Genomic DNA, 144,179 nt, shown 5'->3' on the forward strand with positions numbered 1-144,179 from the left:
AATAGTGCCTTTCCACCACATAATGATGTCATCTATATATCTGGCCCACCAGATGATCTTATCTTTAAATACGTTTTGAGTGTTGAACACATAGTCCTCCTCCCATTTTCCCATAAACAAGCCTGCATATGAAGGGCTAAAACATGCACCCATAGCACAGCCATGTGATGAGGCCCTGTCTAACATATTCCCTGACCCGCCCCTCTGTACATTTAGGAGAGCTCCCAATCTCGGAGATAAATTAGTACGAAGCCATCTACCGGCAGATGTCAAATCTACATGGTTACCAAAGCCTCCTATAGGAACGTATAGATGTGGTCACTGCAAACAATGCGATGTGGTGATAAGATCAAAAGGTTTTACCCACCCAGTTACAAAACAGACATATACTTCTAACAGCTTTATTAATTGTCAAACGACACATGTTATTTATATACTGTCTTGTTCCAAATGTGACTCTTTTTATGTTGGTCGTACGAAACGCCGCCTACTTGATCGACTGGCAGATCATAAATATGCTATCAAAACTAACAACATGGATTATGCAATGGCTAAACATATTCATGAAGTTCACCATAGTACCTCTGCTTTATTTACAGCTATCGGAATTGACAGTGTTCCGCTCACGTCTAGAGGAGGAAATAGACAAAGAATTCTAAACCAGAAAGAAAGTCGCTGGATCGATAGACTACAGGCCACCTCACTCCCAGGTTTAAATGATTCCATAGACATGGTATCTGTAGTGAAGCTCTTGGTGGTTAGGAAATGTAGTCAACAACACGGGGTGTCTAGTCAGGACACGGGAGGCAGGAACGTTCTTTGATGGGTTTTATTATCAATGGTCAGACAGATGCACAGGCAATTTCTACTTCTATTTCCCATTAACACGGTGGGAGTATGTGAGAGTGTGTGTGTGTGTGTGTGTGGTTCTAAATGGGGAGGAAACAAAGACATCAGCGTTACTAGTACTCATTAATCAGTCTGTTATATACTATACAATATACTGTTGCTACAAGTAACATAAACCTCACGAGTGGAACTACCAATGGGGATAAGCAGTGCTTTACCTATACTAGTTACAGGGGTAAACTGTGCTAAACAGATACTAGATACTATAATCAACAACATAGATTATACCCAATAGGCTAGATTATCACTATAAACATACTGGTAAATTGCTTCCTAAACAGCTGGTAGAATTATAACATTAGTTTAGGCCTTAACCATATAAATCACCAACAATAACTAAGCGTCCTCATCATACACATATTTAACACTTACTTGTGATCAGGGACGCACACATGAACTGAAGGAATCTCTAAGCCCACTAGTATATATGGATGCTGGCTATCGACAGACATGTCTAGACATGTCTGAGGCATCCTGCTGCAGAACAGCAGAGCAGCCCCCCACAGCCTTTATGTCTGACTGAGAGGCGTCCCGCTGCAGAACAGCAGAACAGCAGCACAGCACCCCACAGTCCTTATGTCTGCCCAGTCCTTGGGCCTTTTGTACAGCCGCCCCCTAATCCACGGTGTGGATTAGTTCATGGAAAGGCTCAACTGTCTTCCGGAGTCGTTGTTGGAGTGTCCTCTGGGATGGCTGGTAACTCAATAAGCTTGGCCACTGGTCTGGTGTAGGTCCTATCGTCCACCTGCACCTCTGCAGACTGCACTTTCCCGTCTGCACTCCTGATGGTCTTCGTGACCCGTCCTACAGGCCACAGTGCTCTAGGTAGCCTCTGGTCAATCACCATCACCACCGTGCCGACAGTGAGGTTCTCTGTGTCCTTCACCCATTTCTGCCTGGACTGCAAGGAGGGTAAGTAGTTATGCAGGAAGTGGGTCCAGAACTGGTCGGCTAACACCTGACTGTGTCGCCATCTTCTCCGGCTGAGGATTTCGGATTCAGGGTACACCACTGGAGGGAGTGAGGAGTCAGGCCGCCCCATGAGGAAGTAGCACTGTGAGAGGCTGACTGTTCGGGGCTGTGGGAGCTCTTCTTCCCCTGTGGTCCAGGGTTGCAGGAGATCGGCAGGTAAGTGTGGGTCATCCCAGTCGCGGTCTGTGTCCCACAGTTTCTGGACCAGAACTTTGGCCCTTGTGGTGAAGGGCAGGATGCGACCCAGGGGGTCGTACTGGCTTGCTAGTATCTTTCTCATAGTTGTCTGGCTTGGGGCAACTGGGCGATGTCTGTAGTGGAGCGTGTCCTCCATGAAGTGCCAACTGAGTCCTAGTGTCATTTCGTGAGCTTCCCCATGGGTCTGGGAGACCCATCTCTCACTGCTATCTGCCTTGGCCTCTTTGGGCAGGTTGCCGATCACCTCTGGCTGGTTGCTGGCCCACTGGCGGATCTCGAAGCCGCCTGTGCCTAGGAGGGCTCTCAGCTTGTTCACGAGGCTGCTTGCCTCTTCTTTGGTGGGCAGACTCTGCAGACAGTTATCCACATAGAAACACTGTTCTACACTGTGGCGAACATCCTCTGCTGGTTGGCTAGACTCGATGACATGTTTCTGGAGGGCAAAGGTTGCACAGCAGGGGCTGCATGTGTCCCAAAGGGCAGGACCTCCCACTGGTACACTGATGGTGGTTCGTCTGTCTTTAGGTTCCTCCAGAGGAACCTCAGTAGGGGCTTGTCTTTCCTCTGTGTTCCATGGATTCTTCATTACAGCTTCCCTTGAAACTTGCAGCTTGGGCATGGTTTGGACTCGTAGGAGGGGGGTGGCATACCGCTGCACTCCGTTGACCTCTACACGGGTGGTCTCGGCCTCCAACAGCTCCACTGAGTACTTGTCCTGTTTGGATCTGTTCACTAACCTCTCGCTCTTGAAAGGTAGTGTATCCAGCTGCCACAGCCGTTCGACTTGGCTGAATAGCTCGGCAGACGGGGAGGAAGCAGCAGTGAAGAAGCACTGTGTGGTCTGAAGCTGTTGCTGCATGTACTTTGCTGGGCCTTGGAGTGTCCAGCCGAGGTTAGTCTTGACTGCCGCAGGGCCACCGTGGCTGAGCTCCGTCGATTGGTGGAATCACCAAGCCTCGCAGATGGCAATACTTCTCCTGGAGCTGGGTGACTGGGTAGCTGTACTGAGACAGACCTAGCTGTTCACCGGTGAAGGCACCTTGAATAGGGAACCTTTTCCTTGGTTCGGATACTGGGGCGATGGCGAAGGAGACACGTGAGCCTGACAGGGTCTTGACGTCTTGGCGGATAGTGCGAAGGGTCAAGTCTTCCGCTTGACCCTGTATTCCCAGGTGGCGTGCTGCTGAAGCGAGCAGGATGGTTCTCTCTGAGCCATCATCCAGCACTGCATAGGTGTTGACTCTGTCCATGTAGTGCAGGTTGACTCTGACGATCTTCAGGAGCACTCGGTTGTATCCGTTTGGCTGATCCAGGTAGTGAGTCTCTGCTGTTGAGGTGATGGTGGGCTCGTTCCCACTCCTCTGGTTAACCTCATGCAGGACGGAGAGGTGTTTGGACTTACAGAGTCGACACGGCTTCTTCAGGTCGCAGGCGGAGGCTAGGTGAGGACGACCGCATCTCCAACACCTTCTCTTGGATTTGATCCAGTCCACTATCTCCCCTCTGGTCAGCTTAGCGAAGCGTTCACATTGGCTGAGGTAGTGTTCTGACTCGCAGTAGGGGCAGTATATCTTACCCTTCCCTTGGGTCTGGACAGGTTGATATACTTTGGAGGGCCTTTCAGGTGGAGGATCTTGGGGGTTGTCTGTACCATGCATCACCGTAGTGACCTTTATCTTGGGCTGATACTTGGGGTCTCTCCTGTCGTTCTCACTGTGAGCATGAAGGGAGGGCTCAATGTCCAGGCATCTGACTTCTACCCTCAGCCACTCTGCGAAGTCGGTGAGGGACAGCGTCGTCTTGTCTGGGTTCTTCCTGTACTGTTGACGACAGAACCTCTCTTGTTGGTGTTTGGGAAGCCTGTTGAGGAGGCGCTTCACATTTGAGCCGCAATGGAGTTCCTCGTGACCTTCGCCTTGAAGAGACATCAGCATCCCGACTAGCGACTGCACTCTGATGGCAAATTCGTCGAGGGCTCTATCGTCTCGAATGGGTGGTAAGCGTTCCATGTCCTCTATCTCCTTCAGAGCGAACTGGTATGGGCGTCCGTATCGCTCGTCCAGTGCCCTCAGAGCTTCCGAGTAGGGCATACTTGACTCTGCGTAAGCCAGCACCAGGCGGTGGGCACGCGGCACCTTTATATGCTTCAGCAGAATGGCATACTTGTAATGCTCGGAATGAGAAGGATTGAGGAGTGTACTGAGGGAAAGGCGTAGTTCCACGTATTGGGCTCTATCCTCCTTGTTAAAGTCCGGGAATGTTGGACCTTCTATATTGGGGGGTGCATGCTGGTATACTGTGGAGGGATATGGTCTCGCTATGACTGGGTTCCCTTGGTAGGCGAGGTAGGGCACATACGGAGGTTGATGTGCTGACTGGTGTGCAGACTGAGGCAGGTGCTGATGCATGGGTTGCTGCATGACCTGAGGTGTCGCCCAGGTTGGTGGCGGGTAACTCTGCTGAGGCTCATTCCTTTCCTCGTACTTGCGGCTAGGCGGAGCCACATTGGATGTGCTTCGTGGGTTCGGGTAGGAGGTCGGTGGCCAGTATGAGGGTCCGCTTCTTGCCAGGCCCTCTGATTGCGGCAGGTTCTGGGTTGGCCTATTGGGCTGGCTGGGCTGACGAGAGGAGCCTTGGTTATGTTGGTTCTCCTGCTTGCAAGCCTGAAGGCCCTGGGGTACTTCGATTGCACGTTGGAGGGGGTGAGTGGCTCGGCTGAGAGGTGGGGGAAGTGTCCACTCTGGCTCATGGATACTCAAATCTTCTAGCTGGTCGGTTAGTTCTGCAGCCATACTTAGGTGATCCTCGGCTGGGGAGTAGTGAGGTGCACGGGCAGGGGAGAACTGCGGTTTGCCTACTCTTTCTGGGTGGAGTTGGCGGACTGGAGTCTGTTGCCGTGATGACCTCCTTGACGACTGAGCTGAGGGTCGGGAGGAATGGTGCTGCAGAACAAGCTCCACTGCAGCTATACTTGGGTGATCCTCGGCTGGGGAGTAGTGAGGTGCACGGGCAGGGGAGACCTGCGTTTCACCTACTCTTTCTGGGTGGAGTTGGCGAACTGGAGTCTGATGCCGTGATGACCTCCTTGACGACTGAGCTGAGGATCGGGAGGAATGGTGCTGCAGAACAAGCTCCAAAAGCTCGGTTTGCTTCTGAGCCGTCTCACTCTGTTGCCGCGCACTGCGTGCAGTCTCCAGAGCCGTCTCACTCTGTTGCCGCACAGTCTCCAGAACTTGGTGCATTATTGCTTCGTGCACATTCTGCATTGGTGGCATGGGGGATGTGCTTCTAGCAGGACTGGGCTGTGCTTTATCCTCTTCATGCTTGCGCAGCTGCTCTATGTCACGCTGGCGTGTACTGTCCACTAGGTAATCGTCTAGCCATCTCGGGCACTGCACGGTGCGTTTGGGGCGCACGGATGGTGAAGCGGGGAGGCTCGTCCCTTCTTGACTGGTTGCCATATCGTTGACTCTATCCGGCTCGAAGGACCATTTTGTAGTGAAGCTCTTGGTGGTTAGGAAATGTAGTCAACAACACGGGTGTCTAGTCAGGACACGGGAGGCAGGAACGTTCTTTGATGGGTTTTATTATCAATGGTCAGACAGATGCACAGGCAATTTCTACTTCTATTTACCATTAACACGGTGGGAGTATGTGAGAGTGTGTGTGTGTGTGTGGTTCTAAATGGGGAGGAAACAAAGACATCAGCGTTACTAGTACTCATTAATCAGTCTGTTATATACTATACAATATACTGTTGCTACAAGTAACATAAACCTCACGAGTGGAACTACCAATGGGGATAAGCAGTGCTTTACCTATACTAGTTACAGGGGTAAACTGTGCTAAACAGATACTAGATACTATAATCAACAACCTAGATTATACCCAATATGCTATATTATCACTATAAACATACTGGTAAATTGCTTCCTAAACAGCTGGTAGAATTATAACATTAGTATAGGCCTTAACCATATAAATCACCAACAATAACTAAGCGTCCACATCATACACATATTTAACACTTACTTGTGATCAGGGACGCACACATGAACTGAAGGAATCTCTAAGCCCACAGCGGCACGGTGGTGTAGTGGTTAACACTGTCGCCTCACAGCAAGAAGGTCCAGGGTTCGATTCCCGCTTGGGGACCAGGTTTCCATGATGCCAGGTACCCAGGTGGGGTATCTCCCAGGCCTTTCTGTGTGGAGTTTGCATGTTCTCCCCGTGCTCGCAAGGGTTTCCCCCCCGATAAGATAAACCCAATGGAAAAACATGCACAACAACAGATCGCTAACGCTGTGGCGTCCTTGATGAAGACGGGCAGGAGCACTTGGATTGGTCCCCTGGCGCGGCCCTCGCCGACGCCTGTCTGCTCCCGGCTGCCCTTGGGGGGAATGACGACGGGATGGGTTTATCGCAGAGATGAATCGCATCGGCGATCCTACAAAAGACAATGCATGCGTGTGTGTTCCGGTGTGTGTGTGTGCTAACCGTGTGTGCTAACCGCTAAACATTGAGGATAATTGCATGCCAATTAAAGACCTCTGAACAGGTCCTGCATTATTATTATTATTATGGATGCTGGCTATCGACAGACATGTCTAGACATGTCTGAGGCATCCTGCTGCAGAACAGCAGAGCAGCCCCCCCCCCACAGCCTTTATGTCTGACTGAGAGGCGTCCCGCTGCAGAACAGCAGAACAGCAGCACAGCACCCCACAGTCCTTATGTCTGCCCAGTCCTTGGGCGTTTTGTACAGTATAATTTGTATAGGCCAGTAGATCACTTTATTTATTTATTGTATTTATACATTGTTATTTATTGTATTTTGATAGACTACAGGCCACCTCTTTGCAGGTTTAAATGACTCTACGGACATACTGTCACTTTTATAGGCTAAGTAGATTACATTATAGTATTATTATTTTTTGTCTTGCATTACTCAATGCTCTTACATTGTTGTTTTTTGATAATTTTTGATAATTGTTTATATTATTATTGATCTATTCTATGTTTGTTTTGACTCATTTCTTTATGTTGTTATAATATTTTGAGTTTGTGTGTATATATACTTATATAATATACAAATCTGTTTATTTCTATTTAGTATTATTGTATATTTCTTCAACTCAAGTTGAGAATGTTGCTTTGCCTTCATTTATTTGGGACCAGCTGTCCCCCATTGTAATTAGTCACTCCCTGAGTTATGTATTTTCCTTTTTTCCTCTATTTAGTCACAGTATTGTTTTTGTCACAGCTACAACACCCTGAAGAAGGCCATGTAGGCCGAAACATGTCGGTTTTTATAAAAGATTTTTCTAAATAATGTAAGCCAATAAATAAAGACTTTTTAAAAAATTGTAGAGCTGCCTTGGATCTCAACCTTTCTTCTATAAGCAAATCCTACCCCGGATTTAATCCAAAGAGCACCTACCTGAAACAAAATAAGAACGCTGAAGCCCTCTCCATATCCTCTGTTTTATAATGGGTTATGTTGTGGTTTTTCCATCTTCAGATAAATAATGTATATCGAGGCCTAACATTACACCCCAGGTCTCCAAATTAACGTTAATGAACTAGCCTATCTGTTAGACCACAGCACAAATCTTTCTTGGAGAAAAAGGCTGGGTACAATAATACACTATGATAACTATAATACAATACACTATGATAACTATGAGGAAGACAATGTATTATCAGTGCAATACCCTACCACGCCAGGTAGTGGTGCTGTTTTATACTGCTGGTCATGCCCCACACGCTTGTATCCTTTCGGCAAGCAACCCTCCCTTCCGCGTTGCTCTGATTGGCCAAGTGTGCGCATGCGCATGAGCCGCGATAAGCCCCTCAGCCAGGCAGGAATACTGCGCTCGAGTTAACCTAATTTATACAAATGTAAGTATTGATTTCGCCGTAACGAATCATTAAAAAAATATACCGTTAACTGGAATATGTTGTTTCTTTACACATATGTCGGATTATGTAATTGGTTTGTCATGACAAACCAATAAAAAATCGCGAATTAACCGGTGGTTATCCTATTATATTAACATAGCTACAACAACACACAGTAACGTTAATATAATTACATGCATCATTGTTTACAATGAACGGTGGGGCTAATCGAAAGGACTGGACACGGACAAGTAAAACTAACTAAGTTCTGTTAATTAGGGGTGACGCTTGGCATCACTCATGCACTCCCTCGCGTACGTGCACGCGCACTGAATAAATTCCACAAATGTACCTTTAATACCAGTATTAGTCTGACCACACCCCTCATCAGCTTACCTTCATAAGCAGGTGTGTGGTCACCTGCTCTCCTCCTTCCCAAGCTTTCACCACAAGGTGAGGTCAAGGGCTGCAGCGGCGTCGGATGCCAAGCGTCACCCCTAATTAACAGAACGTTCTGTTTCATTAGGGGATCCGCTTGGCATCACTCATGCACATAGGGAGGCCAAGCGGAGCCACTGGCCGACAAATACACCCCGCTGAAGGCCCCCCACAACCAACAGAACAGGGAGGGCCGAGCCCCCCCCGACCCCCCCTAATGGAGGGCACCCCCCCTATTAGAGGTTTCCCGGGAGGGCGACGGACCCGACCGTGCGAAGAGGCACTCAAGCAACTCAACGCACAGGGTGAGAAGACCGTGGCTTGACCCCACGACTACACACACGCACAACCTGCATGCCACCCGGGAACGAACGGAGGGAACAACCTCGTTACTGCCCCCAGAATCACGGGGTCAAGGGCAAACCCAACCCCGTGGCAAGGCCGTAGCAGCGGAGCGCCAAGGAAGACCCAGACCCACCAAAGGGACTGGACCCCCTGGAACGGGGGCCCGGAGAAGTCCATGATGCCAGCATCAAGACCCCACCAGGTGGGCACTTAGTGACCCCGCCCCCCACATCGCCAGCGTATTCGGACAAAGGCCCCTCAGCCGAGCGGGCCCTGTCCTCCCCAACAGTACACCGCCTGGCACACTGACCCTGCAACAGGCAGTCAGCATGGCCGTAAGCACACAAAAAAGGTTAACCAACGGAAGCAGGCAGCGCACCGGGGAAAACCAGGCAACAGGCTGTTAACCCTAGCCTGGAGACTGCGGACGAGACAGGCGCCAGAAAGGACAGCTGAACACAGCCGCCCCGGTGGAAGGGGCGTATGCTGGCGTTGTTGCATGACCAAGCCTCCATTTAAAAAAAAAACACCCAGAGGGGTCGAGGCAGAGAAGGCTGACACGATTGGCAGACGTCATGAACGTGCAGGGGCACCCTCAACCGGTTAACCCGGGAGTTGACACTGCAGCAACACACCAGAGAACCAACCACCCAGGTGTTACCCTATGCGGTGGTTGGTCCCATAACCCCTCAGGAAAAAACTCCAAAACACACCTGCGGCACTGCCGCAGCCCGTGTTCCAGTTTCCAACAGGGTTATCCCGGGCCTACGGGTCAACGAAAACATTACTTCGGACCGGGCCCGGTGATACGGGGAGCACAGGGTCCCCCGAAGAGGTCAAGACCACCCCAACAGGCCCCTCTTCGCCATGCGTAAGAGAAGAGCGTAAGAATGGAAAACCAGCCCCAGCACCCCGTACTTGGTATTCCCAGGAGGTCACCCAACCAAGTACTAACCAAGACCAACCTGCGTGGCGGCCGAGATCCGACGAGATCGGGCGCGTACAGGTTGGCACGGCCGTAAGCCATTACGACAGTGTAGAATACAATGTACCCAACAAGGGTTCCATAGCGCTCAACCCTGTGACACCCGGACCGACCCCCCTGAAAAAAGCCCAAGTCCCTCAGGGTACCAGAACAGCAGATCTGCATCCCCGGCGGACAACGGGTTTAACTGATCCGGACCAGCGCGACCAGAACCAGTCCCGTGCCCTAACCACGCCGACATGCCAACTCCAGGAGAAGGGGCAGATATGCGTGTTGATCTTAAACATAAAAAGAAGGCGCCACTCAGACGTTTCGGTGCGAACCGCGCCCGGCGGCCCACCCCCAGGGCGTGAGACCCTTCCACATATGTTCAGATCCATTCCGTTATCATCCCCTGATATGAACGAGAACCCGTCGACAACCACACAGGGCGTCGGAAGAGGAAAAACCCCCATCCTAATTGCTTTATAAAAACGCTGTTTTAACCCCAAGCAACCAAGGCGCGCCAGTCAGTTACCTAATGTCCAACAGAACATCCTGAGCTAGCACTATGTGTGCGTTGGGCATATCCACATCAATAATAGGATATTTAGACCATCTTATTGAATCCCCAAGACGCCCAGGGGAACGACAAGAGGGCGGGATGCAACCAACTCCATGAATGAATGAATGAAAACTTTAACCAACAGATTGCAGAAAGGGTACAACACAGTACGGCTCAATACACACAATCGGTAAGGGGAGGCAGACCTGAGAAAGACGGTAGTCTTGTTTCCATCAGGGGCCCCCATTTCCAATTCATATAGACACATCCAACTCTTTATAATAATAAAGAAGAAGCATCACCCGTATGAACCCAACTGCACAGCTGGGAGTAAAAAACCCGTTTTCACATGATTTTACATCCAGTCACTCTTTTTAATCAGAGAGTAAAGACTAGACCCTCCCAGAAACCTTCCCACACAAGTTGTAGTCATGAGAAAGACATGCCAACTGTGAGTCACGTGACCAACTGACTCAAGTTACGCATAAATCGAGCGCAGCAGACCCGTGAGCCCTACGCTCTAACTCGACACCTTAAGACTCTGTAACTCATGGAAGGCGTCGCCATAGCAACACCGCTACGACGGGGGGAAACCCTGCACACGGCTCCTGTTTGTAATAGGAGTCGGCAGGATAACCCTCCCCCCCCCCCCCCCCCTGCCAAGACATCCTAACGGCTCGGCCCTGACTGGCTCAGCAGAAGAGATAAAATCTCCTAAACCAATCAAGTGGGAAGGAGGGGTTTATTCGACACCCCCTCACAAAAAACCCTTCTTTCCCTACACACAAAAAACAACTGTAGCCATTTTGAAAACCTCCGGTAGAATGCTAATGTATAGCGTAAGCTAATACAATGCCCGCTACCCACAAAATGTGAACAGGATTTACAACAAAAACAAGTCGTATGTGTGTGAATCCTACACCCATTGACTATGTCGTACATAGCAAAAACGCTGACCGAGAGTAACGGCTAGGCCGTGGAACGTGTGTGTACGAGTATTACTGCAACTAACACAACAGCATTGTGAGACACATATACTTAGTTTAAGCAACGGAATAACACCAGTTTCTACCTGCATGTGGAGCGTCAGGCTAATAGGACCCCCTATGACTGAGTGTATGTTGCAGACCTTGCTTAATCTCGTAACACAACACGACTCATCTCACAACGTAAAAGTGCAGATTCATATTTACACAACCCCACCATATGATTTATTGAAGAAACACACAGTTTGTTTGGCCAAATAACATAGTCCCCCTTATGTCGGGGAACTTTTTATTATCATACGTTTTTAAGGCACAAAAACACAATCATAGAGGGGCCGGGGAGGGTGTAAAGGAGAGGGGACACAGAGGGGAAAAGTCACTCTCAGCGGCGTCTGCCACCTCGCGCCGCTCGAGTCTTGCCACCCCGAGGAGCCCCGGAGGGACGGTAGGTTACTGTCTGCTGGTCTCGACGTTCCCTACCGTCTCCTCCGGTCGTGGATGGGCCGGCGGCAGCAGAAACGCAGTCTCTTCTCCTGGCCCTCTTGGAAGGGCCAGCAGCGGCGGTAGAGGCAGTGGTAGGGACGACGGAGACAGCTCGACGTCGTGGAAGCCTTCTGACTCCACCGGCAAGGACGGGAGGCGGAAAATGGGGTTGAAGGATGGATCTCTCCTCTGCCATCTCTCTCCATGTTGAGGTCATCAACCGCAGGGCCTTCCCGAACAGACCAGCGTCGGAGAGGGCGGCCGTCAGAAGAGGGGCTCTCTTCCGTTCCGGCACACGGGCCTGCTCCAGCCAAAGATGACGCTGGCCCAGGGTGGCCAGGGCGCGCACTTTCCCCATGGCTATGGCCAGCACCTGGATAAGGTGCAGGACAGCTCCTGACGCCTGGGTGATCTGATCGCATTTTACCTCGGTCAGATCCGTGCCGCCTGTCATAATCCCCGATACAAATCTAGCTAGGTGGGCGATGTTAGACGCCGCAGCCAGCGATTGTGTACCAGCGATGAATGACTGGTCACCCCAATATGCCAATCGCCTAGCCGATCTACCCTGGAGGACCGGCTTGCATAAGGGTTCCCACACCATATCCGGACAGAGGAGAGCGGCCATCGGACTATCAAGCCGAGGCACGCCATCCCTCATACCAGTCCCATGATGTTGGAAACCGCCTGACCCTGACGAACATAGGTCCCCATTGAGGGGAAAAATGGGTAGACAACGTCCACCCCTCTCACTGGGCGACGCTGCCAGAGATGACCTATGAGATCATCAGGGACAGGAGCAGGCAATGGCAGCGGCAGCAGCACGCCGTTTGCGGTGGCGGCTACCGCCATGAGCTCGGGAAACAAAGCCTGCAGTTCCCCCTGCGGACCTTCCTCCACCGAACCCGCATCCCTCACATGCAGCAGGCTGCAACTGGTCAAGGAGCCACAGTCTGATGTGGCCGATAGTAGGGCATCCTGCTGATGAGGCCAAGGTGGTTCCTCGACATCTTCGAACAAGGCGTCCCACGGAGCCATTTCTCCCCCCTCCGGTGTTTCCTGGATAGGAGGGATACTCTCCTCCACGGGACCATCAAACAAGAATCCGTCCGACTCTTCCATGAAGTCCTCAGTTTCCATCGGAAATCCAGAGCCGGACGCATCCTCGCTGGTCTCCAGCAGTTCCCCAAAACCAGGCCGTTCGCGCCTGCATGCTACCATCTTGCGACGTGAACGGGCAGACGCGAAAAGTTTGCGTCGCAAATCCTCCGGCTCCAAGACAACCCCCCGTTCACCAACGGACGATTCCCTGGAACCAGAGTCGAGATCAGGCCACTGCCGGAGTGACGGCACCGACTCCTCGGCTCTTCGGAGAGGCAAACTATCCATCGGCTGTCTCCTGGGCTGGGTCGGCAACCACGAAAGTGGCAACAGCCCAACACCAGAACGCACGACGGAGGCGGGAATGGAGAACCGCTGGTGAAGAGTAGGTCTAGCGGGTCTACTCTCCGAAGAATACATTATGACCCAAACTTTTTCTTTACAACAGATATGAGAGAAGAAAAAATTAAGCACAATGTAGACTCGTCACAACTCTTTTCAACTAACAACACGTCAAGTGGGGTACTACCGAGGCACTTCCTTGTGGTGAAAGCGAGAAGGAGGAGAGCAGGTGACCACACACCTGCTTATGAAGGTAAGCTGATGAGGGGTGTGGTCAGACTAATACTGGTATTAAAGGTACATTTGTGGAATTTATTCAGTGCGCGTGCACGTACGCGAGGGAGTGCATGAGTGATGCCAAGCGGATCCCCTAATGAAACAGAACCTAAAGTTAGTTGTTCACCAACAATCTACAGACACCAACAAACACAGAACCGGACTGTTATATTAAATTAATTGATTGCTGTTTAACTTGTCCGTGTCCAGTCCTTTCGATTAGCCCCACCGTTCATTGTAAACAATGATGCATGTAATTATATTAACGTTACTGTGTGTTGTTGTAGCTATGTTAATATAATAGGATAACCACCGGTTAATTCGCGTTTTTTTATTGGTTTGTCATGACAAACCAATTACATAATCCAACATATGTGTAAAGAAACAACATATTCCAGTTAATGGTATATTTTTTTGATGATTCGTTACGGCAAAAACAATACTTCCATTTGTATAAATTCGGTTAACTCGAGCACAGTATTCCTGCCTGGCTGAGGGGCTTATCGCGGCTCATGCGCATGCGCGCGCTCGGCCAATCAGAGCAACGCGGAAGGGAGGGTTGCTTGCCGAAAAGATACAAGCGCCCCGCACTCACTGTCTGCATTTTTTTTTTACTTATTTTTGTTCATTCACGTATATGTTTAAGGAAACCAACAAACAGTTATAATCTTACACATACATGTGAAAAGATATGTAAAAAAAATAATAATAATAATAAAATTTTAAAAAATAATTCCATACAAATTTATAATTTCGATTTTTTTTAGATTTTTCTCATAGCTACGAGTTTACTCACGCCCATCCCTACACTATTGATAACTATACAATACACTACACACCCCCTCCTAATAGACAGTCTCCTCCCCACCGCATGTATATATTCTCTCCCCGCCTATGTATATTTCTCTCCCACCCACCCACCCCCTCCAAATGTACAGTCTCCTCCCCACCGTATGTATATATTCTCTCCCCACCCACCCACCCCCTCCTAATGTACAGTCTCCACCCCACCGTATGTATATTTCTCTCCCACCCACCCACCCCCTCCTAATGTACAGTCCCCTCCCCATCATATTGATTGATTGATTGATTGAAAAGTTTATTAACAGATTGCAGAATGGGTACAGTACAGTACAGCTCAATACATACAATTGTTAAGAGGATGCAGACCTGAGAAAGACTTTCGTCTTGTTTCCATCAGGGTCCCCCATTTTCAATTCATCATATGACACACATGACATACAGATAGACAGTACTGCTACATCTATACATTTATGACATACCAGATTTTCAAATACAGTACTGTTTGTGATACTAAAAAAATCCAGAAGAAGAGTATATACATTTGACATAGAAACTGTGCATTGGGGGAGGTTGGGTAGGTGGGGTGGGGGGGGGCTGTACATTGGAGGTGGGGGGGGGGTTGGGTAGGGGGGGGACACACTGTACATTGGAATACTGACATACATTTGACATGGAAACTGTACATTGGAGGAGGTTGGGTAGGTGGGGTGGGGTTGGGTGGGGCTGTACATTGGAATACTGACAAAGCCATGCTTGGTCTTTATTGTACAACTGGGTTAGGACATTTGTAGGGGCCAGTTTTGATGTATATGTATGTACTCTGTCAGGATTTATGGGTAACAGTACTGTACAGTACTGAATACCGTTTATGTCACAACTATGTCAGTACTAAATACCTGTATGTCCCTATGCCATAAATGTCATGTATGTTGTGTATGTCATAAATGTCAATATGAATTGAAAATGGGGGGCCCTGGTGTAAACAAGACAAACGTCTTTCTCTGGTCTGCATTCCCTTAACAATTGTGTGTATTGAGCCGTACTGTATTGTACCCATTCTGCAATCTGTTAAATAAAGTTTTCATTCATTCATTCATTCGTTCGTTCATTCATTCATTCATTCATTCATTCGTTCGTTCGTTCATTCATTCATTCATTCATTCATTCATTCATTCATTCATTCATTCATTCATTCATTCATTCATTCATTCATTCACATTCAAACAATGTATTATCAGTGCAATACCCTACCTCGCCAGGTAGTGGTGCTGTTTTATACTGCTGTGGTCATGCCCCACACTCACTGTCTGCGTTTGTGGGGAGACAGTGATGTTTATTTGACTGTGTTTGTGAATCTCCTCTCTGTCTGCAGGACGGGTTTATTAGGACCAAGTCAAATCACGCTGTACCTCAGCTACAACAACTGTGTTTATTTGATCTGAGAAAACGTGAAAACATGGAAATCGGAACAGAAATCAGCAAGAAAATAAGGGTGAGTAGATATACATGATGATTCCAGGCGTGATTCGCTCTGCAGCTGTTAGGCCCATCGTGTACGTTAGTCAACATTAGCTTAGCATCGTGAGCTAGCTTGGCCCCAACCGGACTCATTCAATGTAGCTGCGGCTAAGCTAGGCGAGCTAACGCTATATGGCTAATCAGTCTCGTATAAAGTTGGGTTTTTCATTCGCACGAATGCGTGTTTAACGTGAAATTGCTAATAATAGTGTTAATGTTGAACGTTTGACATTCATTGTGGCGTGGCGTCAGTATTTAAATGTGATTAACTAAAACAACGTTGTCGTTGCTCCAGTGTGGATTCCACAGCTAACTAGCTAGTAGTTAGAGTTAGCTAGCGAGATGCATTTTATGACTTGGTTAGAAACAGCTGATCATCATTTAACTTATTTGTTATTGTTTCAGGCCGCTATCAAGGGCAAGCTTCAAGAACTTGGTGCTTATGTGGGTAAGTGAACAACAAGCACTTGATTGATTGAAAACTTTATTAACAGATTGCAGAATGGGTACAGTACAGCTCAGTGACTGCAACTTGTTCCTGTTTGCGGACGACTCAGCCCTGCTGGTCTCTGACAAGAACAAGTTGCAGGTTGAAAAAACCCTCAGCACGGAACTAGGCAATCTGCATATGGCTCGCTGTCTGATAACAAACTATCATTACACATGGGCAAAACATGGGCAACTTGCAATGGGCCTGGTCTACAAGATACACTATACGACCGGGGTACCCATGTACATGTCAAAATACTTCCCAAAGGTCAGTGAATACCACAACCACTACACCAGAGGAAGCTCAACAAATCATGTAAAACCCAGATTCGGCTAGGGACTAAACATGTTTCGCAATTATGCCACAACAATGTGGAACGCCCTACCCAAAGCTGTAAAGGAATGTGAATCACTACCCACATTCAAAACCGCTCTTAAAGAGCACCTACAGGAGGCTGCAATTCGAAACTGGCCACCGTAAATGCCCAAAACCCCCACCACCTCCTAATAGACAGTCTCCTCCCCACTGCATGTATATATTCCCTCCCCGCCGTATGTATATTTCTCTCCCCCCCCCCCCCCCCACCCACCCCCTCCTAATGTACAGTCCCCTCCCCATCATATATACTCTGTCAGGATCTATGAGTAACAGTACTGTATATTTGAATACCGTTTATGTCACAAATGTATCAGTACTAAATACCTATATGTCCCTATGCCATAAATGTCATGTATGTTGTGTATGTCATAAATGTCTATATGAATTGAAAATGGGGGACCCTGATGGAAACAAGACAAACGTCTTTCTCAGGTCTGCATCCCCTTAACAATTGTATGTATTGAGCCGTACTGTATTGTACCCATTCTGCAATCTGTTAAATAAAGTTTTCATTCATTCATTCATTCATTCATTCATTCATTCATTCATTCATTCAATACATACAATTGTTAAGGGGATGCAGACCAGAGAGACTTTCGTCTTGTTTACATCAGGGCCCCCCATTTTCAATTTATCATAACATATATGACACACACGACAGCTACAACACTCGGAATCAAACTAAATCGGTGCCAGTGGAACTAACTACATTAGTCTATAGCCACCACCACCACCTACACTGGCTTGATCAAATATGTTTATAATATATAACGTTTTATATATATTTTTTATCTATCTCTTTTTAATTTCAGACGAGGAGCTGCCTGACTACATCATGGTTATGGTGGCGAACAAGAAGACGTCCCAGCAGATGTCTGACGACCTTTCTCTTTTCCTCGGGAACAACACCAGCAAGTTCACTGTGTGGTACGGTTGGTTGGTTGATTGATTGAAAACTTTATTAACATATTGCAGAATGGGTACAATACAGTACGGCTCAATACACACAATTGTTAACACTTTGATCGCCGGGGTTAAATTCAAAATGTACCATCCCTCGCCAGCCCTATTTAACATGGAGAAGTTCCCCTTCTTTGCAGGGCTATAACTTTTTAAATTGTATTGCTAAATTGACATTACTATGGCCCATTCAACGTCCTATATCTATTGTTCAGGGTGTAGCAACGTTATACTTTTTCATTCACATATTCATACTAAAATACGGTCTAAAGTATAAGTATGTTTTTATCGTTTTCTGCAGCTTTCTCCAGAACTTGATTTATAGCCCCAAATGCATTATATTGATGATCAAATACAGTTTGATAGGAATCTGTGCAAGATAAAAAATGTCAACTGGACGTGCTTCTAGGAGTTACTAAGTATGATCTGATGTTGACCGGATGGGCGGGGGGTCGTTTATAATTCCGTGGGCAACGTTATATCATTCATCTAGTGTGGGTGATATGATCATTAGAGCAGTTAGTAAAGAACACGTTGAAAAATAACGCTGTATCTTACCGTATCTTCCTCGCGCCGTTGGACTATGAGCGTGGAACTGAAATATTCCTATTATGGGATGTAGAAATACCCGATCCATTTCCAGGTTGTATAATAGTATATACGTCCAAATCATGTTGTTTATCGAGTTATTTGCAACCGATCGACATCCAGTGTGTCAAGATGGAGTCCTGCTAACGATAGCGAGTGCCCGGACGAAATATGGGTGAGCACCACTTCATCCGCATCACTTCCTGTTTGGGCGATCGGCCACCAGATGGCGCTCTTGAACCGTTGGAGAGTTGAGAGGGGCTCACCAGTACATATAATGTCTCCGGGGGAGAAATATGATTTCGATCACAGATTTTTGAAATATTGATATCAAAGACGCTGTCCAGCGTCTTCGGCAGAATAAGCATGGCGGGGAAAGACGCTGCATAGCGTCTTCGGCGATTAAAGTGTTAAGGGGATGCAGACCAGAGAAAGACTTTCGTCTTGTTTACATCAGGGTCCCCCATTTTCAATTCATCGTAACATATTATGACATACAGATAGACAGTACTGCTACATCTAGCCATTTATGACATACCAGATCTACAAATACAGTACTGTTTGTGATACAAAAATAGTCTAAACAAGAGAGTATATATATATATACACACAAGTATATACGGTCATAAGTGCAATGGTCAATGTGGCACACAGCCTTTTTGACTTATGAAATGTCGTCCAAATCTCTTTGCCTATAGGAGTGTGGAAATAAATGTGGATTAATTTATAATGTCCATGTTTTGATGTTTGAAACGTCTGGAATGCAGGCAGGTGGGTGGAGGGGTTTGTCTCAAGGAAACTATAAAAGAAGGAGTCACACGTCAGAATACCAGCGTTCTATGTTCTGCTGGGTGCCAGTAATATTGAAGTCTGTATTAACATTTAAAATATACAAGCTATCTGAGGAAATATACATCAACCAGTATACCAAACGTTATCTATTTAACAACGGAACACATTGCGGATGATTCTGACAGCCGAGGTTATAACCTGTTTAAATGACGTAAACGAGGAGATGACTGATCCCGTTCAACTAAATGTCGACCGAAGGGAAGGTTTTCACACCAATTGTGGAGTTTCCTGTTCCTTCACTCGCCTTGTTCAATGTAGAGGGTTCTGTTCCTTCGCCATCCATGTTCATATCATATGTATTTATCCACACAAAGAACGCCTGATCCGTTTTGTTTCATTTATGTGAATCGTTTATTTACAAGTGAACCAAACTTCTCCATTGCAAACACCACAACGCTCCCAGCTGTGACACACCATTTCACCCCTGTGCGCACTGACAGCAGACAGCTGAGTATACGTGCTCGGCTTCCCGCCACTGCGTCATACCGTCACGTCTTTACGTACTGCAAGTACAAGAACAAACACAAAACTTACAATAGAGTTGCACCACATTTCAATACAACACATGCATATGAACGTATAGGCTACTCACTTTAACACAAACATAACAACCATAACATATGATCCCATTTTCAACATATGAGAACATAATCACCATTCTACACAGTGACCCTTACTTTTATAGTTTCCTTGGTTTCATCATGTCAAGAACTAGCTTGCCTGCCCTGGGCCACCATGTATGCAGGTCTCTACAATGTACAGTATATCTGATTCAGCTCTTAATCAAAAAGCTTTTTTTTCTTTCTTTTTTTTACTGTACAGGTTACATGGTGTCCTGGAGAAACTGAGATCAGTGGCAGTAGGTAAGTTCAGCCGTCATTGACCATATTCACACAGCAGCCGTTTATGTCATGCTCAGGTGGGGATTCCTTTCCAAGAGCAAACTGGCCGGCGTGCTGCTGAACACTTGACGAGCTTGTTTGGCCTGAGAAGTTCACTATATCTCAGTAAACCTCAAGTCTGACCTCTCTCTTTCTCATCCCCACCTCTTCATAATTCCTTATCTCCCCCTCTGCTCTGCATGGCGTTTCCAGAGCCCACAGCCTTGAGGCCACAGCTTCACTCTGATGGCAGCGTGTCGGGGAAGAGTCGTGCCTCCGCCGGTGAGGACAGGAGGGGAGAGGAGTCAAAAAGCCTGGCTGTATCCAGCTCGCGTTCTGACAAGGCGGAGACCCGCGTGTCTAGTTCCGCCCACGAGAACCGGTGAGTCTTATATTGTCTTAATTACAGCTCCATTTGGCCTAATTTTCTTTCTTGTAATATATGGAAATCTTATCGCAGCGATTTCAATTATGTTTTCACAAAGACTGTTAAGAGATGGTACCAAAACTAGAGCCACAAAAACAGTTGCCACAACCCCCAGCCCACCCCATATCATCAACAACTCCCAGCCCACCCCATATCATCAACAACCCCCAGCCCACCCCATATCATCAACAACCCCCAGCCCACCCCATATCATCAACAACTCCCAGCCCACCCTGTGTCATCAACAACCCCTCATGCGTCCCACTCACCCCCCCTCTATAGGGAGATGTAGTGGTTACGTCATTGTTGTTTCCGTCCGGTTCACCTCGCTTGAAATCGCAATGTATTTCCCCATTGCCCATTTCTAAATCGTCTTGTTTAAAGCATCAACATTTGCATGGTGTACCTTTCTGTGCGTATTCATCCACAATCTATAGCGCAACATGAAAATATTCGCAATTAACCCTTTCACTGCCACACTACAGAAGGTTAACCCTTTACTATCACACTACCGACAGTTAGCTGTTGTGTGGCAGTGAAAGGGTTAACCTGTGTATTGTCGCAGTGAAAGGGTTAACCGTTTGGTAGTGCGGCAGTGAAAGGGTTAATCGTAAAATAATTACGTCAAATTTAATTTCAACCAAAAATGCTTAAACAATAATGTTGGGGATAGAAGGGAACTCATTTTGTGCAAAAATGGAAAGCTTGCCAATGTTCATGAGGCATAATTATTACAATAGCCGATAATCCATTTCCCAATGATAAATCCCTAAACGGGTGGGCCGCGCGGGCGGTCCAAAGTGACGTCAGACACCTCCCTATGCCCTTGTCCCCACACTCCCCACTTAGTAGTTATTTTAAGTAGGGATGTCCGATATTATCGGCCGATATCGGCATTAAAATGTGATATCGGATTTTTTTTTTACATTTCTATAACCTTTATTTACCCAGGCAAGTAAGAACAAATTCAGATTTTATTTATTGTCAAAAGTATGCATAATGTTGTGTTAATTCCACAACAAGAGATATGTAAGGGATAATGTATAGCTACGAGGTCATTGTCGTGAAATAATTGACCGACACGGAGTTTAAAATACCGAGCCGCCTCGGCGAGGTGTTTTAAACGTCAGTGAAGGTCAATTATTTTGCGATGATGACAGAGTATAGCTATACATTATCCCGCTTATTACATGGCTAACTTACTAACAATATACCTAATTCATTTGACAAATCGCAGTTGTTCTGTGGCTCTGTCAGCCCAAATAAAGTGATTATTATTATCGCGGGCAGCCCGGCAGGTGTGTCTGATTGGCTGCACTGAAACGGTGTGTCATTGGGGCTTGATTACTCCAGCTGCGAAAAACAATAATCACCGGTGGTTATCGAAAAATAATTCACCGCTGTCGGGGGCTATTGACAAATCACAAGCAAGCATTTCGGCGAATGTGAAAACGCCATGTAATAAGTAATGTTAATTACCTGAAATTATTAAATTTTTGGGGGGGAAACCCTGCATATATCGGTATCGGTTGATATCGGTATCGGAAATTAAGAGTTGGACAATATTGGTATGTCGGTATCGGTAAAAAAGCCAATATCGAGCATCCCTAATTTTAAGCCAAACAGACAACACACAACTTGGACACCTGCAAATGTAAACCTATATAACTGGAATTCATTATGAACAGCTGTTTGTTTTGTCTCGCTTGGTCTTAGCTACATCTTTATCTCTGTTATTGGCCTTCTTCATTGTTCTTGTCTGGTGTTTTGCTGCCCCAGCCCGCTAGAGCAGGAGTTCTCAAACTTTTTTATACCACGACGCCATTTGATTTAGGATTTTTTTGGCGACCCCACACTTAATGTATTGCGTAATTTCAACGTGGAATTAACGAATATCAAAATAAAAGCACACGTTTTAAAACTTGATCATGTATATTTATTAGAAAATGTTATTACAGCATTATGTTATCAATACACATTTATAAAACGAGGCATACTTAGCCAAAATAGGTTGCCAGAACATAAAGAAAACCTACCGGTCACCTACTCACGACCCCACTTTGGGTCGCGACCCGTAGTTTGAGAACCGCTGCACTAGAGTGAATTAACCCTTTCAGGTTATTTTTGTGGAGGGTTTTCTTGGAGTCGGAATTCTAGTACTGCAATGACCAGTAGCCATTTTTACATCATCATTAGAATGTTAATTTCAGTTCCCAAAGTTGTATCTCACACGCGTGAGATTGTACACCTGCAATGGCTAACAAAGCTCTTCTGTTAATGTCTGTTAGAAGAGGGTCATCTGAGAAGAACTCCTCCCGCCTGACCTCCACCGTCAAGCCCCTCATGGAGCCCCTCATCTCGGAGGCCGTCATCGACATCAAACCCGAGATGGACGACGACCTCATCGCGGACGACCCCGTGGTGGAAGTCTCTCGCCCGCGTAGCAGTGCAGCCGGTCGCCCCACAGCCCAGGTCTACAGGCCGCCCCCGGGAAGGTCCACGTCGGGCAGGTCCACGGACGCCTACAGATCTGCAGAGGCCGCGTCGGGCAGGTCCACGGACGCCTACAGATCTGCAGAGGCCGCGTCGGGCAGGTCCACGGACGCCTACAGATCTGCAGAGGCCGCGCCGGGCAGGTCCACGGATGCCTACAGATTTGCGGATGCCGCATCGGGCAGGTCCACGGACACCTACAGATCTGCAGAGGCCGCGTCGGGCAGGTCCACGGACGCCTACAGATCTGCAGAGGCCGCGTCGGGCAGGTCCACGGACGCCTACAGATCTGCAGAGGGGTCCTTTCACAGCAGGCAGCAGCACAGTCATTTGCAGCATAGCGGTAGCAGCAGCAGCAGGCCCTCGAGAAATGGACCCAGCAGGGTAAGATGAGAGCACCCCCCCCCCCAGGGATTAATAGACTTTCTCAGAAGACTCCTGTTGCTAGGGGAACAGCTTGGTCCCCAGTGTATTTCCTGTTGGCTATTGTATTAGCAAACGCTGCAACAGGAAATAGACTCATTTAGAATGGCCCATTTAGAATGTTTATGTTGTCATGTTTGAACAGGTCTATGAGGACGCTTTCACACCTGACCTGCCTTGTTTAAACCCTGAGCTTTTACCCCTTGATCCTGTTGGTTTGGGTTGGTTAGAGAACACCCCCATCCAGGGCTGTACACTGCGATATATCATCGCGAATTGCCCCTTTAATTGGCCGTTGCGATTGGTAAATATTATCTGGGGGCGGGCTTGCGAGTAGTGCTTTCAAGCCTTGGATTCGCATTTCACTCCTAAATTATCCAAGGCGTGTGATGACGCCACTCACGCGAGCTGAGCAGTGAGCACTCAGCAGGTATGATCAGCGGGAACAATCGACTGAGCACTCACTCTGATAGGGCAAAGTGTACCGGTGGAATAAGTCCCCGCGTCTGCAAAATGTCAGGCTGAACTCGCGATGCATCTTGTTGTAGCGTCTTTGCATCATCAAAAACCGATGCATTGATATAATTTCCTCTCATCCACTTGTCAGCAGTGCACTGTGACTGCACACACACACAGCAGATACTATTGCTTCGCTACTACATATAAGGCGAGAGCCGCGTCACAGTTATCAACAAACAGTGGAAGTCGAGGAGACATGAATAGAATTGCTCAACATGCTAACGCTAGTAGCCTCTGGCTAACGCCAGTTAGCCGTTCAGCTAACGCTAAACTAGTGTCTAACTAAAGTGACTCTGCAACACCAGTACCATTAGTGAGGAGGGGGGGGTATATTGAAGACGCTTGACAACAGGGGTTCAAAGATAACTTCACATTTATTGGTTATTCATTTCTTAATTATATCGCTTCATGCAATCCATCCAGGCTGGCTGCCTCCGTGTTGTTGACATAATGGAGCGGTCGGAAAGTATAGACGACGCATCCTAGTCTCTCTCTCTCTCTCTCTCTCTCTCTCTCTCTCTCTTTCTCTTTCTCTTTCTCTTTCTCTTTCTCTTTCTCTTTCTCTCTTCGATATAAATAATGGTAAAATTGTTATTTAAAAATGTGCCCCTAAAAATTTTTTTTGCCCCTAAATTTCTCATTTAGGGGCAAGTGTGCCCCTAGTGAAAAAGCTTAGCGTACAGCCCTGCCATCACAAATCAAATAAAATGTATTTGTAAGGCCCGACAACACGTTAATGTCCCCATGGGCCGTACAAGTCTTCTTTAAACAAGTCAAGAAGAAACATAACAATAAGTCAAGAACAGAACAAGAACACCATAAGGTCCAACAAATTTAAAATAAATGCAAATAAATGAAAGAATGCAAGCACTCCCAGACATACCCCACGCGAAGGTATGGAAAAACTCACTAAAACCTAACAATAGGGAAAAAATGCTCCACAGGCAGTGTGGAGGAGAGAAACCTTAGAAGGGCCATTCAAGGGGGGATCTCCCTTCTTAGATGTCTAGTAGTGTTGCAGACAATCAGAAACTTCACCAAACTATGGTTTACCAGCACATGGTGGTCTTGATCTGTTTACCAGGGCGCGTGAATATTAAAGGCAACCAACTTGTGTTCAGCTTTTCGTTCAGCGTTTCTCTGATTGGCCACACGGCCAATCAATCAATCCACTAGCACACGCCCTTGCGGCAAGAGAGACGCGGCAGGAGCGCTGGTCGAACCAGCGGTGTTCTGTTGTGTGACTGTTAGGGCTGTCTTAAATACTTCGAAGCTTCGAAGCTTCGTTCGATGGCACAAGCTTCGAACATTAAAAAAAAATCGAAGTTAAAAATAAAATAAAAATCAAAATATTTTTTTTCATTTTTTTTTTTTTTTTTTACTTCTGTGTGTGTGTGTGTGCATGGAGCCATTGGGTGGGGCCGGGGGACAAATACACTGGAGGAAAGTAACCCAGCTCAGCACTGCCCAAATTATATCATCACTATTGCCTGTTTGAAGGATATCATCCTCAAACACATATACACCACCTACACGCCTATTCTCAGTCCTTGCCCCACAATGGTGGAATGAACTACCCACCCCAGTTAGGACAGCCGAATCCCGTCCAATCTTTCGCCGTCGACTAAAGACGCACTTCTTCAACCATTATCTGAATAAAAAAAAATATATCTAACCCTAACTAACCGTACTGTCATGCACTTGTCCTAATAAACTAACCTACACTGTAGCACTCAACACTTTGATGAACATTGTTGCTCAGCTGATAGAGTTGTGCCCTTCCTGATGGCTTGTCGTACAGAACTTGTAAGTCGCTTTGGATAAAAGCGTCAGCTAAATGACTAAATGTAAATGTAGTTCTGTTGCATTTCCAATTTATTTATGTAAATTATAAATTGATCAGGTATCGATAAGGGCATCGATAAAGAATCGAATCGATAAGCAGAATCGATAATGGAATCGTATCGATAAAATCCTATCAATTCCCATCCCTACTCAATAGCCTCGCCGACAAGTTAAATGCATAATCTATGGCTAATTTTAAGTCCCTCATTACCCCTTTCTTTAAATGTGCCTGCTGGTAGGCTTAATAGAATGAATAATCGAATGAGATCTATTGCTAGCGAAAATAATTAGTTCAACTCTTTCAGAATAAGTAGATACAAAACAAGCCAAAAGAGTATCTAATTGATACGAATGAATAGATACTTATGAGGATATCTGTACTAGGGCTGTCTTAAATACTTCGAAGCTTCGTTCGATGGCACAAGCTTCGAACATAAAAAAAGAAAAAAAATCTTTTTGCCTCAAATCTTGCGCCTCCATTCCAATGAAACGAAAGTAAGCGGCGCCTTCCCGCCTCCATTCCAATGAAACGAAAGTAAGCGGCGCTTCGACTCTACCTCTCTACAACAAGCACGTGGAGATTATCTGTGTTGAAAACAACAAGGACATGTGCAGCAGACATGTCGACGAAGAAGCGAAGCAATGCCGTTTGTTATTTAAGACTATGTCGGACAGATTTGTGTTCATTGTGCTGCTTTTTTAAAGTGTCCCGACCCATATAAAAATATGTCTTAATAAAACGTGCTTAATTAAGTCGAATTCTGCCTTTGTCTCTATCAACTACATATAAATATTTATATAATTGTTTGCTTGATAGACGAAGGTTGCAACATAATTATGTAATGTCATGTCGTTGGCTGTGAGAGCAGCCCCACTGTACCCAGGCAGCGCAGCCGAGTAAAACCCAGGCTGCGTCACAGTCACGAAAGGGCTACTTAATTAATTAATCCAATCCACTTTATTTATAGTGCACATTTAAAAACAACAACGTGCTGTACAAGTCCCACAACCAGGGACTGAAACTAGAGAGCGCCACCCGCCATTTGCGCTCAGTTTTTACGTTTGGCGCCTCCCACTGAGACGTCTGAGCGCCGTGTAACGGGCAATCAAATAGTCATGTGAAAACCGAAAATCATGATCCAATTCTTTAGCGGAGTTCTCACTCGCTGTCTCAGCACAGACATGAAGCGCGCACCGCGCACTGCTGCTGCTGCTACCCCCTCCCCACCTGTTTCTGTATGCCTGCATGTAAACAGAGGCTATTGCCTCCGAGTCACCGTGACGTTAGTTAGCACTGCTGCTGCTGCTCCTACCCCTGTATGCCTGCATGTAAACAGGCTATTGCCTCACCGTGACGTTAGTCTAGTCAGTGTGGGACCTTCGTGAGATAACGTTAGCTACCGTTACAAAATGACCCAGTCAACTATTCACTTAGTTTAATACATGAGGCATTGTGTAACGTTATCCAGCCGGCTAGCTACGGATAGCTCCCGACATCAACAAATCCTCCAGCAATAGTCCAGTGCATAATACCTCCGTTGGCTAGGTAACTAGTCACTACGAAATGTCGCAGTAAACTAAATAGTTCACTGAGGCGTTGTCCCAACGCCATCCAGCAGTAGCTACAGATAGCTCCTGGCATCAATGTCCTACAACAACAACATGCGTATTCGAGTCCCTGGTTTACATCGCATGAGTGAGGGCTGCTGACTAGGGTCCAGGTGCAGCGCCGGAGAATTCTTTTGCATGCTGAATGTAGCGTTTAGGGTCCAGCTGCACCCCCGGAGAATCCTTGCTGGAGCTGGAGGCCACTCGAGTATACACACAGACAGTGGAGCTGTTTGCAGACAGCGAGGTGGCGATGTCTCGCAGATAACACAATCACAAGTATGATTATATAATATATATATTTTATTAAAAAAAAATGTTTTATATAAAATAATAATAAAAAAAAAATTATCAAAAAAAAGTTGGCAGGTAAGAAATATGCTTGGCGGGTAGATTCTTCCCATCTACCCGCCACTGGCCGGTGAGTCAAAAAGTTAATTTCGCTCCCTGCCCACAACATAAGATACAAAAAAAAAAAAAAAAAAAATCTTTGAAGCTTCGCATTAAAATCGAAGCTCGGCCCCGAAGCTTCGATTGCCAAAAAAAAGCTTCGAAGGTCAGCCCTAATCTGTACTGTACTGTATGCGCTCGGTTTAGGTATCATGTACTTTATATATAAATACATGGTTTAGGGGTGCACGATGTATCGGTCGGGTATCGGTATCGGCCGATAAGTGCCTTGTTGACTGCAATCGGCCTATCGGCCGATAAGCTCGAATGTGCCGATGGCAGTAGCCGATAAATATCCATCAATTTGTGTCGCGTCAAAGGGCAAAAAAAAGTTCAGTCGCGACCTGCACAACGCCGCCCCCGGCCCACACACACACAAGCTACTGCATCAAAGTTACTACTTATGATTAACAAATGCATTCGTTTTGTGGCATTAACGTTATATAGTTAGTGTTACACGTTCAATAACATCGGCATATTATTTACCCGAACGTAGCAAGCATTACTCGTTCATACTAGCTCAGTTCCTTCTGTTGCTCATAGAGCCCTGAGTTTTACCCATTCTGCAATCTGTTAATAAAGTTTTCAATCAGACACATGTATAGAAAGGCTTTTTTATTATAACATTCGTTGCAGTAAAATCATTATGCCTCGTTTAGTCATCCTGCGGAGCTAAAAGCTAAACGTCGGCCGCGCCGCCGCGGGGATCTAACGGTGTTGTTGTAGAGCTCAGCTCTCGTCAAAATCAATGGCGGACAAAAGCGGAAGTAAAAAATGTATACGCGCTTGCCGATTGGTGGTAACAGCAGAGGCGGGTGCAAGCGGTGTGTGACGTAATTGGCAGAATCGACTGTCAATCAAAATTTCATTGGTTGAGAGCTCTGGTTGAGACAATAATATCCAGCTGCAGCCCGGTAGACAATACTGGGAGAACTAGTATCTAGCTGCAGCCCAGCAGACCATACTGGGAGAGAGATAGTGCTATTTCTTGATGTTTCCTTTTTTTAAGCAAGTAAAGAGGCCTATGTTCATATCGGTGCGCACAATTTGTAACACAAATATACAGTAGCTTCGTAAAAAAAGAAAAAAATATATTACAAAAAATATATATTTAAAAAAAAAAATTGCCACAAATATCTGTATCGGCCGATTGTGTTAGTTGAACAATCGGTATCGGTGGCAAATTTTCATATCGGTGCATCCCTAACATGGTTCCCAAAATGTTCAAGGCGTGACCCGAAATAACGTGTCAGAGAGGCTTGGAGGCTATACAGTTTCACTATTAATCAGGTTTTAATCTGTTTCGGACATCATACATACATGCATTTAATTGATTAACCTTTGGTTTATACCAGTGACACCTCATGTTCATCATCAGATAACACTAACAGTGCTTAAACAGATGGATGCATTTACTCAAATTCATTAATGTCAACGGCTCATTCAATTTCTCAAATCCGTCAAACAGCGCATCTCATCAGACATCTTAATCCCAGTTACAATATCACAATAACGTGTGAGTGATACAATTAAACAATCCACACATTCAGATTCCTCGTAATTCATAATCCACAGTCCACGCATAAAGACGCTTAAATTTATGCTTGAATGAAACACAATCCGGGCGTTCCGTTAAGCAAATACATCCACAGCCGAGAATATGAAACTAATCGGAGCCAAACGCCCGATAGGTTTCATTCATTAAAAATATCCCAGCGGGATTCACATTTGCAATGCTCCGCGTTATTAAAATAACCACTTGTGTGTCGCGACGCGCGAGCGCCATATCCGTATAAATATGACGTGCATTATTTAGGACAAAGTAAATCTATAGGCTGAATATGATTTATTATCAGCATTTTAGGTCTATTATTTTACATTTCAAACGCCCCCTCTAGAAAAACGAAGCACAAAAACATAATTCAGAATGGTATAATGGGATCTAGACTGTGAGAATTATTTCAGGAAGTGAGCTGCATTTCTTTGCGAGGGTGTGGCCATGCAGGTTATCGAGCTAACTGAACTAAACCCTGCCCTCGACCAGGTTCAAACTTTCTGATCTGTTGCCATAGCGATTTAGAAAATCCAACGTCGGGGAACGGAAAGGTCTGGCTTAAGTCAAGCTATGCTGAAAATTATCCGGCTAACTCAGTTAGCCAGGTACGAGTAACGGGGCCCAGCACATGGTGGTCTTGATCTGTTTACCAGCACAAAGTGGTCTGATCTGTTTACCAGCATGAGGTGGTCTTGATCTGTTTACCAGCATGAGGTGGTCTTGATCTGTTTACCAGCATGAGGTGGTCTTGATCTGTTTACCAGCATGAGGTGGTCTTGATCTGTTTACCAGCACAAGGTGGTCTGATTGGTTTACCAGCACAGGGTGGTCTGATCTGTTTACCAGCACAAGGTGGTCTGATCTGTTTACCAGCACAAGGTGGTCTGATCTGTTTACCACCATCAGGTGGTCTGATCTGTTTACCAGCACGAGGTGGTCTGATCTGTTTACCAGCACGAGGTGGTCTGATCTGTTTACCAGCACGAGGTGGTCTTGATGGGTTTACCAGCACAAGGTGGTCTGATCTGTTTACCAGCACAAGGTGGTCTTGATGGGTTTACCAGCAGGAGGTGGTCTTGATGGGTTTACCAGCTTGGGTTTTAGTGACGGCTCTTTTATTACAATAAGCCAATCATTTGCCCCAAAATAAATGTGTCATCTTAGGCTGGTCCTTAACACTTTCCGTGCCAGCAGGGGGTGCCAGAAATAGGCGCTTGAGTGCCAGCGCTGTAGTCAATGGGAGGGCGATCACATTTGCGAACGCATAAACTATATCTTATATTATGCCTATGTGTCTAATACGCCCGTCGCTTATTAATGACTTGTTTGCAGTCAACATTGTCAAAACGGATTGTTTTTTAATCGGTTCATTTCCGTTTGATATCATTTTGAAAAACGCTTTTTTTTTTTTACTTTCAGAAGAAAAAAAAAGATTCTGCAGGAATCGCGCTTTACTGTAATACACAAAACACGTTGTAATTTTTCGGCCTATTTATGAATCGTTTCAAATAAACGCTAGATTATTGATAGTATATGTGTACTTAAAGGGGAACTCCAACATTTTGGGAAATTAGCTTATTTAACATCTTCCCTGGAGTTAGACAAGAAGATACATACCTTTTTTGTCTCTGTGCGTGCATTTTAGCTTTGGGAATAGACGCTCCGTTAGCATAGCTTAGCTTCATCACTGGAAGTGAGGCAGGACAGTAGCCTTACAGTGCCTTACAGTGTATTGCAAGGTCTGACATTGACCAAACTTGATATGCATGACCTTGGTGGGCTCTAGGTCAACTCCTGAAAAGGGGGTCAATGTCAGACTTTGCAATCAAAAGTTAGGGGGCTAATAACCCTTGCCATAATTTCAGTGCGCCCCCTAACTTTTGATTGCAAGGTCTGACATTGACCCCCTTTTCAGGAGTTGACCTAGAGCCCACCAAGGTCATGCATATCAAATTTGGTCAATGTCAGACCTTGCAATACACTGTAAGGCACTGTAAGGCTACTGTCCTGCCTCACTTCCAGTGATGAAGCTAAGCTATGCTAACGGAGCGTCTATTCCCAAAGCTAAAATGCACGCACAGAGACAAAAAAGGTATGTATCTTCTTGTCTAACTCCAGGGAAGATGTTAAATAAGCTAATTTCCCAAAATGTTGGAGTTCCCCTTTAAGCACGCTATAGAAGCGGGCTGAAAAATCGATTCTCTTATTTCCTGATCAGCACAGTAGCACACACACACTCACAGCCACACACACACAGGGAACAAAATTAACTCTTTGACTTACCAGCCATTTGGCTGGTAGATTTTAAAAACTACCAGCCAGGCAGATTTTTTACCAGCCAAAAATTAAAAATGGCTTTTTAGTATATCGCCATGTGTTATTATTACTATATAATACTCTCATATGCTATTTTCAATTAATATCATAAACAACATAAGGAATATTAGCATAATTTTGAGTGGACTGAAGGAATGAGTCAGCGTTAATAGTTTTAAATGCAAATAATTTATTGAAACATAGAAGTGGGGTCGGGGACACACACACACTGTTTCAACTCACCACCCCCGCATCATATTGTAGTCTAGTCTGTCTTCAAACTTCCACTCCTCTCGAAACCTTTTTATATTTGAATATCAACATTATCTGTGCATCCTCAGTAATCCTCAGTTTACTACAATATACTCCTCTCCTGAGTCCTGACTAGTGACTTCATCGTCTTTCCAAACGCACGCACACACACAGAGAAAGGGAGAGTGCCCCCCATTTCCCTTTCCCCAGTCCACACTGTCTGCTGTTCTCTATGGCTCTGCCGCTGATCAGGATTAGCTTGTTAGCTTACGCTAACATAACGTTCATTTCGGGCGATGTGGGCATAAAGGAATGGCGACGATGCAATGCATGTTAGATGCATTTGACCCGTTGTGAGAAGAAGAAAAAACCAGACTTATTTCGGCTCGCAAAATAGGCGCACTGCTGTGTAGCTCTGCTCTCAGGGAACAAACTTAACTTTTTGACTTACCAGCCATTTGGCTGGTAGATTTTAAAAACTACCAGCCAGGCAGATTTTTTACCAGCCATTGGCGGTTGGCTGGTACTTATTTTGTTCCCTGCACACACATATGGGACACTTTGATATATATAGGTGAAAACAGCTCTGATTATCCCAAGACTGGTAAAATAGATTCCTTACCTCAGATCAGATGTTCTCCAAAAAGAATATTCCAATTCCTGATCGCCATTCCAAATATCGATCGCGTTTATTGATCCAACGCTGGGTGGTCGAAAGACATATTCCACGCTGTTCTGATGGTGGGCAATGAATGGGATCGGCTCGGATTACATGCCTGACAAGTAAAATGTGGAATCCGGACTCTTTTTTTCCCCATCCATTTCATTCAGTCCAATCCAATGGGGTGCAATACCATCCGGAGAGACGATAGGGGGCGGTATTTTCCCTGCTCGAGCTCAGACAGATCCCCACTGGTAACGTGAGGCTAGATTGATGAAAAATGTATGGAAATCGATAATAAAAAAAAATATTATTAAATAACGAGATTTCTCGTTCTTGGCACTCAAAGTGTTAACACTATGGGTGCCGGCCAGAAATCCGGAAAATGACTGTGGATTGCCAGCGCTATTTGTCTATGGAGAAATTCCCCTTCTTTGCAGGGCTATAACTTTTTAAATTCTATTGCTACATTGCCATTATTAGGGCCCATTCAAAGTCCTATATGTATTGTTCATCGTGTAGCAACGTTAAACTTTTTCATTCACATATTCATAGTAAAGTATGGTCTAATGCAGTGGTTCCCAAAGTCGGGGTCGCGACCCAAAGGTGGGCCGCGAGCAGGCCACTGAACTTAGAAGCAGGCCAGGACAGTGTTTCTAGTTGTATTCTAAAATTCGATTCTATTGTATTCTAAAATGTGACTATGGTTTTATATTAACTTAATAAATAAACAAAAACGATTATGCACATAAAACGCTGAAAACAACCGAAGCAACAATAGTATTTTAATGAGGCTATTATTATTATCATAATTATTTTGCAACAAGTTAGCCCTCTCATAAATAGCACATATAAATGAATAACTAACTTGAACTAACTTAATAGGATTGAAGTGATATTTGGCTTAAAAAATCGGTCGCCTGGCAAAAAAAAAAGGCCTGACGATGTGCATTGGGCCGCGGCTCTCTGACGCCTTATTTTCTGGGTCCCGGCCTGAAAAGTTTGGGAACCCCTGGTCTAATGTATAAGTATGTTTTCATCTCTTTCTGCAGCTTTCTCCAGAACGTGATATATAGCCCCAAATGCATTATATTGATGATGAAATACAGTTTGATGGCAATCGGGGCGATATAAAAAATTTCAATTGGACGTACTTCTAGAATGATCTACGTATGATCTGATGATGACCGGATGGGCGGGGGATCGTTTATAATTCCGTGGGCAGCGTTATATCATTCATCTAGTGTGGGTGATATGTTCATCATAACAGTTTATATGGAATACGATCAAAAATAACGCTGAATATTACCGTATCCTCCTCGCGCCGTTGGGCGATGAGCGTGGAACAGTCATTTACCTATTATGGTATGTAGAAATATCGGGTCCATTTCCAGCTTGTATAATAGTATATATGTCAAAATCATGTTGTTTATCGAGTTATTGGCAATCGATCGCTATGTATTGTGTCGAGATCGAGTCCCGGTAGCCAAACAGAGTGCCCGGAAGTAATACGGCCGACCAGCACAACCTCCATAGCACATCCTGTTTGGCGATTGCGCCGATCGGCCACCAGATGGCGCTCCTGAACCGCCAGAGAGCTCAGTGGGTCCTCCTGGTGGATCTCAGGCCAGCGGAGGGGAAATATGAATCCGATCGCAGATTTTTGAAATATTGTAAAGCTGTAAAGCGTCCTCCGGCAACTTGAGCATGGCCGGGAATGACTCTTTTAAGCGTTTTCCGGCAGTCAAAGTGTTAATATGATCCACTAAATTCCATGGCCGAAAGGAACGGGAAGAAGAAAACTCTTACTGTACCTGCTCCTACACACATACAGTACAATGATAGACTGTTCATAGTGCAATGTTTACCAAACCAAACTAAATGTACATACTTATTTTGCAGAAATGAAAACATCAACACAATTGGATACACAAAATGTATTTATTTATGTTATCGGTTAAATTGCACATTTACTGAGGTATCTATATATTTTAGGGCTGACCCCTATTAGTCGTTTAGTCGACTAATCGGTCGAAAGAAGCCGTAGTCGACTGCCAACCTCTTTAGTCGAATACAAATTATTTAATTTCTTTTTTTAAATTGATACTTTTTATCAAATTTTTTTTATCGTTCTTTCCAAAAGAAAAGAGGCCTAGAAGCGTGGCTAACGCTAATGGCACGCATACCAGAGGCTAACTGCCTACGAAAACAGGCACAGAGGCACTGAAAGAGGATTTCACCCATCTAATGAACACACTAGACTAGACAAATATCAAGATGTATCCATCAGTGGACCAATTGCATGCTTTTGCAGAGGACAAGAAGCCTTCAATCGACTCCTTCAGACATTAAGCAGTAAGCACCCCCCACAGCCCAAATGGAATGATTAAAAATAAAAATGTATATATATATAATATTGTTTTTTTTAGTCGACTGATAGTCGACTAACCGCAAATTTTGGCCAATCATAGTCGACTATCCAAATCCTTAGTCGGGGACAGCCCTAATATATTTATAGTACACTGTTCTATTATATCATGTATTATTCTATATTATACTTCTATATACTACTATCAGTGTTTCCCCTAGGATTTTTTTCAGGGGGGGTGGTAGGCCCCCCAAAACTACTAGTGTTGTCGCAGGGCGCTATGAAATCCGTTTTTATCTTTTCCTGTTTTCGGATATGAATTTTCCTGTTTTCGGATTTCTCTGTTTAAAATGTTCCCGTTTTCGGATTTCTCTGATTTAATATTGTTTCCTTTGGATTTAACCAAAAAAAACAATACAAAATTATGTTGTTAACACTTTGAGTGCCACGCCGTGTTTTCCTTTTTACCCCTTTGAATGCCACGGTCCACTCCCAATGTTAACGCTAATATCGCCTAATCTATGTTTTAAATTATGGTTATGTGTCTAATCTGCCCGTCGCTTATCAAAGAATCATTTTCCAGTCAATGTTGTCAAGGCAGATTGCTTTCATTTCCTCATGGATTTTACAGTGAAACAGATGGAGCACATATCACAAAAAAGCTTATATCTCCTCGAAAACGAGTCTGATTATCCTAACACTGATAACATAGATTCCTTACCTGACATCAGATGGTATCCAAATTAGGGGTGCACCGATATGAAAATTGGCCACCGATACCGATACCGATTGTTCAAGTAACACAATCGGCCGATACCGATATTTGTGTATTATTTGTATAGTATTTGTAATTCTTTTTAATATTTTTTTTTGTAATATATATTTTTTTTAATGAAACTACTGTATATTTGTATGTTTGTATTTGTAGGCCTCTTTACTTACTTAAAAAAAGAAAACATCAAGAAATATGTTTATGGTATTAATTCCACCATGCCATGTAGCACTATCTCTCTCCCAGTATCGTCTGGAGGCCTGCAGATGGATACTGTTCTCTCAACCAGAGCTCTCAGCCAATGCAATATAACCATTTTAATTGACAGTCGATTCGGCCAATTACGCCACACCGCTAGCTAGGGTTGGGCACCGAAAACCGGTTCTAATAGGAACCGGTTCCTAACTTCCGGTTCTGGAACCGGAAGTAACATATTTGAATTTCGATTCTAAATTTTTACTTTTTTTTTTTTTTTTTTTTTTTTTTACTTTTTTTTTTTTTTTTTACTTTAATACCCTAGTTACAGTACAGCAACCAAATTAAACTGTATCAAGTCAACTGAAAATGTGAATAGTATGATTTTCTTTTTGAAAAAAAAAAAAAAAAAAACTCCTTCGAAATAAGCTGTGACCTGTTTTGACCTGCACTTCAAAGAATCGGAATTGAGAATCGTTCAAATCCAAACGATGCCCAACCCTACCGCTAGCACCCACCTCCTGCTGTCCTTACCACCAATCGGCAAGCGTTTATTCATTTTCTACTTTCGGGCATGCCGCCATTGTTCTGTTTGCGAGAGCACAACAAACTTAACGTAGCTACGTTAGCTGCCCGGCCCGCCGACCAGCGCTCCACAGCATGACCAAATGAGACATAATGATTTTACTGCAACAAATGTTATAATAAAACAAAGCCTTTCTATACATTTGTCTGGTTGAAAACTTTATTAACAGATTGCAGAATGGGTAGTTGGGTACGGAATGAGCAACGGAATGGAACTGAGCTATGAACGGACTAACGGAGTAATGCCTTGCTTACTGCTATCTTCGGGTATATAATATGCTTGTTATTGAACGTGTAACACTAACTATATAACGTTAATGCCACAAAACGAATGTTTGTGTCATTTTAACAGCAGATACTTTCTTAAATGCCATCTTCCCGAGAGAGGGTGTTGACGGGGAGTTGTGTTATTAATAGCATTGAACAGCTAACCGAAAGCTAGCGTTAACTATTGTTAAAGGTTTAGCCATAACGTTACCTTGGCTAAAGTTGGGGCTATTCATTATCCAGCAATAATGGCTGCAGACCTGCAAGCAAAGTACAGCAAGTTGGCAAAGGAGTATTCCAACGCAAATCACATTTTCACCAGTAACGTTAGTCTTGCATCTCCCGGTAGCTAATGCTAGCTAACCTAGCCAGCGTTTCCGTTAGCCGGTAATTACCGGTATTTGACTGGCAAAATCTGTTGAAGTCCGACATATTTAATCTCTCCGGTCATAATGTCCGGTGAAAATAATTCCCTCTAAACACAATTAGATTATTTGAATTGTATTAAAATAGGCTAAAATTATATAGCCTATGCGATGAACGAAACAATCTCACCAAGCAGCCGGTCTAATAATGACATCCTGCTGTCAGCGCGAGCTGGCTGCTGATATATTTACGTGAAGCATGGCTTGGCAGGGTGCAGTACTCCAATTCAGCCATTGGCAATTCAGCTGTTGGGTGGGGGCGCTGCTGACACCACTGCTCTGCTCTGCCTGCTCCAAGTGCTCCATGCTTCACGTAAATATATCAGCAGCCAGCTCGCGCTGACACAGCGGTGCCAAATTTCTCAGTTCTTCGCTTGATATAATTAATACAAATGTCCAATATAACGGAATTAGTTAGCTCATAAAAATGTGATTATAACAGACTGCTGTTTATTAAGGTCGGGCAGACTGCCCACCGACACCTCAAGTCGGCAGCAGCAGCACGAAGTCTCGAGGGACTTATTTTATTTGGAATATATTAATGACTGATACGCAAAAGTAGCCTAGTTTTAAGTTAAAATATTATAAATGCCTTGATGATGTCATTCTTTATATAGGTCTATAAATTGTTTTTAAGCTCAATAAACTCTGACCGGAATTTATCCCATTTGTCCGGTAGATTGAAATCTACCGGACACTCAGACCTGCAAAAAAAAATTCTAACGGAAACCCTGAACCTAGCTCATGTTAGCGTCGTCACTGAGCGACCACCTCGCGTACACAATTAATGACATGTTGCGGACAGCCATATCGGTGACAATGTTTAGCTTTTAGTGCCTAATGATAAGAGTCTGAAGCGGAGTCTCAAAAGAGAATGTTGAATATTTAGTAGTAACTTTGATGCAGTAGCTTGTGTGTGTGTGTGGGACTGGGGCCGGCGTTGTGCAGGATGCGACTGAATTTATCGGCTACTGCCATCGGCACATTCGAGCTTATAGGCCGATTGCAGTCAACAAGGCACTTATCGGCCGATACCGATACCCGACCGATACATCGGTACACCCCTAATCCAAATGGTATATTCCAATTCCTGATCACCATTTGAAAAAATCTATAAGTATATTGATCCAACGTGTGTACAGTATAACCGATGCTTGCCGCGGCTCAGAGGATCCAGAATGAACTCTGGTAACTCCGGCTGCATCAGTGGACTGGAAAATGTGGACTGGAATATATTTTTTTCCCCATCCATTTTCATTGAGTCCATTCCAAAAGGGTGATTTACCATCTGGGAGACGATAGGGGGTGCTTTTTTCACATCTGATTGCCGGCGGCCCCTGGGTAGCGTGATGCAATATGATTTCAGATAGCTAAAAAAAAATATCCGAGAAAAGCTGTGACGTGGCTTTCAACGTAACTATTGTAAACCCGAGAAAAGCTGTGACGTGGCGCTCAAAGTGTTAACTAACTTTAATAATAGTACATCTGCAAACAGTGCCAGTGTAGTTCAATGTTCAGTGCCAGTTAGGTTATGAGGTTTCTTTTTTCAATTAAGTTCAGTTCAATGCAGTTCAACTGCCAGTGCAGTGCAATAACTAAATAATCATTTGTTTAAAAGAAATCAAGCAAAAAAACTGTAAAATGTAATTTATTTAAAAGAGATGTCATTTTAACACATTGGGTGCCACGCCCCTTTGCCCAGATAACCCCTTGAGTGCCAGCGCTTTAGTCAATGGGAGGTCGGAATATTTGCGAACGCTTAAACTATATCTTAAATTATGGCTATGGGTCTAAAACACCCCTCGCTTATCAATGACTTGCTTGCAGTCAACATGTACGAAATGGATTGTTTTTTCATTGGTACATTTCCATTTTATACCGTTTTGAATACGGGTATAGTTTCGGAGAGTTCTAGTAATTTCAGAGAAATTCCATGATAATAGCCCTTTAGTGGAATACAAAAAACACGTTATCATTTTTCGGCTGATTTATGATCGTTTTCAAATAAATGCTAAATTATCGATAGTATATGTGTACTTATGCACGCTAGAGAAGCGGGCTGAAAAATCTATTATCCATGACCTGGTCAGCGCTAACGTCATACACGCACACACACAGACACGTTGTGATCACTATGAAAAAAACCATCTGAGGCCTAACAAAAATAATAGTTGGTTTCAGGTTGGTTGTCAGTTTGGCCATGGGTAGGTAGGGAATTTTTTTATTTTTTTTTTATTTTATTCTTTCCCACGGCGACTATGGATAGGGAATTTCTTTATTTAATTAACCCTTTCACTGCCACACGACAGAAGGTTAGCCCTTTACTATCACACAACCGACGGCGATGCTCCATCATTAGCATCATTAGCTCCGCGGATGCGGAGCTAATGATGGAGCATCGCCGTCGGTTGTGTGATAGTAAAGGGCTAACCTTCTGTATTGTCACAGTGAAAGGGTTAACCGGCTGTCGTGTGGCAGTGAAAGGGTTAAAATGTTCACAACAACATGGATGCATGTACTCTGCCAGCATGTTTAATATCCATAATACTAAATGTTTGACTAAGATTTCTATGAAACTTTATTCAAAAAAAAAAAAAAAATGATTTTTTTTTTTTTAATATATAATTTTTTTTTAAACTCATAAAATATATTGGATCGCACCTAAATCGGCAGGGTCGGTCGGCAACCTGAAACCAACCATTATTTTTGTTAGGCCTGATTAACCCAATACTGGTAAAATTGAGTCCTTACCTCACATCAGATGTTCTGCAAAAAGATTAATCCAATTCCTTATCACCATTCCAAATATTGATCACGTTTATTGATCCAACGTTATAGTCCGAAACGCATAATCGAAAGCTGCTCCGAGCCTCCCCAGTGAATGTGGTAACAGACACTGCTTGCCAGAGATGGGTAAACCCTGGACCGGAGTTTTTTTTCTGATTCACATGGCCACTCAATCCAATCCAATGATGTGCATTACCATCCGGGAGATGATAGGCGGCGGTATTTGCCCTTTTCGAGATCAGAGCCATTCCCAATGATAACGTCAGGCTGGATGGATGAAAAATGTATGAATATCACTAATAAAAGAAATAACGATTAAATAACAAGAAATCTCGTCATTGGCACACAAAGTGTTAAAGGTTCATGCTTCTCCCCATCTCTGGCTGACATCACCATTGTGGTAGGCACGATAGCTATGAGCTAACTAACGTTACAAGCTCAAACACCTTATAACTACTACTATTGTCGTGTCCATAAGTTCCCTGGCAGAATACTTGTGGGGACAAAGGTATACAAAGAGGAGAGAACCATTTTAAATCAGGCATTCATGCCGGCTAACAAGCTAGACGTCGCGGTATGTTGTTAGCACAATAGCTACCAAGCTAAGCTACGTTAGCTTCTAACGTTGTATACACAATATGTACAACGACACAATGATCAAACACCTTATAACTACTACTATTGTCGTGTCCATAAGTTCCCTGGCAGAATACTTGTGGGGACAAAGGTATACAAAGAGGAGAGAACCATTTTAAATCGGGCATTCATGCCGGCTAACAAGCTAGACGTCGCAGCATGTTGTTAGCACAATAGCTACCAAGCTAAGCTATGTTAGCTTCTAACGTTGTATACACAATATGTACAACGACACAATGATCAAACACCTTATAACTACTACTATTGTCGTGTCCATAAGTTCCCTGGCAGAATACTTGTGGGGACAAAGGTATACAAAGAGGAGAGAACCATTTAAAATCGGGCATTCATGCCGGCTAACAAGCTAGACGTCGCAGCATGTTAGCACAATAGCTACCAAGCTAAGCTAAGTTAGCTTCTAACGTTGTATACACAATATGTACAACGACACAATGATTTACATGACTACAAATATGGTAACGTGGTTGTGGCTTTTACAAATAGTGGTTAGCTTTAGAGATGGATGGCTATGATCACGGAGCAGTAGTGTTAGGTGAAACGGATACATTTTCATTCATCACTCCTCGGCTAGTAGTAGCAAGGCTCTCTGCCTGCCACTAGCTGTGTGTGACTCTCGGAGAGCCCCTCGCTGCCCTGCACCTGAAGTGACATCACGGCCCTGCTAGCGTCTGATAAGCTTTTAGATTTGCTCGTGCATGTGATTCGTGCGTGGACCTTTTTAACCCTTTCTGAGTGGCATTTCCGGCGTCAAATGGAAAAAAAATCATAATTAAATTGGATACCAATGATGTAGGGGTGGACGGTATGGTCTAAAATTTATATCACGGTATAATTTGAAGCATAGACGGTAACGGTATATATCACGGTATCAGTGTTTCTGTTAGAATAATTTTTTTTGCCTGATAGGCAGGCTATATAAAGAATGACATCCTCAAGGCATGTAGATTTATAATATTTTAACTTAAAACTAGGCTACTTTTGCGTATAAAGTCATTATATTCCATATAAAATAAGTCCCGAGTCGAGACTCCTGCTCCCATTGCAAACAGCGGGGCTGGATTTTGCTAGAAGCATATGTAGCTGCAGAGCCGCAGAGCCAGGGGCTCTTTCAGGTCATTCATTTCAGCCATTGGCAATTCAGCCGTTGGGTGGGGGGGCGCTGTTTGACGGGTCTGTGACCAGACCTGAAAGAGCCCCTGGCTCTGCGGCTCTGCAGCTGCATGCTATTCGCAAATCCACTGCTGCACGCCGTCCTCCCGGCTCCCGCTGCTGCCGTCGTTATCATAACACTACACACTAGGGCTGCAACTAATGACTAATTTGGTAGTCGACTAATCTGCCGATTATTTTTTCGATTAGTCGACTAATCGAAAACCAATGTAAACAAACATTTTTTTTTTTTTTTTTTTTTTTAAATTACCTATCTTTGTGAAAGTGGCTTCTCAGCTCTGGTCCAGCTGAAGACAGAGCAGAGGAACATATTGGACATTGAGCATGACCTCAGAGTTGCTTGTCTACCATCACCCCAGACTTTGAGACTCTTGTCAGGACCAAACTACAACATCATAACATGATGATCCCATAGCAAATTAAAATAATGACTCATGAAACATTTGAATTTGGATCTTTAAGCCACTTTAAATGAAAATGTATTTGAAGAACAATACAGCAATCACTCATAACAAGATAAATAAATTAAATAATACAAATTAAAGTGGAAGTGTACTTTAAATAACTTTTGTTTGCTGTGTGTGAGAGGAGTCCGTGTGTGTGTGTATGTGTGTGTGTCTTACTCTGATCGCTGTGTGAGTGAGGAGTGTGTGTACTGTGTAATTTGTGTGTGTGTCTTACTCTGATCGCTGTGTGAGTGAGAGGAGTGTGTGTACTGTGTAATTTGTGTGTGTGTCTTACTCTGATTGCTGTGTGAGTGAGAGGTGTGTACTGTGTAATTTGTGTATGTGTGTGTGTCTTACTCTGATCGCTGTGTGTGAGTGAAAGGAGTGTGAATGTGTGTGTCTTACTCTGATCGCTGTGTGTGAGAGAGAGGAGTGTGAATGTGTGTGTGTCTTACTCTGATCGCTGTGTGAGAGGAGTGTGTATGTGTGTGTCTTACTCTGATCGCTGTGTGTGAGTGAGAGGAGTGTGAATGTGTGTGTGTCACTCTGATCGCTGTGTGTGAGTGAGAGGAGTGTGTATGCGTGTGTGTCTTACTCTGATCGCTGTGTGTGAGTGAGAGGAGTGTGTATGTGTGTGTCTTACTCTGATCGCTGTGTGTGAGTGAGAGGAGTGTGAATGTGTGTGTGTCTTACTCTGATCGCTGTGTGTGAGAGAGAGGAGTGTGAATGTGTGTGTGTCTTACTCTGATCGCTGTGTGTGAGTGAGAGGAGTGTGTATGTGTGTGTCTTACTCTGATCGCTGTGTGTGAGTGAGAGGAGTGCGTGTGTAATGTATTGTGTGTCTAGTCTGATCATCATCTCCTGCAGGGGAACAATGTTTTCAATGTCCAAAATTTGCTATGGGATCATCATGTTATGATGTTGTCTGGAACCCTGAGAAGCCACTCTCACAAAGATAGGTAGTGCACAAAAAAAAAAAAAAAATTTTTTTTTTTTTTTATGACTAATCGACGCAACAATTTCTCGTCAACGATTTTTTTATAATCGACGTCGTCGATTATGTCGACTAATCGTTGCAGCCCTACTACACACATATCGTAATGTTTACAGCAAACTGTAGTTGATCACCAGGTATGTTTTATTAACGTAGAATAATTCATATAAGAAAAACGATAGGGAAATATCTTACCTTTCTCCACTGGTTAAAAATGCCAGGAACTGAAATTGAAACTTGCTGTGCGCCGCGGTGATATGTGTTTATTATGAAATGACAATTGCGTGTTGACACGCCCACTGCGCGAAGCCTCCTAAATAACTTTTTCCAGTTTGCACATATCTATTATCTATGACTAATTCTATCTATTTTTAGGTGCAAATGCGATTGAAATAGTCGCGCTGTGGTTACATGACGTCATTGATATTTTAGAGCTGCTCTACCCATTAAACGGTATAGTCAAAATCCATACCGTAGAGCAAATTAATACCGTTTATACCGTTTATACCGTCCACCCCTACAATGATGTAACTACCCATAATTGCAGAGTAGGGTTTAACCTGCAAGTTGGCCTTTAAGACTTTACAACTTTAAATTTTAAGGACCACCCTACTGTGGAGGCCATGTCTAATAATAAGACACCTGCTTTGTTTTCTTGACCCATCAGGAGGAGGCGTCGCGGAAGCGCAAGGCGCCCATGGCAAGCTCTGTGGTGCGGGTCAACCAAGCGGCGGACGAGGACAGCGATGATGCGGAGGAGGAAGATGATGATGATGAGGATGAAGGCTACGGTGGCAGGAGCCTCTCCAGCAGGGTGTCCCTGCCCACCAAACCAGAACGCAGGTCAGTGGCACTTAACACTTTGATTGCCTAAGGTTAAATTCATGATATACCATCCGTTGCCAGCTCTATTTAACATGGAGAAGTTCCCCTTCTTTGCAGGGCTATAACTTTTTAAATTCTATTGCTAGATTGCCATTATTAGGGCCCATTCAAGGTCCTATATGTATTGTTCATGGTGTAGCAACGTTAAACTTTTTCATTCACATATTCATACTAAAATATGGTCTAAAGTATAAGTATGTTTTCATCTCTTTCTGCAGCTTTCTCCAGAACGTGATTTATAGCCCCAAATGCATTATATTGATGATGAAATACAGTTTGGTAGGAATCTGTGCGAGATCAAAAATTTCAATTGGACGTACTTCTAGAATTTCCTACACGTCATCTGATGTTGACCGGATGGGCGAGGGGGCGTTTATAATTCCGTGGGCAACGTTATACCATTCATCTAATGTGGGTCATATGTTCATCATAGCAGTTAGTAAAGAACACGTTAGAATATAACGCTAAAACTCACCCCAGTCTCCTCGGGCCGTTGGGCGATCAGCGTGGAGTTGACGGTTTTCAATTATGGGATGTCGAAATACCGGATCTATTTCCAGGTTGTATAATAGTATATACGTCCAAATCATGTTGTTTTTTCGAGTTATTTCCACCGATCGATGTTCACTGTGTGAAGACTGAGTCTCTCTAACATTAGCGAGTGCCCGGACCCCATATGGAGTGAGTCCTGCCGGGTTAAAGGTTGACATCCGGTTTTTCGATCTGCCGATCGGCCACCAGATGGCGCTCTTGAACCGCTAGACGATTGAGAGTAGATCAGAACTTTGTGTCAAGGCTGCAGAGGGGAAATATGATTCCGATCACAGATTTTTGAAATATTGATATCAAAGACGAGTTCCGGCGTCCTCGGCAACTTGAGCATGGCGGGGAATGACGAGTTCCGGCGTTTTCGGCAGTTAAAGTGTTAATAGTACACTACTTCTACTATATAGGGCTGCACGATTCTTGCTAAAATGTGAATCACGATTTTTCTCTCTAAGAATTGAGATCACGATTCTCATTTAAAATCATTTAAAAAAGTAAAGTTAAAAAAAAAATGTTAATAAAAAAAATCATCATAATCTTTGAGTTATAGACGAATACATTTTGGCTGACATTCAGACATGAATGACCAATCTGTTATGGTTGCTGTTGAAGTGCCACAAAACTACAGTGACCCTTTTTGTATTTGACATCCTGTTCTCTCTCTGTCACTTGTATGATGTACTATTATGATTATGATATGTACTATTATGATTATGATCCACTTGTATGGTGTAATATATTAAGCATTAACATATATATATAGAGGATTAAATATATGTTTATTGTATATGCTGAAGGACCATGTATTATGGACCATGTATACAGCAGTGCAATTGTTCCGTTCTCTGTTAGAGTGGGTGCTGTTAGGAATGTGTGCTTCCCTCCCTGGACTACGCGGGCAACTATGTCAGGATCCTGTATGTGGACTTCAGCTCGGCCTTCAACACCATCCTTCCACCCATCCTGGAGCACCAGCTATCCCTGCTGCAGGTGCCGGCCTCCACTCGCAGGTGGATTACCGACTTCCTGTCCAACAGGTCTCAGCGGGTGAGGCTGGGGAAGAGCATTTCCAGCTCTAGGTCCACCAGCACCGGTTCCCCGCAGGGCTGCGTTCTATCCCCACTACTGTTCTCCCTGTACACAAACAGCTGTGCCTCTCTACACCCCTCGTTCAAACTCCTGAAATTCGCTGACGACACCACCCTGGTGGGTCTCATCTCCAGGGGGGACGAGTCGGCCTACAGGAGGGAGATCGAGAGGCTGCAGAGCTGGTGCAGCTGCAACAACCTGGAGCTCAATGCTCAAAAGACAGTAGAGATGGTAGTGGACTTCAGGAAGAAAGCAGCCCTGCCCCCTCCCATCATACTGGGAGGCACTCAGGTGACCTCCGTGGAGTCATGCCGATTCCTCGGTATGACCATCTCCCAGGATTTGAAGTGGGAGCTCAACATCACGGGCCTGCTCAAGAAGGCCCAGGGGAGGATGTTCTTCCTCCGGCAGTTGAAGAAATATAAACTGCCGAGGACCATGATGGCCCAATTCTACACGGCCATCATTGAGTCCATCCTCACCCACTCCATCATCTCCTGGTTCCCCGCTGCAGCGGCAAAAGATCTTGCCAAGATCTCCAGGGCGCTGAAGAGGGCGAGAAAGATCATGGCCGACCCATCCCACCCCGGTCACAGCCTCTTCACCCTGCTCCCCTCTGGGAGAAGGCTGAGGATCCCAAAGGCTGTAAAAGCTCGACACAGACTGAGCTTCTTCCCATCAATGCCTCAGGCCCCCCCCCCCCCCCCCTCGGTACCCCCCCCCCCCCCCCCCATGCCCCCAAGTGACACTGGCACAATGACACTGTCTGCACTGCACTAGTAGTCCGTACGGGATCTCTGCACTCTTCACTTTATATATATATATATATTTTTTTTTTATTTATTGATTAATCCCCCACTGCACTGTTTCGTTTCTTGTTGGTGTTGTTTACTGTGAAAAAAAAAAAAGGGAAAGAAAATGCATACACTGTATCGCTGCATCAATTACCAATGTGTTTTACACAAATGGCTCAATAAAGGAATCTGAATCTGAATCTGACCTTGGGCGTCTGCAAGGAAAGTGCACCACTTTCTGCAGTGGTTAACCCTTTCCTATCACACTACAGAGGGAAAAGCCATCATACAATGGGCGATGATTTAACTACATGGGTGATGTGTAAACATATAACCAATGATTAAGCATATGTTTATTGTATATGTCTGTATTGTACATGTATATATATATCTGCATATACCTGTATATATCTATAAGCTCAGACCAGTGCAAATTGCACAGTCATGACATTGATGTATGATGAGAGGACTCTTAGGGGGTTTCCCACAGCACAGTAATCTGTTACTTTTTTTAGTTACTAACTAGTGGAGTAGCGATGAGCCAATGACAACGACACAAGTTGAAAGAAGGAGTGTTTATCTGTGCTTGCTATAGGACGCTACGGACCTGTGTAGAGCTGCCGCGGTATTGATGTTTTCCTTACCGCACAAATTTGCAAAATATTTCCTACCGCCGCGGTTATTATTATTATTATTTATTATTATGCTATAAAGAGTAGACTACTACTAAAAAAAAAATGCATTAAAACTTTTTTTTTTTTTTTTTTTTGTGCGTGCGGTAATAACCGCGGCGGTAGGAAATATTTTGCAAATTTGTGCCTGCCTCTAGTCTAAATGTCGATCTTTAGAGGATGACTTTGCAGCATGAATATTGTTTGGGATTCGGCAAGCACGCATTAGTTATTGAAAGTGAAACACGGATTCGAAGTTTCCCCTCTGGTCGTGCGCCGTTCACTCGGTGTCGCGGGCAGGGGTGGTTACCCCCCCCCGACCCTTTCTTATTATTATTACTATAAAGTTACTACTTTATAATAAAGGCATTCGTTTTGTGGCATTAACATTATATAGTTATACGTTCAATAACATCAGCGTATTTACCGGACCATAGCAAGGCAATTCATATCTCAGTTCCTTTCTTTGCTCAGAGCGTGCTGAGTTGTCCCATTCTGCGGTCTGTTAATAAAGTTTTCAATCAGACAAGTGTATAGAACGAAGGGCTTTTATTATAACATTTGTTGCAGACAGTAAAATCATTATGTCTCGTTTAGTACTCCTGAGGAGCGATGGTAGTCCACTCCGGCGGGGAGCTAAAGCTAACGTTATTAGCCGTATTGTGATGAGCTCTGATCAATGGCTGACATTCAGGACGTAAAAAACTGCAGGACGCTCCAACGTGTGACGCGTCTCTCTTCTGACCAATCAGTGGTCTGCAATGTTTCACGTGACTTTTCTGGTACCCAATAGGGTCGCTTGGAACCTCGATAGAGGAGTAGGGTATATCTGCAGAGCCGCAAGCCCAACGAGAGGAGGGTACTTTATTATTATTATTATAAAAAACAGCAGTGATGCGGTATTCAGCCTACTCTGCGGTGGCCGTGATGTAATGCGGTAATCGCGGCAGCTCTAGACCTGTGTATATAAGGTACTGCTCGCTTGCTCTTGGGTGTGACTTTTTTTTAGCTCCATTCCAGAGTTGAGCGGTGTACGGAAACCTGGACATGGCAGTTTTGCAAAGAGTATTTCTCCCTCTGATGATACTCGTAGATGATATCTTTTTTCTGTTTTAGATTTGAAGAGCTGTGCTAGGCTCTTAGCTAAATCTTCAGTGATGATTTTTAAACCAGAGAGTTCTTATTGTTCTTCTTGAGAAAGATGTTGACTACTACTTTGATGAGTTTTTTAAGTCCTTGCTTTGTTTATTTTCCTGGATTGGATTTTTCCAAGACAGTATTATTGTCAGGGCCGCCTCAGGGGGTGTGCGAGCAGTGCGGTCGCACAGGGCCTCGCGGGAAGGGGGGCCTCGCAAAATAAAAAAATTAAAAAAATATTTTTTCTTTATAATTTTTTTTTTTTTTTTTTTTTTTTTTTGCGAGGCCCCCCTTCCCGCGAGGCCCTTTTTCATCACAGACCTAAAATCTAGTTTTGCTTATATGCTTATATATTTCACATTAGACACGTTTGTAGAATGTGTCTGACTTGTTCCTGGGTCTGCAGACATACTCACTATTGGAGCTCAGCCTCTGGGGCTCTGCAGCAGACATACTATTGGTTTCAACGAAGGGAGTGGTTACTTACATCATGTGTAGTACGCCGGCGTGAGTCAGCTGCGTTTGACTATTTCGCGCGTGCAGCTTTTGACTATTATGCTTAGTTATGCCAGCCAAGACGAAGAAAGAGGTCGGTCATTATCAGTCGGTCGGTCACCAAGGAACGTTGACGAAAGGCCTCTCGCTGGCGGGACAAATGGCCGGAGCCTTGTCATGGTATAGCCATGATGATGTCGGCTAGCTTAGCTAAAGGCTAACTAGCGTTAGCTAACCTAGAGACAGCGCATACAGCCAAGATGAAGAGGATGGTCGTTTGGCAGATTAACTTCGTTAACTCCACGCGGTTGTCTCCATCCTCTTGGACGTTTGGTGAGTTTTTAACCTATTCTATTAACTCTATTCTATTCCCGCCGTGGACATCTCTCTCTCTCTCTCTCTCTCTCTCTCTCTCTCTGGAGCTAAACTGGCCGACTAGCTGTTGTAGTACTACTAGTAGCTAACGGTGTGTGGCCTGGTGTCAGCACCTGTATGTAGCCGCATAGCTTGCTTCTGCGTTAGCTAATGGTTAGCGATAGCCTGGTTGAGCTAACTGTTAGCCAGTTAGCTGTTTAGCTACGACTTTAGCTGCCGGCTGCGCTCGGCTGGGAACGTTCGTTTGATGCTATCAGTTAGCCTTGAGTTAGCTGTTAGCTTGTGCTACGACCATTGACATTAGCCGTGAGAATAGCAGGGGGTTATTTTTGTCCCGCCAGCGAGAGGCCTTTCGTCAACGTGGAGACCTGTGTTGCGGCCTTCCGCCCTGCGTTCCTTGGTGCAGGTAAGATTAATGAAAATCATGACATTACCCCACTCTTCCTTCCTTCCCCTCCCGAATGTTTTGTTAATAACGATGTTTTTTTCCAGGCAAAACATATGTTACTTCACAACATTTGGAGATACGACATGTGCTGTGTGTGAATTCATTGTCTTGGTCGTTTGTGTAGCTTGGGTAGCGTTGGGCCGTTGGCCAAAGCTGTGTGTGGCCTGGTGTCCGTAGCCTACCTGGCTAGCCTTTAGCTGTCGGCCATTGGCTCCTTGCTGCTTTGTTTTCTCTGGTATAGACCCTCTTCTCTTTGGATTTAAGTGTTGATCTTTGTCCTTTTGGATCTATGTATATTCATGTTGCCTTTGTGAAGTTATCTTTTCCTTCTGTTTTGTTCTTTCATTAAAAGTTGAATATCTTTTAGGGGGTCATCTTTGCTTATCTCTCTCATACATGCTCTCTCTTTAACACACATGCTCTCTCTCTCTCTCTTTCTAACACACACAGTCTGCCTATGGCGGCCTTTCTCGATGGCTAGGCTGTGCTCGCTGAGTCTGTACCTAGTCAAGGATCTTCAGTCACAGTGCTCAGGTATTCTGCCACTGTGTACTCTCTGTTTAGGGCCAAATAGCATTTCAATTTCTTTCCAATGTGTCTCTCTCTCTGTACACTGTATATTGACTGTAGAATGGGAGCTCTCTCTCGCTCTCTCTCTTGCTATATGTTGACTGTATCATGCCCAGCCTCGGGCAGCGCTATTATTTACGAATATGTTGACTGTTGACTCGGGCGTCGCGTTTAAATCTCGCACAGGGCCTCGCATTTCTCCCAGGCGGCCCTGATTATTGTAACAACTTTTTCTAATTAAACCAAACATTGTTAAATACTTTTATTCAACTCTTGGACCGCGTTCCTTTACCACTCTATCATGATCTTTCAAGACGCTGGCAACGCCCTGCTTTCATCTGAGGTGAACGGGAGGTAAGTATATCCTGGTAGCCTGATTACAGATTCCATCCATTGCCGGTTACTGCTTCCAGCTAAAGTTATATCAATGACTATTCAGTAATTCTTACGTCTGTACCCGGGTTGGAGTCAAAAGTATGGCATGTTTTTGACCGGGTCTAATGGAAATGATTATTAATATTATACGCTAATATTACACTATTATTAATAGTAAGTAACTATTAAATAGTATTGCTGTGAATATGACTTCAATGAAAGGAGTTTTCCCAAACAGACATTCTGTTTATTACAAACAATGAAGAGGTTAGCAATAGGGATGTCCCGATCACGTTTTTTTGCTCCCGAGCCGATCATGTGATTTTGAGTATCTACCGATACCGATCTTTCCCGATCCTATCAAAAAAAAGGGAAAAAAAATTATTCAACAAACATGACCATGTTCACGTCTTAAACTCATACTGAGGCCTTAGTTTTGGTTTTAAATTGCATATCATTCATTTATTTATTGTCACACAGAGCAGAAGAATTTTGCCAAAACAAACCAATAGTATCCAGCTGCAGAACGGCAGACCAGCCACACTCTCAGACCCAAACGTATTTCCTTTGATTTAATTATACATCAAATGATTTATGTCAAGGATTGCAATGCCTCGCTTGAATGAAGTTAACTTTTCATTTGGATAACTAACGGCAACATTCAGGGTGAATGTAATGTGAGAAATTTGGATTAAAAAAAAAATGTTTTATTTGGGTCTGAGAGTTTGGCTGGTCTGCCGTTCTGCAGCTGGATACTATTGGTTTTTTTTGGCTAAATTCTTCTGCTTTGTGTGACAATAAATAAATGAATGATGATATGCAATTTAAAACCAAAACTAAGGCCTCAGTATGAGTTTAAGACGTGAACATGGTCATGTTTTTTTTTTTGATCCTGATCTTCGGAAAATCACGTGATCGATCACGTGATCGGATCGGGACATCCCTAGTTAACAACTCTTATACGCTTATATTTCATATGAAATGGATAAAACTAACCAGTGACTGAAATAAGCGTGATTAGGATTAGTAATTGACTCGAGAATATGGCGAGTTTAGCACCTCGCTGGGGGATATCGAGCGGCCACAGGGTTTTATCTCGAATCGGTGTTGAGATAGATAGAGACACCTGTAGCTCTTAACATGGCGTCCCTGGGTTTGGGCTGAAATCGCTATAAGATAACAGCCAAATGACATAAACTAGGATACTGCTAACTAGGGGTAGATGGTATAAACGGTATACGGTATAAACGGTATGAATTTGCTCTACGGTATGGATTTTGACTATACCTTGTAACCGGTAGAGCAGCTCTAAAATAGCAATGACGTCATGTAACCACAGCGCGACTATTTCACTCCGCATTTGCCCCTAAAAATAGATAGAATTAGTCATAGATAATAGATATGTGCAAACTGGAAAAAGTTTTTTAGGAGGCTTCGCGCAGTGGGCGTGTCAACACGCAATTGTCATTTCATAATAAACGCATATCACCGCGGCGCACAGCGAGTTTCAATTTCATTTCCTGGCATTTTTAACCAGTGGAGAAAGGTAAGAGATTTCCCTATCGTTTTTCTTCAATACTACAGTTTGCTGTGAACATTATGATATGTGTGTAGTGTTCTGACGGCTGGGCAGCGCAAGCTCGATGCTGAATTTTGCGAGAAGCATATGCAGCTGCAGAGCCGCAGAGTAGGGGCGCTTTCAGGTCCGGTCACAGGCCCGCTCAACAGCGCCCCCCCACCCAACGGCTGAATTGCCAATGGCTGAATTGGAGTATTGCACTGTGTATTGCACAGTGCAATACTCCAATTCAGCCGTTGGGTGGGGGGCGCTGTTGAGCGGGCCTGTGACCGGACCTGAAAGCGCCCCTACTCTGCGGCTCTGCAGTTGCATACTATTGGGATTGTTGGGAGCAGCACGGAGTCTCGACTCAGGACTTATTTTATTTGGAATATAATGACTGTATACGCAAAAGTAGCCTAGTTTTAAGTTAAAATATTATAAATCTACATGCCTTGAGGATGTCATTCTTTATATAGCCTGCCTATCAGGCAAAATAAATTATTCTAACGGAAACACTGATACCGTGATATATACCGTTACCGTCTATGCTTCAAATTATACCGTGATATAAATTTTAGATCATACCGTCCACCCCTACTGCTAACGGAGAACTCTGGAATGAACAGATTACAGAAGTGAGTTTAAACCTTACTTGAATGTGCTCTTATCAGCACCTAGGAAGTCCCTACCTTCCCCTTTAGAATGTGCCAGGCAAGGGATATTGATCTGTATGGCACCACGATTGTCCCCCTCGGAGGAAAACAGTGGCAAATTAAAAGGCGTCGGCGCTTTTGTGGGCGTTGCTGATGGAGCGGTTAAAGCCGCAAAGTTGGACTGGAGACAGCCAAGAGAACCCTCTCTAATGACACTGGAGACAGACAAGAGAACCCTCTCTAATGACACTGGAGACAGACAAGAGAACCATCTCTAATTACACTGGAGACAGACAAGAGAACTCTCTCTAATGACACTGGAGACAGACAGAGAACTCTCTCTAATGACACTGGAGACAGACAAGAGAACTCTCTCTAATGACACTGGAGACAGACGGAGAACTCTCTAATGACACTGGAGACAGACAAGAGAACCCTCTCTAATGACACTGGAGACAGACAAGAGAACCCTCTCTAATGACACTGGAGACAGACAAGAGAACTCTCTCTAATGACACTGGAGACAGACAAGAGAACCCTCTCTAATGACACTGGAGACAGACAAGAGAACCCTCTCTAATGACACTGGAGACAGACAGAGAACTCTCTAATGACACTGGAGACAGACAAGAGAACCCTCTCTAATGACACTGGAGACAGACAGAGAACTCTCTCTAATGACACTGGAGACAGACAAGAGAACTCTCTAATGACACTGGAGACAGACAAGAGAACTCTCTAATGACACTGGAGACAGACAAGATAACCCTCTCTAATGACACTGGAGACAGACAAGAGAACCCTCTCTAATGACACTGGAGACAGCCAAGAGAACCCTCTCTTTTTTTATCCACTTTTTCTCCCATTTTCTATTTTTCTCCCATCCCAATTTCGTATATCATCCAATTCTACCCTCCCCTGTCTCGAACGCTGTTTCATGCCTCCCACAAGCCGGCTGCAATGTGGACGAAGCCATACATAGCACGAGTCCCCTCCGGTACTCGAGGTAGCAGCCGTCGCATCTTTTCACCTGCACAGCGCGATCTCTCAGCGGCGGGGGTCTGCGTGGGAGGGACACGCCGCCCCCGGCGCTTCCTGATTCTACTGCGCAGGCGCACCAACCAACCTGTAGGAGTCGCTGTCCACAACGTCCGATCCCCACCCATCACTTTTCCCACCCTCTAATACTGCCAATTGTATTAGTACGGACGACCAGCCAAACTGAAAACAATGTGGAGAGCTGGGCTCGAACCCAGCGTCTCCAGCATTGGTGGCGAGTGCCTTGCCCACTACACCACCTAGCCGCCCCCCCCAAGAGAACCCTCTCTAATGACACTGGAGACAGACAAGAGAACTCTCTCTAATGACACTGGAGACAGACAAGAGAACCCTCTCTAATGACACTGGAGACAGACAAGAGAACCCTCTCTAATGACACTGGAGACAGACGAGAGAACCCTCTCTAATGACACTGGAGACGGACAAGAGAACCCTCTCTAATGACACTGGAGACAGACAAGAGAACTCTCTCTAATGACACTGGAGACAGACAAGAGAACTCTCTCTAATGACACTGGAGACAGCCAAGAGAACGCTCTCTAATGACACTGGAGACAGACAAGAGAACCCTCTAATGACACTGGAGACAGACAAGAGAACCCTCTCTAATGACACTGGAGACAGACAAGAGAACTCTCTCTAATGACACTGGAGACAGACAAGAGAACCCTCTCTAATGACACTGGAGACAGACAAGAGAACTCTCTAATGACACTGGATACAGACAAGAGAACCCTATCTCTAATGACACCGGAGACAGACAAGAGAACCCTCTCTCTAATGACTGGAGACAGCTTAAAGAGTCACCAGCGCAATCATACAGGCAAAAAGCCCTGCTACTGTGACGGAAGTGGAACCAGCTACTGTGTGTCTGGCAGTTTAAAGAGTCACCAGTGCAATCATACAGGCTGGCGTTGTCGGCAGGCGGAGTGGTTGCAGAGACAACTTTAACAGGAGGCTCCGAGCTAACAGCAGGCTAACCAGCCAGAGCTAACAGGAGCTAATTGGAGGCTAACTAGCCCGAGCTAACAGGAGGCTAACTAGAGCTAACAGCAGGCTAACCAACAAGAGCTAACAGCAGGCTAACTAGCCAGAGCTAACGAGCTAACAGCAGGCTAACTAGCCAGAGCTAACAGGAGCTAATTTGAGGCTAACTAGCCAGAGCTAAAAGCAGGCTAACCAGCCAGAGCTAACAGCAGGCTAACTAGCCAGAGCTAACAGGAGCTAACAGCAGGCTAACTAGCCAGAGCTAACAAGAGCTAACAGCAGGCTAACTAGCCAGAGCTAAAAGCAGGCTAACCAGCCAGAGCTAACAAGAGCTAACAGCAGGCTAACCAGCCAGAGCTAACAGGAGCTAATTGGAGGCTAACTAGCCCGAGCTAACAGGAGGCTAACTAGCCAGAGCTAACAGCAGGCTAACTAGCCAGAGCTAACAGCAGGCTAACTAGTCAGAGCTAACAGCAGGCTAACTAGCCAGAGCTAACAGCAGGCTAATTAGCCAGAGCTAACAGCAGGCTAACTAGCCAGAGCTAACAGCAGGCTAATTAGCCAGAGCTAACAGGAGCTAACAGCAGGCTAACTAGCCAGAGCTAACGGGAGGCTAAATAGCCGGAGCTGAAAGGAGGCTAACTAGCCGGAGCTAACAGCAGACGCTAGCTCAGGAGATACTAGCTCGGGAGACGCTAACTCATGAGAAGCTGGCGCAGCAGATGCTAGCTCAGGAGACGCTAGCTCATGAGAAGCTGACACAGGAGACGCTAGCTCATGAGAAGCTGGCACAGCGGATGCTAGCTCAAGAGAAGCTGGCACAGGAGACGCTAGCTCAGAAGAAGCTGGCACGGGAGACGCTAGCTCAGAAGAAGCTGGCCCAGCAGATGCTAGCTCAGGAGAAGCTGGTGCAGCAGACGCTAGCTCATGAGAAGCTGGCGCAGCAGATGCTAGCTCAGGAGAAGCTGGCTCAGCATATGCTAGCTCAGGAGAAGCTGGCACAGGAGATGCTAGCTCAGAAGAAGCTGGCGCAGCAGAAGCTGGCACAGCAGACGCTAGCTCAGGAGATGCTAGCTCAGGAGATGCTAGCTCGCATTTTGAGACACCTCAAAGGACTGGAGATCCCCGAAAGGGCCTCATTGGCCCAAATGATGGAAATAGAAGTAAGGACCCCCGGTCAAGATCCAGGGGAAAACATGGTGGAGAAACTAATCCCACAGGTGCGAGACGGGAGCATGGGAGCTCTCACTGTTGCAGCAGAATCAGTAATAATAATAATAATAATAATGGATTCAATTTGTACCGCACTTTATATTCGTGAGAATCTCTGAGTGCTACAGGAGATATAGACAAAAGTTAAATGAATAAAACAATTTAAAATGAATAAAAACAATTAAAAAGACTAACAACCAGTGAAATGGAAGAACCTAAGAGTAAAATAAAATAAAAATAATAATAAAATGAATAGAAGTAAAAAATAAAGGTAAAAGAAAATTCAGGCAAAAGCCTTGTTAAAAAGAAATGTTTTTAGGCCCATTTTAAAAGCCATACGTGGAGCACCTATGCAAGGATCATGCTTACTGCTTGAAAAGCTATTCATAGGTGTCCCAGGGGGTAACCTACTGGCAGCCAGATGCGCAGCATGGTCACGAGACCAGTTATGTACTGAATGTATGCTGTATGACCAAGTCAAAATGCTTTCTCAAAACAAACACAATAAGGGGGAAAGGAAAGGCGAGACCCCGAGAGATGAGAAGGCTCAACCTCGGCCTCCCAAAGTCCAGCAACAGTCACCGGCTAAAGCTAAACCGACCTACTAAAAAAAACAACAAAAGGGGGGCCTCCCAGGAGTTCCCCCCCCCGAAAACAACCCAGGAAAGAGCGGGGAAAACGGAGTCTTCTAACACCAAATATCTATCTGCAGACGATTGGGCGGCACTAACCCCAGAGCAGCAAGCGGAGATGAGGGCAAAGAGGAGAAATCTAGCGCAGAGGGGAGGGAAATGCTCATGTCCAGCATAGACCTGATGGGTCCTCAGCATGGAGTCTATGTCAAGTATATGAGGCCGGTGGACCTACGGAAAGAAATGGATAAGGCAGTTTTGGAAGAATACTTTTCCCTACGATGGTATTCTGTAATTTTTTTTAGCTCCTCATTCAATGTCATGCGTTGTACGAGACTTGAATAAGGCAGTTTTGGAAGAATACTTCTCCCTAGGATGGTATTCTGTCACTTTTTAAACGTTAGATTTACAAAACTGCACTTGACATTCAGCTCATCTTTCGAGAGGAATAATATATAGTATTATTGTCATTCGGGAAGAAACATGACATAGAATACTACATTCATTATGTATAGATTTTAGGTATACTATGTAAAGATGTCTGTCTTTTCTCTAAACCAGAGTAAAGAGGACAACAATTTGTATCTATTTCACTCAAAGGCAAGGGGGTTTCCTGACAGCAACCATTTGGTAGATTACACCCGTACCGACCATATCAGCTGCATGAGATGTACACTCACCAGTGACTATGCTTTTACGAGGAAAGGATTATCTGATGATTATCACTATTTGCTTGCTAAATAAAATATAGACCTTGCAACTCTCATCGAGTCTAGCGAACTTGACGCGGGGGGCAAGGCGAGCATCAGACCCTCTGTGTTTCGACGGACTTATCAGATTTGAGGGGGCCTGGAAGTCTCAGCGTGCAGGACGCTGTGCGCTGGGCGGTCAGATCACCGGTTTATGAGTGTCAAACTGATTAGGAGGTTCTGGGGCTTAGAACATCCCTGAGTTGGGCTTTATACTAGTTGAATAGGTATTAACAGCCAAGAGAATATGAACTGGAATAGCTGTTGTCAGGAGTAGAATTAATTACAGATTTGAGTTAAAACCTTACTTAAGATTGGTCTTATCAGCAAGCAAACCTCTCCAACCAAGACTCCTCGTAATGCGGGAGATCTGGAACAATGAGTGACGTAGATGGTCTGCAAAGCGCAGCAGACAGCCTAAGAGTTAATTGGTAAAAAATCTATCAGGAACAAGAGAGGGTTGATAGAAACAACTTGAAGTAACGTTTACTCGCGACTAACAGCCTAAAAAAGGCTTAAAGTCACACTTGAGTAGAAAGCTCAAAGCTCTATTCGGGAATATCACCCTACGGAAGGATCAGTCTCTCACACTCTAGTAGAAAGCTCTACTTTGTGATTAGCACCCCACGGAAGGATCAGTCTCTCACACTCGAGTAGAAAGCTCTATTCGTGAATATCGCCCTACGGAAGGATCAGTCTCTCACACTCCAGTAGAAATCTCTACTTTGTGATTAGCACCCTACGGAAGGATCAGTCTCTCACACTCCAGTAAAAAGCTCTACTTTGTGATTAGCACCCTACGGAAGGATCAGTCTCTCACACTCCAGTAGAAAGCTCTACTTTGTGATTAGCACCCTACGGAAGGATCAGTCTCTCACACTCAAGTAGAAGGCTCTATTCGTGAATATCACCCTACGGAAGGATCAGTCTCTCACACTCCAGTAGAAAGCTCTACTTTGTGATTAGCACCCTACGGAAGGATCAGTCTCTCACACTCGAGTAGAAAGTTCTATTCGCCTTCCCGCCTCCATTCCAATGAAACGAAAGTAAGCGGTGCCTTCCCGCCTCCATTCCAATGAAACGAAAGTAAGCGGTGCCTTCCCACCTCCATTCCAATGAAACGAAAGTAAGCGGCGCCTCGATTCCACCGCTCTACAACAAGCACGTGGAGATTATCTGTGTTGAAAACAACAAGGACGTGCAGCAGACATGTCGACGAAGAAGTCATCAGATGTGTGGTTACACTTTAAAATATGCAAAGACAATGCCCAAAAAGCAGAGTGCCAGATATGCCAGAATAAAATGGCATATCACAACTCTACAACAACTTTGTCAAATCACCTAAAAAACGTAAGTATCGTTGTACACGACGGCGACGCCACACAAAACATTAAGGCTATGCCTATGCTGCTATGACTAATGTGTTACCAAGTTGGCTAATTTAATTGTAATCATCTGCTTTTGTAGGTGCATTGTCTGATATAATTATAAATTAAATATAATATAATTGTTTGCTTGATAGACAAAGGTTGCAACATAATTATGTAATGTCATGTCGTTGGCTGTGAGAGCAGCCCCACTGCACCCAGGCAGCGCAGCCGAGTGAAACCTTGTTGGCTGTGTCACAGTCACGAAAGGGGCTACTTAATTAATTAATCCAATCCACTATTTATAGAGCACATTTAAAAACAACAAAATGTACCAAAGTGCTGCTGTACAAGTCCCACAACATAAGAAAAAAAATTACAATTAATATTTTTTTTATTTTTATATTTTTTTCGAAGCTCGGCCCCGAAGCTTCGATTGCCAAAAAAAACTTCGAAGGTCAGCCCTACACTGTACTGTATAGCTGTATCACGTTCCTATGTGTTTTGTAAACATAATGGCGATTCAAGTAATCTGAATCTCATGAACTTTTTCTACTGTATCCGTCACATTTATCATTGTCATATCTTGTGTCATTTCAGACCTACCCTCCCACCAGCCAAACAGGCCAACAGAAACCTGATACTCAAAGCCATCTCTGAAGCCCAGGACTCCATCACCAAGACTACCTCCTACACCGCAAGTACGCCATGCGCTTGAGAAGACTGAATACAACAATTTCAACATGTCTGTAGATTAGGGCTAAAAGATAGATAGAAAACATCTACCATGGTTACATGCTGCCATGCTGGGAGAAAGATTCTAAACATTCTGTGAAAAGTTGGTCAAACTACACCTCAAGTGAGAAATGGGTCCTATACTGATCATTTAAAAAAAAATGCTTATGAGCTTAAAAAAAATAAACAGAATAATATTGCTGTATAGTTTGTTTATACTTCAGAAGTATGATATTTAGACTTGGTCCTGAAAATGAATGGAAGTGAATGAGGAGCCTGACACCTGGGAGGAATGGTGGTAGTGTACTGGCATTGAGGAATACAGGGACAGCAGTGGTCGCTAGCTTACTTGTAAATTACTTTAGATACACTGACTGATGATTTTTGACAGGTTCTACCAAAGTGAAATATCCCTTTAAAACACTCAAGTTAGAGGTTCGATTCCCACTGGAGACACCCGTGCTACAAATGTACAGACTTGTTGTTCGGTGAGGCCCTTTGCAGAAAAGCTTCCACCAAAATGGCATATTGAAATGTTTTACCCAAAACAATGATTTTTCTGTGCTTGTGTTTGCTCCCCAGCACCACTACCACAGAGGCAGACTGTGCCGGTGGCGCCCCGTACCCGCCTGGCTAACAGTGACGAGATGACCGCAGCCATCCAGCTGGTCCAAGACCACCTCCAGAGCCTGGCCCCCAGGCCACACACCTACAACCCTACAGGACTACCCACCTCCAGAGCCCTTGGTATAACTATAGTGTCATATGAAGTAACTAATACTGTCCAGACTGTCCAACATCAAAGACATTAGTAACAGTCTCCCAGACATGCAGTTGCAGCATGTGACATGTTTTTTTGTTGAAATGTTGAAATGCAGACCGAACTCTGGAGATTGTTCAGCCTTCTAAGAGGACTGTGTGCATTTATTTAGATTTTTATAAGGGTACTACTGATGGAAACTTGATCAAATATTTGTAAAATGTTAGCACATTTTAACAGTACTGTGATAATACTGATAACCACGATAATCTTCATACCGTTACATCTCTACTATAGACATGTTTCCCGTCCACGTTAGACTCTGTGTTCACACGCATTAAGGAGGCAAAAAGGAACATAATCCTGGTCAGAACAATGGGGCAGACTACAATATATTTGCATTTGTTAGCCATGCTAGCGATCTAAACAATCAATCCATGCCAAAGCTAGAAATATATAAAAGGTGAAAGACTCTATGCCATGGTTTCTCCATAGAGCCCTGTTGTACTTTTAGTCAGGGGAGTGTCATGGATTCTCGATAGAGCCCCATTGTACTTTTAGTCAGGGGAGTGTCATGGATTCTCCATAGAGCCCCATTGTGCTTTTATTCAGGAGAGTGCCATGGTTTCTCCATAGAGCCCCATTGTGCTTTTATTCAGGGGATTGCCATGGTTTCTAGTCAGGGGAGTGCCATGGTTTCTCCATAGAGCCCATTGTGCTTTTATTCAGGGGAGTGCCATGGTTTCTCCATAGAGCCCTGTTGTACTTTTAGTCAGGCGAGTGCCATGGTTTCTCCATAGAGCCCATTGTGCTTTTAGTCAGGCGAGTGCCATGGTTTCTCCATAGAGCCCATTGTGCTTTTATTCAGGGGAGTGCCATGGTTTCTCCATAGAGCTCTGTTGTACTTTTAGTCAGGTGAGTGCCATGGTTTCTCCATAGAGCCTCGCTGTACTTTTTTTAGCACTGCAAGTAGGAGGGTAACTCGGTTGCATGATTCAGCGGGTATTGCTGATTGGCTCAAACACATTGTGTTTACAAAACCATCTATAGTAGTACTGTAGATTTCTTCCTAGATAAAACATGTTGCAGCCTGTTTTATTCAATGTGTTTTTCGTAAAAGATGACTAAAGATGATAAAAGCAACAGCCTACATTGAATACATCAATGTGTTTTTTTTTAATCATTATTTTTTAATAAAATTCTTTTATAAGATCTGGCCTTCAAAAAGTATTTTTCCAAAAATGAGTCTTGAAAAAGAGAGGTCGTCTTATGTAAGGGATAAGGTCATTGTCGCAAAATAATTGACCGACACGGAGTTTAGAACACAGAGGCGCAGCCGAGGTGTTTTGAACGTCAGTGAAGGTCAATTATTTTGCGACAATGACCGAGTATAGGGTATACATTATCCCGCTTATTACATGGCTAACTTACTAACAATATACCTAATTCATCGACAAGACGAGATCAAATGCAGACGCAGTTGTTCTGTGGCTCTGTCAGCCCAAATAAAGTGATTATTATTATCGGCAGCCGGCAGGTCTGTGGTCTGATTGCATGACTGAGTGCAGCTGTGCATATGCTGAGCAGCACTGATACAGTGTGTGTAGTGGGCTTGATTGGTCCAGCTGCGCACAGCGGTCATTATTGTTCGACAGAGGTCCGTTATCGAGTAATATCGGACCTCTGACGAGCGCTATTGACCAATCACAAGCAAGCATTTCGGCTAGGGATGGCCGATATTATCGGCCGATATCGGCAGTAAAATGTGATATCGGAAAATATCGGTATCGGTAAAAAAAAAATTTAAAACAATAACAATATTGCATCCAGTGAAATTATTAGTTACCTGAAATTATTAAAAAAAATTGGGGGGGAAACCCTGCATATATCGGTATCGGTTGATATCTGTATCGGAAATTGAGAGTTGGACAATATCGGTATCGGTAAAAAAGCCAATATCGAGCATCCCTAATTTCGGCGAATGTGAAAACGCCATGTAATAAAATTGGATAATATATATTATATAATTGGATAATATTATTTGCTGCCTTTTTAAAAATCAAAGCTGAAAATAGAAATGAAGACCAGAAACAATTTGGTTTTCTTCACTCAAGAATCACTGTATTCTGACCCGTCTGTCTCTCTCTTTCTCATTTGCATTCTCGTCTCCCCCCCCCTCTCTTTCACTCTCTTTCTCTCATTCTCTTTCTCATTTGCATTCTCTTTCACATTCTCCCTCTCTCTCCTGTCATTCTTTCTCTCCCCCTCTCATCTCTCTTTGTGCCTGCAGCACCATCTAGGTCACTGGCATCACGCCTTCAGTTGGAGATATCTGAGAACAATGCCAGAAAAGAGCAACATGAATACAGTGAGTCATACATTTAACTATTTGAAAGTGACTATTTGTATTTTTTGAAGTTCTGGAGTGCGTGCAGAACAAATTTGAGACCACCGGCGCTTTATCACACCACTCACTGCTGCTCTAGTCTCAAAAGGTCTGGTGCGAACAGCTTGGTTGGTCTTCTTGCGGTACCAGAGAAGTATGCCTAGAGACAAACGATACATGATGGAACGTGGAGTATTTGCAGCAATGGAAAAACAAATACCGGGTATGCACTTACCTTGACCCCAAGCCAAGAATTGGCTCTTCTAAAAGTCTGCATGTAAAATTTATATTAAACGGCACACCGAAGCAACAGAGCAAAAATGCTCATGGAAAATGGATTGAAAACACAGACGGTACCACTTGTGGCCAGCAGGTGCCACAATTTCACATTAACCTGAATTCTATCATTCTGTTGTGAGGAGGACATGTGATAATCAGACATACAACTTACCAACATGTTGTGTCTTGAGAGCTCTGCCGCAACTACAGAGCTCTCGACACGGAACTACAGAGCTCTCGACACGGAACTACAGAAGCTCTCGAGACACAGAACTACAGAAGCTCTCGAGATGCAGAACTACAGAAGCTCTCGACACGGAACCACAGAGCTCTCGAGACACAGAACTACAGAGCTTTTGAGGCAGAACTACAGAAGCTCTCGAGACACAGCTCTCGAGACTCATAACTACAGAGCTCTCGAGACACAGAACTACAGAAGCTCTCGAGACTCATAACTACAGAGCTCTCGAGACACAGAACTACAGAAGCTCTCGAGACTCATAACTACGGAGCTCTCGAGACACAGAACTACAGAGCTCTTGAGGCAGAACTACAGAGCTCTCGAGATGCAGAACTACAGAGCTCTCGAAACACGGGAACACATTATTTATTTTTTTGATCCACTTTTTCTCCCATTTTCTATTTTTCTCCCATCCCAATTTTGTATCCCTCCCCTGTCTCGAACGCTGTTTCTTGCCTCCCACAAGCCGGCTACAATGTGGACTAAGGGCATGCGTCCACTTAGCTCACATTTCCAGCTGAAAAACGCTGGCAGTGCGCCGGTAGTGGTGGGATGAAGCGCATCTTGTAGCGAGATGACAGAGAGAAAGAAATCTAGCGACCGCCATCTTTTTAGCGTATTTTACTGCCGCGGTTTTGCACATATAGCATATTTTACTACACTTTCTTGTATATTAATTATATAGTTATTGCCTGACACCACAGTTCGCCCTTTGCTTTTTATTAGTGTATTCGTGTAGTTATTATTAGTGTATTTGTGCCGTCTCTTGTGGGTAGACAGGCAGGCAACTCCGGTGTCAGGTTACAAACAGAGTGGTAGATATGACAGGCTGTGATTGGTTGTCTGAAAAGACGCCCAGCGCATCGCTCTGAAAAGTTCAGAAAGTTTCAACTTTAAACGCTGGGTCGGCCGCACAAAAGCGCTTAAAAAAGAAGGCGACTGCAGCGCATTTCCTATAGGCGGCAGCATGTGGCCGCATAAGCTCCCTCCCCATTGGGATCAATTGAAAAAAGACGCTTGCGGCCATAAATATGAGGCAGGTGGACATGGGCCCTAAGGGCCCTTTCTCACTCACGTTTGGAGATCGAATCACTGCTCCCGAGAATGGGGGGGAGTGTTCTCACTCACCCCTTTTGCGATGCGAAACGGCGCTGATTCGTTTTGCCCCCCGCTGAACGGGATCAGTTGGATTAGGTGGTCTCAGAATCGCGCCGTGCCGGTGCGGGGGGCGTGACACACACAACGTCGTTACTGTCATGCTTGCTTGAATTTTGGGCAGATAACGCCACACCCACAAAAACGATATTTATGGGCAATTTGAGAGTTCAGACCTCAACCAAAAACAAGTGGATGAAAACATGAAACCACATTACAAAGCACAGCACTTCCCTGGCTCGCATTAGGCCTGGCAATTTTTGTTTGCCATGCTATTTTCTATACATTAGTTTCTTGTTTGAATGCATTTATTTCTATTAGACCAGTGGTGCCCAACCAGTCGGCCGTGGTCGACCAGTAGATCAATGACATGTAATATAATTGCCACGAACAATGGGATAATGTTAGCTGCTGGACGTTAACGTTAACCCTGCAAAACGCTCAAAATGCGGACTCTACAACAGAGTTCCATTCGTGAGAAAAGAGGCAGAACACACAGTGAATGTATCCGTTTTGTTTATTGCACGTTCTTTGCTGAAAAGAAAGTGCTACAGGCTATACTAGACTAGGCTAAGCTAACTAGCGTTAACCGTTAGCTTAGCGTTATCCCTGGGAAACGCTCAAAAGCGAACTCTACAACACCATCCATTCGTGATAAAATGGGGTGGGTTATATTGACAAGGCTTGACAACAGAGGTTCAAATATAACTTCATATTTATTGCTTATTTATTCATTTTATATCAGCATCCAGTCTCCCGCGCCATGTTAACACTTCCTGTGTTTACATTTTCGAACGTGACATCATCACCTACGGCAAGCGTAAACGCTCAAGGCAAACCGTAAACAGAACCCGGAACGAAACAAGACTGCAGTGTGTACGCAAACTAGAGGGGGGGGGGGGGAGTTCGCATCAGATCACGGAACGGGCTAGAACGGAACGAAATAGAAACGAATAGGGTGAGTGAGAAAGGGCCCTAAGTCATACATAGCACGAGTCCCCTCCGATACTTGACGTAACAGCAGTCGCATCTTTTCACCTGCGCGGCGCGATCTTTCAGCGTCAGGGGTCTGCGGTTTGGAGGGGCGCCGCCCCCATCGCTTCCTGATTCTACTGCGCAGGCGCACCAACCGACCTGTAGGAGTCGCTGTCCACAACGCCCGATCCCCACCCATCAGTTTCCCACCCCCTAATACTGCCAATGTGTATTAGTACGGACGACCAGCTAACTGAAAGCAATGTGGAGCGCTGGGCTCAAACAGGCGAACCCAGCGTCTCCAGTATTCGTGGTGAGCTCCTTGCCCACTGCACCACGTAGATTGGTGCATTTTATGTCCGATTATCACGGCGTACATTCCGGTTGAAAATTGGTAAAGTGGCCCTTTTAAGGCAGACATGTCTAGAGAAAAATACATTGGCGCTGTTAAAATGTGTCTTTACTTTACAAACTTAACTTAGACATATATGCTGTTAAGTTAATGTTGTTAATATTATATCTTGACTTGATTTTAATTAAGCTAGACTAGCGGTGTCCTGATAACAGTATAACAAACAAATGCCACTCAATACATACAGGCAGGCCAAAATATTTTCTGAATGTTAACAGAAAAGTCAAATAACCTCACCATCCCATTAGGACTATTAAAAGCCATTATTCTAATATTATTCTTTGGACTGGTTCTGTGTTTACACTCTAACTTTATCCGCCATGTTCGAAGAAATAACTCATGTGTGTTTGCTGTGTGCAAAACAATGGTTGCTATGTCTTTATTTTTGGAAATATAGTCGTATTGCTGGATCTTGTAAACAAGTCACAGTGGAACAGTAATATCATGCTTTTCTGGTGTTTTACCTACTCTACCACTGCACAGAATTTAAGCATTTTCTTTTGAAAGTGGTCACCAATGGTTAAAGGCAGCCATGCTGGAAGAAGAACTACACAAACCTTCTGTGTAAGGCCTCTATCGTTTGACCGATGGCTACCTGTGTTATACCTGCATCTGAAACGCCTCTCCATTCTACATGGAGGATCCCCTACTGTGTTCCTCTCCTGTTGTGTTTTACTCACTCAAGATTCTGTTCTACAGGAGTGGAGGTGGCCGAGGGGAGTGGTAGTGGGAGTGCGAGTGGGAGTGGGAGTGAGGCCAAGGCCTTCGACACTCGTTCCTTCATCATGAGTCGACCACTGCTGGAAGAACCTCCCGTCAGGAACCTGTTGAGTAGACCTCTACTGGAGCAACCTTCTGCGATGAACCTCATGACTAGACCTCTACTGGAAGAAGCTCCTATCAGGCACCTGTTGACTAGACCTCTACTGGAAGAAGCTCCTATCAGGAACCTGTTGAGTAGACCTCTACTGGAAGAAGCTCCTATCAGGCACCTGTTGAGTAGACCTCTACTGGAAGAAGCTCCTATCAGGAACCTGTTGAGTAGACCTCTACTGGAAGAAGCTCCTATCAGGAACCTGTTGAGTAGACCTCTACTGGAAGAAGCTCCTATCAGGAACCTGTTGAGTACACCTCTACTGGAAGAAGCTCCTATCAGGCACCTGTTGAGTAGTCCATCACATGTGGAACCGTCTCTCAGGAGCCGACTGGGACTGCAGGTTAAAGGGGAGATCCAGCCTGCCACGCCTCGCATGGTCCAGCCCAGGTACAGTACATACACCCACAGACCGTAGATGCATACAAACATGCTCACGGATGTATCATTCATAGTAGGGCTGACATGACTGCAGGGAACAAAATAAACACCCGCCAAGCGCCAAATGCGTGTAGATTTAAGGTTTGGCGAGTAAAAATGAGAGGTCTGCCCGCCACCTGGCGTGTAGTTCATATCGATAGTTCGATACTGTGCGGGTCTCATTTCCGCCCCAAGCGCAGCTCCAGTCATAATATCTATGGCTCCAGCAGCTAGCAACGTTCGGTTCATATGATACTCTTATTTTGAAAAACCCTGTAGCAACTCCGCAAGTCATATCCGCCCAGTCCGTGCTTCTGAAAGCAGAGCAGCGCTACACAGCAGTGCGCCTACACGACCCGAAATAAGTCTGTGGTGTTTTTTTTTCTTCTCACAACGGGTCAAATGCATCTACATGCTTTGCACCGTCGCCTTCCTTTATGCCCACATCGCCCGAAATTAACGTTTATGTACCATTACAATCACTACAACGTTAGTGTAAGCTATAACAAGCTAATCCTGATCAGAGGCAGAGGCGCAGAGCCATAGAGAACAGCAGACACAGTGTGGACTGGGGAAAGGGAAATGGGGGGGGGGGGGGGGCGCACTCCCCTTCCCTGTGTGTGTGTGTGCGTGCGTTTGGAAAGACGATGAAGTCACTAGTCAGGACTCAGGACAGGAGTATATTATAGTAAACTGAGGATTACTGAGGATGGACAGATAATGTTGATATTCAAATATAAAAAAGTTTCGAGAGGAGTGGAAGTTTGAAGACGGACTACAATATGATGCGGGGGTGGTGAGTTGAAACAGTGTGTGTGTGTGTGTGTCCCGACCCCACTTCTATGTTTCAATAAATTATTTGCATTTAAAACTATTAACCCTGACTCATTCCTTCAGTCCACTCAAAATTATGCTAATATTCCTTATGTTGTTTATGATATTAATTGAAAATAGCATATGAGAGTATTATATACCGTACTTTTCGCACTATAAGCCGCACCTGACTATAAGCCGCAGCAGCTAAATTGAATGATGTGTACATATATAAGCCGCACTGGACTATAAGCCGCATGTGTTTTAATGTTTAATTACCATATGTAAGGAGTGGAGCCTGCGGCTTAATTTGACTCAACACGGGAAACCTCACCCGGCCCGGACACGGAAAGGATTGACAGATTGATTGCTCTTTCTCGATTCTGTGGGTGGTGGTGCATGGCCGTTCTTATATTGAGCTTTAAGTTCCCACCTCTACAGAGAATGACTCCCATTGGGACACAATACTGTCGGACAAATAACATTAACTCATTTACAAGTTGTATTAAGTTTAGCAAATAAGTGGAACAGATAAATAACATTTCAATGCAGTAAAAAAAGCAATATTTCGATTTTCGGGTTTTGTCCACATATAAGCCGCACCGTTATATAAGCCGCAGGGTCGAAAAATGGGGAAAAAAGCTGCGGCTTATAGTCCGAAAAGTACGGTAGTAATAATAACACATGGCGATATACTAAAAAGCTATTTATAATTTTTGGCTGGTAAAAAATCGGCCTGGCTGGTAGATTTTAAAAACTACCAGCCAGGCCGATTTTTTACCAGCCAAAAATGGCTCGTAAGTCAAAAAGTTAAGTTTGTTCCCTGCATGACTGTTTCAAAGCTTCAATCGGTGCCATGGTAATCAATGCCGAGATCACTATTCCAATGCTCTGTCAGAATAAGAAATCTCTCTCTCTCTCTCTCTCTCTCTCTCTCTCTCTCTCTCTCTCTCTCTCTCTCTCTCTCTCTCTCTCTCTCTTTCTCTTCTTCTTCTTCTTCTTTCTTTCTTTCTTTCTTTCTCTCTCTAGTAAGGAGCGAGGGGATGTGGTGGGCTCTGCCAGTCCAAAGTTCATTGTGACGCTGGACGGGGTGCCCAGCCCTCTGGGGTACCTGGCAGACTGTGACATGGAGGTCGACGACCTCAGGCCGCCCCTGAGGGTCACTGAGGCCACCGTCCAGCTAAACCGAGTGGGCATCCTTCAGCGGCTGCAGGGAGACTTCTCAGACGGTACACACATCCTCTTCGGTGTGGAGTTGATATGAGGATCACAGTCATGGAATTTGATCAGCAAAAATGTGTCTGAGCCCTATAGACAAACATTCTAAAGGGGCCCAAGTTTATCTCCTGTAAGGCTGAGACGATATGCCATTTGGAAGAATCGATAAATCGGGACAATTATCGATATAGATTCTTTAAATAATTTTGCATGTGTAAAAAAAAGAGAAATTGGCAGTATTAGGGGGTGGGAAACTGATGGGTGGGGATCAGGCGTTGTGGACAGCGACTCCTACAGGTCGGTTGGTGCGCCTGCGCAGTAGAATCAGGAAGCGATGGGGGCGGCGCCCCTCCGAAGCGCAGACCCCTGACGCTGAAAGATTGCGCCGTGCAGGTGAAAAGATGCGACTGCTGTTACCTCGAGTATCGGAGGGGACTTGTGCTATGTATGACTTAGTCCACATTGCAGCCGGTTTGTGGGAGGCAAGAAACAGCGTTCGAGACAGGGGAGGGTTGAATTGGATGATACGAGATTGGGATGGGAGAAAAAATAGAAAATGGGAGAAAAAGTGGATCAAAAAAAAAAGGGAACGCGCCCACATTATGGGACACGCGCCTTACTGTCTTTTCCGGAGTCTGACAAGAAGATGGATACCAATTTCTTCTAGATTGTAGAAAGCTATCCGGCTGCATGCTAGCCTAGCTTAGCACAAATTGTGCTATTGTGCAGTCTGTCCGACTTACCACTGCCTTTCCACTAGGGGTGGAAGGTATGGTCTCAAATTTATATTGCGGTATAATTTGAAGCATAGACGGTAACGGTATATATCACGGTATCAGTGTTTCCGTTAGAATATTTTTTTTTGCCTGATAGGCAGGCTATATAAAGAATGACATCCTCAAGGCATGTAGATTTATAATATTTTAACTTAAAACTAGGCTACTTTTGCGTATAAAGTCATTATATTCCAAATAAAATAAGTCCCGAGTCCGTGCTGCTCCCATTGCAAACAGCCGGGCTGGATGCCTATTGCTTATTAACAGCGAAGGAGTGCGCCGAATGCTTCCGCGCTTTCCCTGATTGGCTGCGACACGCCCCGCGGCAGGCGCGGCAACCGCAGAGCGGAGCGGCAGAGCTTGCGGCATTATTTAGCCGTAAACCGCCATGATTCTCATTCGAAGCTTAGCTCACCTAGCAGCGCGGCGGTCCTACCGTAGTTGGTTTCAAGTTCGAATCCCATCAATTTTTTTAATTTTTATTTTTTTAACGTGTATTCTTTCGCCGGTTAAGGTTAGGCATGGTTAAGGTTAAGGTTCGGCATTGTTTCGGAGTTGGTTAAGGTTAGAAAGGTTAAGTTTAGGCGCTGTTAAGGAGCTGGTTAAGGTTAGCGTTTGTCTTAGAGAATGGCAATAGACAGCCTATTTCCGCACTGCCGCTCTCTCGCGCTGCCGCGGTCACATTGTCACATTCTTGCACTCCTCCGCTGTTAGAAAGCAACACGCGGGCTGGATGCTGGATTTTGCTAGAAGCATATGTAGCTGCAGAGCCAGCGGCGCTTTCAGGTCTGGTCACAGCTTTCAGCTGTTGGGTGGGGGGGCGCTGTTGAGCGGACCTGACCTGAAAGCGCCGCTGGCTCTGCGGCTCTGCAGCTGCATGCTATTCGCAAATCCACTGCTGCAGCCGTCCTCCCGGCTCCCGCTGCAGCCGTCGTTATCATAACACTACACGCATATCATAATGTTTACAGCAAACTGTAGTTGATCACCAGGTATGTTTTATTAACGTAGAATAATTCATATAAGAAAAACGATAGGGACATCTCTTACCTTTCTCCACTGGTTAAAAATGCCAGGAACTGAAATTGAAACTTGCTGTGCGCCGCCGTGATATGTGTTTATTATGAAATGACAATTGCGTGTTGACACGCCCACTGCGCGAAGCCTCCTAAATAACTTTTTCCAGTTTGCACATATCTATTATCTATGACTAATTCTATCTATTTTTAGGGGCAAATGCGATTGAAATAGTCGCGCTGTGGTTACATGACGTCATTGCTATTTTAGAGCTGCTCTACCGGTTACACGGTATAGTCAAAATCCATACCGTAGAGCAAATTAATACCGTTTATACCGTATACCGTTTATACCGTCCACCCCTACGTTCCGTGCTCAATTCTTGCTCTTGGCTACGAGCGAATCCCTGAGAAGGAACCGTTCGAGAATGCCAAAATCGTCCCGAAAAGCTCATAAGTGGAGTTACGATGAGATTTGCTCTTAACTTTTCTCGTAAGTCCATTTGTGAATGAGGACCAATGTGTGTAAATGCATTTGTGCTTTTGCCCAAAATGTGTGCTGTAATCCTCAGCTATCGGATTTGGCTTTGTGAGGTCTTTCAAACCAAACCTTCCCCATGCACATGTCATTTTGTTTTGCAGAGAATTAATTTAATAGAGCAAACATTGTTGCCATATCCTAATTTGTTTATCAAATGTATCATCTGTTACAACACGTTTTTAAATAGAAACTGGTGAATGTGATTAAGAGGAAGATGCAGGCTACTGCTGCCTTCTGCAGCTTTTCAAAGCCCTCCATCAATGATGGATAAATCTGTTTGTTGGCTAATAATTGCAATCACGACCAGGTGTGTCTCCTGTGTTTTAATCGACCCTATCCCTGGCTCCGGCCTATTTTCTTGATCCTCCAATCACAAGTGTTACTTTCCTCGGTCAGGCTTGGAATTGGTGGAGCAGGTTTACAGACTATCACAATCCCAAATGGACTTAAATAACATTTTAAAATTGAAGTATGAATACAATTCTATTCTGGGCAAGCAGATTAGTACCCTCCTCCTTAAACTCAGACAGAAGCACTTTGAACTAAGTGATAAACCAGACAGACTGTTGGCTAGGCAGCTGAGGGGTGTACAGGCCAGCCAGGCAATTCATAATATCAAATCTATATCGGGCAGCTTGCTGACTAACCCTAAAGACATAAATGACCGTTTTAAAGAATTTTATACTGGCCTTTATACCTCTAGATGCCATGCCCCAGACTCTGAGGTTGAGAGCTTCCTGGACAATATTGATATGCCAGTGCTTAGTGATAAGGCAAGGGATGAGCTAGATGCTGATTTCAGCCTGCAGGTAATAACAAGTGCAATAAAGTCTTTCCCCAGTGGGAAGGCCCGGATGGGTATGGGGCGGAGTTTTATAAAGCTTACAGTGACATTTTGGCCCCTCTACTTCTTAGAATGATTCAACATTCTATCACTAATAATGTCTTCCCTGACTCCCTTTACGAAGCGAATGTGTGCCTTTTACTCAAGAAAGGTAGGGATGCGACTAGGGTGACCAGATCCCAATAAACCAAATGTGGGACAAAGGGTATGTTTGTGAGGGACAATGTGGGACACCCCCCCCCCCCCCCCCCCCCCAGTGCAGCCCCCTCCCCTTTTTTTGGTGGACTGTCCCTGTAGCGTCTATGCTTTTACCAACGCGTTCGTGTTTCCGGGTTCCCGTTTTGCGCTCTGATTGGCCACTGACCTACGCTAGTATGCGTTAGCGCGGATGACAACCAATCATGTGGGACATGGTCTCAATATGCGTGACGCGTGAAAGGAGACAGGAATGCTGTACAATCACGCGCAATGCGTGACGTCTGGTCACCCTAGATGGGACTGATCCAGCAGGGTTCCGGCCTATAAGTTTGTTAAATTTTGACCAAAAGACAGTTGCCAAGGTGTTGGCCACTAGGTTGGCTCAGCATGTCTGATCTCTCGTCCACTCCGACCAAACGGGATTCATTCCTGGCAGGCTTGCTTTTTCTAATATTCGGAAATTACTAAACATATTGTACTCTAACCAAAGAAAGGACACTAAGCCGGCGATCATATCACTTGACGCTGAAAAGGCATTCGACCAGATCGAATGGAAATATATGTTCAGTGTCCTCCAGCGCTTTGGTTTCGGTGACAGGTTTCGTTCTCTTATTGGAATGTTGTATGCTCATCCGAGAGCTTCCATTCTTACCAATTCTGATAGATCTGACTCCTTCCCACTCCATCGCGGCACCCGACAAGGATGTTGTATTAGTCCCTTACTGTTCAATTTAGCCCTCGAACCCCTGGCTATCAGTATCAGGAGTCATCCCAACATCACAGGAATAAAGTTGGGAAAGTATGAGAGCCGTATTTCGCTATATGCGGATGATGTGGTCCTGTATCTTGCTGATCCTGCCTCCTCCGTCCCATGCCTCCTAGATTTAATCAGGCAGTTTGGTACTTTCTCTGGTTACTCCATTAACTGGGAGAAAAGTGTGTTCATGCCCATCTCAGGGAGCCTAGACTCTTCCTTTACTGACAGCTTACCCTTTAAAATAGAATATGACCACTTCACCTATCTGGGAGTAGTTATACCAAAGGATCCCAAACTCCTATTTAAACTGAACTTTGGTGAAATGGTCTCAAAATTGAAGAAAAATATGGAGAGTTGGAGAATTTTGCCAGTATCTTTGGTGGGGCGTGTGAATGTCATAAATATGGTGGTTCTCCCCAGGTTCCTTTACCTTTTTCAGAGCGTGCCTATTTTTTTGACTGCCTCTTTCTTTAAACAGATAGACACTATACTTCTGCCATTTGTCTGGGGCTATAAAGCACACCGTATCTCAAAAGCACACTTGCAGAAGCCAAAGCATATGGGGGGGCTGGCCCTGCCGGTATTCCAGCACTACTACTGGGCTGCTAATGCAAGGGCCATGACCTTCTGGCAAGATTACTTCATAGGTGATGCTACAGTAGCCATGGACGCCCCCAGGTGGCTAGACATGGAGGCGCATGTGAACTTAAAAAGCTCTCTTCCTGCAATGTTATTTTCTAAGTGTGATACGATTAATAAGATGGCTCTCAACAATTTCTCACTGAGAATACTGAGTCAAATCAAAAAGGTTTTCAAAGTACCTTCAACCTCGGCATATGCTCCAATATGTGATGATCATAATTTCCCCCCTGGTCAATCTGATATTGTTTTTTCATTATGGAAGGGAAAGGGACTGGCCACTATCAAAGATCTATATGTTGATCGTCAATTTGCCTCATTTAACGAACTTAAGTCTACGTTTAATCTTACAAGCTCACACTTCTTTCGTTACCGGCAGGTTAGAAATTATGTCCGCAGTAATATCCCAGACTTTGAGACATGTCCTGCTGATTACCAGTTTTATAATCTCATGAGCCGATCACCAGTTTCAAAACACCTGATCTCTGATTTTGTTTCATATTTCTCGGTCCAATCTATGGCTTCCTCCGACCACATTAAAGATGTATGGTCCACAGAGCTTAGTATGGAAATCTCTGAGATGTGGGAGGAGGGACTTAGCAGGATACATAAATGTTCTATTAATGCCAGAGTCCAACTTATACAGTTTAAGGTCATTCACAGACTACATTACTCTAAAACCAAACTGCATAGAATCTATCCCTCTGTATCGCCTCTCTGTGATCGTTGCATGTCCGCAGAGGGTAATCTTTCACATATGTTTTGGTTTTGTCCCAAGCTATTTAAGTACTGGGTAGACATTTTTGACTGGTATACCAAGGCGTATAAAAGAGAGATTGCCCCAGACTGCCTTCTAGCTCTACTCGGCTGTTCAGCTAACACTGCGGAATTACCTTACAATGAGCAGGAGGCCCTGATGTTTGGTATGGCTGTGGCCAAAAGAATTATCCTGAAGGAATGGAAAGACACGTCGTCTCCAAGTTTTAAAAGATGGCTCACTGAGATGGTCTCCTCTCTGCAGCTGGAAAGCATCCGTCACAGTAGGTCTGAGACCTTGAACAAATTTGAAATGATATGGGGTCCCTTTTTGGAATGCTTAGCTAGAACATGAGTGCTTCTCAATGTCCTCCTGTGTATTTTCTGTACTATGTGTTGGTGTTGTCAAGATAGTGGAATTTCGAGCTTTGATGCGATACCTTGGGGGGTATCGATGTTCGATACCATTTTCGATACCACAGGGAAAAAGGTTCAATCTTAAATTATAAAAAAAAATTGATAGGTTTAGCTTCTGTTGCTGGTTGGTTCTCCTCAGCTTCTCTCTGTAGGAGAGGATAGATATGGCACTTTTGAAACCCTTATAACTGTTCATCTCACTTCAATCGTTTTTGTTGCAGAGCATGGTGTTTTCTCAGGCAGACAGATGTAAACACTGGTCTGTGTTGCATGTGCCTGACGGGCTGAACTGTTTGTATTGCAGTCATGTTCCGACTTAACTGAATGCACGTGTGTGTGTGTGGACTGCTGTACTATTGCGGGTATTGAAGTGAACAATGCAACTTTTTTTATGAATGATTAGGTGTCGATATTTCGGGAAATGAGTATTGAAACAGTTTTGGGTATTCAGAATCGATATGTGTCGATTTTTTGATATTTTTGACAACACTACTATGTATGTGTGTATATATATATATATATATATATATATATATATATATATATATATATATGTATATATATATGTAATGTGTGTATATATGTCAGAGAATCAGCCCCTTGCGTCCTTAGTGTATAGCATATGACATGGTGTATGTTTGTTCATTGATGTGACAGTGTCTGGCAACATACTGTTTGTGTTCTTTTTATTTATTTTTGATTTTCTTTGTTTGTGATTTGTCTTGATGTGCGTTTGTGAAACTATAAAAGCTGAAAATAAAATATTATAAAGGCTTGGAATTGGTAAATTGGGTTTAAACCTTGTGAACCTAAATGCCTTGCTGCAATCAAGTGAGGTCTACAGTATTCAACTTTCACATTTAAAAAAAAAAAAAAAAAAAAAAAAAAAAAAAAAAATCGTTATGCCAATCCCCTTCCTGGTCGCTGCGCACCTACCCCCTACGGTCTGTCTGGGAGAGTGGAGGCTATCACATGCTTCCTCCGACACATGTGTATCCAATCAACCGCTTCTTTTCACCTGGCAACGCGGACTCTCACTGAGAGGGTGTAACGTGTGGAAGGATCACACTACCCCCCTTAGATCCTTTCCTCGCTGAGCAGGCGCCCTGACCAAACTGTAGGAGTCGCTGTTTACAACGACCAGGACCCACCCACCAGCTTTTCCACCCCTAACACTGCCAATTGTGTTAGTATGAACGACCAGCCAATCTGGTAGCAATGCCGGGAGCTGGGCTCGAACCCAGCATCTCCTGCACTAGTGGCGAGCGCCTTGCCCACTGCGCCACTTAGCCGCCCCTCAACTTTCACATTTTAACAAAACTAAAGATTTAAACTTTAGATTGAGTAACTAAAGAGCTTGCATTTGGGGACAAAAGATATATATTTTCTAGGGATGCACCGAAAGTTTTCGGTCGAAAATGGCAAAAAATGGCCTTTCGGCTTTTGGCCGAAGTTTTTTCACCGAAACAGAAACAACCTAACAACCTCGCGTGTTGTTGTGATGATGTCGCGCTGTCGGGAGTCGCGCTGTTTCTATGTAAACTCTGCGCGCAACGCGTCCAATAAATGCGTCTTTAACATGCTTTTATATCCTTATTTACTATATGCCTGTTGCGGTTAATTACTGAGTGATCTAATATGCATATTATTCAGAGCGAGAGGGGGGGGGGGGGGGGGGGTTGTGTTTCTCACATTGACGCTGTCTGTCGCGCGTCTACTGTGCCGAGTCAAGCGAGCACATTCAGCTGGGGACTAGAAAGGTGCGCTCAGTAGAGCACAGATGTCCGCTGCGCAGCCAGAGAAAAGATGGAAGTAATGTACTGTATGCATTCAGAAGTGCTGAATAAATGTTTTATGGACCCATAATAGTGATTATTTATTATTTAAGTTAAGTTTTGCCATAATCATATATTTTTCCATAATCATAATGTTCCACAACATTGGTAAAAAAAAAATCTATTCTATGAATCATTTTCGGTTTTCGGCCAACTGTTTTCTATTTTCGGTATCGGTTTCGGCCAAGAATTTCCCATTCGGTGCATCCCTAATATTTTCTCAAGAGTGAAGACTATATTGGAAGCAATTTAATTCCAGTGATTGGTTGAGCTCTACTAAGATGTTCTTCAGGTGGGCTTATATTGTCTTATCCCCTCCATCTGTACCATCTGACCTTCTTCCCTTTCTCTGTTTTTTCCCGGCTGTCCAGAGGATGACATGGACATGGAGACAAGCGAAGAGGACGTTGTCCCCTTGAAGAGACAGAAGGTTCTGGAACGTTGCAAGTTTTGGCCTGTCTGCAAAAGTGGAGATGACTGTCTGTACCATCACCCCAAAACACAGTGCAAGTAAGTAACTTGTTGATATTATGAATATATCATAATGATATGATCATGTGTGATGTGATTATATGATTGTCTGAGGAAGGCACATCAATGCGCAAACGTCAGCTATCCGGAAGAGTTGTTTTACTGCATGCAAAATAACTGCATGGTTTTGGGCCTAAATCTGCATGGGACTAGAATAGGTTGTGCATGGCTATAAAGAGTGACGGAGAGATACACTTAAAAATTTTACGGAGAAAAGAGAAAATCACCCGATTCAGATACAATTTAAGTAACACAAACTGTTCCAAAGATATGAATGTTTCTCTGCATATTTTCACACCACCAACAAAGTAGTCTATTGTGTCTGTTGGATTTGGTAGCTATCATTTCTGCACATCTCTGTCTCATCTCCGACACTTGAGACCTGAGTACTTAGCCACTGCGTCAGAAATAATACTGTCGGACAATCTAACAATAATTAACACATTTACAAGTCGTATTAAGTTTTGCAAATAAGGAAACTGATGGAGAACATTTCAAAGCACTCAAAATGGCCAAAATCTCCATTTCGACCAATTTCTGAATTGAGAAAGATTTAGTAATTTTTGGACTAATCGTGAGTAGGGCTGCACGATTTTGGGAAATAATCTAATTGCGATTTTTCTGACTGATATTGCGATAAAATTTGCTATTATAATAAAAAATTATTAAGCAGCCCCACAGAGGTTTATTGTAAAATGCGGCCTGAAAATATTTATTTTTACCTGGGAATCGATACTGGTACCCAACGGTACCTTTTTTTCTGTACTTTACTCTCCCTCTCTGAAGTCTAAACATCACAACACACAATCTAAAAGCCCTTACCTCCCTCTCCCAAACTGTTCCTACAACAATAACAGCAACTTGCAAAGGAGATCTTGTATCTCGATGGGACTTCCTGGTAAAATTATATATATATATTTTTTTTAAATAAACAATTGCGATTTTTAATTTTTTTGCGATTTGCTAATTGCATCATTTCAAATTTCGATTTAAAATCGATTAATCGTTCAGCCCTAATCGTGAGCTCCTTAACTCTTTGACAGCCATCTGCACTGGCTAGCACCAGCTTTTCTTGACCATTTTCACGATATTTCACGATCTTTGCAGAGCTATTGTATATTCTATATTATAGCTATGGAGACAATAGTATGGCTCATATGACACTATTTCTAGTCCAACATGTAAAAAAGTTTGTTTCTACACTGTAGTTTGTAGTTTATTACACGCTAAACATCGCCCATTTCCAAAATAATCCAGTCTTTTTCCATAGATCGCGAGATAAGACGCGTTATATGCAATAAGCCCAACTCGTTCTGGTTGACCACAAATACTCCCAAATTAAAGGTATATACCGTGTACACATGTGCCTTCACAAAATCATCAAGGGATGGGGTAGTCTTACCCCGAAAATGCGATCGTTAGAAAAAGCTTGGTTTAGGTCCGGTAAAATAAGAAAAAAAATAGGCAAATGAGCCAGGGACACCTAGAGTGATCCGGATGACCGCTTAGAACAGGGATCAAAGGGAAAAGATCAAAGGATCCAAAAACATGTTTACTCGTTATTGGCGCTCAAGCGTTGGTGGCAAACACGAGTTTACTCGTTATTGGCCACCAATGAGTTAACAAGGCGGGCTAGACCGTGCCGGGTCACATATGATACCACTGTCTTCGCACAAGCTGAGTAAATGAGCCTGCTAGAGCCAGGCCATGTGAGCGGCGCTTGAGCGGCGCGGGGCGCGGAGCGCGGAGCGGGTGGTTTTGACGTGAGCGAGGAGTGGGTTTTAAAATGAGTCGGCGTGACGTCCGGAGCGAGAGTTCTCCTCCGCTCCAATCCACTCCAGGCCGCTCACAGTGGGTTAACACCGTTGATGTAATATATAATTGCCAGGTCTTGCTCGAAAAAGAGATCTTTGATCTCAAGTGACTACCTGGTAAAATAAAGGTAAAATTAATATACATGCAGTACAATGCCAAAGCAACAGATGGCGATGTACAAACATGAAGGCCATTTTCAACCAATGAGAAGGGTGAACCTGTGATATCCTGTTCAGGCTTTGTCACTCACTCCTGTTAGAAAAAGTATCGACGCCATTGTTGTTGTCGTTAGCTTACATGCTAACGTTAATGGCAGCGACCATAGCATTGTGGCTCGGCTAGCCTATCATCGCTTAATAGAGCTAGTGAATGGATAAACAACGTTATTTAACATTGCAGAATGGGTACAATTACAATGCGGCTCAATACAAACAATTGTTAAGGGGCCCAGGGGGTGTAGACTGTTGTAGTTTGAGCTAATTTACACCATGCTAAAAAAAAAAAAAAAAATCTGCAGAGCGATCTGGCGCGGGGAGCGCTCAATTCAAGGTGAGCGGGGAGCGAGCGGAGAGCGACTTGGGGGCGGGGTCAACATGAGCGATTCAAGGTCTAAAGTAACTAGCTCCACCTTCTCAGAATTTTCCCTTTTTTTTGTTACATAATGTAAAATTACAGATTCATACCTTCAAAATAAGCCATCAATTGTCAAATTTTAGACGATAGTTTTCAATCAATGTCCTATCAAACATTCTGGTAAAATCCTAACTACTTTTCAGGATAGGACTTGAACTTGATCCAAGTTCATTCAGCTATCTGATGAGAGAACTACACTCCCAGAATTCAATGTGATCATTGTCACTAGAACCATTTCACACCTGGAGCAAAGGCCCAGTCATTCCTTTGTTATTCCAGTGAATGGACCCAGCAGGAGGCCTAGCCTAGCGACAAGCGGCCACTACATAGTTGGGTATTGAAAAAATGCTCATACCCAAAGTAGTAGATAGATATAGGTCATACATGTAGGTATGCACTTGTCCTAATATACTAACCTACACTGTAGCACTCAACACTTGATGAACATTGTTACTCAGCTGATAGAGGTGTGAGAGAGAGAGAGAGAGAGAGAGAGAGAGAGAGAGAGAGAGAGAGAGAGAGAGAGAGAGAGAGAGAGAGAGAGAGAGAGAGAGAGAGAGAGAGAGAGAGAGAGAGAGAGAGAGAGAGAGAGAGAGAGAGAGAGAGAGAGAGAGAGAGAGAGAGAGAGAGAGAGAGAGAGAGAGAGAGAGAGAGAGAGAGAGAGAGATTCATGCATGCACTCAATTCCTAAATAACATGATCATAACAAACCAATTTCAAATGTATCATCAAGTACAAAATAGATTTGATCGTAATATTTATGAGAATGCATGTTGAATGAATGCAAGAACATTCTAGAACATTTGTGATGTCACAGTATGATGTCATAATCGAACATTCTAGCACTCAACACTTTGATGAACATTATTACTCAGCTGATAGAGTTGTGCCCTTCCTGATGACTTGTTGTAGGGCTGGGCGATATGGCCTAAATATGATATCACGATATTTTCTGACCTTTCGGCGATAGACGATACGCATCAGTGTTTTTCTTTTTTTCCCCAAACAATTCATTATGAGGCTTACCAAGACAGTATTTGAGTTTGCAAGCTAACATTAAAGACAAAATAAAATACCCATGCATTTAGCATTTTTATATTATATATTAGATTTAGATTATTGGATTATTAGATTATATATTGCATATATTTAGCAATGAGTTATTATATGATTTAGATATGAAATATGATGAATTGAAAATGGGGGACCCTGATGTAAACGAGACGAAAGTCTTTCTCTGGTCTGCATCCTCCAGTCCACTGTTGACTGTTTTTGTATTGAGCTGTACTGTATTGTACCCATGCTGCAATCTGTTAATAACGTTTTCATTCATTCAGACGGCAAACAGAATCATTTTGATTGACAGTCGCGTCTGCCAATTACGTCACACCGCTTGCACCCGCCCTGCTGTTCTTGGCACCAATCGGCAAGCGCATATTCATTTTTTACTTCCGCCATTGGAGAGCTCAATGACAACAACAATGGCAGCGGTAGCTCGCCGCGGCCGACGTTTAGATAATGATTTTACTGCAACGGATGTTATAATAAAAGCCTTTCCATACATCTGTCTGATTGAAAACTTTATTAACAGACCGCAGAATGGGCACAACTGTCAGTCAGCACGGGCTGAGATATGAACGACTAATGCTTGCTATATCTAGGTCGACCTCGGACGTTGCTATGTAAATACGCTGATGTTATTGAAAGTGTAACTATATAACGTTAACACTTTAAGTGCCGAAAACGTGTTTAGGCGTCCTTCCCCGCCATGCTCAAGTTGCCGAGGACGCCGTAACTCGTCTTTAATATCAATATTTCAAAAATCTGTGATCGGAATCATATTTTCCATCCGCAGCCTTCACACACAGTTCTGAGCTCCTCAAACCTCTAGCGGTTCAAGAGCGCCATCTGGTGGCCGATCGGCGCAATCGCCAAAGAGGAAGTTACTAGGACGATGTGCTATTCACCCATATTACTTCCGGGCACTCTCTATAGGTCCCGGGACTCGATCTCGACACAATACATAGCGATCCGTTGCCAATAACTCGATGAACAACATGATTTGGACGTATATACTATTATACAACCTGGAAATAGATTGCGTATTTCTACATCCCATAATAGGAATATTTCAGTTCCACGCTCATCGTCCAACGGCGCGAGGAAGATACGGTAAGATTCAGCGTTATTTTTTAACGTGTTCGATATAAACTGCTCTGATGATCATATCACCCACACTAGATGAATGATATAACGCTGCCCACGGAATTATAAACGATCCCCCGCCCATCCGGTCATCATCAGATGATACGTAGAAACTTCTAGAAGTACGTCCAATTGAAATTTTTGATCTCGCACAGATTCCTACCAAACTGTATTTCATCATCAATATAATGCATTTGGGGCTATAAATCACGTTCTGGAGAAAGCTGCAGAAAGAGATGAAAACATACTTATACTTTAGACCATATTTTACTATGAATATGTGAATGAAAAAGTTTAACGTTGCTACACAATGAACAATACATATAGGACCTTGAATGGGCCCTAATAATGGCAATTTAGCAATAGAATTTAAAAAGTTATAGCCCTGCAAAGAAGGGGAACTTTTCCATAGACAAATAGAGCTGGCAAGGGATGGTATATCATGAATTTAGCCTTAGGCAATCAAAGTGTTAATGCCACAAAACGAATGCCTTTGTTATCATAAGTAGTAACTTTTGATGCAGTAGTGTGTGTGTGGGGCGGCGGCGGCGCTGTTCAAAAGTGTCAACGTGTGGACCAGATTGACGCGACACAAGCCTCTTGGGCAAAACATCACGATATCCACGATACGTTTAAAAAAGTGTATCGTTAATTAACTGTACCCGATATTTATATAATATCGTCATATCGCCCAGCCCTAACTTGTTGTACAGAACTTGTAAGTCGCTTTGGATAAAAGCATCAGCTAAATGACTAGACCAGGGGTCTCAAACTCAATTTACCTGGGGGCCGCTGGAGGTAGAGTCTGGGTGAGGCTGGGCCGCATCAAATATTCCACAAAAAAAGGGTTTCAAGTATTCCAAAAATTTATTAATATACCCCTTTGCCGCCTCATAAAACCTCACAAACACCAGCAACTGAGCATTCTCAGTGGTGTCAGTGGACTCATCCACAGCTATGGAAATGCACTGTTAGTGAAAACGAAATTTCAGTCCAGATTAGGCCAAATTCTGCAATATTCCACGTTTTGCAGTTGATTCCATTTTTATTGGTTAATTCCGCGATTCCGTCCGCGATTCCGTGAACGCGGGTTTTATATGGCTCTATGCACTGTGCATTTTTTTTTATTCTATCACAAAGCTGTTTAATGAAATCATCAGCCAGTATTTCAGTTATTCTTGTTGCTGTGCGATCTGAGGAGGATTTGCTTTTGTTTGCCTTCAAACATGGTCTCCATCACTTCAGTCATACATTATTTTATTATGTATGCATCAGAGAATGGCTTCTTGTGTTTAGCCAACACCCATGCCACTGAGTGAGGACTTGGTTGCTTCACCTTTGAATTGCAGCGATTTTCACTGTTGACTTTTATTTTACTGGCCATCTTTGAACATGCCATATTTTTCTACTAGCTGCCTGCTGGCAAAACTATGCTACTCGCTACAGTACCTGCAGATTAGACTACCTGTATATGCGCTGTCAACTCTCGCTCTGACTCCGACCCATTGAAAGAGACGACACGCATTTCGTGAAGACCCGCCCTACTCTGCCTCTGATTCGCAGACTGTGGGTGGGGGGGGGATTCTGACGGGACGCTGAATATGATTGGACCAAAGCAGTAGACAGACACAGGCAGTTGGAGCAGTGCAGCCGGACAGGAGCTTGCAGAGGAGATAGCGGAGAATTTCGAGGATACCTGCTATACGCACTGATGACAGGATATATTTCCTTCCACTTGGTATCACTCTCGAATCACGTTTCAACCACTAACGTTGCTGCCATGAGCCTTCGCTATGGTAGCCTACAAGTGATAAAATAAATAAAACGCCCAACTCGTTGTACAAGAAATTCCTTCTGTGTGTGTGTGTGACTGTGTGCTCTACTGGGCGCACCTTTCTACTCTAGAAAACTGCGAGATAACTCATAACTCGTACACACACGCACTCTGTCTCTACTCATACAGTAGTTGATGTTTTAGCGCGACGTGGGTATATACACGGGCGAGGATGAAAAGCATGTTAGACTACTTTTTATTCATAAGTTAACGTTCCGTCGGGTCCGCGTGTATTCTCGAGAATGATAATAATAATAATGCAGTCCACCTCTTCCTTCTTTCCTTGCACATAAAAAGCAAGTAGTTAATGTTTTATCGCGACGTCATAGACTGGTCTCTGATACTACCTCTCACCTCTGCAGGGTCTAACACCTATTCACAGCGCACACACTTCTCTTGTGTGTGTGCGCGCGTGGGTGTATGTGCGTTTCGTGACGCGCTGTAGTTCTCTGGCAAACGGAGATAATTACAAGCATACCATTTAGCAAGAATTAAACGTATTTACAAGTCGTATTATGTTTAGCAAGTAAGGAGACATATATAGTACATCTCAAAGCACTCGAAATTGTCATTTTTCTATTTTTACAGATTTCTGAAAAGCGCGACTTCCAGAGCATTTATGAGTCATTCTAAATCCCTTTGTTCTCCGCCCACGGGTCCAAAAAGCCCTGTCAACCTCAAGGGGTTAAAGAGCGGATTTCTCGGCCGCGCCGCTCACATGGCCTGGCTAGAGCCCATAAAAACGGATAATCAACTGGTAACAATATCAGTAACGTACAGAGATATTATATATATATATATATATATATATATATATATATAACAACAGATACAGAGAGAGAGACTCACTAACCCTCAATGTAGGAGTAATAAACCTCTCGGGGGGCCAGCTTGGTTGACATTAGCAGCTAATGTTAGTTTAGGTCATCGAACTGTCCTAAATAATTTTCCCGGTTCAATACTGTTGATTCTTGACTTTAGGCACATTTACGCATATAACGTAGAACATATGCACATATTGCTGAGGTAAAAAAATGGTTAGTAAAAGTAGTACCTACTTACTGGTCACAGAAGTCTTCAATAACTTTTGGATTGTAATCCATTTTGTGAATACATTTGTTGAAACATCTTTGTTGGCAGACGGCTCTTGCTATCTTAACGTTAGCAAGCTAAAAGTGCATAGCGTGACTAACGTGCATAGCATTGATTAATTTCCTGAAGTATGACAGTGACCCCTCCTCACCACGACTCGTTGACTGTGTTGTGTCTGTGCGTGACTTTCGAATTATTCTAAAACAAATCCTGTGATATTCTGATATATCGTGTAAATAATAATAATAATGTAAGCGGAGGTTCGAACCCATTAATTAAGATTCGAGGGCCAACGTAACGAACGAAGGTCCGAACGTTTGGGCTCAGCCCTACCCTGGATGCAGTGTTTTGAGTGTGAAAAGCTACAGGAAGATTGTAACTAATTCACTGTAACATTTCTCTTCTTTCCCTCTAGGACTTTCCCCAGTTGCAAATTTGGGGATAAATGCCTTTTTGTTCATCCCAACTGTAAATACGATGCCAGGTGCACAAAGCCAGACTGCCCCTTCACTCATGTCAGCCGCAGAGGTGCGGCTGCCCCTCCTCCCAAACCAGGTACAACTCTACTAGTCTCTTCAGCTGTGTGTGTGTGACCTGTGAAGCTCTGTGGTCCTGTTAACTTGACTGTATGTGTGTTCACAGCAATGCCGGCACCTCAAACCGGTAGTGTGTGTCGCTTCTTCCCAGAGTGCAAGAAGATGGACTGTCCGTTCTATCATCCCAAGGTAAAGAAAAAATTTCACCATTGAGACTGAAGGACAATTGTGATTTCTATGCGTAGTTTTCAACCTGATGACAATAGCAAACTTGGCGTTACTAGGCTGACTATTTACGACTATACCTTTCACTGGGGATGTTGTGAATTAGCCATTTTAAAAGTGTCTTAACCTCTTAGGCACGCAGAAAAGTGGCAATTTTTCTTTACTTGAACTTGAGGACTGCACACTTTTTTTGCAAAGCTTATCTTTATACTTAAAGCACATGCATGAGCCTGGTCTCTTTTGAAACATAACATTCTGAAGTTACTAATGCAAAAAAGGAGAATCACTTTTAGTGCTAATGAAATGGAGTGGAGAGACTTGAACTTGTGTACTCACATTTTTCTTTAGTGGTTGCAAGATTCCATATTCCAGCATAGAGGTATGAGCCGGAAAACACTGCGGTTCCATAGCCTGAAGTCTTATGTAGTACAGGTCCAAATTTTATAAAAATCCGTCCAGAAATTTGTTTTTTAAAGAGGTTTTAGTAAACTGATGCCAAAGAAAAAGCGTTCCAAAATCCATTTCTTCCATCCACTGCCATGAGTCACTTCTCATTTTCGCTTGTCAACTTTCACCTACTTCCTATATTTGCACCCTCGTTGGCTACAAGGCTGACTAATCACATTAGCGGTGATTGGTCAGTTGTCGAGCGTATACTGTCCAAAGTGGTCATTTGACGAGCACTGCGTAAAAAGACACTCGCCTGACATATCGTCATGTAACTCGAGAACCGAGACACGGAATTTGTCGAGTGAGGTGGCGTTCGAACGGTGGCAAATGGATGTTTCGAGCGGTATATTATATGTTGGGCGAAAAATGCAGCCCCGAGCCGGTAGACGCTCACAAAAGTGCCGAGACGTGCATGCATGGGCATGCCGGCCCGATTTGTGTGGTAAGAGGTTAATTTTATTCTTCTGCCTTTGTATTCCGCAGCCTTGTCGGTTTGCTGGCCAGTGTAAACGAGGTGGATGTACCTTCTACCACCCCGCCACGACTGTGCCTCCAAGACACGCCCTCAAGTGGACAAAGACACAGAACAGGTAAGCAACTGTACACAATGGACAATGTTTTTTAATCATTTCTTTTTATGCCTGGGCCCGAATACTCCTTGGTGTTACTGAGCAGGTCCGAATCGCTCTCAAGAAACACGGTTAAAGACGATAATAATTTATAAAAAAAACACAATGGGGCCATAGCCTGAAGTCTTAGGGGGCTTTCTCACTAACCATTCGAGGTCAAATCACAGCCCAATCGCACCCGGGGGCGCTGATTCGCTCCAAACCTGGACCGCTGGAATAGGTGGTTCCGGGTGCGCGCCAGTGGGAGCGGGGGGTGTGGTGTGCAATGCTTGTACCAAAATACGGAAGAGGCTTGCTGTATCAACTTGCTGACACACACAACGTCATTACTGTAATGTTTTCATGCTTGCTTGAATTTTGGGCAGATAAAAACATACAGCAACAACTGGACAATACCCACAAAAACTATATTTATGGGAAATTTGGCGAGTTCAGACCTCAACCAAACAAGCATGTTGAGCCTCACGGCTCAGTGGATGAAAACATGAAGTCACGTTACAAGCACAAGACTTCCCTGGCTCGCATTAGGCCTGGCAATTTTTTTGCCATTGCTATGTCTACTATACAAGTTCAAGTTCTTTAATAGTTGTCATACAGAAGTACAGAATACTTTCATACAAAATGCTTCTTACTGTTACGCTCCAGAGACTGTGCTAGACAAGATAGTATCAAATAACATAATAACATAATATAGCATGAATTTAGAAGAAGAAAATGAGGTCACAGTGTTCGGTATAGACATATGTACAATGTTCTGAGTTACCATATAATATACAATACACAATACTATGCAGTGTACTAATGTACAGTACTATCTAGTGCAAAGCAGAAATGGGATGAGGTACAATTTTAGGTACAATTTACAGTAAGGTGTACGAGTTGTAGTGCAATCCTTCATCCATAAATATAAAGTGTGGGGAGTGGGTGCTACAGTGTGTTTGTTTAAAGTGGGTGTGTGCTATAAGTGTGTGGAGTGGGTGCTACAGTGTGTTTGTTTAAAGTGAGTGTGTGCGTGTGGATGTGTGTGCTATGTGCGTTTGGTGGTTGTTGTTGTGTAGTGTTCATTCATTGTTCGTTTAGCAGCCTGATGGCCTGGGGATAGAAGCTTCTTCTGAGTCTTTCTGTGCTCGCCTTGAGACTCCTGTATCGCTTGCCTGACGGCAGCAGTTCAAAGAGGCAGTTGTTCGGGTGACTGGAGTCTTTAATGATTCTCTTAGCCTTGCCCTTGCAACGCTTGTAGTAAATGTTCTGGAGGGTGGGGAGCCCCCCTCCAATTGTGCGTTCGGCTGAACGTGTCACTCTTTGTAGTCTGCTTTGGTCTTGTGCAGTGCTATTCCCAAACCAGGAGGTGATGTTGCCGGTCAAGATGCTCTCTATTGTACATGAGTAGAAGTTCTTAAGGATTGGTTTCTTGTTCGAATGCATTTATTTCTATAGACCAGTGGTGCCCAACCAGTTGGCCGTGATCGACCGGTAGATCAATGACATGCAATATAATTGATGCGAGCGATGGGCTAATGTTAGCTGCTAACTAGTAATAAATAGGCTAAGCTAGCTTAGCGTTAACCCTGGAAAACGCTCAAAGCGGACTCCACAACACCAGTTCCATTCGTGAGAAAGGGGGGTGGGTTATATTGACGATGCTTGACAACAGAGGTTCCAATATAACTTCATATTTATTGGTTATTTGTTTCTTTATATCAGCATCCAGTTTCCACCACCGTATGTTAAAACTCTTCCTGTGTTGACGTTAGAGCGTGACATCATCGCTACGGCAGCTTACACGCTCAAAACGCAAACCGTAAACAAAACCCGGAGCGCACCAAGACTGCAGTGTGTACACAAACTAGAGGGGGAGATGGAGGGGGGAAGTTCGCACCCAAGGACGGAGCGAGGACGGAGCGGAGCTAATTCGACCCCGAATGGAAGTGAGAAAGCACCCTTACCTAGTTCAGGTCCAAAGTTGATAACAATTTCACAGAAAGTGAGTGTTTTACACATGTTTTGCTAATGGTATTTTAGGCACTTTTCAAAAAAGTACTTTTGGACACTCCAAAAGGACACTTTGTAACCAGAGTCACATACCTATGATATAAAAAAAATAAAACTATAACTCGTGAACACTTCAACATACAGTGATGATGTTACCCATAGAGCTACAGTATCTCCAGATTCACTCCGTGTTACTGAAACAGTAAGTGAATCATAAACATATTGTGCCGCATTCTTCCCTTTTTTGTTTGTGCATACAAAGTAGTCGGTACAAGTACTATGGTATAAAAGCAGTTTTTATTCACACAACTTATTTACAGGGGATGCCACAGTGGTACCTACATGTTATTCGCAACATGCCAGTCATTCTAACGGTCACGTTTTGGGACGAAGCACAAAGGCACATCACAGGAGGATCACTTCATGGGTGTCTTGGTAAAGGCACTGCCTGCACTTCAGCCCCCCTGCTGTGCTGCTCCCACTGACGTGAGCCGACCTGTGATGTGCTCCGGATGAGTCCTGTGAGTCCTTCTGGATCCAGCCATGGCTGCCACGGGGATCTTTTGAGTCCAGACTGTTGGTTCTTCAACAGATGATTGCCTATTATATGAAAATCACTTAGTCATGTACAAAACTATAGAAGACTTAATATTTTGACTACTTTTGTTTTGTTATTGTACAGCTCACTCCCTCACATATCAGCTGATTACAATACCCCCCCCCCCCCCCACACATACACACACAAGTTCCAGTGCCTCTTTGGTTGTAGTAAAAGTTTTCTTTGACATTTTTCCTTGCTCAAAACTCACCCAAACGCAAACCAAAACAAAACACAGAGAAACAACTGTAACGCACCAATTTCGCGCAGAATAACTAATGTGCATGGTGGCTCGTAAGGAACTCTCTTGCTTTACGCTGAGAGAATACAGTTGTTTATGTGCTAGAAACCAACTCAAGTTGGCTACACGAATTGTCAATAATTTTGAGTCTTTGAGAGGTGAAACCAGAGGTAGTAATTTTTTCAAAACTGGAGCTAGTTAGCTGTTTGGCCTTAAGTCCTGAGAATGGAAGCATGTAATAGGTCAAGCATGGTGTCAAACGGCGGCCATCTTAGCTTTCAAACGATGTGCTGCATCAGAGATACTAAAACAATGGGACGCCGACGGATTACGGTTAATCTACTTTGACGTGCACTCAGGGAACAAAATAAGTACCAGCCAACCGCCAATGGCTGGTAAAAAATCTGCCTGGCTGGTAGTTTTTAAAATCTACCAGCCAAATGGCTGGTAAGTCAAAAAGTTAAGTTTGTTCCCTGAGAGCAGAGCTACACAGCAGTGCACCTATTTTGCGAGCCGAAATAAGTCTGTGGTTTTTTCTTCTTCTCACAACGGGTCAAATGCATCTAACATGCATTGCATCGTCGCCATTCCTTTATGCCCACATCGCCCGAAATGAACGTTATGTTAGCGTAAGCTAACAAGCTAATCCTGATCAGCGGCAGAGCCATAGAGAACAGCAGACAGTGTGGACTGGACTCTCCCTTTCTCTGTGTGTGTGCGTGCGTTTGAAAAGACGATGAAGTCAGGACTCAGGAGAGGAGTATATTGTAGTAAACTGAGGATTACTGAGGATGCACAGATAATGTTGATATTCAAATATAAAAAGGTTTCGAGAGGAGTGGAAGTTTGAAGACAGACTAGACTACAATATGATGCGGGGGTGGTGAGTTGAAACAGTGTGTGTGTCCCCGACCCCACTTCTATGTTTCAATAAATTATTTGCATTTAAAACTATTAACGCTGACTCATTCCTTCAGTCCACTCAAAATTATGCTAATATTCCTTATGTTGTTTATGATATTAATTGAAAATAGCATATGAGAGTATTATATAGTAATAATAACACATGGCGATATACTAAAAAGCTATTTAAAAATTTTGGCTGGTAAAAAATCTGCCTGGCTGGTAGTTTTTAAAATCTACCAGCCAAATGGCTGGTAAGTCAAAAAGTTAATTTTGTTCCCCACGGTGCACTGGTGGGACGTTGCCAGGATATATATTTAGTTAACTCAAAAACTATTTCCTTGTAGCAGTATTAGAAAAGTTAAAGAAAAGAGGCTATTTTGAATGAAATAGCACCATGGAAATTGTATTGCATGACAAAAAGGTAAAATAAATATACAAATTTGCTGGAAATTAAATGTGTCAAATAATACCATTTACCATCCCAACTAAGAAAAATTGTGATATATTTTTGCCAAATCAGTCGTTCTGCACGTATTTCTCCATGTTATTATCTGGAACGTTGGTTACATATTTTCATTTCAAAATAAATACTTTTCATTGCTGCTGCTCGGTCTGTGCCTTGTTTGGGTCATGGGTGTTCATGTAATAGTTTGTTCACAGCAGTCAAATCCCACTCTTTATGCAAGTAGGAACATATTTGATTGTTCATTTGACAGCATTTAAAATGGGGATGGGCAAAACTCACAAAATGTATATTCGATAGGCACTGTGATCTATTTGAATACCATTTGAGAAAATAAATGTTTTTACTTAATAGCAACAGTGAGATAACCAAAAAAGCAAGCTAGCTGGCTGCTGTCATTGCTAACAGCTAGACATTTGCGCGTTGGACCAGGCTAATGTTATTTCCAGGAACAAAAGCATTAATTCCGAAAGTTACATTACTGACGCTTGAAATGTGAGCTTAGTGAAACAACATGGCAATTGGCAAATGTACAAAACGCTACATTGCTACGACAAATTTAATTTAATAATTGAATTTAACTAATAATAATTTAACGAAATCGGTGCCCATACCTAATTTAGAAGTTAGCAGCTAAGCTGCTAACTAAAAGCAACTGCTCTCTTTGGTTTTTACCGAAGGTGTGGCCCCACAATCGAACCTGTTCCCCCTGCAACAGTAACAGAAACGAGGCTTCCGCTTGATTTGCATTTATTATGAAAATATAACTAATACTGAATTGACCTTTGAACTATTTTCTGCTTGGATTTTGACTTTTCTAATCTTTTTTTTCTTCTCCCCTCTTTCTCTAGTTAAGTCTACAAGAGCAGCCAAGTATTTCAAGATGGGATATTTCAACGTATGGAGTTGCGGCAGATTTTCCTTTTAACTGTTGGTGTATGGTTAGCTATTACCCAGTCGAACCTTATTTGATTTAGTTTTTATTTGTCAACTGCTTTTTCAGACTGAAAAGTTTTGTAAGTTGAGCTGTGACTTTTCAATATTGCTGTGAGTATATAAAAAATACTCTTAATATCAAGTTGTTGGGAGTGCTTTTCAAAAACATGAACTTTGTCTTTGTGTAGTTGGACTGTTTTTTTGTTTTGTTTCTCATCTCCATTGGCTGGCCCAGATATGGCAGCAGCAACAATGACAGTTTTCTACACCTGTTGTCTTTGACCACCGTGTCCTGGCTCTCTCTCTCTCTCTCTCTCTCTCTCTCTCGCTCTCGCTCTCGCTCTCGCTCTCGCTCTCTCGCTCTCGCTCTCTCTATGCTATTACAACTCGGCCTCCTTGCTTGTCGCTAAACGGCCAAGCTGCCATGTTAAAAATAATCGCCATATCTTTTAAAATTGGTTATCACAAAAATATTATTTGACATCTCTGAAGTTAAGGTTAGAGGTAAAACGATTTCCAGCAATGCATCTTCGCCAACAAGTGACGCTTGCAAAATGGCCACCATATGAATGTGTGGTCAGCGGACAGCTACTCGGGCAAGGAAACCAGGAAGGGTCATCACGTGTCAAGTGTGGAAACATTCAGTGCAGCCGACATTGAGTTGTATTGGGATCAGCCATCTCCTCGTTTATGACCCGTCATCTAAACAAGTTATTACTTCGGCTGTCAGAATCATCAAAAATGTGTTGCATTGTTAACTAGCCTAACATTTGATATATTGGTTGATGTATATTTCCTCATAGCTTGTTTATTTTGAATCTTGGTACAGGCTTCAATAGAACTGGTACCAAGCAGAGCATAGAACGCTGGCCTTCTGACCTGTTGGCCCTTCCTTCCTTATATAGGTTCCTTGTGGACTCTGGACGGAGTCTGTACAGAAGCGTATTGCTGCCACACCAGAAACAGAAAAAAATAAATCAGTATATCACGTTATAACGTGATAACTTATTGTTTTAACATAAAACGTTTCATGTTATGTAAGGGATAATGTATAGCTACGAGGTCATTGTCGCAAAATAATTGACCGACACGGAGTTTAGAACACCGAGGCGCCTTGCCGAGGTGTTCTAAACGTCAGTGAAGGTCAATTATTTTGCGACAATGACCGAGTATAGCTATACATTATCCAGCTTATTACATGGCTAACTTACTAACAATATACCTAATTCATTTTACACCATCGACAAGACGACATGAAATGCAGACGCAGTTCTGTTCCGTCGCTGATGCAGTGTGTGTCAGTGGGCTTGATTGCTACAGCTGCAAACAGCGGCCATTATTGCTCGGCAGAGGTCCGTTATCGAGTAATAACGGACCTCTGACGAGTGCTATTGACCAATCACAATCAAGCATTTCGGCGAATGTTAAAACGCCATGTAATAAAATGTGATAACTTATTGTTTTAACATGAAACGTTTCACATTATAACGTGATACTAACTTATCACGTTAACGTCAAACGTTTTATGTTAAAACAATAAGTTATCACGTTGTAACGTGATATACTGATATTTTTTTTTCTGGTGTCGCAGCAATACGCTTCCGTAATACTCCAATCAAGCTCCAGTGGCCAGCGGTGTTGCTTCAGTAATCAGTATGGCCCCCGCCTGCATCGTTGGTCGGAAGAGTTCGGTGTCTTTCTTGAGATTGTATTCTTTTCAGTTCTAGAGCTATAAATCCACCACAGATGGATTCTGTTTCTCCATGTGTTGAATGAATGACTACATACATAAACCAGGATCGTTCTGGTGAGGTTTTTGTAATGTACATTTTATACCACCAGAGCAAGAAATACTGTCTGATAGCAAAGTGAATGAGCATTCATAATAGTCCTTGGATACTTGAATCATGATGATTAAGGACAAGTGTTAAGAGGAAGGTGATGCAAGGGTAATGTTTATAGTTTATGCTACTGAAATAATTGATTTGTATGGTTCGCACAATGTAAAATGCTTGAGGGGACTTGAATTTGGAATTCAAGTGGTTAAGTGTAGTGGTTAAAAAGGTTTATGAATAACTTGTTTGAAGTCCTAAGTGGAGGGTGAGTTGGTCCTCATGCTATTTGAGGTTGCAGAGTGAATTCATCCGTATTTCAATAAACTTAAGATAGCTACTTTTGTATTTCAATTTCTTAACAATTCACATCCTGTTTCTTGTCAGTTTCTTTGTAGTCTGGTCTCAGATCCACTGTTATCTCACCAGATCTAATGATCTTCTATATAGTCTGTTCTACAGAACGAGCCTCGGCCACTTTTCTATCAGTTACAGGGGGTCCAGTCATGGAACAGACTTCGCAGTCGCAGTTCATAAAATATTGTGAAGGAGTACATTACTATGTAAATGAGGCATGAATGCAATGCAAATACGTGTTATTGTAATTGTTTTTAGTATGTTTCTTGTTTTGGAAACTTTTCTCTATATATTTTAAATATCAATGTTACAAACCATCTTTGCATCCCAACTGCGTTTTGTTATTGTATATTTATTATCTTGTTTTATTATGTGCACAAAATACAGATCATTTCAATCAAAAACACGATTCGTCACATACGATGAATATACAGGAATTTGTCTTCACAAAGTTCCACAGTACACTAACGGACATAGCCACCCACGGTGCAATGGCAGCAGGACTTTGCAGAGTGCTACAGTAGTAGTACACAGAAATCACCCCATACTAAGGGGTAAGTTAAAAAAAATTGTAGTATCACAATATTTTGGTGGCAATATGTCGTGGTATGTTTGCTGCAATAAAACATTTTGAAGTGATGATCAGACTGAAAATGTTCTCTTATTAAAAAAAACAAGTTATGTGTGTATATATATTTCAGATGTTGACAACGTTTTCCATTGGGGACATCATTTGCAGTTGAAAAAATACTGGGACTTAAAGGAACACGCCAACATTTGGGGAAATTAGCTTACCGTCTTCTCCAGAGAGAGACAACAAGATGGATGGATACCAGTTTCCTCTGTGCGTTCAGTAGAAAGTTATCTGGCGTCCGGACCAGGCCACAATACTTGTCCACGCCACGAAGCCCCGCCTCAAACCCGTCCACGCCACGAAGCCCCGCCCAGACGTTGGGCTCTGTGGCTCTGCAGAATATACCCTACTCGATTTTTTTTCGTAGCCGCAGTTTGCGGAGACGTTCTCTGATGCGTCTAACCGCATTTCTGCAGGACGCTCTCTGATTGGCCACTGACTGACACTCTCTGATTGGCCACTGATGATTGATTGATTGATTGAAAACTTTATTAACAGATTGCAGAATGGGTACAATACAGTACAGCTCAATACACACAATTGTTAAGGGGATGCAGACCAGAGAAAGACTTTCGTCTTGTTTACATCAGGGTCCCCCATTTTCCATTCATCAGGACATATATGACATACATGACATACAGATAGTCAGTACTGCTACATCTATACATTTATGACATACCAGATTTGCAAATACAGTACTGTTTGTGATACAGAAGGAGTCAAGAAAAGGGAGTATATACATTTGACGTAGAAACTGTACATTGGAGGAGGTTGGGTGGGGGGGTTGGGTACATTAGGATATTGACAACCATACTGGGTAATTTACATTGGAGGTGGTTGGGGGGGGGGGGGGGCACACTGTATAAACAAGTAAAACTGTACATTGAGGGGGGGGGGGGGAGACACTGTACAAACAAACAAAATTGTACATTGGACTATTGACAAAACCATACTAGGTAAATGACTGTACATTGGAGGGGGTTGGGTTAGGATATTTACAGGGGCCAGTGTTGAATTGCAGTCTCCCGTAGGTGTCCCTTGAGAGAGGTTTTGAAAGTGGGTAGTGATCCACATTCCTTTACAGCTTTGGGTAGGGCGTTCCACATTGATGTGGCATAATTGCGAAACGTGTTTAGTCCCTTATTTGAGCCGAATCTGGGTTTAACATGATTTGTGGAGCTCCCTCTGGTGTTGTGATCGTGGTATTCACTGACCTTTGGGAAGTATTTTGAGACCAGGCCCATTGCAAGTTACTGTACTCTGTTGTCTACTCTAAGCCATCCTAGGTTGTCAAAGTGGGCAGGGGTGAGGTGGGTTCTAGGAGTAAGGTCAAGCAGTAGTCTGACCAGTTTGTTTTGAGATGTTTGTAATTTTGTTTTTAGCGCCTTTGAGGTGCTTTGGTACCATGAGGTGCAAGCATAGTCGTAGTACCCCTGAATGAGTGCTCCTGCCAGAGTCTTCAGGGTATCTGCAAACTACCTGGCGTTCTATCGCCATGCTCTAAGACAAACTCTAACCTTAACCAACTTCGAAAGAGTGAATAAGCCTAACCAGTGTAGAAACTGGAGTCGGCCAAACAGAGAGCTGGGTTAGCCTGCCCTAGGCATTGTCCAACTAACACCTCTCCCGAAGGCTAACCGCGTCTCTACATTTCGTAGCCGCATTTCTGCAGACCCCTCTCTGATTGATTGAGCCCATTTCTGCAGACCCCTCTCTGATTGGCCGAGCGCGCGCATGCGCATGAGCCGCGACAAACTCCGTTAAGCTCCAGAGAGAGAGGCTGAAAACCCACAGTTCTTGCCCGACGGATGGGAGCCGAATCCCGGATCCGAGTTTTCTGATGAATAGCCCCAAAACATGGAGGTCGCGAACGCAATTTATACGCATGGAAGTATTGATTACGCCATAACGAATCATTAAAAAAATATACCGTTAACTGGAATATGTTGTGTCACTTGTGTGTGCCTTTACACATATGTTGGATAGGCTTATGTAATTGGTTTGTCATTAAAAACCAATAATAATCGCTCGCTGGCTTCGCTGACCAGAGCTCTCTCAGATTCAAAGTTTTAATTGCAGCCTGGAACATACATGTTTCGGAACCAATGTGTAACTAGACAGTTACAATATAACATTTATATTAATTAACCCAGTTAATGCCTTAAGAGAAAGAGTCTGGTGGTCAATTGCTACGGAAATGTTGTGTCTTACTAATAATAACAAATTCCTTGGTCAATAGAAGTCTCTGTGATACTTTCTGAATATGATTTGGGAACATCAAATGGGCAGGCCGCGAAATAACATAACGTTACAATGTACAGTTTCTGACAGCTGGCTGTGTTGTGAAATGTGCATAACGTTATGAATAAACCGCGAAGTCAAGCGAAATAACGTTATACGCGATTTATATGATAACATTACATCCGCCTTTTACTGTGTGACGAGCTAAACCAATCAGAGAGGGGCTTCGCTCAACCAATCAGAGAGGGGTCTGCAGAAATGGAGTTCAACCAATCAGAGAGGGGTCTGCAGAAATGCGGCTACGAAATGTAGAGACGCAGGCTAACCGGCCAGCGTGTAGCTTAATCCCAGCGGAAGAGTGCAAGAGCGCTTCCGCATTCTTCGCCATACGCCAGTACGGTAATGCGCATTTCCTTTTCCTTCGCCCAGGTGCTCGCGCGCGCGCATGCGCATGAGATCCCCGCTTGGTTCGACGCTTTGGTTCATATTAATCACATAACGCTAACGCGCCATATTAGCACACATATATACACACGATGGACGCAGCAGGCGATCACTGCTACTGTTATTCAGCCGCTTATCCTCTAAGCCAAGCTGCACTTTAACATAGGCCTGGGTTGTTTTTATTTCTGTTAGCGCTGCCACTCTGCAGTAAACAGACATCACTGATATAGAGTGTCTGGTCAGTAACATGGGTCTAGAACCCACCTCACCCCTGCCCACTTTGACAACCTAGGATGGCTTAGAGTAGACGACAGAGTACATTTTCCTAATATGATTTATATTACTGGTAGTTCATACAAGACATTATCCTCTAAGCCAAGCTGCACTTTAACATAGGCCTGGGTTGTTTTTATTTCTGTTAGCGCTGCCACTCTGCAATTTCAATTTCATTCAATAAATTTTATGAATGACAATGTTACAAAGTAAAGTTGACAGCTGCGTTGTGTTATCGTTACAATGTACAGGGAAATAACATTATGGCGTTGTGAGTGAATCGCGTCGCGATAATATACATGTATTCCATAATATGTAAAGTACAGTTGACAGCTGCGTTGTGTTAACGTTACTTACAATGTACAGGCAAATAACATTATGGCGTTGCGAGTGAATCGCGTCGCGATAATATACATGTATTCCATAATATGTTACAGGGAAATAACATTATGTGGTCCTCGTTTGGATAATATGTAAAGTACAGTTGACAGCTGCGTTGTGTTACGTTGCAATGTACGCGGAAATGCTGCGTTGTGTTGCAATGTACTACATGCATTCCATTTCGGCGTCTGAGCGGGGGAAAGAAAATGCGCATTTGGAGGGCGTTACCGCGGCCAATCAGGGCAAAATGCGGAAGCGCTCTTGCACTCTTCCGCTGGGATTAAGCTACACGCGGTCCGGACAAGTATTTGTTGGTGTGCGGATGAGGGGGGGGGGGGGGGTGGGGGCTCTCTCGCTCGCTCTCTCGTTTACGAAAAGTATTTGTTGGAGTGTGCATGCGGATGAGGGGGGGGGGCTCTCTCGCGTAATAATAGAGTATACATTTGAGGGGGAATAAACTGTACATATACAGCACTGTTTGTGATACAAAAAAAAAAGTACATTAACCTGGCACACAACATACTTGTTCACATGTCATTTTTCTTTCACTCTAAAGGAAATATGTCTCACATATACAGTAGACCCCCCAGTAGCCTACTTTGTGGAGACAAAGATGATGAGTACCAGTCTTCTCCTCCAGTGGCGGCGGGAGGGAGGGGCTAGCAGGGGCTTAAGCCCCCTCTGAAAAAGGCTTAGCCCCCTCTAAGCCCCCCCCCCCCCTCTCAGTTATGTTTTTTATTTTATTTATATATAAAATACATTACGAATTCCGTTATATTGGACATTTGTGTCTTTGTGAAGCTGTATATATCTATTCATCATATCTATGGCTGTCACTATAGCCAATTGAAATGCTAGAAATGGTCACGTGGACTGGGAGAACCAATGGAATTTCTCTTTCACTTCCGCGTTTGGGATGCCGTCATGCATTTGCAAAAACAAAACAAACGACTTTGGATAACTTCTTTGCAGCGGGGACATACCATGAGCCAGAAGAGGAGCCTACGACCTATAAAGCTTATTTTTTTATTTTTATTTTTATTTTTTTTGGTCTTTTTCCCCCTCCATTTTCCTCCGATTTTCTCCCATCCCAATGTTAGTCGTATGCCAATTCCCAGTCCCTTCCTGGTCGCTGCGCACTTACCCCCCACAGTCAGATCATCTGGGAGAGTGGAGGCTACCACGTGCTTCCTCCGACACACGTCCAGCCAATCACCGCTTCTTTTCACCTGGCAGCGCGGATTCTCATCGAGAGGGCGTAGCGTGTGGGAGGACCACACTATCCCCCTCGAGTCCTATCCGCGCTTAGCAGGCGCCCCGACCGAACTGTAGGAGTCGCTGTTTACAACGACCCGGACCCCACCCCACCCCGCCAGCTTCTCCCACCCTCTAATACAGCCAATTGTATTAGTGCAGACGGCCAGCCAAGCTGGTGACAACCCCGGAGCTGTGAGCTGGATTCGAACAGGCGAATCCAGCTCACAGCTCCGGGGCTGGTGACGAACGCAATCTCCGCTCGGCCACCTAACCGCCCTCCTATAAAGCTTCTTTTAATAAACAGGAGTCATACTTAACTTTGACATTGGCTTTTGGAGGACCGAAACAATAATAAGCAACCGGTGACTCTCGCGTGTTGACATGGCAACCCTTAGCCCCTTTCGTGACTGTGATGCACCGAGTGAACCCACAGTCACTTGCTCCTCAATAGGAAACCAACCTAGATTTACCCTGAAGGACTGGTTCTAACCGAACCGTTCGTTATACAAGAATCACAGAGACATGTCAAAGGTACTCACAGCTGCACGAGGGTTTCGGACAGAGATACGGGATGGTTTGAAAGCTCGCCGTTGCTAATCCCAACGCCAGAAATAATGCCGTTTTGAGCAGTTTATAAAATATATTTAAAATGTTTATTAGCAACGCCAAGCTTTCAAACCATCCCGTATCTCTGTCCGAAACCCTCGTGCAGCTGTGAGTACCTTTGACATGTCTCTGTGATTCTTGTATAACGAACGGTTCGGTTAGAACCAGTCCTTCAGGGTAAATCTAGGTTGGTTTCCTATTGAGGAGCAAGTGACTGTGGATTCACTCGGTGCATCATCACAGTCACGAAAGGGGCTACGGGTTGCAATGTCAACACGCGAGAGTCACCGGTTGCTTATTATTGTTTCGGTCCTCCAAAAGCCAATGTTTGAAACATGAGCATGGATTTTTTTGAGGACAATAATAAGCCCAGGGCAGTGCTGCCTGCATTATGGTGAGTGTTGTGTTTTAATAATAATAATACATTCGATGTATAATACACCCGCAGTTACAGCACACACACACACACAGACACACACACTGGAATGTCGGGTCGCTGTGCCCATTTTAATGTCGGGTCGCCGTGCCCATTATAATTCATTAGCACCTACTATAAACAATCCAGCCCCCCCAGAGCTCCCCCAATGCCAATTCTCTGGCGCCGCCACTGGGTGGGTGTTGAGGTGGCTGGAGGGGTAGTGGGGCAGGATGCATGTCCTGGTCAGGTGGGTGTTGAGGTGAGGGAGGGGTAGTGGGGCAGGATGCATGTCCTGGTCAGGTGGGTGTTGAGGTGAGGGAGGGGTAGTGGGGCAGGATGCATGTCCTGGTCAGGTGGGTGCAGTGGCGGCTCTACCACTAGGGGCGCTCGGGCGCCGCCCCCCCTCAGCTCCTACCCTGGTTATATGAGAGAACAAGAAAAATAAGTTTTTAGTTTTTTGTTTTATAGCCCTATAAATAATATAAACATGTTTAAAATTAATAATATTTACTCATTTTAAGTATGTTTGTGTTTCCAATGCACAATATAACGTTATTATATAAAAAAATAAATACTCGTTTTCTTGAACAGGAAGTGACTCACTTTTCTTTTTTTTATAATTTTTTTGTATTTCTCGGCCCGGGCTAGACGCGATAGCGCTCTGAGTGCGCGTCACGGTTTGATCGCTGTATCACGCGCAGCCAATCAGTGCGTAACGCGTTGTGCGTTGAAATATGACTATTATGTTGGAATCCGGGCGCGATTTGAAGCGGTCTAGCCAGTAGCGTCAAGAATTTCTGTAGCCGCATTTCGCGGAGACGCTCTCTGATTGGCCGACGCCAGTATTTTTTTCCGTAGCAGAATTTCACAGAGACGATCTCTGATTGGCCGAATCCAATTTCTAATGTTCCAATTCTAGCTTATTCCTAGGTTGGTCCGTTGGTGGTAGAGATAGTTGTGTTGTTGTGAGATGCATGCAGCTGTTTGTCTTAGAGCGTGCCGTGACTGCAAGTTCTTTAGACTGTTAAGCTTAGGCACTCTTTCAAAGTTGGTTAAGGTTAGAGTTTGTCTTAGAGCATGGCGATAGAACGCCAGGTAGTTTGCAGTTCGACGCGGAAATGGACAAAGGAATGAAGTACTTGTGTTGTGTGGTGCTAACTGCTAACAAGCTAACACTTGGCTAACAAGCTATATGGCGGATGCAGTCTGGACACAGTGGACAGTGGTCTGGAATACATCAACAGTGGATTATACACTTTATCAAGGCAAGCCCTCCTGCCCTGGACGTGTCAACTAAACAGTGAGTCTCTCTCTCTCTCTCTCTCTCTCTCTCTCTCTCTCTCTCTCTCTCTCTCTCTCTCTCTCTCTCTCTCTCTCTCTCTTTCTTTTGGATTGAAAATACGTGGATTATGGCTTGTTCAATATCGTCTATGTTTGAATGAATGAATGAATGAAAACTTTATTAACAGATTGCAGAATGGGTACAATACAGTACGGCTCAATACACACAATTGTTAAGGGGATGCAGACCAGAGAAAGACGTTTGTCTTGTTTACATCAGGGTCCCAGATTTTCGATTCATATCGATAGTTTAATAGCTAGCCTTGGCTCGTTTAACAATATGCAAAATATGTGTACAGCCCTGTACTCATACTGAAGTTATTCTTGGTATATAATAGGTCTGATTGTGTAACGAATCGATTCCACGTCGCGCTGTGTGTGAGAGAGAGAAGGAGAGAGGGAGAGATCTGCGGGTGTTTGGAGACGGAGCGAGTTTTGTTTCTAACTTTTCTATTTATATATTGTGTTTCAAGTTGTGAATTAGACTATACTTTATTTGACTGGTTGTGTGTTGTTGTAGTAACAGCTGAGCGACTCGTTCATAAGAGCCGATTCATTGCCGTGAGCGTGAGTCGAATCGCTCACGTCTTGCCATGAGTCGGTTGCGTGGTACTGTACATGTTTGCAAAATGTTTTGGTATAGCGCCCCTAGTGGAGAGAGAACCAGCAGCCGCTACTGGGTGGGTGTTGAGGTGAGGGAGGGGTAGTGGCGCAGGATGCATGTCCTGGTCAGGTGGTTGTTGAGGTGAGGGAGGGGTAGTGGGGCAGGATGCATGTCCTGGTCAGGTGGGTGGTTTCGAGTTATCACCTGAGAGCTATGAGGGCCCCCTGAATTTTTTTTTTAACTCTTTTTTTCCTGACATTTTGGCCGTTTTCGAAGTCATATTTAGAGGAATATCTCATTAGGATCAGAGTCTAATACTAATGAAAACTAATGAAACTGGCCCCCGTAAATGTCCAAACCCCCCCTCCTAATGTACATTTTCTGTTAGGATCTCTGTTTAACAGTACTGTATATTTGTATATATTGTATGTCACAAATGGAACAGTACTGTATATCTGTATGTCATTAATGTCATGATATATATCTGTATGTTGTGTATGTCATAAATGTCATTATTAATTAAAAATGGGGGACCCTGATGTAAACAAGACGAAAGTCTTTCTCTGGTCTGCATCCCCTTAACAATTGTATGTATTGAGCTGTACTGTACTGTACCCATTCTGCAATCTGTTGATAAACTTTTCAATCAATCAATCAATCATGGAGATGAAGCCTGTGCCAACCAATTTAACAGGTCTGAGAGCAGAAACTCAACCCTGTGGTTTTGTCTTGTACTGTGGCTGCCCGGAGCGCATCGCTTCACAGTTCAGTCACACAAGCCATCAAGAGAGAACAAGTACATAAACCTATATGATTTCTGACATTCACAACAGTTAATAAACAGACCGATCTTTTGATACTACACTGAATTAAAAAGGGGACAACCATTGAATTGTAGCTTTGAAACATGTTCCTATGCCTTAGGAGATTTTGGTCTGAATTAATTAATGTATTCAGTACACAGTATTGTACCATATTCATAAATAATGAATGGTTCTGGTTTGGATTTACATTACAGGTTTTAATGTAAAAGTTCAGGCGCACATTATATGAGTCCAAATGTGAGTCAATTCATTTTCAATATCTTCGTTCTCTAAATTTAAGCTCTTCCTTATTCAAACTGAATGGAATGCCCAAAACCAGCAATGAATAGGTTTGTTTTCCCTTTAAAAGTTGGCAAAAATATTTATGTTTGCCAGAAACGCACGCACGCACACACGCACGCACGCACGCACGCACGCACGCACGCACGCACACACACACACACAAACACACACACACACACAGGTGGCGAAATCTTTAATTTTATGTCACCTAGATTATTGTGCACCAGTATGGTCCTCTGCATCCAAAGGTCAACTAAAGAAATTGCAAACTGCCCAGAACAGAGCTGCAAGGTTAGTCTTACATTGTTCCATGAGAACAAACACTATAAGCTATAAGCACCGGCAACTCTCATGGTTAACGGTAGAGAATAGGCTGGTTTTCAACACAGTTACATTTTTCAGGAACACTGTCTTTTCGTCTCAACCTGTTTTCTTTTTTCTTTTTTTCAACCTGTTTTCTTATACAAACAAATTGTCAGATGCAGTCAGGTTCATTCTTATTTTACTAGGTCAGCTGATGATGGACAGATTATGTTACCACGTCCAAAATCAAATGCTTTAAAGAGGACTGTTGTTTATCGTGCCATCAATCATTGGAATAACTGCCCACTGAACATAAGTAAATTGAATAGTAAAGTGTCTTTCAAATACCACCTGAGAATGCACTACTTAAATATGTGAGCAAAATATTCTGATGTTGATAATGATGTCTACAATGTTTTTACTGTTTTTAGATAATCATTGTTAATTGTGATTGTCAGATGTAGCTCATGTTGTTATGTTTTGTGTTTTGTGTTGTCTTTCTGTGTGGACCCCAGGAAGACTAGCTCGCCACTTAGGTGACAGCTAATGGGGATCCTTTTAAACAATAAACACACACACACACACACACACACACACACACACACACACACACACACACACACACACACACACACACACTGAGAGACTGTCACCTAGTGTGCCATTACTTTACCAGTAAATACAGAAACTTCAGCCACTGAAGGAAAACACAGTCAGACTCAGACTCTCCTACTTTTCCAGGAACACACTCGGTCACTTTGTCAATAAAACTATTTGAGACAATGAATCCACTTAAATATTGCAAAAGCACCTGTGTTTGAGCCGTTTTAAAATGCAGGTCAAAGAAACAAAAGCTCAGATTTAACCATCCCAAATCATCAGTCATAAAACACACATTGCAATTAAGATGTCAAGTGCACAAGGGGATGTTAACGTCAACACACGACCACAAAGCCAAGAGGCAACCAAGACGTGTCGGAAATGATCAGGGCCGGACTCATGGGGAAATAATTCAGGCCAGGAAATATAGTGCGAAATATAGTCCCAGTCAGGCCACCTTTTTTTTTTTTTTAACTTTGACCAGTCAGCTGGTTCTTTTCGCGTTTATCGCTTTTTCTGGTCAAGTATGACCGACAGATACAGGTTGAATGGGGTATAGATGGGGGGAAAGACACTCTGAGAAAATACGGCGAGTCCGGTTGTCCCCGACGCCGAAATAGCGTTCGAGGTACGCGGTGAGCTACTGGAGCTCCCCTGTCAGGCCACTTTTTAAGCGGGTTATGTCGTGGACCAGATGGAGATCAGATGGACCAGATGGCGATCAAACAATTGGAATATTATTTTTGGAGTACTCTATCTTGGACTATTTGGACTATCTGACGTCAATTCTAGCTTGATCGTGCAATGTTTTTATACCGATCCAGCTGATCAGCATTTTTTGTGTTCAATACGAATGCCATTACTGGCCATCAGATAATCAGAAACATACCCCCCCCCCCCTTTCATGCATTCATGATGAAACATAATACCTATTACATTTGATTTGGGAATAGTAGCGTGTCCAGGCAAGAAACGCCAACGCTTATGTAGAATTCACGTATAAGGCTATAAGTCAGCCTTTCGGGAATTACCCCAGACCACTCTGAAATTATACTTATATTCACCACGGGATAACGCTTGAACGTATGCATGGACAAATTATAAATTTTTTGCATCTTGGCCGGAAGACATTCACTGTCAAATGACCATAGTATTGTCCCCATAGCTATATTATATTATAGTATATAGATTAGATATAGCTCTACAAACAAGGTGACGCACTCTTATCTTTAAAGCGTGGCATAGCTACAACGGGACCCGGCTAATGGCTGAGTTAATCTGACATTACAAAAAAACAAAACATCTAAAAATAAAAATGGTTATGATCAGGACTGAAGTTGAATAAAATATGTATGACTGTTTAGACTGCGTTACTCTGTCTGTTTACTCTCTGTACTATCTCTGTTTTTTATACTTTATAGGAGCAATTTTTAGATTTTTTTGCTATGCAACCTACGGTGGGGCACTTTGGTTGACAAGTGTCATGTCTAAATGTGCTATACAATTAAATTAGATTGATTGGTTGTTCCCCACTTAGGTTATCTAACTATCGCGTCACCGCAACTAGAAACACTGGTCTGGCCTGCTTCTAAGTTATGTGGCCTGACTGCAAAAAGAAAAGAAAATATTATATAATATTTTTTGTAATCAGCACAGGCCAGGCCACCGGGAAAACTCCTGGTGCTCCCGATGGCCAGTCCGGGCCTGGAAATGATACACAAAACAGAAAAGAGAAGAATATAAAAACATTAAAAAAGGAATTTCAAAGGGTTCTCTTCTGAGGACATGGCACCCCTCGTTAAAGACGACATCAGAGCAGGGAGGGGCCTCCATCCTAGGTAGAGTGTGTGACGCTGGGGACCGACTTGGTATAAATACCAGGAGCCCAGTGCCCTGGAGAACAGCAGCAGCAGCACCTCCAGCTCCTCCAGCCTTCAGGAGAAACAGCTCTGTACCAGGACTGCAGCTGACCCCACTGTGTGAACCTGCCGGTAGGTGTGACTTCCTCTCGCGGCCACGTCTTAACCTTCTGTGTATTGTCGCAGTGAAAGGGTTAACCGTTTGGTAATGCGGCAGTGAAAGGGTTACGACTGGTCCAGCGGGCCGCACGCTAAGGCTGGGTTTGCGGAGAAGATTGGTGTTTAACTAGGGATGTCCGATATTATCGGCCGATATTGGCATTCAAATGTGATATCGGAAATTATCAGTATCGGTTTTCAAATATTCTTTTTCTTTTGACATTTATTTAACCTTTATTTACCCAGGCAAGCAAGTAAGAACAAATTCTTATTTTATTTATTGTCAAAAGTATGCATAATGTTGTGTTAATTCCCCGAGAACCCTATCGGTATCGGTTGATATCGGTATCGGAAATTAAGAGTTGGACAATATCAGTATATCGGATATCGGTAAAAAAGCCAATATCGAACATCCCTATTTTTAACCCAATTAGACCCAAATATGGTCTTCTGTCATCATAGAAGAATTATGAAGGAAACTCAGCTCTAAGTAGCACATGGTTAAGACTCTGATTTTCAGTTCCTGCGTGAACCCAGCTATAGTCATGGAAAGCTAAAGACCACTTTTCAGGGCTCAGTTCACTGGGTGACGAGACAACGGGCCAGTATAACAATGTCTTAAAGATTACATTGAAGGAAAGGAGTTTGGAAGTTACTCTTTTCTGTTCTCATTTTCCCTCGTTAGAATAACTGTGGCCCTAAAGCCTGGTAGAACTGAAGAGCCGTGATAACGTTCTCCACGCTACTGTGTACTGTGTACAGTCTGACTCACTATCAACCTTCAAATCTCAACTGAAAACCCATCTGTTAGAACTAGCATATTCACTGTGACCGCTGCCACTGTCCTATACCCCCTGCTGTTTGTTTGTTCTGTTATTTTAACTTAACTGTTTTTATACTTCCTGTTGCTTGTTTTATTGTTAACCTTGACTTTTAACTGCCTTGTGTTTTTTTCTTTCTTTATTTTTTCTATGATCTGTAAGGTGACCTTGGGTGTCCTGAAAGGCGCCACCAAATAAAATGTATTATTATTATTATTATTATTATTATTATTATTATTATTATTATTATTATTATTATTATTATTATTATTATTGTAACTGAGGGGTACAATTCCCTGACTGTATTAATCAAGTATGGTATCATTAAACCACTACCGTCTTATGTACATTATACTGGCCATACCGTACACTAGTATATAAATATGATGAACACTTCCCACAATAAATCGGTTCTACACAAAGTTGTCTTTAAGTATTTATTGCAGCAAAAGGTACATAATATACTTCTCTATATTACTTTGAATGCACTTGTAAGGCAAAGGAATGTGCGTAGGCAAATCAATAATGAATGTCCATTCTCTGGTTACGCATGAGATAAGAATACAACCTGAATATTAAGAATTATATCTAGGGGATACTGGTAGGGGGTTCCACCGGTTGTAAGCCAGCAGGGGGAGGCAATGCTCTAATGCAAAGTCTGGTGCCAGCGGGGACTCAATATAGGCTCCTGCTATGGGAGGCGATATATTACTCCCTGCTCGGCAGACGAAAGGCAGCGACTGTAATCCCAGTATGCGTGCAGCACAGGTGGAAGCCGGTCAGCCTCTCCAATAGAGACGGGCTCGAATGATGGTCCTCACGGGCAGGTCCCACAGCAGTGGGTGTAGACGATTCTTATCCTCTCCACCAGCCTGGTACAAAGCAATAATAATAATACTCCAGCCGGAAAGGGGCTCTGCAATCACCGGTGTAGATCCTCCGGTGCGCGGTACTTCACATCAACTAAGTCGAACTTGACGTTATCCAACCAAGCCCTGATACTTTACTATCCTATTCGCACGCGGCTATAAGTGCTCTATTTAGACACACAATTGCTCACTTCACTTGGTCTTTGACTCGTGATGAAGGCTTACTAGTAAGGAGCGAACGATACGTTGAACAAACGTATTAGGATAAACAAGACTCTATCTTGGGGCAATACGGGCCCACTTCACCGCACGTTGCATAGTGGGTGAGGCTTCACTTGGGTAACTCGAACTCGAACTGAACTGCGGACTGAACTGAACTACTTCTGTATTCACCTGCGCCATATTTATATGTACGGGGAACAAACTAGTACCAGCCTTATTCCTGTCTCGTAGTCCTGGGCAGAACCGGGCATGTTGAGACAAGCCTTGACGGTAGCTTTGAACTCGACTCTGGGGGTAAGACACTGGCGCTGGTGGAACGCTATCCAATAAGAGAACGAAATATTATGGTCTGTAGGCTACTAGGTTAAAGGGATATTCCGTGTATATGTACAAAGAATACACAAGGGATATCAAACGATATACAAATATTATGCAATATATATCAATCAATAAATACATATATTCGGTTTAATCTGACCCTTTGTAACAGCCGCCTCCTAATTAGTCCCACCTAATTAGCTAAGCAGAGACAGATTAACCGCACTGTCCACTACTCAATGTCCGTTGTGAGGGTAGGCAGTTCACAAAGTCAGTGGTCATGGTCGTCATTAAGCGAGTCGGGGAGCCTTGGCGACTCTATCAGCCTTGCCACGGGTCGGTTGTAGGTCCGCCCTTGGACGAGCAATTCTGCCGCTCTGACCTTTCCGTCGGCACCAGTGGTCACTTTGCTTACGCGGCCGGCCGGCCACGCAGCTCGGGGTAGTGACTGGTCTATGGTCATGACGACTGGACGGGATGAAGGGGGGCTTAGGAGGAAGCGGGCCTGAGACTGCTTTGATCTGTGCTTGGCTGTGCCTCCTCCTCCTCCGTCTGTTTCTCTTGTTTGCTCTGTACCCCGTCTGAGGAGGGGCCGGTCCCGGCCGCCCCGTCAAGGAGTCGCTTGGGGTGCTGGGTTCGAGGTCAGCTACGTCTGAAGCGCAGCTGAGGGGGGTGGAGTTCCGAACTCCCTCTGGTGCCCACGGTTCTCTCACGGGCCTCTCGCTTAATGTCAATAGCCTCTGCTGTACGAGGGAGTGGCCGGTGTCGCTCGCCTTTGTGTGTAGGCAGCGTGTAGACGTGGGTTGACTGTCAAGTCCGTAGAGGGGGCCCTGGAGCGTCCATCCCAGTCGGGTCTGAACCGCGACTGGGCATCCTTTGGGTCCGATGTGGGCCGCCTCAATTGGGAGAATGAGGTCCGCGTGGTCGGAGCCGATGAGCAGGGTCGGTGTGGCGCCGTCGATAAGCGGTATAGGTAGTTGATGTAGGTGCACATATTTAGCCATCAGCTGTGGGATGGGGTAGGTGTACTGAGACAGGCCTATGTCGTGGCTGGTGAAGACGTTGGTTATACTATACTGCTTCTCGGGCTGGTCCACCGCTGCTATCTTGAAGGAGACCCTTTCACCTTTTATGGTCTTCTGGTCCCTTCTGATGGTGCGTATGGTCATGGTATCTTTGACACCCCGCAGGCCCAACTGGGCTGCTGCAGAAGCGAGGAGGAGAGTCTTTTCAGACCCATCGTCCAGGACGGCGTAAGTGTCCAGGACCTTGTCCTCGTAGCTCAGGAGCACTCTGACCACTTTGAGGAGCACTCGGGGGGTCCCGCTATGCTGGTCAATGTGGAGCACTCCTGTTGGTCGGTTGCCTTGGATCTTCTGGTGGGCTCCGCACCGTGCTGCGCGGTAAGCGGTGCCCGCCTGGGCCGCCTCACGCCACTGGTCAACTTGGACGGGGTTCAGTGTCTTATATTCGGCGCACTGTGCCAGCCAGTGTCCGCCGTCGCAGTAGGTACAGTAGGGAGCGGTCTGGTGGCTCTTCGGTACTGGTGCCACCGCCTCGGCATGGTACATTACCGCGACGGGCCCACTCTGTTGTCCTGGCTGACGCCTGTTGATGTCATGCAGGACCTCCAAGTGGGTGCCACCGCACCTGCTGCACTTCTTCTTCAAGCGGCACTCAGCTGCTAGGTGGCTGCGCGCGCAGCGGAAGCAGCGGCGGTGGTGGTCGATCCACTGACTCACCTCGTCCGTGGTCAGCTTCCCGAAAGTGTCGCATTGGTACAGCCGATGTTCTCCCTCACAGTACTGGCACTCAATCTTCCACTGGTCCTCTTTCGTCGAGGGGGTGTTGTGGTTCTTGTGCTGCGGTACTGATTCGGCTTGGTGAATAACGGTCACCAACCGGCGGTTATCTGTTGATCCCCGAGGTCCGAGTCTTGGGCTTGGTCCACTCCATACGAACGTGTCGAGTCGTAGGCTACTGACCTCCCTGGCGAGGAACTCAGATAGGTCTAGGAGGGATGCCTCTGGACCGTTGGGGTCGCGGTGGTCTCTCTGCCGCCTGAAGCGCTCTTGTCGGGCGGGAGGGAGCTTCTCTAGTATCCTCTCTACATTAGAGTTAGCGTACAGTTCATAGATACCCTTTTCCTTTTGGGACCCCAGCATCCCTACCAGGGACTGTACCTTGATAGAGAGGTCATCTAATGCTCTGTTGTCTCTGGCTGGGGGGAGACGGTCAATGTCTCTTATCTCCTGTATCACATAGTCCCATATGCGTCCATAACGTTGGTCGAGGGCTACTAGAGCCGCGGTGTATGGGGTAGTAGAGCTGGAATATGCCAGCGCTATATTGTGCGCTCTGGGCACCTTCAGGTGCTTGAGTAGGATAGCATACTTGTACGGTTCATCTGGTACGTCGGACAGCATAGTCTCTAAGCACATTCGTAGCTCTGTGTACTGTGCTCTGTTTTTGTGTGTGAAGTCCGGGAACGTCGGTGTGCCAAGGTACGATGCCATGGATGACTGGCACATCGGTGAGCGTTGGGGGAGAGGCCTCCTAGGCGAGTCTCCTCTTACGTGTTGTCTTGGGCTGGTACTTGGTGGGTACCAAGGGCCGGGTACCCAGGTGCTGTTCCTCGGGGCTGGCGGTGCGTCAAACTCACCCGTGAGTTCAGTCGGGGGTTTGTAGCGCAGTGCCTCGGGGCTGACTTCTGGGCTGTACTGGGCCTTCTGGTCCAGAGTACGTTGCTGCTGGTCGGCTTGACATTCCTCCTCTTCCTCTTCCTCTTCCTCTGCTAGGACCTGGAGTCTTCTGTTCAGTCTCTCGGCGTGGTCCGGTTCTTCCCGGTTGCTGGGTCTCGTATGGACCGGCCGGGGAGGGGGTTCGGAGACGTGGACAGGATCCTCCTGTTGGCGGGGTCCCGGGTCGCTTGGTCGGGTAGGGGAATGTGTCCTAGACCCTTGTCGTGACGATCTCCGGGAGCTCCGTGCGGAGAGAGGGGGTGTCGCCATGGTGATCAATTTGTCCATCAGCTGCGCCTGCAGCCGGTCGCGCTCTGCCTCGCGCTGGGCATGGGCGGCTTCGCGCACTGCTTCGCGCTGGGCATTGGCGGCGTCGCGCTGCGCATTGGCGCTGGCATGGGCGGCGTCGCGCTGTGCATTGGCGGCGGCGCACTGTGCATCGGCGCGGCTTCTCTCAATGTTCTCTTCCGTCTGAAGGCGTCTGGTCTCCAGTCTTATGCGGTCGTCTTCACTCCTTTGTTGCGCCTGGAAGCGCTCTCGCTCGGTTGCAGAATGTTCGCGTTCACGGAGGGCTTGCGCTTGGAGTTGCGCGTGAAGGCGCTCTCGTTCGTCTGCAGCTTGTTCGCGCTCGCTCGTCTGTTGCGCTTGGAGTCGATCGCGTTCACCCTGAAGTCGATCGCGTTCGGTAGAGGCTGCCAGGGTGGCGATGAGTGCCTGTGCCAGCATCTTGTCCGCCTCGCTGGGGGAAGACGCCGGTCGAGGCGATCGGCTCCCGGCAGTACTCGTTGGAGATCCGTTCTCCTGTCGCGTACCGAGGAGATCCATCTCCTGGGTGCGCGTCTCTTCTTGTAGTGGGTCGGGTTCCGTCCCGGGAGGGCTTTCTTTATCCTGGAGCTCTCCGGGGACTGTCCCGTTGGCGTTGTCTGGGGGTAAAGTCATGTCATGTCCCTCCTGGTCCCCCCCGTGAGCTTGGTCAGTTACGTTAGAACCCACTAGGGTCTCTACTGGCGGGGTAGCCTGGTCGGTAGGGTTGGACATAATTTTACTATCCGCTTTAGTTACTTTATCCGTATTTAACTTCCCTTTAAAGCTAGGTATTGGACTGACAGTGTATGCCTCTAGATAGGGAGGTGGCTGCCGTCTGCGCTGCGGGCGATCTAGCTTAGGAGAACCGTTTGTGGAGTGTTCATCATCGGCCATGTTAATATTAATATTATATTAATATTACGCTAATTCTTATCCGGGGCTCGAAGGACCAATTGTAACTGAGGGGTACAATTCCCTGACTGTATTAATCAAGTATGGTATCATTAAACCACTACCGTCTTATGTACATTATACTGGCCATACCGTACACTAGTATATAAATATGATGAACACTTCCCACAATAAATCGGTTCTACACAAAGTTGTCTTTAAGTATTTATTGCAGCAAAAGGTACATAATATACTTCTCTATATTACTTTGAATGCACTTGTAAGGCAAAGGAATGTGCGTAGGCAAATCAATAATGAATGTCCATTCTCTGGTTACGCATGAGATAAGAATACAACCTGAATATTAAGAATTATATCTAGGGGATACTGGTAGGGGGTTCCACCGGTTGTAAGCCAGCAGGGGGAGGCAATGCTCTAATGCAAAGTCTGGTGCCAGCGGGGACTCAATATAGGCTCCTGCTATGGGAGGCGATATATTACTCCCTGCTCGGCAGACGAAAGGCAGCGACTGTAATCCCAGTATGCGTGCAGCACAGGTGGAAGCCGGTCAGCCTCTCCAATAGAGACGGGCTCGAATGATGGTCCTCACGGGCAGGTCCCACAGCAGTGGGTGTAGACGATTCTTATCCTCTCCACCAGCCTGGTACAAAGCAATAATAATAATACTCCAGCCGGAAAGGGGCTCTGCAATCACCGGTGTAGATCCTTCGGTGCGCGGTACTTCACATCAACTAAGTCGAACTTGACGTTATCCAACCAAGCCCTGATACTTTACTATCCTATTCGCACGCGGCTATAAGTGCTCTATTTAGACACACAATTGCTCACTTCACTTGGTCTTTGACTCGTGATGAAGGCTTACTAGTAAGGAGCGAACGATACGTTGAACAAACGTATTAGGATAAACAAGACTCTATCTTGGGGCAATACGGGCCCACTTCACCGCACGTTGCATAGTGGGTGAGGCTTCACTTGGGTAACTCGAACTCGAACTGAACTGCGGACTGAACTGAACTACTTCTGTATTCACCTGCGCCATATTTATATGTACAGGGAACAAACTAGTACCAGCCTTATTCCTGTCTCGTAGTCCTGGGCAGAACCGGGCATGTTGAGACAAGCCTTGACGGTAGCTTTGAACTCGACTCTGGGGGTAAGACACTGGCGCTGGTGGAACGCTATCCAATAAGAGAACGAAATATTATGGTCTGTAGGCTACTAGGTTAAAGGGATATTCCGTGTATATGTACAAAGAATACACAAGGGATATCAAACGATATACAAATATTATGCAATATATATCAATCAATAAATACATATATTCGGTTTAATCTGACCCTTTGTAACAGCCGCCTCCTAATTAGTCCCACCTAATTAGCTAAGCAGAGACAGATTAACCGCACTGTCCACTACTCAATGTCCGTTGTGAGGGTAGGCAGTTCACAAAGTCAGTGGTCATGGTCGTCATTAAGCGAGTCGGGGAGCCTTGGCGACTCTATCAGCCTTGCCACGGGTCGGTTGTAGGTCCGCCCTTGGACGAGCAATTCTGCCGCTCTGACCTTTCCGTCGGCACCAGTGGTCACTTTGCTTACGCGGCCGGCCGGCCACGCAGCTCGGGGTAGTGACTGGTCTATGGTCATGACGACTGGACGGGATGAAGGGGGGCTTAGGAGGAAGCGGGACTGAGACTGCTTTGATCTGTGCTTGGCTGTGCCTCCTCCTCCTCCGTCTGTTTCTCTTGTTTGCTCTGTACCCCGTCTGAGGAGGGGCCGGTCCCGGCCGCCCCGTCAAGGAGTCGCTTGGGGTGCTGGGTTCGAGGTCAGCTACGTCTGAAGCGCAGCTGAGGGGGGTGGAGTTCCGAACTCCCTCTGGTGCCCACGGTTCTCTCACGGGCCTCTCGCTTAATGTCAATAGCCTCTGCTGTACGAGGGAGTGGCCGGTGTCGCTCGCCTTTGTGTGTAGGCAGCGTGTAGACGTGGGTTGACTGTCAAGTCCGTAGAGGGGGCCCTGGAGCGTCCATCCCAGTCGGGTCTGAACCGTGACTGGGCATCCTTTGGGTCCGATGTGGGCCGCCTCAATTGGGAGAATGAGGTCCGCGTGGTCGGAGCCGATGAGCAGGGTCGGTGTGGCGCCGTCGATAAGCGGTATAGGTAGTTGATGTAGGTGCACATATTTAGCCATCAGCTGTGGGATGGGGTAGGTGTACTGAGACAGGCCTATGTCGTGGCTGGTGAAGACGTTGGTTATACTATACTGCTTCTCGGGCTGGTCCACCGCTGCTATCTTGAAGGAGACCCTTTCACCTTTTATGGTCTTCTGGTCCCTTCTGATGGTGCGTATGGTCATGGTATCTTTGACACCCCGCAGGCCCAACTGGGCTGCTGCAGAAGCGAGGAGGAGAGTCTTTTCAGACCCATCGTCCAGGACGGCGTAAGTGTCCAGGACCTTGTCCTCGTAGCTCAGGAGCACTCTGACCACTTTGAGGAGCACTCGGGGGGTCCCGCTATGCTGGTCAATGTGGAGCACTCCTGTTGGTCGGTTGCCTTGGATCTTCTGGTGGGCTCCGCACCGTGCTGCGCGGTAAGCGGCGCCCGCCTGGGCCGCCTCACGCCACTGGTCAACTTGGACGGGGTTCAGTGTCTTATATTCGGCGCACTGTGCCAGCCAGTGTCCGCCGTCGCAGTAGGTACAGTAGGGAGCGGTCTGGTGGCTCTTCGGTACTGGTGCCACCGCCTCGGCATGGTACATTACCGCAACGGGCCCACTCTGTTGTCCTGGCTGACGCCTGTTGATGTCATGCAGGACCTCCAAGTGGGTGCCACCGCACCTGCTGCACTTCTTCTTCAAGCGGCACTCAGCTGCTAGGTGGCTGCGCGCGCAGCGGAAGCAGCGGCGGTGGTGGTCGATCCACTGACTCACCTCGTCCGTGGTCAGCTTCCCGAAAGTGTCGCATTGGTACAGCCGATGTTCTCCCTCACAGTACTGGCACTCAATCTTCCACTGGTCCTCTTTCGTCGAGGGGGTGTTGTGGTTCTTGTGCTGCGGTACTGATTCGGCTTGGTGCATAACGGTCACCAACCGGCGGTTATCTGTTGATCCCCGAGGTCCGAGTCTTGGGCTTGGTCCACTCCATACGAACGTGTCGAGTCGTAGGCTACTGACCTCCCTGGCGAGGAACTCAGATAGGTCTAGGAGGGATGCCTCTGGACCGTTGGGGTCGCGGTGGTCTCTCTGCCGCCTGAAGCGCTCTTGTCGGGCGGGAGGGAGCTTCTCTAGTATCCTCTCTACATTAGAGTTAGCGTACAGTTCATAGATACCCTTTTCCTTTTGGGACCCCAGCATCCCTACCAGGGACTGTACCTTGATAGAGAGGTCATCTAATGCTCTGTTGTCTCTGGCTGGGGGGAGACGGTCAATGTCTCTTATCTCCTGTATCACATAGTCCCATATGCGTCCATAACGTTGGTCGAGGGCTACTAGAGCCGCGGTGTATGGGGTAGTAGAGCTGGAATATGCCAGCGCTATATTGTGCGCTCTGGGCACCTTCAGGTGCTTGAGTAGGATAGCATACTTGTACGGTTCATCTGGTACGTCGGACAGCATAGTCTCTAAGCACATTCGTAGCTCTGTGTACTGTGCTCTGTTTTCGTGTGTGAAGTCCGGGAACGTCGGTGTGCCAAGGTACGATGCCATGGATGACTGGCACATCGGTGAGCGTTGGGGGAGAGGCCTCCTAGGCGAGTCTCCTCTTACGTGTTGTCTTGGGCTGGTACTTGGTGGGTACCAAGGGCCGGGTACCCAGGTGCTGTTCCTCGGGGCTGGCGGTGCGTCAAACTCACCCGTGAGTTCAGTCGGGGGTTTGTAGCGCAGTGCCTCGGGGCTGACTTCTGGGCTGTACTGGGCCTTCTGGTCCAGAGTACGTTGCTGCTGGTCGGCTTGACATTCCTCCTCTTCCTCTTCCTCTTCCTCTGCTAGGACCTGGAGTCTTCTGTTCAGTCTCTCGGCGTGGTCCGGTTCTTCCCGGTTGCTGGGTCTCGTATGGACCGGCCGGGGAGGGGGTTCGGAGACGTGGACAGGATCCTCCTGTTGGCGGGGTCCCGGGTCGCTTGGTCGGGTAGGGGAATGTGTCCTAGACCCTTGTCGTGACGATCTCCGGGAGCTCCGTGCGGAGAGAGGGGGTGTCGCCATGGTGATCAATTTGTCCATCAGCTGCACCTGCAGCCGGTCACGCTCTGCCTCGCGCTGGGCATGGGCGGCTTCGCGCACTGCTTCGCGCTGGGCATTGGCGGCGTCGCGCTGCGCATTGGCGCTGGCATGGGCGGCGTCGCGCTGTGCATTGGCGGCGGCGCACTGTGCATCGGCGCGGCTTCTCTCAATGTTCTCTTCCGTCTGAAGGCGTCTGGTCTCCAGTCTTATGCGGTCGTCTTCACTCCTTTGTTGCGCCTGGAAGCGCTCTCGCTCGGTTGCAGAATGTTCGCGTTCACGGAGGGCTTGCGCTTGGAGTTGCGCGTGAAGGCGCTCTCGTTCGTCTGCAGCTTGTTCGCGCTCGCTCGTCTGTTGCGCTTGGAGTCGATCGCGTTCACCCTGAAGTCGATCGCGTTCGGTAGAGGCTGCCAGGGTGGCGATGAGTGCCTGTGCCAGCATCTTGTCCGCCTCGCTGGGGGAAGACGCCGGTCGAGGCGATCGGCTCCCGGCAGTACTCGTTGGAGATCCGTTCTCCTGTCGCGTACCGAGGAGATCCATCTCCTGGGTGCGCGTCTCTTCTTGTAGTGGGTCGGGTTCCGTCCCGGGAGGGCTTTCTTTATCCTGGAGCTCTCCGGGGACTGTCCCGTTGGCGTTGTCTGGGGGTAAAGTCATGTCATGTCCCTCCTGGTCCCCCCCGTGAGCTTGGTCAGTTACGTTAGAACCCACTAGGGTCTCTACTGGCGGGGTAGCCTGGTCGGTAGGGTTGGACATAATTTTACTATCCGCTTTAGTTACTTTATCCGTATTTAACTTCCCTTTAAAGCTAGGTATTGGACTGACAGTGTATGCCTCTAGATAGGGAGGTGGCTGCCATCTGCGCTGCGGGCGATCTAGCTTAGGAGAACCGTTTGTGGAGTGTTCATCATCGGCCATGTTAATATTAATATTATATTAATATTACGCTAATTCTTATCCGGGGCTCGAAGGACCAATTGTAACTGAGGGGTACAATTCCCTGACTGTATTAATCAAGTATGGTATCATTAAACCACTACCGTCTTATGTACATTATACTGGCCATACCGTACACTAGTATATAAATATGATGAACACTTCCCACAATAAATCGGTTCTACACAAAGTTGTCTTTAAGTATTTATTGCAGCAAAAGGTACATAATATACTTCTCTATATTACTTTGAATGCACTTGTAAGGCAAAGGAATGTGCGTAGGCAAATCAATAATGAATGTCCATTCTCTGGTTACGCATGAGATAAGAATACAACCTGAATATTAAGAATTATATCTAGAGGATACTGGTAGGGGGTTCCACCGGTTGTAAGCCAGCAGGGGGAGGCAATGCTCTAATGCAAAGTCTGGTGCCAGCGGGGACTCAATATAGGCTCCTGCTATGGGAGGCGATATATTACTCCCTGCTCGGCAGACGAAAGGCAGCGACTGTAATCCCAGTATGCGTGCAGCACAGGTGGAAGCCGGTCAGCCTCTCCAATAGAGACGGGCTCGAATGATGGTCCTCACGGGCAGGTCCCACAGCAGTGGGTGTAGACGATTCTTATCCTCTCCACCAGCCTGGTACAAAGCAATAATAATAATACTCCAGCCGGAAAGGGGCTCTGCAATCACCGGTGTAGATCCTCCGGTGCGCGGTACTTCACATCAACTAAGTCGAACTTGACGTTATCCAACCAAGCCCTGATACTTTACTATCCTATTCGCACGCGGCTATAAGTGCTCTATTTAGACACACAATTGCTCACTTCACTTGGTCTTTGACTCGTGATGAAGGCTTACTAGTAAGGAGCGAACGATACGTTGAACAAACGTATTAGGATAAACAAGACTCTATCTTGGGGCAATACGGGCCCACTTCACCGCACGTTGCATAGTGGGTGAGGCTTCACTTGGGTAACTCGAACTCGAACTGAACTGCGGACTGAACTGAACTACTTCTGTATTCACCTGCGCCATATTTATATGTACGGGGAACAAACTAGTACCAGCCTTATTCCTGTCTCGTAGTCCTGGGCAGAACCGGGCATGTTGAGACAAGCCTTGACGGTAGCTTTGAACTCGACTCTGGGGGTAAGACACTGGCGCTGGTGGAACGCTATCCAATAAGAGAACGAAATATTATGGTCTGTAGGCTACTAGGTTAAAGGGATATTCCGTGTATATGTACAAAGAATACACAAGGGATATCAAACGATATACAAATATTATGCAATATATATCAATCAATAAATACATATATTCGGTTTAATCTGACCCTTTGTAACAATTATTATTATTATTATTATTATTATTATTATTATTATTATTATTATTATTATTATTATTATTATTATTATTATTATTATTATTATTATTATTATTATTATTATTATTATTATTATATTATTATTATTATTATTATTATTATTTGTATGGGTTCCGATTACTGCTTCACAACAGAGACGCTAGCGATGATACAGTTGTTGTTGTTGTTGTTGTAAATGTGATAATTTCTTTTACAGGTTTAGCTTCTTCCGAAGATGGACCTGAGGATAACAAGCATTCTCTTCGTCCTCCTGGCGTGTCCTCCAAGAGTCAAGAGCACCCGTAAGTTGCATTCAATGATTGTAGAAACGTGCACGTTCATGTAGAAACGTGCACTATTCACGATGAAATGTGTGCCTAATGTTCTGGTGGCAGTCTGAACAGAGGAGGTGACAGTGGCTCGTAGGTAGAGCAGTCGCCTCGGCCGTCCTCGTGTGAATGTGAGGAACAAACTGTAAAGCGCTTTGGATAAAAGCTATAAAACTGCACCATTTTTATTTACCACAACGACAATAACGATGCAAGGCAGGTTAAAATGCCATTCGGGCAAATGAAGATATGGGTGAACACACGCAAAGAAAGGAAAGAACTGCATCCATCTTCGATTTAGTGATCAAACTTCAGCCCAGCATGTTACTGTCGGTAAATGGCAGCAGCAACAAGGCAAACACACAATTAGCTAATCCATCATTTTGATTCAGATTCAGATTCAGATTACTTTATTCACCATATTGTACAGGTACAAATGGAACGTGATTTGACATTTCAGTGCATGCATTTTTTTTCACAAATAGGAATAAACATAATAATAATAAATAAATAAGTGCAAAACAGGACATAACAGTGAGACAACAATAAGACAGTAAAGTGCAGTGGTTGGGGACATGGATACAGTTGATACATTGATGCACAGAATCAAAACAACACTCGGGCCAACTTGAGTAGAACAAAGAGTAGCGGATGAAAGATGAGAGTTACAGTGCATTATCCTTTTATAAAGTTCATCCTTCAAGACCTAAACTTGTGACATAATGATGTTGCAAAGCAAGACAACAATCAGATTCATACAACTTTGGAGAGCGCATAGTAACTGAGCACATGATGAAGGTAAAGATATCGAACAACCTAAAAGCCTAAATTTGCTCATATCTTTTTAATTAATCTCTGGCAAAAGACGTTAAGAAATCCATGTGTGATGATGTCTCATCAGTTCCATCTACCAGTACAATGGTGTTGTAATTCAATCACAAATTGCTTATTGTGGAATGTTAATGTCATAGATATAATCTTTTCAGCTTCAGGTGCATCAGGTGTTTTAGGTCACCCTCTCAGAGCACAGCTGAGGGGGTGTGGCCTTCTGTTCACTAGACACTATAGAATCTATAGTATATCTATAGTAGAGATGCACCACTTTCCTCTGACTCACTCAGCTGGATGTGACTGGTGGGCCAATCAGAGTAACCTGCGTGTATTATGCGATATTTCAAAGAAAGCGAATTAGATATCTGAAATGTCTCATTTTGCTGATATCCAGGGGGGTAGAGATCAAAGGGCTTTAGTCATCATTTTCACAACAGTTCTAACATTTTGGGAAATTGTATGTCAACATATACCTTGTGTAAAAGAAAAATGCAACAAGATTGAAAAACACGATTTTCATTGTACTGAATCTTAACACATTGACCGCCAAAAACGGCGTACGACGTGTTTGCTGGCCATGCTAATTCTGCCAGACCATGCTGTACGACGTTATTGAGATCATATTTCATTTTTTCGCCATGGCATTCATAATTCCGCCACCCAGCCTCTGGTGATACAGTGGGACCATGAACAACAGTGCAATGCCTCAATACCGCCGCCTGGTGGATGATCGGGCGAGTTACAACCGGAAGTGGATCTGGTGATCTCTGTGAATCTGGGAAATCCGTCCGGCAGTCACATATCGTTGCGGGACTACAGACACACACTGGCGTGCATATGGATCGCTGCCATAACTCAATAATCGATATGATTTGGGCGTTTATTGCGCCATACAAACCGGAAATGGATCTAGTCGATCGACGTCAAATAAGTGGGATCTTTTTCCTCCAGTCTCATCGGCGAACGGTAAGAGGACAGTTACTTTCAGCTTGATTGTTTATTCTTTTCACTGCAAACCGATCAGATCAATATATCACCCATACTACATAAAGCATTTACTGACGATCACGGAATTATAAATGACCCCCCCCCCCCTTTCATCCGCGCATGATGAATCAACGTATACGATCATGTACAGTTGATTTTTTTAATATAGCGTGTATCGGCAATAAACGGCAGTTGATAATCTATATATGCGTTTATGCCTATAACTCACGTTCTATGAATTACTGCAGAAAATGATAAAAACATACTTATATTCTAGAAGGTATTTTTGGAAGAATCTATGAATGAAAAAGTATAATGTTCCTACATCCTGAACGATAGATAATCGATGTTGAATGGGCCATAGTAATGTCAATTTAGCAATACAATTTAAAAAGTTATAGCCCTGCAAAGAAGGTGAACATCTCCATAGGCTTAGACTGGTGGCAGTGATCCTAAATTGATGGATAGAAGCGTGGCAGGGAATGTGTTAAAATGGCTGAACACATGACTTAACCGAGCCAATACACTATTTATATTGTCACAGTCAAATCTTAGAGGGTGTGGCACTGACTTATCTGTGATTAAAAATAAATAGAAAATAATAAATAAATGAGAAAAAAGACAAATAAATGTATGGGATATGGTGACCCTCTGCAAATGTTTAAGACCCACGCAAATAAACACACAATCCTTGGATGAAAGTATTTAAGCTATTCTCATCACCAACCTTTCAGTAGGAGCCATTCTTACGCAACCGAGCTGTCTGCAAATGTGAGAGCCAATGACAATTGCCATTTTTCTATGCTTCATAAAAAGCATCAAAGCAGCACTTGGGAGTGGAACTCGTTTAGCCGACATAGTAGTACACTGCAAAGAGGTCAGTGACTGGCAAACCTGACGTTTATTTTCACACAGAACAATGGGACCTTTCAGAGAGAGATGACAGATGACAGATCCGGGCGGTATTTCCAAACCTATAGCTTCGGAAATACCGGATCTGTCACCTGTCATCTCTCTCTGAAAGGAGAGAGCATAGGATCAGCGGCATATACAGTACATATCAGTATACTGCGCGATTGGTTCTTGACAAGCACGCAGTCGTTCAGTATTGACAAAGCCTACTTTGCTGGAACGATTTATTTTGCACTATACAGTACGTATACATATAAGTACAAGTATAAGTCTTTATTTGTCATCAGATTAACACACACACATACATGCGATGAGCGACCCACAGGAAAACACACACACATGCACTGAGTCGCGAGTCGTGAGACGTGTCAGTGTGTGTGTGTGTGTGTGTCATTTTGAGATCAGTCGCAAATCGCTTCCTGTTGAAGGGATCAGATGCCGAACCACAGCTGTTTTACACATGCCTCATTCACCTTATAAGGAGATGGCGGGCGTGTAAATTAATTGAGCGCCAACGCGCATTTCAGTTTAAGAATGAGTGGGATTCATCATGCAAGACACCTGGGTAAGCACAGATTTGGACGTTAAGAACGGCTTGATGAATGTGGCGGTGGCTTTTCTTATTGTTCTCTTAACAGACAGGTAAGCGAGAATATAAGAAAAATAATAAGAGAGCATTGTTGAATGAGGCCCATTGGGTCTCATTCTCCAACATTTCCCAACGACTTCTCTTAGGGCAACCATCTTGGAACCGACTGAGACAGAATCGCCGACAAGTACAGCCTGATTCACCAACGCGTGGGGAAGCTGTCTTAAGTGGCCCAAACCATCCCAGCTGTGATGCCGGCGATGAGGAATGTCACTATGAACGTGCGTTCCCGTCTAGGTCATTTGCATACAAGACACGCCTCCGAGAGCTCCTTATAAGCCAGGCTCTGTGCCGTGTGCAAATGAAATCGCAACAAGTCGAGAGTTTAGACACACCTGTCCAGCTCCTTAAATGCAACTGATGCGATGCAGCCGTGTAAAAATGGTGGCGGAAGCGCTTTGCGACCGATCAAAATGAGATTAGATTAATGTATTGTCATCATATATACAGGCTACTACAGCTCGTGGCCACCTGCCGCAGAGCGCGCGCGCGCACACACACACACACACACGCACACGCGCTCGCAGTACTTTATAGTCTACGTGCGTAATGAATGAATGCAGTAGGGCGGGTTTGGGATAGGTCCATTGTGATCATGTAACAGTTGTTTGCATCATATGTAACCATATCCATATCCATTTTCCCAGCCGTTGAAGGTGAGCCAGGCGGGGCAGGACCCGAGGGCCATGGACCTGCCGCAGACACTCCTGGTGCAACGGACAAAGGAACAGAGGGAAGTCATGAGGTGACGAAGGCCCCCGTGTCGGCCTTCAGTGCCGTGCTGACCAGGGCTTATCCCCCTGCAGGAAAGCCCATTCAGTTCGCTCAGGTTCTGTACAACGGTCAGAACCACTATGACCCCCAGAGCGGTATGTTTACCTGCCAGATCCCTGGCCTCTACTATTTCTCCTACCACATGGCTGTCAATGGCGCCAATGCATTAGTGGCCCTTTACAGAAACAAGGATCCTGTCATGTTCACCTATGATGAGTACAACAAGGGCTTCCTGGATCAGATGTCTGGCAGTGCTGTCCTTATGCTGAAAGCCCAAGACAAGGTCTTCATGCAGGTTCCTGATGCGGAGAGCAATGGTATCTTTGCTGCAGACAATGTTCACTGCTCTTTCTCTGGTTTCTTGATTTCCTCCACCTGAGTTCACACAATAAATTAAACCTTAAATCCTTACTAAATATGTGAACTACTCAGAGTGAAAGTCCAGTTTACAAAATGCCATTGAGATTATGTTCTCGCTGTAGAATAAAGAACATTTTGTTACAATTTCTGCAAATTGTCTCAATCATATTTTAACAGGCAAGGTTAGAAATGTGCCAAAATGCTAAGGAAATGCTGGGGTTTAATGGAAATGTGGAATTCATGGTTCTTTTCCAACAACAATATATCTAGTAGTTTTAAGGAATCTGAAACAACGGTTAAAAGATACTCAAACTGGTGCTCTACAACTGCCTGTAACATTTACACCTGATATTTTATTTGTGTCTGTGTTTGACAAATGTCTGTCTTTGGAAACTTGTAACTGTAATATACATGCAAATGAAACCATGCTTGGTCAGATCAACACATTCTAGCAAGCACCGTGATGAGCAAGACACACAGAATGAGAAAGTGAACTCTGTCCAAACAACTATCTTCCATCGGATGTATCGGGTTATGTACAAATTATTGACAGAAATAAAATAATAAAGTTCCAGTTCCAAAATGAGGAATTATGTGTTGTTTGTGTTTGTTTATCACCGCTAGGACAATGAGGACACACGTAGTGTGTGAGTAGTTGGGCAGGAAACGCCAAGTAATAAGCGGTCATTCCCAGGAACGAGGCGACCTGTGTGATGGCGGTCGGTTCTGGGATGCGCTGTATTGCCTCGACGTTGGAAGAGAGAGGTGCGACGCCGTCACCAGAGAGGCGGAATCCGATGAAGTCCACAGTCTGCACTGAGTGAGAATAGACATTTGTTCGCTGTTCAGGGTCAGGTGATGTTTGGTGAGAGCCTCAAACACTCTGTGTAACCGGTAGGGGTGTAACGATACATCGATTAATGTGTTAGAATCGATGCATCGATTTGAATATGTTAGAATCGGTTATAATCTAAATTAATCTAAATAAAAGTTTTTTTTAATTTTAATTTTGTTTATTGTTTTTATTTACCTATAGTCCATTCATGCTGAGTGAATCAGTTCCCCCAGCCACATTTGTGTATTCAAAGTTTTTTGGGGAATTAACTGATAGAAAATTAATCAAAAATGTATCGAAAATTAATCGAATCGTGGTCAAATGAAGAGATTTCATGATGCATTGAATCGTTGCCTGAATAATCGTAATCGAATCGAATCGTTGTGAGGTCGCATCGTTACACCCCCAGTAACCGGGCATCGTGGGTGGCTTGGTCCGACCCATGCACCACAATGTCATCCAGGTAAACTGCTGTCCCCGGGACCCCAGCAAGAATCGTGGACATGACGCCCCTAAAATGTGGAACGGGCTGCCGCAGCAGATCAGGCCTCGTCGCTGTCCCATTTAAAAAGCCTCCTTAAGACCCACCTTTTCTCTCTGGCTTTCGACACCATGTAGCTTGTTGATTTTATGATTTTATTGTCTTATTGTTGTATCGTTTTGTTACTGTGTCCTTTGCTTTTAAATACTTTTAAGTACTCTCATCTATTTAAATTTGTATTGTTGTTTATTGTTGCACTCTTGTTCTTTAATCTATTTTTAGTGCTGCTTATAGTTTTTTAGTATGCTGCCTCAGCACTTTGTGCCCCTGTGGCTGTTAAAGCACTTTATAAATAAAGTTGGAGTGGATTGGATTGGATGACCTTTTGGAAGCAGCTGGGGGCAGCGCTAAGACCAAAGGCTATGCGTGTGTACCTGAAGAAGACCCCAGCGTGCGTCACAAATGCTGTCCGGTCCCTGCTGGCCGGGTGAAGGGGGACTTGCAGGTATAACCCTGGCGGCAAATCCAACTTGGAGAAGACTGTTGAGCCATGGAAGAGAGTGGGGAGTTCCTCAGCTGTAGGTAGAGGGTATTTGTTTCAAGTTCAAGTTTCAAGTTTCTTTATTAGTTGTCGTACAAAAATACAGAATACTTTTATATGAAATGCTTTTTTTCTCTTCTGCTCCTGAGAGTGTGCTAGATAAAAGTATCAAATAGAAAGTCAAAAGTACGTAAACAAAGTGTAAACAAAAGTGCTCAATATACATATATACAATATTCAATACAGAGTAGAAAAAAATGTGTAACTGAGTTACAATACAATACAGTATACCGTCTGGGATGACAGCTTTGTTGACCCGTCGCAAGTCCACACAGACCCCGGAGACCCCCTGCCTTTTTCTGTGCAACCACCAGATTTGAGATCCATGGTGTTGCATTTATTGGCTTGATGATGCCTTCGTCCAGCAGGGAGGTGAGCTCAGCAGTAACGCCCTCCCGGAAGGCGAGCGGCAAGCGCCTGAGGGGCTGAATAACTGGTGTGACGGCCGGGTCGACCAGGGGTCGATGAGTGCATGCCGTCAAGCAGCTCAGGCCGTCGAACAGCGCTGCAGGCCACTGCTGGTGCATCGCGTGTGTCTATATTCGCTCTGATATTAATTACACGGTTAAAACTGATCTCGATAATCATGATGACATTGAAGTTATACTGCTGGACATTTTGTCTTCCCAACACAGAACCCCTGCTTTTGGGAGTTTGTTACAGACCGCCTGACAGCAATTCGTTTTAGGACAGTCTTGAAGTGCTTCTCAGTAAATGTGCTGGGACTGAGAGAGAATGTGTGTTAATAGGAGATTTTAACACGAACGTCACAGATACAACCTGCCCTACTTACAATGCATATAACAACTTATGTAAGACTACAGGGATGACGCAGTTAATTATTAGAGAACCCACACAGAGTTTGCAAAACGTCCCAAACTACCATCGACCTGATTTTAGTGTCAGATTAATCAAATATAGTACAGAGTGGGGTCATAAAATACGGAATAAGTGATCATTACCTTGTCCACAGCACAAGAAAGAAACAGAAAGTATCCTTCTCTGCGCACAAAACCATTCAGATCAGATCGCTTAAAAAGTATACTCTGTAGACACCTTCAGATCTTTATTGACAGAAGTGGATTGGTCTCCTGTAATAAACAGTGGGACAGTTTTAAAAAGCTATATCTCCAAGTAGTGGATGTAGTCGCCCCTCTCAGACAAATACGAATCAAACAGAGGAGCAACCCCTGGTTTAATCAGCCAATAAGGGACCTAATAAAACAGCGAGACTGGCTAGATCCACAAAGAATGGATTGCACAGTGCTAATTGCACCCTTACTTACAATTCATTATGAATTGAAAATGGGGGACCCTGATGTAAACAAGATGAAAGTATTTCTCAGGTCTGCATCCCCTTAACAATTGTGTGTATTGAGCCTTACTGTATTGTACCCATTCTGCAATCTGTTAATAAAATGTTCATTCAATCAATCACATGTGCAGTGATTGATTTAAAAACAACTTTTTACTCCTCAAGTCAAGTCAAGTCAAGAGTTTTATTTGTCACAGCATACAAGGCATACAGTGAAATGTGGGTGGTCATGCCCGCAGCGATTGTGCAATAATACAAGTAATAAGAATAAGACATAACAGGTATAATGTACATAAAGTTTAAAATGCATGGTAAAAGACATGCTAAGGTCCTGCGATAGTGCAATACAGTGTTATGCTATACGGATGAGGCACTGGGTCTTATGTACACTACTATACAATACTATACTATACAATATACAGTTATACTATATATCCTTACGCTATCTTGCTATATCCATCTATTACTATACAAGAACCACTCCTGTTCTTTTTTTTTTTTTATTATTATTTTTTCTTACATTTGAAATGCAGACCTACAAAGTACAAAGTACAAATCTCGCAGGTCCAACCATTTTAATGAGTATATTTGTTTCTCTGGCCAAACTAACATTAACATTATTAATCCTGCGGCCGCGCTTTATTTTAAAAACAGCCAATCAAATCCCCATCAATGGAAAATGAACCCGCCCATACCCATGCTGATTGGTCCTTGTGCAAGACTGGAAACACCTGCTATCAGAAGAATAGAAGGTCAGAAAAAAATATTCTACTTTAACTTTTTAGTACATTTAAAAGTAGAAACTTTTTTACTTTTACTCAAGTGTGTTTTTATCCAGATACTCTGACTTTTACTTGTATTTTCTGGGTACTTTTTACATCCCTGAAGATTTGTCAATACAGTCACGGTAAAATATTGTGGAAAAAAAGAAGGGTACCTTCATTCTTGTATCAAGGCAAGGATGACTCTAGTCTACACAGTCAGACTAGTCTGGTCTGGAGGAACAATGAAACCTGAGAGACCTACCTGAGCTGGTGGTGGTACTTCTGGGCGTGTGAGTGGCAATCACGGGTGTCTGGATGGCACTTCTGGGTGTCTGGATGGCACTTCTGGATGTGTGTACGTTAGGGGTGTAACGATGCAACCTCACAGCGATTAATTTCTATTACGATTATTCAGGCAACGATTCGATGCATCATTAAACCTCTTCATTTGACCACGATTCGATTCGATTCGATACATTTTCGATACATTTTCTATCAGTTAATTCCCCAAATTTTTTTGAATACACAAAGGTGGCTGGGGGAACTGGTTCACTCAGCATGAATGGACTATAGGTCAATAAAAACAATACACACAACAACAAAAAAACATTAAAAAAAATAAAAATAAAAATAAATTTAGATTTTTTTAACTTCTTGGAAATGAACTCCGGCTGCAGGTCGATGTAGCTACGCAACTCGCTCCACGTGGCCGGCCTCAGAGAGCGATCCTGGGAGGCTGTTGAAAAGATAATAATAATAATAATAATAATAATAATAATAATAATAATAATAATAATAATAATAATAATAATAATAATAATAATAATAATAATAATAATAATAATAATAATAATAATAATAATAATAATAATAATAATAATAATTCATAAATTGCCTCCTTCACCACCACTGGTAGCACCCAGCCTTGGGCTATGCAGGCTCAATTATTTTTTACTTAAAATGTCAGCAACAGCGTAATGTTTATTAATTAATTAATGTATATTTAATTTGTGACAGAGAATCAGAAAATGAGGAACATGTGGTGAAAATAAAACATGTTTACAAAGTCATTGTTTGAAACTGTAAGGATATTATTAAGTACTCACTCATATATCGGTACTCTACGGCAAGTAGCCAAATACAGAAAGATCAGGACATCCCTGGTAAGAATCCAAAGTCCAAAGACATTCTATGTGTGTCTCTTACTGTGAGGATTGGTTCTTTCCCCACCACAGGCTTTTTAAGGTACTGTGATGATTGGTCCGTTCCCTGCCACACGCTCCGTTCCTTTAAGGTACTGTGAGGATTCTGTGATGATTGGTCCGTTGCCGAACGCACACTTCTAAGTCAAGTATCAATTACCATCACGCACCTGATGTGTGTTCTAATCAGCGCCCCAGAGGCTTCATATACTCTGACCTTCTGTCATTCGATGCCGGGTCGTTTTGAGTACTACTGTTCTGGAATACAACTGCATATACCTGCCTTTCCCCGTCGCTGTTCCTGTCTTCTTTCTCTCCAGGACCTTTTTGTGGAGAACAGCTGTGGAGAACCTGGTTCCCCGTTTGGAGCTGCGCCTCGTTATCTGCCTGCTTTACGCGTTGCGCTCTGGTGAGTTTTTGGAAACAGTCCTTTTGGATTATCAGTTTTTTGTGTGTTTGGTGAACACTGAAGAAATACCGTTTTTGTTTGTACTGGACTCAGCTAATTTGTGTGTTAGGATAACACTGAAGAATTCCGTTTTGTTTCGCACTGGACTCAGCTAATTTGTGTGTTAGAATAACACTGAAGAATACTGTGTTGTTTTTCACTGGACTCAGCTAATGGACTCAGCTAACTTGTGTGTGGTACACCGAAGATCAAGTCACTTGGGATTAATACTGGACTCGGTCACCTCTCTGCCTCTGTGTGTTCGTTGGGCTGTTTCTGATTTCTCTCTCTCTCCGTTTTCCACCGTGAGTGAAAGCTGGGAGTATCTGCAGAGCCGCTACATCGTCACATGCCAGATCCCCGTTTGTTTGATTACTGTACCTCATCCATCTTGTGACTCTGTAAATAAATACGCCCTAGCTTTTGGCTAACTCTGAACTTCCTGTCTGTGCCGTTGCGTTTGAGGTCGGTTACAAACCATAACATTACGACCCGGCCCTGACGACCTCAGCCGACACAGACAGGATTAGGGCAGCGTTGGCGGTCCAGATCGAGTTGGTCAACGACCACACCCAACAGTTGGGTGTGGCTGCGGCCGCTTTACAGGACCTCCGGGCCGAGGTCCAGCTTATTCTGGATGCCATTGACACCCAGGGGTATCAGCAGGCTGTTATTCTGCACCAGCTTCAGGCTCTCCGTACATCATTAAACACTCTGCTTTTGACCCCACCTGTCCCAGGAGTCTCGGCCAGCTCACCACCCGCGGCAGACCTCGCACCTCGGGAGCCCCGTCTCTCCGAACCACGTCTGTTCGAGGGTAACTTCGAGGATTGTGCCACATTTATCATGCAGTGTGAGTTGGTCTTCCTTCATCAACCCAGCCGTTTTTCGTCAGAGGGATCCCGAGTAGCCTACATGACTAACCTGCTCACGGGCCGAGCAGCACAGTGGGTTACTGCCTCCTGGGCAATGGGGGCTGATTTCTGTTTTTCCTACCCAGACTTCGTGGCAGAGCTCCGCAGGGTTTTTCACCACCCAGCCCGTGGCCAGGACCCAGGAGCTCGGTTGGGCACCTTCCGACAGGACAGTGGCAGTGTCAGAGACTACGCGCTGGAGTTCAGACTGGCCGCAACGGAGAGCGGTTGGAACGATCAAGCGCTTCGTCTCACCTTCCTGAGGGGGCTCAACGACGCAGTAAGGGACCAGCTCGCGACCCAAGAGGAGCCCGACTCTCTCGAGGGCCTGATCAGCCTCGCTATCCGCGTCGACGGACGCCTCCGGGAGAGAAGGCGTGAGCGAGCACGACGGGGACCCCCAGACGTACCCCCCGAGTACCACGACCTCGAGGAGGTTTTCAGTAAGTCCAGGGCTCAGGTCTTTCCGCCTCACCGGCCTTACGACTGTGCCATCGACCTCCGCTCAGGGGCTCCCTTTCCCGGCGGCCGCCTCTACAGTGCTGACCGTCCTGCCCCCTCCATGACCGGTGGGTTTTTTCCCTCCCGAGCCGTGACCGAGGAGGAACCCATGCAGCTGGGACGCAACCGCCTTAGCCCGGCCGAACGGGAGTCCAGGCTCAGGTCCGGCCTTTGCCTCTACTGCGGCCGGGATGGACACCGTGTCTCCAATTGCCCTACCCGGCCAAGAAGACCAGGCTCGCCGGGACCCCGGGAGATCCTGGTGAGCCGTTTTTCCTGTTCCCCCACCCGTGCACCACCTAACCGTCTGGCGAACGTCACCCTAGCCTGGGCGGACCAGCGGGCGACGGTGGGTGCACTCATTGACTCTGGTGCTGATGGGAGTTTCCTGGACGTTGAGTTTGCCACCCGGGCCAACATTCCACTTGAGGACCTCGAGAGGCCCTTGGAGGTCTTTGCGCTGGATCATCGCCGCCTGGCTGACATCACTCAACGCACCTGTCCAGTCCTTCTCACCATTGCTGGTAACCACGTTGAGGGACTCCAGTTTTTCATCACCAGCTCTCCTCTTGTCCCTGTGGTCCTGGGCAGGCCTAGGCTCGCGCTGCATGAGCCCCACATCGCCTGGTCCTCCGGCACCATCAGGGGGTGGAGCCCCTCCTGTCGTGCCCAGTGTCTTCAGGTGCCGTCCAGTCCCCGTCTCCGGCCTCCCTCGCCGGTCCTCTGTCCCCGTGCCCGGCCTCCGCTGTCGGGCCCCAGTCCCCGTCTCCGGCCTCCCTCGCCGGTCCTCTGTCCCCGTCTCCGGTCCCCCTCTCCGGGCCTCTGTCTTTGTCCCCCTCTCCAGTGCCCCTGATCGCCGGCTTCCTTCGGTCCCGTCCGGGCAGGCCGGGGCCGAGTGGGTCGCCGGGTGGCTCCCGTGGAGGGGGGGGTACTGTGAGGATTGGTTCTTTCCCCACCACAGGCTTCTTAAGGTACTGTGATGATTGGTCCGTTCCCCGCCACACGCTCCGTTCCTTTAAGGTACTGTGAGGATTCTGTGATGATTGGTCCGTTGCCGAACGCACACTTCTAAGTCAAGTATCAATTACCATCACGCACCTGATGTGTGTTCTAATCAGCGCCCCAGAGGCTTCATATACTCTGACCTTCTGTCATTCGATGCCGGGTCGTTTTGAGTACTACTGTTCTGGAATACAACTGCATATACCTGCCTTTCCCCGTCGCTGTTCCTGTCTTCTTTCTCTCCAGGACCTTTTTGTGGAGAACAGCTGTGGAGAACCTGGTTCCCCGTTTGGAGCTGCGCCTCGTTATCTGCCCGCTTTACGCGTTGCGCTCTGGTGAGTTTTTGGAAACAGTCCTTTTGGATTATCAGTTTTTTGTGTGTTTGGTGAACACTGAAGAAATACCGTTTTTGTTTGTACTGGACTCAGCTAATTTGTGTGTTAGGATAACACTGAAGAATTCCGTTTTGTTTCGCACTGGACTCAGCTAATTTGTGTGTTAGAATAACACTGAAGAATACTGTGTTGTTTTTCACTGGACTCAGCTAATGGACTCAGCTAACTTGTGTGTGGTACACCGAAGATCAAGTCACTTGGGATTAATACTGGACTCGGTCACCTCTCTGCCTCTGTGTGTTCGTTGGGCTGTTTCTGATTTCTCTCTCTCTCCGTTTTCCACCGTGAGTGAAAGCTGGGAGTATCTGCAGAGCCGCTACAACGTCACATGCCAATTCCTCACCACTATCTACTGGGAGTATCTGCAGAGCCGCTACATCGTCACATGCCAGATCCCTGTTTGTTTGATTACTGTACCTCATCCATCTTGTGACTCTGTAAAAAAATACGCCCTAGCTTTTGGCTAACTCTGAACTTCCTGTCTGTGCCGTTGCGTTTGAGGTCGGTTACAAACCATAACACTTACATCTCTATTAAGTATTGTAACGAAGTACAATTACTCAAGTACTTTACACCCCTGAACATGGGCCCTCTGGCTGCTGACGGCTGCTCTACCTCCTGAGCCACTGTCGCCCGTATGTAGGGTGTGAGAGAATTGTTCCCGGAGTAATCAAATGTCAGGTAGGCTTGAACAATGATGGGTTTAATACACCAGTTAGGTTCAGATGAATCAAAGAGTTACAACCGTCACTACACATCCTGCTAAGTCAAAGTAGAATCCGCCATCTTTAAATCACCTAGTCGGGACGCGTGAACACTTAAGGCAACGCACTTGTGCTTCCGCGTTTCTCTGATTGGCCAAGTTTCAAGTTTCTTTAATAGTTGTCATACAGAAGTACAGAATACTTTTATACAAAATGCTTCTTACTGTTACGCTCCAGACTGTGCTAGACAAGATAAGTATGAAATAACATAGTATAGCATGTAAATTAGAAGTAAAAAATGAGGTCACAGTGTTCAGTATAGACATATGTACAATGTTCAATGCAGAATAGACGTAACTGAGTTACCATATAATATACAATATACTATGCAGTGTACTAATATACAATACTATATAGTGCAAAGCAGAAATGGGATGAGGTACAATTTAGGTACAATTTACAGTAAGGTGTACGAGTTGTAGTGCAAATCCTTTATCAATAAATATAAAGTGTGGAGAGTGGGTGCTGCAGTGTTTTTTTTTTAAAGTGAGTGTGTGCGTGTGGATGTGTGTGTGCTATGTGCATTTGATGGTTGTTGTGTAGTGTTTATTGTTCGTTGAGCAGCCTGATGGCCTGGGGATAGAAGCTTCTTCTGAGTCTTTCTGTGCTCGCCTTGAGACTCCGGTATCGCTTGCCTGACCGCAGCAGTTCAAAGAGGCAGTTGTTCGGGTGGCTGGAGTCCTTAATGATTCTCTTAGCCTTGCCCCTGCACCGCTTGTTGTAAATGTTCTGGAGGGTGGGGAGCCCCCCTCCAATTGTGCGTTCGGCTGAACGTGTCACTCTTTGTAATCTGCTTCGGTCTTGTGCAGTGCTATTCCCAAACCAGGAGGTGATGTTGCCAGTCAGGATGCTCTCTATTGTACATGAGTAGAAGTTCTTAAGGATCTTCTGACTGACTTGGAACTTCCTTAGGCGCCTGAGGAAGTAGAGGCGTTGTCGTGCCTTCTTCACAACACTGTCAATGTGTGTGGTCCATGTCAAGTAAGTCCTCGGATATGTGGGCTCCGAGGTACTTAAAGCTGTTCACTCTCCCAGCGGCCTCCTTCGTGAATACCAGCCGCTCTACGCTCGTTCCCTACGCCGGAGGCGTGAGCCTCCAACGAGTGACGCGTCTCTTTTCTCAAACGCCAAGCGAGGCTGCTCGCGGAAATAGGCTGCTCGCGGAAATGTAATGTTATGTTCGAATACGCAGAATACGCATTTATCAAAACAACATATTTATCAAAACAACTACCAGATTCACTCATAATGTTATTTTGTGTGACAACACAGCCCAGCTGTCAGAAACTGTACATTGTAACGTTATATAACGCAATGTTATATAATGTTATTCCGCGTTTTTATTCATAACGTTATTTCGCGTGACAACACAGCACAGCTGTCAGAAACTGCACATTGAGGGGGTTTGAATCACTGTACATCAGTGGAGGCTGCTGACTGATTAACTACATTACCTGCTGTGCTGTAGGCCAAAGCAGAGATACAGTAAAAGCACAGGTACAGTAGGTTACATGATTGATTGTATAACTACATTACAACGTGCAAGCCAGCGCAGAGGTACATACAACATGCAAGCCAGTGCAGAGGTACAGTAGGGTGTTGTTAATGCATTTTATTACCTGCTGTGCTGTAGGCCAGCCAAAGCAGAGGTACAGTAGGTTACATGATTGATTGATTAACTACATTACAACGTTATTTCACGTGACAACACAGCAAAGCTGTCAGAAACTGTACATTGAGGGGGTTTGAATCACTGTACATCAGTGGAGGCTGCTGACCAAATTTTTAGCTGAAGCACAGGTCTGTTTTATTGAAATCGTCACAGCAGTATAGTTTGTTTATACTTCAGAAGTATGATATTTAAACATGGTCCCCATTCACTGTGTTCTGCCTCATTTATTGATGAAACGAAACCAACATCAACACAATGTACCATCAAGAGCGGAGAGTTTAGTCTCTCAAAAAACGCTGTTGTTGTTAGCTTACATGCTAACGTGAATGGGATCTGCCATAGCATTGCGGCTAGGCTAGCTACCTTAGCATAGTACAGCTAGTTGAATGGATAAACATTATTTAACATTGCAGAATGGGTACAATACAATACGGCTCAATACAAACAATTGTTAAGGGGCCCAGGGGGTGCAGACTGTTGTAGTTTGGTCAAATCAAGCTAATTTACATCATGCTCCAAATTTTTTTTAATTTTCTGCTGAGCGGGCTGTGGAGCGGGGAGCGCTTGATGCGCAAATGAAGGTGAGCGGTGAGTGAGCGGAGAGTGGCTTGGGGGGGGGGGGCCAACATGATCGAATGAGAGCGGAACTCAGCCGTCTAGAGCGAAGAGCGGATTTCTCGGCCGCACCGCGCCGCCCACATGCTCTGCCGTCCCTCAGTGCTGCCCGCCCCTGTCCCTCAGTGCTGCCCCCCTGTCCCTCAGTGCTGCCCCCCCTGTCCCTCAGTGCTGCCCCCCTGTCCCTCAGTGCTGCCCCCCTGTCCCTCAGTGCTGCCCCCCCGTCCCTCAGTGCTGCCCCCCGTCCCTCAGTGCTGCCCCCCTGTCCCTCAGTGCTGCCCCCCTGTCCACCAGTGCTGCCCCCCTGTCCACCAGTGCTGCCCCCCTGTCCCTCAGTGCTGCCCCCCGTCCACCAGTGCTGCCCCCCGTCCACCAGTGCTGCCCCCCGTCCCTCAGTGCTGCCCCCCTGTCCCTCAGTGCTGCCCCCCGTCCACCAGTGCTGCCCCCCGTCCACCAGTGCTGCCCCCCCGTCCACCAGTGCTGCCCCCCCGTCCACCAGTGCTGCCCCCCCGTCCCTCAGTGCTGCCCCCCCGTCCACCAGTGCTGCCCCCCCGTCCCTCAGTGCTGCCCCCCCGTCCACCAATGCTGCCCCCCTGTCCCTCAGTGCTGCCCCCCTGTCCCTCAGTGCTGCCCCCCCGTCCCTCAGTGCTGCCCCCCCGTCCCTCAGTGCTGCCCCCCCGTCCACCAGTGCTGCCCCCCTGTCCCTCAGTGCTGCCCCCCCGTCCCTCAGTGCTGCCCCCCCGTCCCTCAGTGCTGCCCCCCCTGTCCCTCAGTGCTGCCCCCCCGTCCCTCAGTGCTGCCCCCCCGTCCCTCAGTGCTGCCCCCCCGTCCCTCAGTGCTGCCCCCCTGTCCACCAGTGCTGCCCCCCTGTCCCTCAGTGCTGCCCCCCTGTCCCTCAGTGCTGCCCCCCCGTCCCTCAGTGCTGCCCACCCGTCCCTCAGTGCTGCCCCCCCGTCCACCAGTGCTGCCCCCCCGTCCCTCAGTGCTGCCCCCCCGTCCCTCAGTGCTGCCCCCCCGTCCCTCAGTGCTGCCCCCCCATCCACCAGTGCTGCCCCCCGTCCACCAGTGCTGCCCCCCCGTCCCTCAGTGCTGCCCCCCGTCCCTCAGTGCTGCCCCCCCGTCCCTCAGTGCTGCCCCCCCGTCCACCAGTGCTGCCCCCCGTCCACCAGTGCTGCCCCCCCGTCCACCAGTGCTGCCCCCCCGTCCACCAGTGCTGCCCCCCTGTCCACCAGTGCTGCCCCCCGTCCACCAGTGCTGCCCCCCCGTCCACCAGTGCTGCCCCCCCGTCCACCAGTGCTGCCCCCCTGTCCCTCAGTGCTGCCCCCCCGTCCACCAGTGCTGCCCCCCCGTCCCTCAGTGCTGCCCCCCTGTCCCTCAGTGCTGCCCCCCCGTCCCTCAGTGCTGCCCACCCGTCCCTCAGTGCTGCCCCCCCGTCCACCAGTGCTGCCCCCCCGTCCCTCAGTGCTGCCCCCCCGTCCACCAGTGCTGCCCCCCCGTCCCTCAGTGCTGCCCCCCCGTCCACCAGTGCTGCCCCCCCCGTCCCTCAGTGCTGCCCCCCCGTCCACCAGTGCTGCCCCCCCCGTCCCTCAGTGCTGCCCCCCTGTCCACCAGTGCTGCCCCCCTGTCCCTCAGTGCTGCCCCCCCGTCCACCAGTGCTGCCCCCCCCGTCCACCAGTGCTGCCCCCCCGTCCACCAGTGCTGCCCCCCCGTCCACCAGTGCTGCCCCCAGTGCTGCCCCCCGTTCCCCAGCTGACCAGCCAGGAGCAGCTAACTACCGTCCAGGAGCGGCTGACCGTCATCATAGTGGAGTGGGCCGCTAACAGCCAGGAGCGGCTGACCGTCATCATAGTGGAGTGGGCCGCTAACAGCCAGGAGCGGCTGACCGTCATCATAGTGGAGTGGGCCGCTAACAGCCAGGAGCGGCTGACCGTCATCATAGTGGAGTGGGCCGCTAACAGCCAGGAGCGCTGACCGTCATCATAGTGGAGTGGGCCGCTAACAGCCAGGAGCGGCTGACCGTCATCATAGTGGAGTGGGCCGCTAACAGCCAGGAGCGGCTGACCGTCATCATAGTGGAGTGGGCCGCTAACAGCCAGGAGCAGCTGACCGTCATCATAGTGGAGTGCCTCAGTGCTGCCCCCCTGTCCCTCAGTGCTGCCCCCCGTCCACCAGTGCTGCCCCCCGTCCACCAGTGCTGCCCCCCCGTCCACCAGTGCTGCCCCCCCGTCCACCAGTGCTGCCCCCCCGTCCCTCAGTGCTGCCCCCCCGTCCACCAGTGCTGCCCCCCCGTCCCTCAGTGCTGCCCCCCCGTCCACCAGTGCTGCCCCCCTGTCCCTCAGTGCTGCCCCCCTGTCCCTCAGTGCTGCCCCCCCGTCCCTCAGTGCTGCCCCCCCGTCCCTCAGTGCTGCCCCCCCGTCCACCAGTGCTGCCCCCCTGTCCCTCAGTGCTGCCCCCCCGTCCCTCAGTGCTGCCCCCCCGTCCCTCAGTGCTGCCCCCCCTGTCCCTCAGTGCTGCCCCCCCGTCCCTCAGTGCTGCCCCCCCGTCCCTCAGTGCTGCCCCCCCGTCCCTCAGTGCTGCCCCCCCTGTCCACCAGTGCTGCCCCCCTGTCCCTCAGTGCTGCCCCCCCTGTCCCTCAGTGCTGCCCCCCCTGTCCACCAGTGCTGCCCCCTGTCCCTCAGTGCTGCCCCCCGTCCCTCAGTGCTGCCCCCCTGTCCACCAGTGCTGCCCCCCTGTCCCTCAGTGCTGCCCCCCCGTCCCTCAGTGCTGCCCACCCGTCCCTCAGTGCTGCCCCCCTGTCCACCAGTGCTGCCCCCCGTCCCTCAGTGCTGCCCCCCCGTCCCTCAGTGCTGCCGCCCCGTCCCTCAGTGCTGCCCCCCCGTCCACCAATGCTGCCCCCCGTCCACCAGTGCTGCCCCCCCGTCCCTCAGTGCTGCCCCCCGTCCCTCAGTGCTGCCCCCCCGTCCCTCAGTGCTGCCCCCCCGTCCACCAGTGCTGCCCCCCGTCCACCAGTGCTGCCCCCCCGTCCACCAGTGCTGCCCCCCTGTCCACCAGTGCTGCCCCCCGTCCCTCAGTGCTGCCCCCCTGTCCCTCAGTGCTGCCCCCCGTCCCCCAGTGCTGCCCCCCCGTCCCTCAGTGCTGCCCCCCTGTCCCTCAGTGCTGCCCCCCCGTCCCTCAGTGCTGCCCACCCGTCCCTCAGTGCTGCCCCCCCGTCCACCAGTGCTGCCCCCCCGTCCCTCAGTGCTGCCCCCCCGTCCACCAGTGCTGCCCCCCCCGTCCACCAGTGCTGCCCCCCCGTCCACCAGTGCTGCCCCCCCCGTCCCTCAGTGCTGCCCCCCCGTCCACCAGTGCTGCCCCCCCCGTCCCTCAGTGCTGCCCCCCTGTCCACCAGTGCTGCCCCCCTGTCCCTCAGTGCTGCCCCCCCGTCCACCAGTGCTGCCCCCCCCGTCCACCAGTGCTGCCCCCCCGTCCACCAGTGCTGCCCCCCCCGTCCCTCAGTGCTGCCCCCCCGTCCACCAGTGCTGCCCCCCCCGTCCCTCAGTGCTGCCCCCCCGTCCACCAGTGCTGCCCCCAGTGCTGCCCCCCCGTTCCCCAGCTGACCAGCCAGGAGCAGCTAACTACCGTCCAGGAGCGGCTGACCGTCATCATAGTGGAGTGGGCCGCTAACAGCCAGGAGCGGCTGACCGTCATCATAGTGGAGTGGGCCGCTAACAGCCAGGAGCGGCTGACCGTCATCATAGTGGAGTGGGCCGCTAACAGCCAGGAGCGGCTGACCGTCATCATAGTGGAGTGGGCCGCTAACAGCCAGGAGCAGCTGACCGTCATCATAGTGGAGTGGGCCGCTAACAGCCAGGAGCGGCTGACCATCATCATAGTGGAGTGGGCCGCTAACAGCCAGGAGCGCTGACCGTCATCATAGTGGAGTGGGCCGCTAACAGCCAGGAGCGGCTGACCGTCATCATAGTGGAGTGGGCCGCTAACAGCCAGGAGCGCTGACCGTCATCATAGTGGAGTGGGCCGCTGACAGCCAGGAGCGGCTGACCGTCATCATAGTGGAGTGGGCCGCTAACAGCCAGGAGCGCTGACCGTCATCATAGTGGAGTGGGCCGCTAACAGCCAGGAGCGGCTGACCGTCATCATAGTGGAGTGGGCCGCTGACAGCCAGGAGCGGCTGACCGTCATCATAGTGGAGTGGGCCGCTAACAGCCAGGAGCGCTGACCGTCATCATAGTGGAGTGGGCCGCTAACAGCCAGGAGCAGCTGACCGTCATCATAGTGGAGTGGGCCGCTGACAGCCAGGAGCGGCTGACCGTCATCATAGTGGAGTGGGCCGCTGACAGCCAGGAGCGGCTGACCGTCATCATAGTGGAGTGGGCCGCTAACAGCCAGGAGCAGCTGACCGTCATCATAGTGGAGTGGGCCGCTAACAGCCAGGAGCGGCTGACCGTCATCATAGTGGAGTGGGCCGCTAACAGCCAGGAGCGGCTGACCGTCATCATAGTGGAGTGGGCCGCTAACAGCCAGGAGCGGCTGACCATCATCATAGTGGAGTGGGCCGCTAACAGCCAGGAGCGCTGACCGTCATCATAGTGGAGTGGGCCGCTAACAGCCAGGAGCGGCTGACCGTCATCATAGTGGAGTGGGCCGCTAACAGCCAGGAGCAGCTGACCGTCATCATAGTGGAGTGCCTCAGTGCTGCCCCCCTGTCCCTCAGTGCTGCCCCCCGTCCACCAGTGCTGCCCCCCGTCCACCAGTGCTGCCCCCCCGTCCACCAGTGCTGCCCCCCCGTCCACCAGTGCTGCCCCCCCGTCCCTCAGTGCTGCCCCCCCGTCCACCAGTGCTGCCCCCCCGTCCCTCAGTGCTGCCCCCCCGTCCACCAGTGCTGCCCCCCTGTCCCTCAGTGCTGCCCCCCTGTCCCTCAGTGCTGCCCCCCCGTCCCTCAGTGCTGCCCCCCCGTCCCTCAGTGCTGCCCCCCCGTCCACCAGTGCTGCCCCCCTGTCCCTCAGTGCTGCCCCCCCGTCCCTCAGTGCTGCCCCCCCGTCCCTCAGTGCTGCCCCCCCTGTCCCTCAGTGCTGCCCCCCCGTCCCTCAGTGCTGCCCCCCCGTCCCTCAGTGCTGCCCCCCCGTCCCTCAGTGCTGCCCCCCCTGTCCACCAGTGCTGCCCCCCTGTCCCTCAGTGCTGCCCCCCCTGTCCCTCAGTGCTGCCCCCCCTGTCCACCAGTGCTGCCCCCCGTCCCTCAGTGCTGCCCCCCGTCCCTCAGTGCTGCCCCCCTGTCCACCAGTGCTGCCCCCCTGTCCCTCAGTGCTGCCCCCCCGTCCCTCAGTGCTGCCCACCCGTCCCTCAGTGCTGCCCCCCTGTCCACCAGTGCTGCCCCCCCGTCCCTCAGTGCTGCCCCCCCGTCCCTCAGTGCTGCCGCCCCGTCCCTCAGTGCTGCCCCCCCGTCCACCAATGCTGCCCCCCGTCCACCAGTGCTGCCCCCCCGTCCCTCAGTGCTGCCCCCCGTCCCTCAGTGCTGCCCCCCCGTCCCTCAGTGCTGCCCCCCCGTCCACCAGTGCTGCCCCCCGTCCACCAGTGCTGCCCCCCCGTCCACCAGTGCTGCCCCCCTGTCCACCAGTGCTGCCCCCCGTCCCTCAGTGCTGCCCCCCTGTCCCTCAGTGCTGCCCCCCGTCCCCCAGTGCTGCCCCCCCGTCCCTCAGTGCTGCCCCCCTGTCCCTCAGTGCTGCCCCCCCGTCCCTCAGTGCTGCCCACCCGTCCCTCAGTGCTGCCCCCCCGTCCACCAGTGCTGCCCCCCCGTCCCTCAGTGCTGCCCCCCCGTCCACCAGTGCTGCCCCCCCCGTCCACCAGTGCTGCCCCCCCGTCCACCAGTGCTGCCCCCCCCGTCCCTCAGTGCTGCCCCCCCGTCCACCAGTGCTGCCCCCCCCGTCCCTCAGTGCTGCCCCCCTGTCCACCAGTGCTGCCCCCCTGTCCCTCAGTGCTGCCCCCCCGTCCACCAGTGCTGCCCCCCCCGTCCACCAGTGCTGCCCCCCCGTCCACCAGTGCTGCCCCCCCCGTCCCTCAGTGCTGCCCCCCCGTCCACCAGTGCTGCCCCCCCCGTCCCTCAGTGCTGCCCCCCCGTCCACCAGTGCTGCCCCCAGTGCTGCCCCCCCGTTCCCCAGCTGACCAGCCAGGAGCAGCTAACTACCGTCCAGGAGCGGCTGACCGTCATCATAGTGGAGTGGGCCGCTAACAGCCAGGAGCGGCTGACCGTCATCATAGTGGAGTGGGCCGCTAACAGCCAGGAGCGGCTGACCGTCATCATAGTGGAGTGGGCCGCTAACAGCCAGGAGCGGCTGACCGTCATCATAGTGGAGTGGGCCGCTAACAGCCAGGAGCAGCTGACCGTCATCATAGTGGAGTGGGCCGCTAACAGCCAGGAGCGGCTGACCATCATCATAGTGGAGTGGGCCGCTAACAGCCAGGAGCGCTGACCGTCATCATAGTGGAGTGGGCCGCTAACAGCCAGGAGCGGCTGACCGTCATCATAGTGGAGTGGGCCGCTAACAGCCAGGAGCGCTGACCGTCATCATAGTGGAGTGGGCCGCTGACAGCCAGGAGCGGCTGACCGTCATCATAGTGGAGTGGGCCGCTAACAGCCAGGAGCGCTGACCGTCATCATAGTGGAGTGGGCCGCTAACAGCCAGGAGCGGCTGACCGTCATCATAGTGGAGTGGGCCGCTGACAGCCAGGAGCGGCTGACCGTCATCATAGTGGAGTGGGCCGCTAACAGCCAGGAGCGCTGACCGTCATCATAGTGGAGTGGGCCGCTAACAGCCAGGAGCAGCTGACCGTCATCATAGTGGAGTGGGCCGCTGACAGCCAGGAGCGGCTGACCGTCATCATAGTGGAGTGGGCCGCTGACAGCCAGGAGCGGCTGACCGTCATCATAGTGGAGTGGGCCGCTAACAGCCAGGAGCAGCTGACCGTCATCATAGTGGAGTGGGCCGCTAACAGCCAGGAGCGGCTGACCGTCATCATAGTGGAGTGGGCCGCTAACAGCCAGGAGCGGCTGACCGTCATCATAGTGGAGTGGGCCGCTAACAGCCAGGAGCGGCTGACCATCATCATAGTGGAGTGGGCCGCTAACAGCCAGGAGCGCTGACCGTCATCATAGTGGAGTGGGCCGCTAACAGCCAGGAGCGGCTGACCGTCATCATAGTGGAGTGGGCCGCTAACAGCCAGGAGCGCTGACCGTCATCATAGTGGAGTGGGCCGCTGACAGCCAGGAGCGGCTGACCGTCATCATAGTGGAGTGGGCCGCTGACAGCCAGGAGCGCTGACCGTCATCATAGTGGAGTGGGCCGCTAACAGCCAGGAGCGCTGACCGTCATCATAGTGGAGTGGGCCGCTAACAGCCAGGAGCGGCTGACCGTCATCATAGTGGAGTGGGCCGCTAACAGCCAGGAGCGCTGACCGTCATCATAGTGGAGTGGGCCGCTAACAGCCAGGAGCGCTGACCGTCATCATAGTGGAGTGGGCCGCTAACAGCCAGGAGCGCTGACCGTCATCATAGTGGAGTGGGCCGCTAACAGCCAGGAGCGGCTGACCGTCATCATAGTGGAGTGGGCCGCTAACAGCCAGGAGCGGCTGACCGTCATCATAGTGGAGTGGGCCGCTAACAGCCAGGAGCGGCTGACCGTCATCATAGTGGAGTGGGCCGCTAACAGCCAGGAGCGGCTGACCGTCATCATAGTGGAGTGGGCCGCTGACAGCCAGGAGCGCTGACCGTCATCATAGTGGAGTGGGCCGCTAACAGCCAGGAGCGGCTGACCGTCATCATAGTGGAGTGGGCCGCTAACAGCCAGGAGCGGCTGACCGTCATCATAGTGGAGTGGGCCGCTAACAGCCAGGAGCGCTGACCGTCATCATAGTGGAGTGGGCCGCTAACAGCCAGGAGCGGCTGACCGTCATCATAGTGGAGTGGGCCGCTGACAGCCAGGAGCGGCTGACCATCATCATAGTGGAGTGGGCCGCTGACAGCCAGGAGCGGCTGACCATCATCATAGTGGAGTGGGCCGCTGACAGCCAGGAGCGGCTGACCGTCATCATAGTGGAGTGGGCCGCTAACAGCCAGGAGCGGCTGACCGTCATCATAGTGGAGTGGGCCGCTAACAGCCAGGAGCGGCTGACCGTCATCATAGTGGAGTGGGCCGCTAACAGCCAGGAGCGGCTGACCGTCATCATAGTGGAGTGGGCCGCTAACAGCCAGGAGCGGCTGACCGTCATCATAGTGGAGTGGGCCGCTAACAGCCAGGAGCGGCTGACCGTCATCATAGTGGAGTGGGCCGCTAACAGCCAGGAGCGCTGACCGTCATCATAGTGGAGTGGGCCGCTAACAGCCAGGAGCGGCTGACCGTCATCATAGTGGAGTGGGCCGCTGACAGCCAGGAGCGGCTGACCGTCATCATAGTGGAGTGGGCCGCTAACAGCCAGGAGCGGCTGACCGTCATCATAGTGGAGTGGGCCGCTAACAGCCAGGAGCGGCTGACCGTCATCATAGTGGAGTGGGCCGCTAACAGCCAGGAGCGCTGACCGTCATCATAGTGGAGTGGGCCGCTAACAGCCAGGAGCGGCTGACCGTCATCATAGTGGAGTGGGCCGCTGACAGCCAGGAGCGGCTGACCGTCATCATAGTGGAGTGGGCCGCTAACAGCCAGGAGCGCTGACCGTCATCATAGTGGAGTGGGCCGCTAACAGCCAGGAGCGCTGACCGTCATCATAGTGGAGTGGGCCGCTAACAGCCAGGAGCGGCTGACCGTCATCATAGTGGAGTGGGCCGCTGAC

General features: G+C 46.2%; 2 protein-coding genes across 2 annotated transcripts; both read left to right on the top strand.

Moving 5' to 3' along the window:
- Window positions 1–15,607: 15,607 nt before the first annotated feature.
- On the top strand, window positions 15,608–92,042 carry zc3h14 (zinc finger CCCH-type containing 14). Its single transcript, XM_084314739.1, has 17 exons — window positions 15,608–15,776; window positions 16,208–16,250; window positions 17,483–17,597; window positions 19,893–19,933; window positions 20,165–20,333; window positions 22,667–23,255; window positions 43,834–44,009; window positions 59,372–59,472; window positions 60,089–60,253; window positions 62,557–62,634; window positions 66,414–66,978; window positions 68,851–69,050; window positions 77,190–77,328; window positions 85,344–85,483; window positions 85,571–85,653; window positions 86,623–86,729; window positions 91,820–92,042. The coding sequence occupies exons 1-17, from the start codon at window positions 15,741–15,743 to the stop codon at window positions 91,821–91,823; spliced, it is 2,751 nt and encodes a 916-aa protein (XP_084170865.1). The 5' UTR covers window positions 15,608–15,740; the 3' UTR covers window positions 91,824–92,042.
- A 14,171-nt stretch (window positions 92,043–106,213) lies between these two features.
- Window positions 106,214–124,391, top strand: LOC311228945 (collagen alpha-1(X) chain-like). The gene is made up of 3 exons (XM_084314906.1): window positions 106,214–106,292; window positions 119,229–119,313; window positions 123,367–124,391. Exons 2-3 carry the CDS (start codon window positions 119,247–119,249, stop codon window positions 123,870–123,872), a joined length of 573 nt encoding a protein of 190 aa, XP_084171032.1. The 5' UTR covers window positions 106,214–106,292; window positions 119,229–119,246; the 3' UTR covers window positions 123,873–124,391.
- Window positions 124,392–144,179: the final 19,788 nt, after the last annotated feature.

The sequence above is a fragment of the Notolepis coatsorum genome (genome assembly GCF_963971535.1).
Source record: "Notolepis coatsorum genome assembly, chromosome: 5".
In the NCBI taxonomy this organism is placed as follows: Eukaryota; Metazoa; Chordata; class Actinopteri; order Aulopiformes; family Paralepididae; genus Notolepis; species Notolepis coatsorum.

Bases quoted from the DNA above. Each gene is read 5' to 3' on its own strand.
- zc3h14 (XM_084314739.1), top strand. From the start codon at position 15,741: ATGGAAATCGGAACAGAAATCAGCAAGAAAATAAGG. The intron at 16,251-17,482 runs GTAAGTGAACAA...TTTTAATTTCAG, and splicing joins AGAACTTGGTGCTTATGTGG to ACGAGGAGCTGCCTGACTAC. The intron at 59,473-60,088 runs GTACGCCATGCG...TTTGCTCCCCAG, and splicing joins GACTACCTCCTACACCGCAA to CACCACTACCACAGAGGCAG.
- LOC311228945 (XM_084314906.1), top strand. From the start codon at position 119,247: ATGGACCTGAGGATAACAAGCATTCTCTTCGTCCTCCTGGCGTGTCCT. The intron at 119,314-123,366 runs GTAAGTTGCATT...CCATTTTCCCAG, and splicing joins TCCAAGAGTCAAGAGCACCC to CCGTTGAAGGTGAGCCAGGC.